Source organism: Lineus longissimus, chromosome 14 (genome assembly GCF_910592395.1).
Source record: "Lineus longissimus chromosome 14, tnLinLong1.2, whole genome shotgun sequence".
NCBI classification, from domain to species: Eukaryota; Metazoa; Nemertea; class Pilidiophora; order Heteronemertea; family Lineidae; genus Lineus; species Lineus longissimus.
The window spans coordinates 4,650,807-4,794,985 of record NC_088321.1 but is presented as its reverse complement, the minus strand read 5'-3'; the positions used below and the strand labels follow the sequence as shown (position 1 = coordinate 4,794,985).

The 144,179-nt window shown below is 41.7% G+C and overlaps 4 protein-coding genes and 2 long non-coding RNA genes across 14 annotated transcripts; 5 read left to right on the top strand and 1 right to left on the bottom strand.

Moving 5' to 3' along the window:
• Window positions 1-19,413: 19,413 nt before the first annotated feature.
• On the top strand, window positions 19,414-21,375 carry LOC135499081 (uncharacterized). The gene is made up of 4 exons (XR_010449220.1): window positions 19,414-19,654; window positions 20,005-20,264; window positions 20,702-20,803; window positions 21,117-21,375. It is a non-coding gene; the product is annotated as an uncharacterized LOC135499081 (long non-coding RNA).
• A 10,865-nt stretch (window positions 21,376-32,240) lies between these two features.
• On the top strand, window positions 32,241-107,080 carry LOC135498655 (uncharacterized). The gene is made up of 3 exons (XR_010449120.1): window positions 32,241-32,340; window positions 36,215-36,307; window positions 107,007-107,080. It is a non-coding gene; the product is annotated as an uncharacterized LOC135498655 (long non-coding RNA).
• Window positions 64,006-79,600, top strand: LOC135498943 (uncharacterized). The gene is made up of 5 exons (XM_064789476.1): window positions 64,006-64,201; window positions 75,169-75,279; window positions 75,591-75,797; window positions 76,253-76,457; window positions 77,058-79,600. Exons 1-5 carry the CDS (start codon window positions 64,119-64,121, stop codon window positions 77,718-77,720), a joined length of 1,269 nt encoding a protein of 422 aa, XP_064645546.1. The 5' UTR covers window positions 64,006-64,118; the 3' UTR covers window positions 77,721-79,600.
• Window positions 107,081-118,376: 11,296 nt separating the features above from the next.
• On the top strand, window positions 118,377-123,839 carry LOC135499032 (uncharacterized). The gene is made up of 10 exons (XM_064789661.1): window positions 118,377-118,540; window positions 119,064-119,160; window positions 119,503-119,674; window positions 120,512-120,605; window positions 120,965-121,339; window positions 121,756-121,795; window positions 121,968-122,027; window positions 122,919-123,004; window positions 123,187-123,241; window positions 123,619-123,839. The coding sequence occupies exons 1-4, from the start codon at window positions 118,388-118,390 to the stop codon at window positions 120,522-120,524; spliced, it is 435 nt and encodes a 144-aa protein (XP_064645731.1). The 5' UTR covers window positions 118,377-118,387; the 3' UTR covers window positions 120,525-120,605; window positions 120,965-121,339; window positions 121,756-121,795; window positions 121,968-122,027; window positions 122,919-123,004; window positions 123,187-123,241; window positions 123,619-123,839.
• On the top strand, window positions 120,966-123,836 carry LOC135499202 (uncharacterized). Its single transcript, XM_064789865.1, has 4 exons — window positions 120,966-121,074; window positions 122,919-123,004; window positions 123,187-123,241; window positions 123,619-123,836. Exons 1-4 carry the CDS (start codon window positions 120,966-120,968, stop codon window positions 123,834-123,836), a joined length of 468 nt encoding a protein of 155 aa, XP_064645935.1.
• Window positions 123,840-124,783: 944 nt separating the features above from the next.
• On the bottom strand, window positions 124,784-135,854 carry LOC135498936 (uncharacterized). 9 transcript variants are annotated; one of them, XM_064789465.1, is made up of 12 exons: window positions 135,772-135,854; window positions 135,357-135,493; window positions 134,046-134,224; window positions 133,589-133,669; window positions 133,033-133,104; window positions 132,597-132,690; window positions 130,362-130,450; window positions 130,061-130,129; window positions 129,673-129,741; window positions 127,377-127,460; window positions 126,918-127,040; window positions 124,784-126,622 (listed from the first exon to the last, which is right to left on the bottom strand). In XM_064789465.1, exons 7-12 carry the CDS (start codon window positions 130,386-130,388, stop codon window positions 125,594-125,596), a joined length of 1,401 nt encoding a protein of 466 aa, XP_064645535.1. In that variant the 5' UTR covers window positions 130,389-130,450; window positions 132,597-132,690; window positions 133,033-133,104; window positions 133,589-133,669; window positions 134,046-134,224; window positions 135,357-135,493; window positions 135,772-135,854; the 3' UTR covers window positions 124,784-125,593. The 9 variants fall into 9 exon arrangements, with proteins under 9 accessions (XP_064645535.1, XP_064645536.1, XP_064645534.1 ...); XM_064789466.1 differs by lacking the exon at window positions 135,772-135,854 and having other exon boundaries at window positions 135,357-135,729; XM_064789464.1 differs by lacking the exons at window positions 135,357-135,493; window positions 135,772-135,854 and adding an exon at window positions 134,503-135,125.
• Between the last annotated feature and the right edge of the window lie 8,325 nt (window positions 135,855-144,179).

Genomic DNA, 144,179 nt, shown 5'->3' with positions numbered 1-144,179 from the left:
GCGTTGACTGATGTGACTGGTCACTCTTCGCGTCATCAAAGTCGTCTTCATCTTCTTCATCTTCAGGAAGATTATCTTCTTCTGGTTTCTGGTGTCTGGTGTCTGGGTCACCCTGAGCAAGCAATGACGGCGTCATTGAAGGAGCCTCGTCTGCACGCTCTTCAATCTGGTCGATGACCTCATCTTCTAACTGCTCGACGATGCTATTAGCCTGACGGCCCCAGTCTACAAGGCGCTTCATCCGGTCCACGCTCGTAGTCAACTGTGTCAGTCTGTCAACTACAGAATAAACATCACGAGAAGATGACTTCAAGCGTTCTACCAATCTCTGCATCTTAGTTCTACTACCACGATCTCCTAAAAGCTTTCTCAACTCAGACGACATGTCATTAATTCTGGCACCTAACAACTGCCGCTCATCTTCTAACCAACAAGCAATCGCGTCCGAGTTCTCAGGGTCGAAAGCAGCAGCAAACTGCCCTCTATTACTGGTTCCAGACGTAGTTGCCGCGGTCATCTTACTACCGGGTTGTGACGTGGTCGAAGGTTGTGTTTCAAGTACCTCACCTGGACGGAGATCCAATGTTTGTGGCTGCTTCGGTTCCATCTCAGGTTGATCTTCTCGGATATTTTCCCACTCGTAATCTTGAAGATATGCAGGCTTCTTCTTGATTCGCGTCGACCTCCGAACAGCACCAGACATCGCTTATACCAACTGCAAATTCACAATGTACACCAAATATACGTGGATGCACACTATATACGAACTCCACTGCTAATACTATGCAGTATTGGGAATACTAGGATGTACAATTGACCCTCAAATAACGGCAGTAATACTCTCAATATCTTGGTAACAGTGCATCAAAGCACCACGGTCATCCAACAACTACTGACTTCACAGAGAAAGTGTAAATTGTAGGTATCTCAATCATCAATGAATAACAAAGGAGCAATCAAAATAATCCGGTCGGAGAGACCATGTTCTGGCGATCAACGAATTGACAAGATGACGATAAGAACTATGCCAGAGGTTAATTACTTTATGAAGAGGACTGTATATCTATATGGTACAAGCTATCATAAGATACCTACAATTCACTATAGCTGTAAATGTTTCAGCCTAGAGCCAGCGGCTCCGTACTAGTTTTACACACGATTGCGGTGTCTCTTCTCCGGCATCTACAACAGGCTATCCTCCGTCTCGTGTTTGATTGCAGACTTCGGTCTTCCAGCCCGGAACGTCAGTAGAAGGGCGTAGTAGATTATATATATATATCAAATTATCTTCCCACCAAGGGGAATATATCAATACAAGTTTTTTCCGCTAAGGGATATATACTAAAATGCTTCTCACAACTCAAAGCGTGCTACAACACAAACAGTCTGTAACATTGACTCAGGCTGACTGAAGCAACCTGACCGCTAGCTAGGACTATATAAATGACTTCGACTCAACCGGTTCTGCCCAGATGGCAACAGACTAGTCCTAACTAGCCGGCAGGTCGTAACAATAAACTAGCCAGTAAATTAAGAATACTATACCGCCACGGGTATTCTATAAACGGGGAGGGACGTCAACAGCAAGGCCTCGTCCTTCTCGATCTCTGCAGGGCGGATTCGTCCAAATCGTCAACACGGCTTCTGGCGTAAGCGGAGAGACAGTGATGGAATCACACCCACTGGCTTCTAACTATATAACTATCAAACAGTCACCTGAATTCAACATACACAGATTAAAACGTGGGTTAACACAACATCTTTTTAGTCCCAAAATACAACTGGGTTTTTATATAATGGTTTTCCAGAAAAATCCGTTCGCACGGTCTATAATTATTAAAGTCTATATAACAGGTTCGAGTATGTCCAATAACACCAATGGACTAAAATACTAAACGATAACGATTCATTCTAACCGAGAATCAACAACATTACAGCCCATTCATCGAAAATAGGCCTAAAAGAGTGGAGTGGAAAGTTGCTCAGGTCGACCTGATCTACGCGAGCCTATTCGAAGCACCTGGTCCGCAAAGACCAGAATGCACCTTCAAACATTAATACACCCCCCTTTTAGACCCCTTCTCAAACTATAGAAAACCATGTCAATTAAATGCACAGATAGCTATACATTAGCGAGAGGAACACACAAACTGGTGATACGTTTACAAACCCAGCACGATACACACGGTCAGTGCATCGGCCGTATACAAATGTACGTAAAGCGTGAAAGGCTTCACACCGGTAAAATTATGGCATTTTCCATTCTATCGGTAAAGTACGGCGTGAATCAATCATAAAAACGTTACCACCATTTCAACGCTGCTTCAACCATTTCAACCATTTCAACCATCTCGCTACGAACTTCTGGGCGTTGTCATCTATAGAATAGTACAGAACCGGCGGCGATCCTCACTCAATCGCGGACGGAGTCGAAGTGCTGTCTTGAACACACATGCCCATGGGTGTTACCTAAGTCTCGCCAACATCTCGCAAAATCTCGGTAAACAATTTTTTGGCGCGGAAATAATAATACAATAACGGGGTCAAACCGGGTCAAGGGAGAAGTCAGCTGATCGCAATAACAAACGATCACTGATCGTCACAACACCCCTCCCCGTGACATGATCCGAGTTAGCCATGTCACAATATATATATACATACAGTTCCTCAGAACTTAACCTACTTCTTGTCGTCTGCTTTTTCGGTAGTCGTCTCACCATCGGCTGCAATCAACGGAACAAGGCGCGTGATAGGACGTCGATACGTTTTTCCTCTGGACAAGACTGTCGCTGTTCTTATATGACCATCAGAACCTCTCTCTACTTCAGTGACTTTTCCAATCGGCCAGCTCCAACGGGGGCAACCTTGCTCCTGCAGGACAACGACATCATCGACTGCCAAATCAGAATGGACTTCTCTCCATTTTCCTCTCTGCTGTTGGAGAGTCAAATACTCCTTCTGCCATCTAACCCAGAACCTGTACAACATGTCTTGGACTAGGCGCCATCGATGTCGTGGGTTGTAGTCAGTCTCATCCACGATCTGGGGAGCCAACTGTCCACCGCACTGTCCTACCAGGAAATGATTAGGCGTCAACACTTCTAAATCTTTAGGGTCGGAGCTAACATACGTCAACGGCCTGGAGTTCAGCATACCTTCTACTTCGACAATCCCTGTCAGCAACTCTTCGTCAGTCAGGCGGGCTTCTCCAAAAATCGAATACAAGGCTTTCTTGGCAGACTTAATGAGCGACTCAAACACCCCACCATGGTGGGAGCCATACGGAGGGTTGAACTTCCAACGGATGCCCTGATTACTCACAGAGTCGACTATCTTCGTCCGATCCATGCCCTCCACGAATTCTCTCAGGGTACTCTCTCCTTTTACCAAGCACCCTCCGTTATCACTGACGACTTCTATCGGTTTTCCTCTGCGTGCCACCATTCTTGAAAAGGCCATCAAGAATCCATCCGTATCCAACGAGTAGGCCATCTCCAAGTGAACGCCTCTAGTCTGCAAACAAGTAAACAAACACATGTACCTCTTAGCAGATTTGAATCTAGTGATCTTAGTAACAAAGGGGCCAGCAAAATCAACACCGCAGTAGGAGAAGGCCCTGAGAGACATCATAACTCTGGAGGCTGGTAGCGGAGCCATCATCTGGGTTGCTGGTTGTTCCTTCATCTTTCTACACTGGTAACAGCAATAAGCCACCTTTTTGACGGCTTCTCGCCCATTCAAGATCCAAAATCGCAGCCTTATATCAGCCAGGGTAGCATTCACTCCACGTGAATGCCCGGCATACAGGTGGGCTCTTCTCACAATCAGTACTGAAATGTGATGTGAACTAGGAAGAATGATTGGATGTCTAACATCGTATGGTAGGTCGGCATGCTGCAAACGACCTCCCACTCTCATCACACCATCAGCATCTAGGAATGGGTTAAGACTTCTTAATGCGCTTTTCTTCATCACCCTCGCACTATTACCTACCAGCAACGCGTTGTAGTCTTCAAACAGGCAGGCCCGCTGTACCATTCTCACAATGGCGAGCTCAGATTCTTGGTACTCGTCACGTGATAAGGCATCATTCGGAATTTTTGCAGTATCAGCTTGTCTATCACCGGAATTCTTACATTTTGAAGTGTGACCATCATACTGTCGATCAGACCCATCTAACTCGCTGGAATTGCACCCATTCTTGTCAGGTTCCTGTCGATTCACCCTCTGCTGAGGTCCTCCTCTAACAATGTGGACAAACCTTATCATCCAAGCCATCACACGTACCAATCGATTCCATGTGGAGTACTTGGTGTAGTTCATTCTTTCGAGAAGTTCTGGTGTTGAAACTGCAACCATGGCATTTGTCTGCACACACGACTTGGAAGACTCGATTACAGCTTGGTCTGTAGGGTTGATCAGAGTCTTACACGTTGGCCACTGGCTCTCTTCCTTATGTAAGAATTCCGGGCCCTGGAACCATACATTCGGACTGGTCAGATCCTCCACCGACATCCCTCTCGTGGCTACATCTGCAGGATTCTCTTTGCCTGGAACAAAACGCCATTGGTGAGGATTAGATTCAGTTTGCAACTCAGCAATACGATTGGCCACAAACGGCTTAAATCGCCTCGACTGATTCCGTACCCAATGAACCACATCTAGTGAGTCGGTCCAAAATGTTGCCTTTTCTATTGGACACTTCAGCAAGGTAGTAATCTTCAGCGTGAGTCTATAGCCTAGCACGGCTCCCATCAATTCAAGTCGCGGAATACTCACTGCTCTCAAGGGCGCGACTCTGGCTTTTGCTGCGACCAATGACAGCTCTATCTCTCCGCCAGCTGAGACATAACGGGCATAACTCACGGCGGCATATGCTTTCGAACTGGCATCGGAAAAAGTGTGAATGGTAACAACTCCCTCATTTGATGGCTGGGTAAAGTATCGCCTTGGGATGACTAGCTGTTCTATCCTCGGTAACTCCTCGAACCATTCTGTTGCTTCTATCACCAGGGCCTCAGGCATAGGTTCATCCCAGCCCAATCCCAAAACCCAGGACTGCTGTAACGTCATCTTTACACGGATGGTGAAAGGTGCCAACCACTGTAAGGGATCGAACAGTGTAGCAATGCGACTCAACAGCGACCTCTTGGTAACGACCTCTGGGACGACAATCTTCTGGGCAGCAAACCCAAAACAGTCAGGCTCGGCATCCCACCTGATCCCCAACGTCTTGATGCTTGGTAAAGTGGAATCGCTCACCTCCAACTGTCCACTAGCTCTATCTTCGGCAGGTACTCCCTCCAATGCCAGTAGGACGTTACTGCACCATCTCCGAATGTAGAATCCGGCCTTAATCAAAACGGCAGCCAAATCTTTCCGTAGCTGTTTGGCCTCCCAAGTCCCATCAATCGAGGTAATCGCATCATCCATATATGTGCAGTACAGGCACACAAAGGCAACAGCTGGGCACACATCCTGGTGATCTCTGGCGTGAGTCTGCAAGACATGCATGGCAAAAAAAGGAGACGCTTTATCCCCAAAAGTTAGTCTGGTCGACTCATAAACTTCAACGGCTTGTGAGACATTTAGATCTCTCCATAAGATTCTGTGAAATTTGCGATCTCTCTCAGACAGCAAAACTTGGGAGAACATCTCCTTGATGTCTCCAGCCAGACCAACTTGACCCACGCGAAATCTCACCAAGATGTCGAAGATTTCTCTTTGAAGCTTGGGACCAGCATGCATCTTATCATTCAAGGAGACTCCTTGATACTGGGCTGCAGAATCAAACACTATCCTCACCTTCGTAGTCTCCTTGTCCTCCCGAACCACTGGAAAGTGCGGAAGATACCACCCAGTAGCAATGTCTGCATCTGGCACCTTTTTCAGGTATCCCTTCTCGATGTTTTGCTTCATCCCGTCTTTGTACTTCTCCGCCAGTTTCGGTTTCTTCATCAAGGTTCTCTCCAAGGACACCAGGCGGCGACGGGCGATCTCGTAGTTACATGGAAGTTCCGGACTGCCATCTATCCATGGGATGGAAACCTCGTAACATCCCTGCTCCCTGTGGTACACCTTTGAAGCTTCAACACCATCTATAATCCTCTGCTCTTCGGGTGTAAACTCTGTCTCTTTACCATCGGTCATCAAATCTTGGTTCCATAACGCACGTAAACAGCTATCTAAGTGAATATCTGACATAACTGAACAAGTGGCTGCATAGCCACCTATCTCATCCTGGTCCTGGGAAGACGTCCCTAGCATCCCAGTGCAAGTCCAACCAAGGGGAGTAAGACGTGCTACCGGCTCTCCTGGTTGTCCTGCGACCTCCTCTAAAGACATCGTCAGCTCGGGATGATCGGATCCTATTACTATGTCTACAGTCTCTGCACCATCAATTCTCGGGAAGTCAATATCTGCCAAATGAGACCATCTATTTTTGTTCATGCCCCAATTCTGAGGACGCACCCCCTCGCATAGGCGATCCAAAATTCTACAGCCCAGTCTTACCCTTAGGTTGCCATTCAAACTCTCCACCGACAGGGTTACTGTACCACTCTTGACCTTTGTACCAGTCGTCGTCATAGTTGACATGGTGATCGTGTGGTCCTCAATTCTGGAAATCCCCAGCTCAGACAGGACGGATCGACGAACGTAGGAGGAGTCGGACCCATCATCGAGGAAGGCGTTCAATCTTCTCATCTGACCATCAACATCTGCAACAAGAACAGGTAAAACTCTTAATGATACTTTATTCAGACGTACCTGACCATTCCCAGCAATTCCAAAACACCCAACAGGCTCAGGTGTGTTCTTCTTGGCAGCTTCTGTCTTGGTTTCTTTCTTGTGCAGATGTCGATGGTGGGTCCGCTGGCATCCGTCTATCTCGCACTTCCGGGGCTCCTTCGTGCAATTCTTCGCCATGTGTTTCCCACACAGGCACTTGTAACATAAGGCTTTTTCCTTCGCTATTTTCCATCGCTCTTCGGTGGAGGCTGGCTTCCACAACTGGCATCTCACCACATGATGACTGCCCTTGCATAACGGGCATTCGAACTCTGTTCCCTGGCGCTTGTCATTCTTCTGTTCGGCAGGCTTCGACTGGGAAGTAGTTGTCTTCTTAGAGTCAGTGGCTGAAACGGCATAAGAATGGCTTTTATTACTCTCAGACTTTCTCTTACTGTGTGGCTGTGGCTGTTTTTCCTTGGTACGAGGAGCACGCAGCTCGGACATCTCCAACATCAAGCAAACTTGCCGGTTGAACCACTTCGTGAATACAGCCAAACCATCCTGGGCATTTGTACTGCGCTGCTCTGCATACTTCACTAGGAGAGAGTGTGGAACCTTTTGCTTCACTAAAGTATACAAGACGGTGTTACCAATTAACTCCCGGGCATGGTCAGTGTCACCGAGTTTGGAGATTACATCGCACATCTGGTTAGACAATTCTTCTAAGGCTCGCAAGTCACCCTCGGACACCTCCTTCCAAGTTAGCAACCGATCTAAGTATTTCTTTAGTGTACGAGTTTCCCCCCCATAGCGCTGGTCAAGTTTAAAAATAGCCATCTTATATTGTGCTGCCGTATACCCCAGGTTGCTGATTAACCTAAGGGGATGACCCGACAAGGCATTTTTCAACATTATCATCTTGAATTTTACTGGTACCTGAGATTGTTCAACAAATACTTCGTACTGCGCCCTCCAGTCTTCGAATCGGTCTCTGTTGCCATCGAATTTCGGTAGATGAGGTTTTGCCAGACCCTGGAAGAAGCGCTGTATCTCTTTCGTCTCGGCAGGTGTAACTTCTGGAACATCTTTGGCTGGAGTGGAGGAATGCTGTGGTCTTGGCATCGGTGTAGATTCCTCAATCGACTGCACTAACTCGTCAATCGGGTTCAACTTTGAAGCTGCTAGGACACCAAAGGGCTGCAAAACAGGCTTCTCACCCACCTTCTCATTACTGCTGGATAGGATAGGAAACTTCAAGCTCGCCAGGTCCTGAGCTTGAACCTGCTGGATCCAACTATTGTGTGCGGATGCAGACCGTCTCTTGGTCATCTGGTGCTTTTCCCCTGCTGGGCTGAAATCTACAGGAAAAAATTGAGTCGCTCTTTGCTTTCTAGGCGGTAACGTGAAGACGACAGGCTTGGTAGGCATGGTAGGCTTAGCGATGCCTCTGCCATCCAACTCGGCCAGCAGCTGAGCCTCTAACTTCGCGCTCTCAGCCTCATCCTCGACCTTCGCCAAGGCCAACTTCTGTTGAGCTTCCTGGATGCGCAGCTGTTCGACGTACCTCTGCTTCTCTTGTTTGACCTTCAGCATCGCCAACTCTGCCTTTACTTTCGCCAACTGTGAACGGTTAGACTGCGTTGACTGATGTGACTGGTCACTCTTCGCGTCATCAAAGTCGTCTTCATCTTCTTCATCTTCAGGAAGATTATCTTCTTCTGGTTTCTGGTGTCTGGTGTCTGGGTCACCCTGAGCAAGCAATGACGGCGTCATTGAAGGAGCCTCGTCTGCACGCTCTTCAATCTGGTCGATGACCTCATCTTCTAACTGCTCGACGATGCTATTAGCCTGACGGCCCCAGTCTACAAGGCGCTTCATCCGGTCCACGCTCGTAGTCAACTGTGTCAGTCTGTCAACTACAGAATAAACATCACGAGAAGATGACTTCAAGCGTTCTACCAATCTCTGCATCTTAGTTCTACTACCACGATCTCCTAAAAGCTTTCTCAACTCAGACGACATGTCATTAATTCTGGCACCTAACAACTGCCGCTCATCTTCTAACCAACAAGCAATCGCGTCCGAGTTCTCAGGGTCGAAAGCAGCAGCAAACTGCCCTCTATTACTGGTTCCAGACGTAGTTGCCGCGGTCATCTTACTACCGGGTTGTGACGTGGTCGAAGGTTGTGTTTCAAGTACCTCACCTGGACGGAGATCCAATGTTTGTGGCTGCTTCGGTTCCATCTCAGGTTGATCTTCTCGGATATTTTCCCACTCGTAATCTTGAAGATATGCAGGCTTCTTCTTGATTCGCGTCGACCTCCGAACAGCACCAGACATCGCTTATACCAACTGCAAATTCACAATGTACACCAAATATACGTGGATGCACACTATATACGAACTCCACTGCTAATACTATGCAGTATTGGGAATACTAGGATGTACAATTGACCCTCAAATAACGGCAGTAATACTCTCAATATCTTGGTAACAGTGCATCAAAGCACCACGGTCATCCAACAACTACTGACTTCACAGAGAAAGTGTAAATTGTAGGTATCTCAATCATCAATGAATAACAAAGGAGCAATCAAAATAATCCGGTCGGAGAGACCATGTTCTGGCGATCAACGAATTGACAAGATGACGATAAGAACTATGCCAGAGGTTAATTACTTTATGAAGAGGACTGTATATCTATATGGTACAAGCTATCATAAGATACCTACAATTCACTATAGCTGTAAATGTTTCAGCCTAGAGCCAGCGGCTCCGTACTAGTTTTACACACGATTGCGGTGTCTCTTCTCCGGCATCTACAACAGGCTATCCTCCGTCTCGTGTTTGATTGCAGACTTCGGTCTTCCAGCCCGGAACGTCAGTAGAAGGGCGTAGTAGATTATATATATATATCAAATTATCTTCCCACCAAGGGGAATATATCAATACAAGTTTTTTCCGCTAAGGGATATATACTAAAATGCTTCTCACAACTCAAAGCGTGCTACAACACAAACAGTCTGTAACATTGACTCAGGCTGACTGAAGCAACCTGACCGCTAGCTAGGACTATATAAATGACTTCGACTCAACCGGTTCTGCCCAGATGGCAACAGACTAGTCCTAACTAGCCGGCAGGTCGTAACAATAAACTAGCCAGTAAATTAAGAATACTATACCGCCACGGGTATTCTATAAACGGGGAGGGACGTCAACAGCAAGGCCTCGTCCTTCTCGATCTCTGCAGGGCGGATTCGTCCAAATCGTCAACACGGCTTCTGGCGTAAGCGGAGAGACAGTGATGGAATCACACCCACTGGCTTCTAACTATATAACTATCAAACAGTCACCTGAATTCAACATACACAGATTAAAACGTGGGTTAACACAACATCTTTTTAGTCCCAAAATACAACTGGGTTTTTATATAATGGTTTTCCAGAAAAATCCGTTCGCACGGTCTATAATTATTAAAGTCTATATAACAGGTTCGAGTATGTCCAATAACACCAATGGACTAAAATACTAAACGATAACGATTCATTCTAACCGAGAATCAACAACATTACAGCCCATTCATCGAAAATAGGCCTAAAAGAGTGGAGTGGAAAGTTGCTCAGGTCGACCTGATCTACGCGAGCCTATTCGAAGCACCTGGTCCGCAAAGACCAGAATGCACCTTCAAACATTAATACACCCCCCTTTTAGACCCCTTCTCAAACTATAGAAAACCATGTCAATTAAATGCACAGATAGCTATACATTAGCGAGAGGAACACACAAACTGGTGATACGTTTACAAACCCAGCACGATACACACGGTCAGTGCATCGGCCGTATACAAATGTACGTAAAGCGTGAAAGGCTTCACACCGGTAAAATTATGGCATTTTCCATTCTATCGGTAAAGTACGGCGTGAATCAATCATAAAAACGTTACCACCATTTCAACGCTGCTTCAACCATTTCAACCATTTCAACCATCTCGCTACGAACTTCTGGGCGTTGTCATCTATAGAATAGTACAGAACCGGCGGCGATCCTCACTCAATCGCGGACGGAGTCGAAGTGCTGTCTTGAACACACATGCCCATGGGTGTTACCTAAGTCTCGCCAACATCTCGCAAAATCTCGGTAAACAATTTTTTGGCGCGGAAATAATAATACAATAACGGGGTCAAACCGGGTCAAGGGAGAAGTCAGCTGATCGCAATAACAAACGATCACTGATCGTCACAACACCCCTCCCCGTGACATGATCCGAGTTAGCCATGTCACAATATATATATACATACAGTTCCTCAGAACTTAACCTACTTCTTGTCGTCTGCTTTTTCGGTAGTCGTCTCACCATCGGCTGCAATCAACGGAACAAGGCGCGTGATAGGACGTCGATACGTTTTTCCTCTGGACAAGACTGTCGCTGTTCTTATATGACCATCAGAACCTCTCTCTACTTCAGTGACTTTTCCAATCGGCCAGCTCCAACGGGGGCAACCTTGCTCCTGCAGGACAACGACATCATCGACTGCCAAATCAGAATGGACTTCTCTCCATTTTCCTCTCTGCTGTTGGAGAGTCAAATACTCCTTCTGCCATCTAACCCAGAACCTGTACAACATGTCTTGGACTAGGCGCCATCGATGTCGTGGGTTGTAGTCAGTCTCATCCACGATCTGGGGAGCCAACTGTCCACCGCACTGTCCTACCAGGAAATGATTAGGCGTCAACACTTCTAAATCTTTAGGGTCGGAGCTAACATACGTCAACGGCCTGGAGTTCAGCATACCTTCTACTTCGACAATCCCTGTCAGCAACTCTTCGTCAGTCAGGCGGGCTTCTCCAAAAATCGAATACAAGGCTTTCTTGGCAGACTTAATGAGCGACTCAAACACCCCACCATGGTGGGAGCCATACGGAGGGTTGAACTTCCAACGGATGCCCTGATTACTCACAGAGTCGACTATCTTCGTCCGATCCATGCCCTCCACGAATTCTCTCAGGGTACTCTCTCCTTTTACCAAGCACCCTCCGTTATCACTGACGACTTCTATCGGTTTTCCTCTGCGTGCCACCATTCTTGAAAAGGCCATCAAGAATCCATCCGTATCCAACGAGTAGGCCATCTCCAAGTGAACGCCTCTAGTCTGCAAACAAGTAAACAAACACATGTACCTCTTAGCAGATTTGAATCTAGTGATCTTAGTAACAAAGGGGCCAGCAAAATCAACACCGCAGTAGGAGAAGGCCCTGAGAGACATCATAACTCTGGAGGCTGGTAGCGGAGCCATCATCTGGGTTGCTGGTTGTTCCTTCATCTTTCTACACTGGTAACAGCAATAAGCCACCTTTTTGACGGCTTCTCGCCCATTCAAGATCCAAAATCGCAGCCTTATATCAGCCAGGGTAGCATTCACTCCACGTGAATGCCCGGCATACAGGTGGGCTCTTCTCACAATCAGTACTGAAATGTGATGTGAACTAGGAAGAATGATTGGATGTCTAACATCGTATGGTAGGTCGGCATGCTGCAAACGACCTCCCACTCTCATCACACCATCAGCATCTAGGAATGGGTTAAGACTTCTTAATGCGCTTTTCTTCATCACCCTCGCACTATTACCTACCAGCAACGCGTTGTAGTCTTCAAACAGGCAGGCCCGCTGTACCATTCTCACAATGGCGAGCTCAGATTCTTGGTACTCGTCACGTGATAAGGCATCATTCGGAATTTTTGCAGTATCAGCTTGTCTATCACCGGAATTCTTACATTTTGAAGTGTGACCATCATACTGTCGATCAGACCCATCTAACTCGCTGGAATTGCACCCATTCTTGTCAGGTTCCTGTCGATTCACCCTCTGCTGAGGTCCTCCTCTAACAATGTGGACAAACCTTATCATCCAAGCCATCACACGTACCAATCGATTCCATGTGGAGTACTTGGTGTAGTTCATTCTTTCGAGAAGTTCTGGTGTTGAAACTGCAACCATGGCATTTGTCTGCACACACGACTTGGAAGACTCGATTACAGCTTGGTCTGTAGGGTTGATCAGAGTCTTACACGTTGGCCACTGGCTCTCTTCCTTATGTAAGAATTCCGGGCCCTGGAACCATACATTCGGACTGGTCAGATCCTCCACCGACATCCCTCTCGTGGCTACATCTGCAGGATTCTCTTTGCCTGGAACAAAACGCCATTGGTGAGGATTAGATTCAGTTTGCAACTCAGCAATACGATTGGCCACAAACGGCTTAAATCGCCTCGACTGATTCCGTACCCAATGAACCACATCTAGTGAGTCGGTCCAAAATGTTGCCTTTTCTATTGGACACTTCAGCAAGGTAGTAATCTTCAGCGTGAGTCTATAGCCTAGCACGGCTCCCATCAATTCAAGTCGCGGAATACTCACTGCTCTCAAGGGCGCGACTCTGGCTTTTGCTGCGACCAATGACAGCTCTATCTCTCCGCCAGCTGAGACATAACGGGCATAACTCACGGCGGCATATGCTTTCGAACTGGCATCGGAAAAAGTGTGAATGGTAACAACTCCCTCATTTGATGGCTGGGTAAAGTATCGCCTTGGGATGACTAGCTGTTCTATCCTCGGTAACTCCTCGAACCATTCTGTTGCTTCTATCACCAGGGCCTCAGGCATAGGTTCATCCCAGCCCAATCCCAAAACCCAGGACTGCTGTAACGTCATCTTTACACGGATGGTGAAAGGTGCCAACCACTGTAAGGGATCGAACAGTGTAGCAATGCGACTCAACAGCGACCTCTTGGTAACGACCTCTGGGACGACAATCTTCTGGGCAGCAAACCCAAAACAGTCAGGCTCGGCATCCCACCTGATCCCCAACGTCTTGATGCTTGGTAAAGTGGAATCGCTCACCTCCAACTGTCCACTAGCTCTATCTTCGGCAGGTACTCCCTCCAATGCCAGTAGGACGTTACTGCACCATCTCCGAATGTAGAATCCGGCCTTAATCAAAACGGCAGCCAAATCTTTCCGTAGCTGTTTGGCCTCCCAAGTCCCATCAATCGAGGTAATCGCATCATCCATATATGTGCAGTACAGGCACACAAAGGCAACAGCTGGGCACACATCCTGGTGATCTCTGGCGTGAGTCTGCAAGACATGCATGGCAAGAAAAGGAGACGCTTTATCCCCAAAAGTTAGTCTGGTCGACTCATAAACTTCAACGGCTTGTGAGACATTTAGATCTCTCCATAAGATTCTGTGAAATTTGCGATCTCTCTCAGACAGCAAAACTTGGGAGAACATCTCCTTGATGTCTCCAGCCAGACCAACTTGACCCACGCGAAATCTCACCAAGATGTCGAAGATTTCTCTTTGAAGCTTGGGACCAGCATGCATCTTATCATTCAAGGAGACTCCTTGATACTGGGCTGCAGAATCAAACACTATCCTCACCTTCGTAGTCTCCTTGTCCTCCCGAACCACTGGAAAGTGCGGAAGATACCACCCAGTAGCAATGTCTGCATCTGGCACCTTTTTCAGGTATCCCTTCTCGATGTTTTGCTTCATCCCGTCTTTGTACTTCTCCGCCAGTTTCGGTTTCTTCATCAAGGTTCTCTCCAAGGACACCAGGCGGCGACGGGCGATCTCGTAGTTACATGGAAGTTCCGGACTGCCATCTATCCATGGGATGGAAACCTCGTAACATCCCTGCTCCCTGTGGTACACCTTTGAAGCTTCAACACCATCTATAATCCTCTGCTCTTCGGGTGTAAACTCTGTCTCTTTACCATCGGTCATCAAATCTTGGTTCCATAACGCACGTAAACAGCTATCTAAGTGAATATCTGACATAACTGAACAAGTGGCTGCATAGCCACCTATCTCATCCTGGTCCTGGGAAGACGTCCCTAGCATCCCAGTGCAAGTCCAACCAAGGGGAGTAAGACGTGCTACCGGCTCTCCTGGTTGTCCTGCGACCTCCTCTAAAGACATCGTCAGCTCGGGATGATCGGATCCTATTACTATGTCTACAGTCTCTGCACCATCAATTCTCGGGAAGTCAATATCTGCCAAATGAGACCATCTATTTTTGTTCATGCCCCAATTCTGAGGACGCACCCCCTCGCATAGGCGATCCAAAATTCTACAGCCCAGTCTTACCCTTAGGTTGCCATTCAAACTCTCCACCGACAGGGTTACTGTACCACTCTTGACCTTTGTACCAGTCGTCGTCATAGTTGACATGGTGATCGTGTGGTCCTCAATTCTGGAAATCCCCAGCTCAGACAGGACGGATCGACGAACGTAGGAGGAGTCGGACCCATCATCGAGGAAGGCGTTCAATCTTCTCATCTGACCATCAACATCTGCAACAAGAACAGGTAAAACTCTTAATGATACTTTATTCAGACGTACCTGACCATTCCCAGCAATTCCAAAACACCCAACAGGCTCAGGTGTGTTCTTCTTGGCAGCTTCTGTCTTGGTTTCTTTCTTGTGCAGATGTCGATGGTGGGTCCGCTGGCATCCGTCTATCTCGCACTTCCGGGGCTCCTTCGTGCAATTCTTCGCCATGTGTTTCCCACACAGGCACTTGTAACATAAGGCTTTTTCCTTCGCTATTTTCCATCGCTCTTCGGTGGAGGCTGGCTTCCACAACTGGCATCTCACCACATGATGACTGCCCTTGCATAACGGGCATTCGAACTCTGTTCCCTGGCGCTTGTCATTCTTCTGTTCGGCAGGCTTCGACTGGGAAGTAGTTGTCTTCTTAGAGTCAGTGGCTGAAACGGCATAAGAATGGCTTTTATTACTCTCAGACTTTCTCTTACTGTGTGGCTGTGGCTGTTTTTCCTTGGTACGAGGAGCACGCAGCTCGGACATCTCCAACATCAAGCAAACTTGCCGGTTGAACCACTTCGTGAATACAGCCAAACCATCCTGGGCATTTGTACTGCGCTGCTCTGCATACTTCACTAGGAGAGAGTGTGGAACCTTTTGCTTCACTAAAGTATACAAGACGGTGTTACCAATTAACTCCCGGGCATGGTCAGTGTCACCGAGTTTGGAGATTACATCGCACATCTGGTTAGACAATTCTTCTAAGGCTCGCAAGTCACCCTCGGACACCTCCTTCCAAGTTAGCAACCGATCTAAGTATTTCTTTAGTGTACGAGTTTCCCCCCCATAGCGCTGGTCAAGTTTAAAAATAGCCATCTTATATTGTGCTGCCGTATACCCCAGGTTGCTGATTAACCTAAGGGGATGACCCGACAAGGCATTTTTCAACATTATCATCTTGAATTTTACTGGTACCTGAGATTGTTCAACAAATACTTCGTACTGCGCCCTCCAGTCTTCGAATCGGTCTCTGTTGCCATCGAATTTCGGTAGATGAGGTTTTGCCAGACCCTGGAAGAAGCGCTGTATCTCTTTCGTCTCGGCAGGTGTAACTTCTGGAACATCTTTGGCTGGAGTGGAGGAATGCTGTGGTCTTGGCATCGGTGTAGATTCCTCAATCGACTGCACTAACTCGTCAATCGGGTTCAACTTTGAAGCTGCTAGGACACCAAAGGGCTGCAAAACAGGCTTCTCACCCACCTTCTCATTACTGCTGGATAGGATAGGAAACTTCAAGCTCGCCAGGTCCTGAGCTTGAACCTGCTGGATCCAACTATTGTGTGCGGATGCAGACCGTCTCTTGGTCATCTGGTGCTTTTCCCCTGCTGGGCTGAAATCTACAGGAAAAAATTGAGTCGCTCTTTGCTTTCTAGGCGGTAACGTGAAGACGACAGGCTTGGTAGGCATGGTAGGCTTAGCGATGCCTCTGCCATCCAACTCGGCCAGCAGCTGAGCCTCTAACTTCGCGCTCTCAGCCTCATCCTCGACCTTCGCCAAGGCCAACTTCTGTTGAGCTTCCTGGATGCGCAGCTGTTCGACGTACCTCTGCTTCTCTTGTTTGACCTTCAGCATCGCCAACTCTGCCTTTACTTTCGCCAACTGTGAACGGTTAGACTGCGTTGACTGATGTGACTGGTCACTCTTCGCGTCATCAAAGTCGTCTTCATCTTCTTCATCTTCAGGAAGATTATCTTCTTCTGGTTTCTGGTGTCTGGTGTCTGGGTCACCCTGAGCAAGCAATGACGGCGTCATTGAAGGAGCCTCGTCTGCACGCTCTTCAATCTGGTCGATGACCTCATCTTCTAACTGCTCGACGATGCTATTAGCCTGACGGCCCCAGTCTACAAGGCGCTTCATCCGGTCCACGCTCGTAGTCAACTGTGTCAGTCTGTCAACTACAGAATAAACATCACGAGAAGATGACTTCAAGCGTTCTACCAATCTCTGCATCTTAGTTCTACTACCACGATCTCCTAAAAGCTTTCTCAACTCAGACGACATGTCATTAATTCTGGCACCTAACAACTGCCGCTCATCTTCTAACCAACAAGCAATCGCGTCCGAGTTCTCAGGGTCGAAAGCAGCAGCAAACTGCCCTCTATTACTGGTTCCAGACGTAGTTGCCGCGGTCATCTTACTACCGGGTTGTGACGTGGTCGAAGGTTGTGTTTCAAGTACCTCACCTGGACGGAGATCCAATGTTTGTGGCTGCTTCGGTTCCATCTCAGGTTGATCTTCTCGGATATTTTCCCACTCGTAATCTTGAAGATATGCAGGCTTCTTCTTGATTCGCGTCGACCTCCGAACAGCACCAGACATCGCTTATACCAACTGCAAATTCACAATGTACACCAAATATACGTGGATGCACACTATATACGAACTCCACTGCTAATACTATGCAGTATTGGGAATACTAGGATGTACAATTGACCCTCAAATAACGGCAGTAATACTCTCAATATCTTGGTAACAGTGCATCAAAGCACCACGGTCATCCAACAACTACTGACTTCACAGAGAAAGTGTAAATTGTAGGTATCTCAATCATCAATGAATAACAAAGGAGCAATCAAAATAATCCGGTCGGAGAGACCATGTTCTGGCGATCAACGAATTGACAAGATGACGATAAGAACTATGCCAGAGGTTAATTACTTTATGAAGAGGACTGTATATCTATATGGTACAAGCTATCATAAGATACCTACAATTCACTATAGCTGTAAATGTTTCAGCCTAGAGCCAGCGGCTCCGTACTAGTTTTACACACGATTGCGGTGTCTCTTCTCCGGCATCTACAACAGGCTATCCTCCGTCTCGTGTTTGATTGCAGACTTCGGTCTTCCAGCCCGGAACGTCAGTAGAAGGGCGTAGTAGATTATATATATATATCAAATTATCTTCCCACCAAGGGGAATATATCAATACAAGTTTTTTCCGCTAAGGGATATATACTAAAATGCTTCTCACAACTCAAAGCGTGCTACAACACAAACAGTCTGTAACATTGACTCAGGCTGACTGAAGCAACCTGACCGCTAGCTAGGACTATATAAATGACTTCGACTCAACCGGTTCTGCCCAGATGGCAACAGACTAGTCCTAACTAGCCGGCAGGTCGTAACAATAAACTAGCCAGTAAATTAAGAATACTATACCGCCACGGGTATTCTATAAACGGGGAGGGACGTCAACAGCAAGGCCTCGTCCTTCTCGATCTCTGCAGGGCGGATTCGTCCAAATCGTCAACACGGCTTCTGGCGTAAGCGGAGAGACAGTGATGGAATCACACCCACTGGCTTCTAACTATATAACTATCAAACAGTCACCTGAATTCAACATACACAGATTAAAACGTGGGTTAACACAACATCTTTTTAGTCCCAAAATACAACTGGGTTTTTATATAATGGTTTTCCAGAAAAATCCGTTCGCACGGTCTATAATTATTAAAGTCTATATAACAGGTTCGAGTATGTCCAATAACACCAATGGACTAAAATACTAAACGATAACGATTCATTCTAACCGAGAATCAACAACATTACAGCCCATTCATCGAAAATAGGCCTAAAAGAGTGGAGTGGAAAGTTGCTCAGGTCGACCTGATCTACGCGAGCCTATTCGAAGCACCTGGTCCGCAAAGACCAGAATGCACCTTCAAACATTAATACACCCCCCTTTTAGACCCCTTCTCAAACTATAGAAAACCATGTCAATTAAATGCACAGATAGCTATACATTAGCGAGAGGAACACACAAACTGGTGATACGTTTACAAACCCAGCACGATACACACGGTCAGTGCATCGGCCGTATACAAATGTACGTAAAGCGTGAAAGGCTTCACACCGGTAAAATTATGGCATTTTCCATTCTATCGGTAAAGTACGGCGTGAATCAATCATAAAAACGTTACCACCATTTCAACGCTGCTTCAACCATTTCAACCATTTCAACCATCTCGCTACGAACTTCTGGGCGTTGTCATCTATAGAATAGTACAGAACCGGCGGCGATCCTCACTCAATCGCGGACGGAGTCGAAGTGCTGTCTTGAACACACATGCCCATGGGTGTTACCTAAGTCTCGCCAACATCTCGCAAAATCTCGGTAAACAATTTTTTGGCGCGGAAATAATAATACAATAACGGGGTCAAACCGGGTCAAGGGAGAAGTCAGCTGATCGCAATAACAAACGATCACTGATCGTCACAACATTGATTGTCATAATCATGAAACATACTATCACTTAGTACATGTGCTTTATGCCTTCCTTTACAGTGTCTGACAGCAGCGACATTGGTGACTTTCAAGAAGATTTGAAGGCATGTATGGCAAATGCGGGCGTCATCACAGCTACAAGTACAATCCAAAGAAACAGAAAACACATGAGCCCAAAAAAAAGCCCGGACCTTCAAGAAAGATATCTTCTATTTAGCCTTACTTCCTCCCACCAGGGTCAGTGGTGCCCACATTCCGGCAATTCAACAAGACTGCTATCCAATTGCGCATGGACTCAGGCTATGGTAAGATCTCTGCATAACTGGTCAGGTCACCTAGGTTTGGAAAAAAGGAGTGCTTGTTACTCAAAACCTTAGGTCACCATTTGTAGCATAAAAAACCTGTGGTGCAGTGGTCAATTTTAAGGTTTTTTACTCAGTTGGCCGCCGGAGAAGGTCCTGGTTCAAAAAAAGTTGTCCTGTAAGTTACATGTTTTGATTCAAAACTAGAGATTCAGAGAATCAGCACTTGTCCACAGACACAAGTCCGTCTGAAAATCTATCCCGGACAACAGGTCAAGTGCTAAAATCTAACACTGGTGTTGCATAGGTCAAAAGCGCATCATATAATTACAAGTCTCTCTTTTTTTCCTCAGGCTATGCATATGGTGACCCTCCTGATGGTGGTGAAGTTCGAGACAAGCCTGTGACGATATCCTTGCCCTATGACATCACCTCGGCGAAATTCCAGGATACAGTACATCGCTGGTTTCCAAAACTTGAGGGCAGAAAATTTGACCTGTACAATGTACCAAGAGGGGGAGGTAGTGGCCGAAAATTGTCGTTGGTTGTCCCAGCCCTTCCAAAGACCCTAAGGGATGCAAATTAGAAAGGAGTCACCTTCATTAAAGAATAGGTAAGTCGTTTGTTGCGAAAAATATCATGGGCTCTTTGCCACTGCCACTGAGTTTGTGAAAATAGCTGACAAGGAATGACATGAAAAGCTGACAGATCATGTTCGTGTCATAGAAGGCACCATGACATGTCATGAATCACTTCACTGCAATGATGCACCACAACCTCGTCCTCTGGGTAATCTTTAATAATAGGTAAGGTAAGCACTTTTTAGGCTAATTTCAGTTCTTTTTTATATGGCCAATCACATCCTTCAATGGCCACAATGCATTCAGGGTGTTGTGAGCATCCAATATAAGGAACATACACACTGGGAACAAGGTTGAGTGCATCATGCTTGGTTCTCAACAAGTCTATCACCAGGCTTTGGTCCGTGTCAACGGCCGGACCAAGAACTTTTCATGGAATAATTCTGAACCAAGAATACTTATTCTTCAGGAGACTGTCCACCAGTCATCCCTGGAGGAAGCAGGTGAACTGTTACTTGAAGCTATTGACCAGGATGAAGCAGATGAACAGTTAGCTGAAGCTACTCATCAGGTAGGCTTAGTCTGTTAGTGTGAATTAAAGGTTTTTGAAGACTGTGGCACATTGGCTATGTGCAGTTCAAATTGGTTGAAAAATAAGTGTAACTTGACGAGAGGAGTATTGAGGTTCCTCTCTGTTGATGGAGATTTATATTCTTGTCGACTCCAAAAATAGTTGTGCCGACTCGACTATCCCAAAAAAACAATGTTTTTTTAAGCCTATCTAAATATCTACACTGGCTGTCCAAAAAGTTACTTAATCTTAGTTTGTAAAGGTCATTGATCTGTCAGTATGATTCTAATACATAAATGTCTTTCTTCTTGAGGTGGTGGTTGGCTAATGAGAACTGTAGCGATTTTCCTCCTGGTTGACTCGGTGATGTACCGGATGCTTCTGAGATATAGCACCATCCATAGAGTGTCACACTTGATCATTGTCACAACCATTACTGTGGTTTATCACAACCTGGTTAAAGACTTGTCTTGACAAGTCTAATATATGAATAGGATAACCAAAGTACTTTATAGATGATCCCAACGTACGTTATCCGAAGAGCGCCGCTACAAAGTCTGTGGGTAGGTATAGATGGCCAACAAAGTCATCAATTTAACGAAAACGTATATTTCTTTCTGTCTCATAATAAGGTATTGTACACCGATCATGCTCATAACCTTGCTCAGCAATAAATTCCTGTAACATAACCTAACTGTCGTTTCATTTATTTGCTTTCCTATTTAGTATAAACCATGGGTGGCCCGATGCCATTTAAAGTAGAACATTAGTGTATTCACGACCCTTGTCAACTACACCAGCGGCGTCCCGACGGGGCGGAGCCCGCCGGGAGCCTGAGTACCAACCTTTCGGCTTGAGACCCAAGTCAAGAGTGATTACATAACAAAATTAACGTCTTTTATAGCTTCACGACGCCACGCCACATCCAATCACGAGGCTAGAATCACGTCACGTGACCCGAAATTTGGTCAATTTTTGAGAGGGAGTGCCGAATATAATTCGAAACGGCAAGCATGCGGTTCTAATAACCAGAAAACTGAAACATGAAATTGATCCCATATTGTTAGAAGAAAAGATAGGAAAAACTTCCATGGCTTTTTAATGGAAGAGTTTTTAGCACTTTTGAACTAAACACAGGGCATATCTAGGAAATGACACCGCCGTGCGTAATGGTTAAGCCTTAATAGCGTAAATGGATGTGACGCCGCATTCTCAATTTGTACCGATACGATCGCCTCGATAACTCTATGACGAAACACTTAACCTTCAATCGAACACATCCAAATCTTTCTAATGATTCTCAAGATCATATATACAAATTTTGATAATGGTTATGTGTCTAAATCTTACATATTTTTAACTTCTAAAACAGGTGTCGGACACTGGAAGCTCGAGCGTCTAAGGTATTACGTCAGTAGAATAAGACGGCGGAATCGCACTTCATCTAGCTTTGTCATTGAATGTCTTAAACTCAAAGCACATAACCCTAAAATGGTTACATACTACTGGTAGTTGACATAAATAAGAATTCTTATTCAGGATTTAGTGAGATTTTGATGTACAGTTCAGGAAATATTAAAGAATGACTGAGGGACGTGTGTCCAGACCGAAAGTGTACGTCGTTGTCAACGTAGTAAAGTGATTTGACGCGGATCACAGGACGTAGAAGGCGTGACCCGTAAAACTTGCAAAAATAGTATCATAGATGAGTCATAACCTGAAAAAGACGTACACCATTGTCTCAACAATATCTCTGACTACAAAGTCTTAAAACATGAAAGAGTTCGTAAGCGTAGGCGTGACGTTATTTCAATCGATACACGGTGGATTGTCCGAAAGAACTGTCATCCAAGCGCGCGGAAAAGAGTCCGACGGCGCGTCAAAAGTGTCCTATTAAATCTCTGATTTCTTCATCGAACTTTCGATCATATCATGATTTGCATAGCAAGAATATGAGGTGAGTGACCGCAAATACATCATCTGGGCGTAATAAAGGATTTGGTGAGGAAGAAAATATGTTTTAGATGGAGTTTTGAAACGTAACAAGTATAAAACCGTAGCGGTGCAATGTACACGAAATGTACACAGAGCATAACAATGGACCACACAATGTGAGATTGGAGATTGAACGAGGAACATGGCGTCGGAAACAAAGATTTTTTTTTTACTCGAACTTTTTCCACTTTATTTCACGTTTATTACTTTTTGGCAGCATTCCTAGTGAACTCTTAGCACTGCACAAGTTATATGCTATGCACCATACTGTTATTGTCACATATTTTTCTGATAAATAGCACCTTTCTCAGCAATATTGTTCGTTGGGAAATTGCAAATTTTTCCCGCCATATCGGAAGCACACAAATATCAGTACTCAGTGTACATGGTGTACACGGTGTATGTATCATGTGCATATATACATAGGCATACAGTGTAGGCGGACACATATCAGATCGGAAGGTGCCGGACAAGTATTTTAGATTCCTGGATAATACCTACATGGTTTCTCCGAATCATACTACTTGGGATACACCAAACCGTTGAAGCTGATACTGACAGAGCTTGATCTTTCTCTAGTTACAGGGCATTCCAAACTTGAAAGAACCAACACCCAACAACTTGAGACCGAGTACCTCACCTGATTTGTTCACATAGTTTTCCCTCGTAAGAAGACAATATCAAGATCCAAGTAAGGTAAATAGGGGCCAAAAAATTATTTCTTTTCTCCCAGTATATATTATAGTATTGCATACTGTATATTCATTTTTCATAGTTTAGTCAGGCCTACCTAGTAGTAGCACCATGTCGATGAACAAACTACGGAAACAGCTTCTGGATGTTATATCGCCATCCAAAAAAACGACGGAACTTGGCAACCAGCAAGATGAAAGTGCTTCTGCAGCTACTACTCTGCAGAATCTATCTTTCATGAGAACCCCAAACCATAAACAACAGAGCAGAGACGAACAGGACACCATTTTCTCACATAATCTGACATCAACCCCACACGACGTGGGAGCAGCAGTCGGTGGGAGAGATATAAATGAAAATAAAAGAAGCCATGGTGAGATAGGTTCGCCAAACAGTTCAGGGGACTCACCCCTGCAACAAGCCAAGCGGGGAAACCAGAGACACGGACCCACCTATACACCTACCCAAATGGTAGACAGCGCTGGACTACTTGAGTATATCGGCAAACTCTTTGAGAGAAGGGAAGAAATATTGGAAAAAAGGGAGGAGACACAAATGAGGAGATTGGATAGCCTGTCAAAGCAAATCGAGGACCTATCACTCACTATAAATGACAAAATTGACCATGCAGTCGAGACTGCGGTGGCTAGGCAAATGCCAATAATAGAAACCCTAGTTGAGCGCAAACTACAAGTCTCTACAGAAACTATAATGGCAGAAGCGAGGAAGAACATAAAATCCGACTTAACAAGCATCAAACTTGAAGTAAGGGAACAACTAAAGCGCGAGTCAAACATCATCATCTATGACCAAAAGGAAAGTGCATCGGATGATCCGGCGATAAGAGCATCAGACGATCTGAAAACCACCACAAACCAACTGAGAGAGTTCGGGCTAAGGGTCATCTCCCCGGACAGAGTGAGACAGGCTAATGACGAAGTCGTGGTAAAGAGCCTAAGTAGAATGGACGTTAAAAATGTAGACGGGAGACCACGACCACTACTGGCAACACTAAATTCGCCAGTAGAGGCAGATATCAGCACCAGAAGGGCAAGAAAATCGACACCAAAAGGCGAAAGATGTAGAGTAACAAAAGACTTCACTAAGGCGGAGAGAGATAACTTCAAATCGCTCTACGAGGAGCTCGACAGAAGAACCAAAGATGGTGAAATAAATCTTATTATTAAGAACGGCCAAATAGTGAAGAGACAGCCCTTTCCCAATAGACCCCACCACAAAGGTGGGGAATAACAACATCGCCCCTACTACAGACTATGTATGCATCCTATACTCTAACGTAGACCAGATAACAAACAAAATGAATGAATTAATGGCAGTTGTCCACGATGAGAACCCAGACATCATAGCTCTAACTGAAATCAAGCCAAAAAACACAATTTACCCATTGAAGGCAACGGACATCCTCATTCCGGGTTATCAAGACCCAGTCACCAACTTAGAATATCCTGGACGTGGGGTATGTCTATACGTCAAAACCGGTTTATCTTTTGACTTCGAGGGGTTAGATAACAGCTTTAAACAATCCGTATGGGGGACTTTGCGGACAGACCAAAACGAACCTTTACACATAGGATGCATATATAGAAGCCCAAATAGTAGCCCGTTTGAAAACGCTCAATTAAATTCACTTCTCGAGAAAAAACTAGAATCACAAACAGATAACTACGTCATAATGGGGGATTTCAACTATCCTGAAATAAACTGGGAAAAGGAAACAACTAAGGTGGGAAACAGGCACCCTGCCTTTCACTTCCTCGACCGAGTGCATGACTCTCTAGCACACCAAGTTGTGACAAAACCAACAAGACACAGAAATGGACAAAGATCAACTCTTGATGACCTAGTGTTAGTTTCCGATCGAAATCTGATCCAGGAAGAGGTTGAACACAAGCCAGGTCTTGGTAAAAGTGACCATGAGTGACCGAAAAGACACAATGCAAGTTCCAGTATCAAAAGGCAGATTACGGTAAAATGAGGCAGGAACTACAAGACCTAACACTGGCAGAAGAGATTATTGACCTAGATGCAAACCAGGCCTGGCAGAAAATAAAAGAGAAGCTAATAACCATGAGAGACAAATATGTACCAAAAAATAGAGTTAGATCGGGTAGAAATAGGAGATTCAAACCACTCTGGATGAACGACCACGCACTTGGAAAAGTCCGTGCAAAACATAGAGCATACCGAAGGTACATGAAATCACGTGAAGGCCAAGACTATCAAGATTACATAAATCAGAGAAATAAAGCATCAAAAGCACTACGAAAGGCAAAAAGGAACTTTGAGAGGAAAATTGCACAAGAAAGCAAAACCAATCCAAAGGCTTTCTGGTCCTACTATAAGTCAAAAACAAAGTCTCCTCAAGGTATACCACCACTACAAGAAAACTGGCAGTATCAACGAGGAGGACAAAGGACATGCGGATATCCTAAACAACTTCTTTGCAAGCGTTTTTACTATAGAAGACTTGCAGAACATACCTACTATGCCGGACAAACAAATCACATGGCCCCTGGAGAATCTCACAGTTACAGAGAAACAAGTGGACAAACTACTGCGAGAACTAAAAACTACGAAGAGTCATGGACCTGCCGAGATACATCCAAGTCTTCTGAATGCCCTTCATCGAGAAATTGCGAAGCCTCTTGCGATCCTGTTCAATAAATGCCTAACCTCGTCAACAGTACCAGACGACTGGAAGAGGGCAATTGTAATTCCGATCTTTAAGAAAGGGACAAACATAGTCCATCAAACTACAGACCACTCAGCCTAACATGCATCTGCTGCAAACTTATGGAGACGATCGTAAGAGATCACATTCTAGACCATCTAAAGAGGAACAACTTGCTCTCTGAAGATCAACATGGGTTCACCCGCGGTAAGAGTTGCGTGACCAATCTTCTGGAAGCCTTAGAGGCATGGGTCAAAGCCCTAGACTCTGGGAGCAGCGTCGACATTGTCTTTCTGGATTATTCCAAAGCTTTCGACTCTGTACCGCATGCAAGACTAATCACGAAACTAAAGAGCTATGGTATAACCCAGCCGATTTTAGGCTGGATCAGAGATTTCCTGAGTGATCGTCTCCAGGCTGTACAGGTAAATAATGTCCTATCAGAACCCATGCAGGTAAAAAGCGGGGTGCCGCAAGGTAGTGTCCTCGGCCCGCTCTTATTTATAATATACGTTGATGACTTGCTAGAACAAAATCTATCCCCGACTGAACTGTTTGCTGACGATACTATATCCTTCGAGTCAGTGAATAACCTTGAAGATTGCGAAAATTTCCAGATGAGTCTCTCGAATATAGACAAATGGTCAGGCAAGTGGCAATTGGCCTTCAATTTACCAAAATGCAAACATATGAGGCTAGGTAGATTCGAAACCGCCTTCAATTACTCCTTAGAAACAAAAGACAGTGACCGGCATTACATCCAACAGGTAAGCTCAGAGAAAGACCTTGGGGTGACGGTGGACAACAAACTTAAATTCATCAACCATATTGACGATATAGTTAAAAAAGCTAACTCCATACTTGCAACTATCAAAAGAACATACACAAGTCTAAATTATAGCACGTTCAAACTACTCTACAAATCTCTGGTCAGACCTCATCTGGAGTATGCGCAGGAAGTATGGTCACCACACTACAAGCGCGATCAAGACAGCCTGGAAAAGGTACAAAGGCGAGCCACTAGGCTTCTAAAAAGCATCAGACACTTGGAATACAAGCAGAGACTAGAAATACTCGAGTTACCGACTCTTAAACATAGACGCCTGAGGGGCGACCTAATAACAATGTACAAGATCGCCCATGGCCAGATGATAACCAAACTGGAAATTCCTTACTCGGAGAACGTCGGTCTAAGAGGCCACCAGCTCAAGTTAGCTCCCCTTAGAGCACGTTACCAGCATCGGGACAATTTCTTTACCAACAGGATCGTGAAACCTTGGAATGAATTGCCCGAATCAGTAGTTATGGCTCCAAGTCTGAACACCTTTAAGTCAAGATTGGACAAATACTGGATACAAAAAGGCAAAAACATCTATGAGTACTAATGAGGACCAATTTCTAAACGAGACCGTAAACATCACCGAAAATTATGACATAACCTTCTTTTCCCCATATATTAAGCAAGCTTTATTTCCAGATGGACAAACAGCCCATTATGGACTCCAGCCTGGACTATTCAGATATGTCAGACGACGAATCTATTCCTGAAGGAACGACAGCTTCAGAGGACGAGGGAACGACAGCTGTAGAAAGCTCTGATGAGGACGAAAATCTACATACTGCTCCAGAACAAGGGGGGACTCCAGTGATAGAGGTTGCAGAGCAAGACCCAACAACTTACAATGCAGCAAATTCGCTTCCAGAAGAGGAGGAAGATGATGATAACGATTGCCCCGAAATGAGCCAAATGGGAGAAGACAGACGCTATGTAATCATGGGAGAAAACATAATATCGGGTGTCAACATAGACAGCCACGACCAAGGGGCAAGACTGGTTACCATGGGAAATTCTCTCGGAAGCTGCTGCCCAATCTGTCCTCATACCACCACCAGATTAAAAAGGCATGTCCTATGTATCCACCTTCCGTGGTTCATTAGGGGCCCGTCAGCATGTTTCCAGTGCAACGTTCAATGTGGCACCATCATCGCAAGGAACATAAGGCATCCAAACTGCCCGGTGAGGGCGGACGACCCCTCCCGATGGGCCTCTCTGATTCACCAAATGCTAATGATTATATTCCTGGCACTGAGACTAGAAAACTCGAACGAGATACTGGACCTGGTCAGACGTCACCGCCTGCACCCTGAATCATCTCAGCAGAATACCTGCAACTCTCCCTTCGATCCCTCAGAACAGGTCTTCATGAGTCGTTTCGAGATAATGTTTAACCCTTTCCGTAATCAGGATTCATCCTTCACCCCATCGCCCCCAAATAGTCTTATTGCCGTAATACACTGGAGAACATTACCCAGACTACTTTCCTTGATCCCAGACGACGTACTTGAACAAATCTTCAACCTACATCTATAAAAACTTGACCATCTCTCTCTTCCCCTCTCAGTCTCATTCTCATCTCATCTTCCTCTAGTATCACATGCCAGCGCTCGGCAACCTGCCTCGCTGCTTATACTAGTTCATCGTGCTTATCTTACCATAAACCTGTATGCATAACTTGCTACATATCTAAAAGTAGTTCTTAGCCAACCCGATGGTTAACTCTTCATTTTTGCAGCGCCCGACAATAGTCTCGCTGTTTGTAACCTATAAATAATCTACTTAATATGCTGTACATAAGTCATCCTAACCAAATGACATCATCATGCCATGTATTATGTAACCCATTGCACTGTTAAACATATAAACGTTCCTTTTCACCAGGCCTGAAATCAGTATATTACCTTTCAGATCAGCCGGGACCTCTATACTCCACTCACTTGTCCTATATAGCAACCAAAACTAACCTACTGTCCGTTCGTTAACAGAATCCAGCATTAACATCCCCGTGACACCATTATATACCAGGACAAGTTAGGCTATGTCACAGAAAGCAGGGAGTCCGCTGTAAACAAAGGAGTATGCTGAGTTACAGAGAAAACTATATCATCAAAGAGGTATGTCTTTCGGTAGTTCCAGCTTATTAGCGAACAACAATATAACTTCTCTGGCTAAAAAATTATAAAATTATATAGTGCACTGTTCTTAACAAGAGTTCACGCCAAACTGTAAATATAAACATGTATGCTTTGTGGGGTCAACGTGGTCCTATCGATCGTATCTAGGACCCTCTCTGTCTTGACCACACAAACTATTAAGCTACTAGGCTTCTTGTAAAAAATTGTCTTTTTCTGTATAAGTGTCAAATGTTCTTTCTTTATTTGTTTCTTCTCTATATGAAGAATATGTTGCACGACCCATGCGCCAATATAAATCGAAAGGCAAAGGCCCAATTCTGGGCCAAAACGCCTATGATGATGATGATGATGATGATGATGATACACACAGAGACAAATACTGTTACGTTACGTGAAGAAGCGACCAGTTTGATGATTTATGGCACTCAACTCGGACTCAAAAGCTTATTTCTTATCTCAAACTGGAGTATCTGTATTTTCAAATACAGCAAACCCAAACTGAGGCTCGAGTGATGGAGGTAGGTAGTAATCAAGGAGCTAAATTTAAAGGGGGGAAAGGGAATGACAGTCTTACTTGCTGTACTGGACAAACAAAGGGGCGTTTCAGTAGTAGATGGAGACTATGGAAAGGAGGGTGAGAATAATTTTGAATTACACGTAAGAATTTACCAAGAATTCTACAATTGAAACTATCTACACAGACCACACCCAGCAATGGTTCCAAATGCTCTGAGGACGAGTCTTTCATCATACCACATGAAAATGTAGTTCATCAGGCCCAACGTTTCATCAAAACCACTCAGATACAGTCAGAACTCTCAATTTCAAGCAACAAAATCCATAGCAGGCGATGCTGACCTCACAGGGTCATTCCAATATCAATGGGGCCACTTCATTTCAACCATATTTCTTGGATTAGCACAATGTTCTGGGCTTCATCACTACATCAAATGATGCCTGGGTTCTTATTTCATAAGCATGCAGCATTCTTTCTTAATTTCTTCGCTCTGAAGTGTGACTTTTAAGCATATTTCATCACAGAAAATCCGGTTCTCACAAACAAATTTGGAGCCAATTTCTCGAACTGGGAAAAACACAAGATATCTTATTTGACCACGAAGTAAATAGTCCAATTCACCCAAGAACTACATACAGTAGTCTACTGCATGTTCCACTTCAGAAGCAGTAGAGGTTGCAGTAGAGGTTGCAGTAGAGGTGTGGGCCAAAATGTCGCCAGGGTCCTAGTAGTATACTTTGCAGTAGTGCTGTAATGGACCAAAACTTGTAGTAGAGTCCTGGCAGTAGAGTTTCAAATATTGGTCGAGTCCTGGCAGTAGAGCGTGCAGTAGTAGGTGTTGGTGCAAATAGTGGCAGTAGACTACTGCATGTTCTACTGCCAAATATTTCTTTTCAAAAACCAGTTGCAGTAGTCTACTGCATGTTCTACTTCAGAAGCAATAGAGGTTGCAGTAGAACGTGAAGCAGATGATGCAGTAGTTTGCTGTTGGCAGTATTCTACTGCCTCTTTTGTGGGTGACCTTTGGAAATTTAAACAGGTCAGTCAGCTTACGTAATTGAAATGCGGAAATTCCAATCTTGACTCATTAAGCAAAGTCTGTTATTAACTTTCAGTTTCTCACGGATATGTCAAATTTTTGTTGGTAGTAGGGGGTTAACATGTTAGCATGTTACGTATTTAAAAAAAAATCCAATAATGCTTTTTATTTACTGTATCGGTTATGTTATGTTTTATATTGCTGTGTGCATGTATCCACGAATAAGGTAAACTAAACTAATCCTCTGCACCACGAATGTCTTAGACAATGATATGATGATAAACCCGCGTTCTACCATGAGGAGTATTTGGAGCTAGTTATCGTCGAAAGTGTTTTACAATATGAATCAACACTATAATGGTTCAAAGAATATAATATACGAATATCGAAGTTGCATAGTCACTGATCATTAGATTGCCAGTTTAATGTCCTACCGATTGGCCCAAATGTAACTGAAGGGGCTGGGAGGAGGGCGTGGGTGGGGGTGGAAAGAAGAGAGTAACCAGAGGAGCATAGTACGGGGAGGGGGTGGAGAGTACATTATCCATAAATTTGTGGGCTATTTGTCTTTCGGTATGTTTGCCCGCTGTACGTGTGTTCCACTTATTCTCCCAGGTCGATGGCCTTATCATCAATAAACGTGAAATATAGTCTACAGTCCAGACAGCACATTCGTAATTGATATTTTTGTAGGGTGAAGTGTAGATCAGCTCTGATGGAAATAAAACCAGAATAGAATCTTCTGAGATGACTGAAAACTTAGGGACTGCTATCGTGTTTTCTGACTTACCGTTTAATAGAGTAGACATCATTTACATATTTTAGTTCATGGCCCGATACCTGAATCTATTTACTGCTGATTGTCAGCTTATACTTGTTATGTAACTGTTTTGACAACTGAGGTTCCCAAAGAAAAGAGGGTTATTAAAGTAGTGCCCCCTATTTACAAAAAAATAATTAAGGACTCCAAAGAGTTATTAAAGTAGTGTCCCTATTTACAAAAAAAATATCAAGGGCCCCAAAGGGTTATTAGTAGTGTCCCATATTTACAAAAAAAATAATGAAGGGCTCCAACTCCCTGTCCACCTCCCAACTGAATTGAAGTACAGAGAACAATAGACCTTTTGTCACTACACTTGTCATACAGTAATGCATGTCATGCATCCTGCAGTTAATCGAGGTCGATCAGGTCATGATATGGTAATGAGGTGTAGTACCGAGAGAGAGATTTTCAATAATAAGGCTCCTTCTTTCAGCATTATTTGCCTTTTTCCAGTCTCCCCTTGCACTACAAATTGTTCTTCTGGCAAAAACTGGTGATTATCAACACAAATATTGTGAAGAATGTCCAATTTGACAGCTTCAGACAATTGATATCCAAGTTGCTATGAGTGCTGGTTGTTAGGAAAGTGATACATTCAGGTCACCCAGGAAGAACCCATTCGTCTCTTTGAGTAATAAATGACTCAAGTCAAAGTTGTTGATAACTATGTCAACAGGAAACATTTCTAACATTGTGGTAGTGATATTGAGACGGACATTGAAGTAAATATACATCAAATGAAAACAGGGATATCTTAAGAATGTGTGTATTTACTGGATGCTAATTTTGCTCAGGCAATGGTTGGGTATGTACCTTACAACATTGTGCATGATGATTTAGGTGAAATTAAACCACGGCGGCAAAAAAGACAATTTAAGTGGGTGACCATGGCTGGGAACTCCCCTAGTGCATTGGCTGCTCGATGTACACAAAGACACAGCAACCAGATAAAACTCGGAACGAGGCTCTGATCAGTGATTAAGGATAAGATTTGGGCCAGACTCCGACTGATACGTGTGACGTGCAGGTTGCACCCGAATTGACCATCGATCGAGGCATCAATATTTTGAAAAGGTCACGATACTGAGGCCCAAAAATCGAATGAGTTCTCTATTGGCCATTTTCTTCTATGTCCTGCATCACCAAATTTTGGTGACAACCAGGTTTGCCCCAAATGAGCACTGTCAAAGGTCTGAGGCATGACTGGTCAAAGGTCATCGAGCGCAAAATCACGGAAACTCCCAGGTCCCCCAGTTTTAAACTGCCAAGGCCTGAATTTATCCAGTTATTGCCGAAGGTGTCTGATTGCGTACCCATAGTGGTTCCCATATTGCAATTGATTTTGAAGTTTCCAAGCGATATGCCTGTACGTGTGAATGATGAGATTTCCATGAAACCATGGTCTGTAAATGAGGTTTCCAGAAAGCATTGGTCTGTTTATAAGGTTATCATTTAACCACGGCCTGTAAATGAGGTTTCGATAGAGCCATGGTCTGTGAATAGTTTCCATAAGGCAATGTTTCAATACAGCCATGACCATTTAACCACGGCCTGTAAATGAGGTTTCCATAGAGCCATGGTCTGTGTATAGTTTCCATAAGGCAATGTTTTAATACAGCCATGACCATGGCCTGCGAAATGAAGTTTCTATAAAACCATTGCTAGTGAATGTGATTTGTATAAAACCGTCGATGAACATTCGGGAAAGTCGGCAGTTCTCAGCGTCCCAGTGCTGCCACAGTTTGCTGGCATACTATAATTTAGCCCCCCCCCCACCCACCCCCGCCAATGGGTGATTTCAAAGTCATTTTTAGCTCACCTCTTAGCAGAGGTGAGCTTATCCCATACCGTGGCGTCCGTCGTCCGTCGTCGTCGTCGTCGTCGTCGTCATCGTCGTCCGTCGTCCGTTAGCAGGGCACGTTTCGTAACTGTTAGAGCTATTGAGTTGAAACTTGGTACACATGTACCCTTATGTAATGACACCTTGGAGACCAAGTTTTGGTCCGATTCGTTTCATGGTTTGGCCACCAGGGGGCCAAAAGTTAAAAGTGAAAATATGCAATATATCCCTTAATAGTAGTCGGGAAATTTTTGAAAAAAATATGGTAGGTACTTCTAGCAAAGGTGCATCATTATCATATATCCTCCGGGTTTTTGATTTGACCTCCTTTTCAAGGTCACAGAGGTCAAATGGTGTAAATTGGCCGTCAGGCCGTAACTATGGCACGTTTCTTAACTGCAATGACTATTGATTCCAAATTTCGTACACATTTACCCCTTAGTCAGGTGATCTCAGGGACCGAAGTTTGGTCCAATATGATTCACTACTTGACCACCAGGGGGCAAAATCCAAAAACCTTAAAAATGTGATTATTCCTTAACTTCTTGCCAGATTGCCACCAATTTGATATCATGGGTACATCTAACCACCATACAGTATACGTCACACAGGTTTTTGATTTGACCTTTTTGTCAAGGTCACAGAGGTCAAATGGCGTAAATTGGCCGTCAGGCCGTAACTATGGCACGTTTCTTAACTGCAATGACTATTGATCACAAATTAAGTACACATGTACCCCATGGTAAGGTTATCTCAGGTACTGAAGTTTGGCGCGATCTGATTTGCCGTTTGGCCTCCAGGGAGGGGGTCAAATCCTAAATTCTTCAAAATGCCATTATTCCTAGTAATTACTTGCCCGATTGGCACCAATTTTATATCATAAGTACATCTAATTCTAACAACCATTCAATGAGTCACCCGGATCTTTTTTGATTTGACCTACTTTTCAAGGTCACAGAGGTCGAATGTACTGTAAATTGGCCATTTTTGGGAAATTGTAATTGCTTGGACCTACATCAAACCTAACACTACATGACACAATACCATGCTCTTAATCCATCTTTCCTCCACATGAGGTGAGCACAATGGCCCTGGCCATTTCATTTAGATTTAGTTTTAAAACTAAATGGGATACTAAAACTCTTGATTAAACCAGCATTGAAATGAAGTGGGTTTTAGTTTCATCCTATTTTAAAGTCGGTGTTTGTTGGTTTTAGCATTATGTCCAGTTTTAGCTTAAAACTAAGGGATGGTTTTAGTGTCAAAAACTAACAGCGGGACTAAAACTAAAACTCTCCAAAACACCAGAAATGAAATCCGTTCTGGTGTTAGTTTTGACACTCAGTTTGAGCATTATCCTATTTCAAATTAGGTTTTAGTTTCACACTGAAACCAACTGGAACACTAAGGTCTGATCTTAATCCCAGCTCGGTGTTATATTTGGAAGATTTGTAGTGCATTTTGTATTACCAATATAACTAACACCTTAGGCATTAACACCGAGTGGATTTCAAAGTTGATGTTGGTGTTAAGAAGGGAAAAAATCCTGTTATTCCTACCATTTCAAGAAGTAGTTGCATGTATTTTGAACGCTGATGGGAATGATGATGGACGTGAAAGAAGGCCACCAAATTTCGTGGAAGCGGTTACTATAGGGAAACAACAGAAACAACGACAACAACATGCATGTTTGGTTTTTCCAAGGTTTTATCTCTGTCCATCTTGGTGTTAGTTTTACCTGCAGCATAAACGTCTTCTTAGTTTCAGCCCAGGTTTTAGGTGTTTAGATAAAACCAGGTGTTGGTGTTAAAATAAAACCTTGAGTTCAGACATAGGTTTTTAGGGGTAGAAATGAAGAATAAAACTGACACTAACACCCTAAACTAAAACCAAAACCAACTTTGAAATCACCCAATGAAGCTCCAAATTGATTCTACTCACAGAGATTTTATGAAGATCTTAATAGCGATATTTTAAGAAGATCTTTTATCGAATTTTAAGAAGATCTTTATCGAATTTTATGACGATCTTTAACGTTCTTGTTTCTTTTGTTTAATTGTTATCATTATCCTCATTCTGTACTCGTCCAGTAAACATTTATCATTTACTGTAAACTTGTGTCGTTCCAATGGGCCACTATGCATTGCTTCGGTCAAGTCATATGCAAATTAAATTTGTTTTGACAATGAACGCCAGAATTCCCTTAAAGGAAACGTTACAAGAAATCTGGCATTCTCCCATCGTCGAGTCTAATAGTTGTAAAATAAACAAAGTTTTCCTCTGTTAACGGTAGCAAGCTACTTTGTGCCTCTCGTAACTTATCTCTTCACAGCAGCCGCCTTTAAAAAATCTTTCCCATTTTGAATAAGTGTTCGTGTAGCGATAATACATCCCCTGGTCTCGGCTTAAACCAAGGAAATAGGTGTTTTGATGCCTCTCACTGGATCTAATCCTTGTACTGCTATTCCCAACGATATCCTGTGGGAATAAACAGTGGCTGTAGTCAGAACAACAACACAGGCAAATGGCTGCTGTAAATTCAACCCCAGAACCAGTTGTTTGTAAAATAGACGAATTGCAACTTTAAAAGTTGTCACTACAAGATCCCCCCCCCCGGCCCATGACCCACACGGCTCCCTTACCATGTTTACTATGCTACAGTTTGTAAGGGCTCAAAATCCATGAAAAGCCCTTTAGGAATGCTAAGAAACGAACAGCAATCATTTTGTCTATCTCTTGTCACATTTTATGCATGACCCTTAAAGCTTTATGGCCTTCAAGCTGACTGGCAAAATTTGAGCTGAAAAATCTATCATATCCATAACTCTTCTATTTCCAGATCATCAATAAGCCACATTGAGTAATTTTGGATTATACTAGTCTTGCTGAATATTTCTCAAATCACACTTGAGCCTGTACATGGTTGTACATGGTAAGTACGCGTTTGTCTTCTGTGCGCTCATTTCTTTTTAATTTTTTGTTAAGCATAGAATAATGAATCTGCTCATTGCCTTCGGTAAACTGATTGCTGAGATATTTTGGGATTATCAGCTGCAGGTGGGCAATTTTAGACCTGAAATTACAGTTGTGTGTATACCAATGAATGAAAATGTTTGCTTTCTCAAAGGTTTAATTAGGGGAACTAGATAAGTACATCTATAAAAAAAACTAGTTAACTCTCTGCCTATAGCAGAGAGTTTATATGGTGGTATGGAATGACGTCTGTTAGTCTGTGAAGTCGTAAACATTGTGCCAGACCGAACAGCGCACCTCCATCATGTAGTTCCCCAGAGTGTTCACTTCACAAGTTCCACTGGCGTATTTATTAACTGTATTGCATGCTGAATATTAATAACTCTGAATCGGCGTCCATCTATGTTACCCAGAATTTACGGACTTTCGAAAAATAAAAATCTGAATATAAATCTTCGTACCGCGTAGTAATTAAAAATTGCTATTTTTAGTTTCGCACATGTACATGCTTCACGATCGTTTCGGCCTCATGCCGTTGTAACATCTGTGGTTGTTCCCTATGTGTCAGTGTTTCCAAACAATAGGCAGCTAGAGAGACCACGACTTTTCAATAGGGGGGATACACAGAAAAACTTGTCAATCTATTTTTGAGCGTTCCCAAACAATGAGGGGAAACACTCAAAAACAGAAACACTCAAAAACATTACACCGTTGTAGCGTGGTCGTTTCGCCCTCAGCGATTTAGTTTCGCTCTAATGCCGTTGCAGCGTGGTTGTTTCGCCCTCAGTAGATTTATTGTTTAGCCATGCAGGTTTGGTTGAATATGCCCAAGGAATATGCCGTAAAGTTGGTAAAATGAAGATGAATTGATGTAACGACCAATGGTGTACGAATTTAAGGGAGAAACTGTTACCAAAATAGGGCAAAAAAGCATGGGTGAAACCACCCAGTTATCTTGTGTAGTGCCAGTTCGTAGGTCCATTTGGTCAATGTCCGCGATACTCGGAACATTTCGCATGAAAATAGTCTGTACAAAATATTCTTTATGCCTAGACTGTGCTTTTAATAAAATAGCCTTTATATGTTGTGTTTTGTTCGGATATTGTACTTTCGCCCGCCCAGAAAACTAGATTTTTGTGACCTGCTAAATCGTTGCAGCACTGAGTGCCAGCCGGACTATTTTCGATAGACATTTTCGATAAACATCTTCATCTTAGACTCATTTTGTGGTCATCACCTATCCCAAATGTACATAAGTGCACGTACCTCCCTCAAAACCATGCCCCAAAAACTTCCTGTCAACATAGCAGGTACCCCCAGATATTAATTCGGCAGAGAGTTCGCTGGTAGTAGCCAGCTCTAGTTTTTGGGAGGGTACAATCCCGACCTGATTACCACTGGCTAATAAGAGCTATACTACAGGTGGTACTACACAGTGGGGACGGGGTCTGTTTTGTCCCCCCCCCCCCCCCCGAGAAATGTCGTTCTTAAGATGTAGGCTATTTCCATGTTCATGAATGGGTCCAATACTATTTACTTTGACGCCCTGGGCCCGGTTGCACAAAAGTTATGGTGATAAAAGTATGTTAGTTTATCATTTTATGTTAAAGTCCCTAACTTAGCGTTAGCTAACATAACGCTAAAATTGAGTTGCACAAATCAATGTTAGGCCCAATGTTAACTAACACTACTTTTAAGTAAATCAATGTTAGTTGCTAGGGACATTTCCCATAATGTATTTGGTCCTCCTATCGAAAGCAAGACATGCAAGATGGCTGCCCCCATAGGGAATCATTCATCTCAAAAGCAAAAAAGGGAGAGAAAACCGAATTTTTCGCACTCAGAAGCCCAAGTTTTAGTTGATCCTGTAACAAATGAACTTGGGATCTTGCGATAAAAGTTTTCGTCAGATGTGAAAAACAAAATGAAAAAATACAAATGGGATGAAATTGCCCTAAAGGTTAGTTCCTTGGGAGTGGCCACAAGGACCGGGGATAACTGCAGGGTAAAATGGAACCAGCAGCTTTCAAAGGCGAAAGAGATCCATTCCCTGCGACAAAAACACCAGAGAGGGACTGGAGGAGGGGGAAAGATGCCACAGGCCGACCCTACACTGCAGAATACCATAGACAAATTTGAAAAAGATGCAGCATTCAGAGGCATCACTGGTGGATTTAACAGGCCAGCCACCCTGTGCACCACAGGACTTACACTAGCTTTGTCTACACCGAAAGTGTCCCCAATAATATCAAAGAAAGCTCCAGATGCAAAATAACGGAGAGCAATCAAGACTTGCACCTCAGGCGAAATTGCATGGCTTCTGTCGGTCGCACTTTCAATGACCTCCCTGAGCATTTCAACTATCAAAACAATGGTTTCTCTGCAAAAACGGTATCTTTTAAAAAGTTTATTGTCATTGAAGAACTCCAAGTGGTTGATTCTTTGTCTAAAATGCCGTGGAGCTTGAAAAAATGGCTGGAAAGACTCAAACAGGGCCTGGTTGCCCGCCATTTTGTTTCAGCTAACTCCAAAATAGGGATTTATCTTGGGGTTAGGAGGTCAGTTAAAGTTAGCGTTAACTTAACGCTACTTTTAAATTATTTTCTTTCTTGCAACCCAAATTCACTTTTTGGAGTTAAGTTGTGATTTTTAACTATCATTTACTTTTGTGCAACCGGGCCCTGGTCTTAGTTTCCATGTGCAGATGGATCTTTGGCGATTTTATGAGTCTAGAATCAGTGCCATTTGAAGCGGGTCTCAATCCCCAGTTTGGTCTCAATATCTAAGATACCTTCCATCTGCCGCACGAAGTTGGGCGTATTTGTGCGAGTGTCAATTATGCTCGTCCGAATCTAGGCCATAGCGAAAAAATAAAGCCGAGATGACCCCATGTTTTCACAAATAAAAAAACTAGATGCATTTGGCTATCTGCCGGTGGTAATGGCATTCCCAAATCATTCTCGAGGGATTACCATGGATACAGATGAGCCTACTCTATCCCTATTGCTACTTGTTCAAATGTAAATGTCCGATGTGCATGGTTTTTGTAAAGGGGTAGCTCTGACGATTATATGAGGAAAATACCAGTTTTTTGTGTGCACTTACGCGGTGAGCAGGCCCCGCATGCTATTTATAGCTCAGCAGGATGTTGACATCGACTGGTTCCTGTGAGATTGAACATGTTCTCAAGGTAAAATTTCGAGGGCAAAAAATTCAAACAAAAGCCGCAACGACAGCCTATTTTTATATCAAATATTGAAGTAGTCGTCAGTTGGCTTTCTCAAGGTGGTGAGTAGAGGTGTATGAAATTTGTTTTCACCATCCTTGTTAATTATATATAATCTTGAAGTTATAAGGCATAAAGGTGAATTTTTTCAAATTTGCGTTAACATACAAGGTGTCTCATGCATTGTGCTGCATCAGTCTATGCATGACTGTATGTCTAGACGACGTTGAAACTTGGCCATATGTATTCTACAAGAGACAAGCTATTCAGAAATGCATAGGTTTGTGAGAGAGTAAGGTACTGCCAAGTCTATAGCCGTTGGAACAGGGGTATGAATGAAATGACGTCGCATCATTTTTGGAGGCAGGTATAGGCCTGGCCTCCTCACCGGCTAGTGAGACCTTAATGATCAAGTGGATAAATTTCCGTTATAGGGTATCACTTCTTACTTGATTCCATACTCCTTCGTTACCCAATGGCAACCATCCAAAATCCATTTTAATGGCCACTGGGAGTATCAGTACCTACACCAGTGTGAGCCAGTGGAAGTCAATGTGCCCACATCTGACTTTTGACTGTTTTTACTGAAAATCACCTTTGTTCAAGACTCATCCATCGCGCAATACGCATGCAACTTTAAAAATGGTTCAAATATCCACTTTTATTGTTGTTATGGTGTGACATATCACTGTGCTTGTAATTGCCTCTAGTTTCCATATTTGAGATAAAATGCAGCTTGAATGATATCATGTGTGCATTAATGATCAAGTGGATAAATTACCGTTATAGGGATCACTTCTTACTTGATTCCATACTCCTTCGTTACCCAATGGCAACCATCCAAAATTCATTTTAATGGCCACTTGGAGTATCATGTGCAACAATGTGGGCCACCGGAAGTCAATTAATCGCCTGTTAATTTCTGGCGTGTGATGAGGTTTCCACATAGACATTAGCTCTAACTGTGGTGATTACTGTTTAGCCATGGCCTTTGAATGAGGTTTTTTATCTAGCCTTTGCTCGTGAATCTCGTTCTCGAAAAAGTCATGACATAATGCATGACATATATACCCATGTTAAGCCATAAATAGCTTAGTAATAATGAGGTTTGCATTAAATCGTGGTCTGGTTAATTAACCACTTATCACTCAGAAAATTTGAAGAAGCCATCGTTTAAATTTGTCATTAGCTCACCTCTTAGCAGAGGTGAGCTTATCCCATACCGTGGCGTCCGTCGTCCGTCGTCGTCGTCGTCGTCGTCGTCGTCGTCGTCGTCGTCGTCCGTCGTCCGTTAGCAGGGCACGTTTCGTAACTGTTAGAGCTATTGAGTTGAAACTTGGTACACATGTACCCTTATGTGATGACACCTTGGAGACTAAGTTTCAATCCGATTCGTTTCATGGTTTGGCCACCAGGGGGCCAAACGTTAAAAGTGAAAATATGCAATATCTCCCTTAATAGTAGTCGGGAAATTGTGAAAAAAATATGGTAGGTACTTCTAGCAAAGGTGCATCATATATCCTCCGGGTTTTTGATTTGACCTCCTTTTCAAGGTCACAGAGGTCAAATGGTGTAAATTGGCCGTTAGGATGTAACGATGGCACGTTTCTAAACTGCAATGACTATTGATACCAAATTTGGTACACATTTACCCCTTAGTCAGGTGATCTCAGGGACCAAAGTTTGGTCCAATATGATTCACCACTTGACCACCAGGGGGCAAAATCCAAAAACCTTAAAAATGTGATTATTCCTTAACTTCGTGCCCGATTGCCACCAATTTGATATCATGGGTACATCTAACCACCATACAGTATATATCACACAAGTTTTTAATTTGACCTTCTTGTCAAGGTCACAGAGGTCAAATGGCATAAATTTGCCGTCAGGCCGTAACTATGGCACGTTTCTTAACTGCAATGACTATTGATCACAAATTAAGTACACATGTACCCCTTGGTCAGGTGATCTCAGGTACTGAAGTTTAGTGCGATCTGATTTGCCGTTTGGCCTCCAGGGAGGGGGCCAAATCCTAAATTCTTCAAAATGCCATTATACCTAGTAATGACTTGCCCGATTGGCACCAATTTTATATCATAGGTAGATCTAATTCTAACAACCATTCAATGTGTCACCCGGGTCTTCTTTGATTTGACCTCCTTTTCAAGGTCACAGAGGTCGAATGTATATATATATGTATATACATATATATATAAATTGGCCATTTTGGGGAAATTGTAATTGCTTGGACCTACATCAAACCTAACACTACATGACACAATACCATGCTCTTTATCCATCTTTCCTCCACATGAGGTGAGCACAATGGCCCTGGCCATTTCATTGATAAAGTTATAGTAAGGAAGCTGCTGAAAACTGTAAATCGCCTTCCCGCTTTATACATCCGACAGCAGCGATATTTGACAGACATAGGGCCTAAGTATACGTGCGGGACCTCTCTTTCTAAGGAGAAGTCGAATACATATGGAGCGCTTTATCACTTTGCTATTAGCTGCTTATCATATCGATTTTATCATATACCCTAAGTGAAGTGATCCGGCAGACAAGACCATGAAAACCTCCCAAAAATGCATTCAAATGCAACCTAAATTACGGACAGTGCTCCAGGGACCGGCTTTTATAAGACAACACAAACCTCACTGCTCTTCATAACTTTGCAGACTTTGTTTTGAGAGAAATGTGCGAAAGATGCATGAAACGTGAGCGTGCAGTACAAACGTTCAATAAAAATATTTCATTGCACGAGAATGCTCGAGATCATTAATTCTCGTGCAATCCAGACTCTGACTGTTGAAAGAACATCGACTATTACGTCATTTTCATTATCTTCCTTGAATTCAGCCACGTCGCGAAGTCACGACGATGTCATGCGGTTGTGACGTCGTCCTCCTCAACGTTTTCAGGTAATGAGGGATTCGGGTCAAAAATGACAAAACTTGCCTGTTTACCTTAATTTTCTTGTGATTATGACGATATTTGTGGTATATGATAAATACAAAACTGTTTTCTTTTATTGGATCAATGCCCCATTTATGGAATCGCCTCTGATTTGATTCGGTACTATTTGATAACCACCAGCGACCATCCACAATCCATTTTATTATCAATTGGGAGAAGCTCCTGGATCCACTTCGATTATCAATTGTAAACCCATGCTGTGACATATCATCCGATGGTGCTCTTAATTTAATTGCCTCTACTTTTCATGTGATAAAATCTGGCTCGATGCCTGGGTATCATCAGCTTCTTCAGTGGATAGATTTTCGTTGTAAGAAATAACCTCTTATTTAAGTCGATACCACTGTGAATCCACTGTCAACCATCCAGAATCCACTTTGATAGTTATTCATCTGGGGGAATAGTATGCCAGTGATATTGAAATCTTAACATGCTTGGGTACTTTTGAGTTTTGAGGGTTCTGACTGGAAATCACCTCTGTTGACCAATCATCACAGAGTACGCCTACAACTTTGTATTGGCTCATATATCATCTCCTAAATGTATCATTGTATACCCAAGGTCTGACAATTCACTGTGCTTGTAATTGCCTCGAGTTTTCATGATGATGAGATGGAGTGCGACTTTCATGCGAGTTGCGAGTTGCAAGTTACATTTGCGAGTTGCGAGTTACATCTGTGAGTTGCGAGTTGGATTTACCACAATTTGCTAATTTCAGCAGGCAACTAAGTTAGACATTCCTAGACCCAATCAATGACACTGGTAATGAACGACTGGTAATCAATGGCCAAAAAATGTTGAACTAGCCCAACTTGCAGAAAAGAAAACCCCCATGGTTATTCTTTTCTGCGAGTTGCCTGGCTGAAATTGCCAAATCATGGTAAATTCTCTTGAATTTGGTCATGTTTGGCCACACTGGTAGGATGCCTCATATCAGAGATGCCCTCTCTCATTTCAAGTGTCATTTATTGGGTCTAGAAATGGCTAACTAGCCCAACTCGCAGAAAAGAAAACCCCCAGGGTAATTCTTTTCTGCGAGTTGCCAGTTGAAATTGGCAATTTATGGTAAATTCTCTTGAATTTGGCTATGTTTGGCCACACTGATAGGCTGCCTCATATCAGAGATGCTTTCTGTTATTTCCAGTGTCATTTATTGGGTCTAGAAATGTTGCACTAGTTTAACTCGCAGAAAAGAAAAACCCCGGGGTAATTCTTTTCTGCGAGTTGCCTGCTGAAATTGGCAATTTATGGTAAATTCTCTTGAATTTGGCCATGTTTGGCCACACTGGTAAGATGCCTCATATAAGAGATGCCCTCTTTCATTCCCAGTACCATTCAATGGGCAAAACATGTTGAAATAGCCCAACTCGCCGAAAAGAAAATCCACAGGGGTAATTCTTTTCTGCGAGTTGTCTGCTGAAATTAGCAAATCATGGTAAATTCTCTTGAATTTGGTCATGTTTGGCCACACTGGTAGGATGCCTCATATCAGAGATGCCCTCTCTCATTTCCAGTGTCATTGATTGGGTCTAGAAATGGCTAACTAGCCCAACTCGCAGAAAAGAAAATCCACAGGGGTAATTCTTTTCTGCGAGTTGCCTGCTGAAATCAGCAAATCATGGTAAATTCTCTTGAATATTTCCCAAATTTATAATTCAAATACATGTACATATTTCTTTTACCTCTTGGCTTTGGGGTAAAAGCAACCCCTAATCACCAGTCTTACCATGCGTTCACAGGCATTGTTTTATCATTAGAAGACATGCCACTCTACACTATCCTTGCAGGTTTTAGTGCATCTAAAGGTGTAGGCCTAATTGAGGTGATAGTGAAAAAGGTGGTTGCTTTTCCCCGATTTTACCTTACACAGCATTCGTGTTTTCTTTTCTGCGAGTTGGACTAGTTAGCCATTTCTAGACCCAATAAATGACATTGGAAATGAAAGAGGACATCTCTGCTATGAGGCTGCCTATCAGTGTGGCCATACATGACTAAATACAAGGGCATTTGGCCATGCTTTGCCAATTTCAGCTGGCAACTCGGAGAAAAGAATATTACCCCAGGGTGTTTTCTTTTCTGCGAGTTGGACTAGTTAGCCATTTCTAGACCCGATAAATGACACTGGAAATGAGAGAGGGCATCTCTGATATGAGGCATCCTACCAGTGTGGCCATACATGACTAAATACAAGGGCATTTGGCCATGCTTTGCCAATTTCAGCTGGCAACTCGCAGAAAAGAATAACCCCAGGGTGTTTTCTTTTCTTCGAGTTGGGCTAGTTAGCCATTTCTAGACCCGATAAATGACACTGGAAATGAAAGAGGACATCTCTGCTATGAGGCTGCCTATCAGTGTGGCCATACATGACTAAATACAAGGGCATTTGGCCATGCTTTGCCAATTTCAGCTGGCAACTCGCAGAAAAGAATTACCCCAGGGTGTTTTTTTTTCTGCGAGTTGGGCTAGTTAGCCATTTCTAGACCCGATAAATGACACTGGAAATGAGAGGGGGCATCTCTGATATGAGGCATCCTACCAGTGTGGCCATACATGACTAAATACAAGGGCATTTGGCCATGCTTTGCCAATTTCAGCTGGCAACTGCCAGAAAAGATTTACCCGGGGGTTTTCTTTTGCGATTTGGGCTAGTTTGACATTTTTAGACCCATTTAATGACACTGGAATTGAAAGAAGGCATCTGGCATTTTTAACTCGCAAATCCAACTCGCAACTCGCAACTCGCAAATGTAACTCGCAACTCGCAAATGTAACTCACAACTTGCAAATCCATCTCGCAACTCGCAACTCGCTGAAAAGAAACCCTCATGAGATGTGGCTTGTTATCATCTGTTTATAACTGAGTGGAACAATGACCTTATACATGCATGTACACGTTGTACGGAATAGCCTTTTAGTCGATACCAATGTTACTCGCTGGCAATCATCCAGGATCCACTTCATAATATCCATTTGGCGTATCCAAGTTTGCCAGTGGGGCAACTGGAAGTCATGTGCCGAAATCAAAGGATTGACAATTCCTGCTAAAACAATTAGCTCCATTTATGAATCATAAAACCATCCTCTTACAAACATGGCCTGCAACACGACTTCCTCTTATCAGTAAGTATATGTATCGAGTGAAATGGCCTGATATTGTCAGGATGTCATAAAACATGCATGACACTTCGAAATGGCGGCGGGCAGAAAATGCATGCTGCATACCGTCTGCAGACTGGGGGTTTTCTCATGAGTCAATAGAATCTAAGGTTTGGAATTAGGGGACCATATCAGTAGTTGCTTTGCGCCAACTTTTTTTCAAAGTTTGTTTTCTTATATTTGAATTACCTGTGAATCATCTTGCAGGAAGATTTTTTTGGGTGTGCATTACAGATGACGTACTTAATACAGAACATGTATATTGTATCGGCCTGTTGTGCCTCGTGCGTCTGGTTGATTGGCCGGCAAGGTTGGGTTCGTTTCAAAGGCAGCATTTCATGATAAAAAGTGCTGAATGACATGGGTAAATATAATTAAAGATAACAGAACGAAGAAACCCAGGGAACAGAAAACCATTGTATATCAAACACCCACCTTGACAGTTCTCCTCTGTCTCTTGATGTTAAGTGAAAATACCGGCCTCTTTGACATTCTAAACAGGTGTTGTTTGGCCAAATAAAAAATGTTTTCAGGCAAATGTTTATTACTACAGTCCTGGTCACAAGATACATCCTAGCTGATTAGCATCATGTAGGCCCTACGTGCTAAATCCGTGCGAGTCACACATACATGTAGCGTGCCAGTGGATGCACTTGGTTCACAGTTAAAGGAATTTAGGCCTACACCCCAACTCGTGGTGTATCGCAAAGCCTGTTTGCACAACGGCGTAGATAATCTTTGTTCTACCGTTTGGCATATACCTGAAATGGCCTCTTATTTTTTAGTGTGAAAATCACATGGCAACTGTTGAGATGGTCCCCTAATTCCAGATCTTAATTTTAATACAGAAGTTGGCAGCAACTGCTGATATGGTCCCCTAATTCCAGACCTTAGATTCTATTGACTCATGAGAAAACCCCCAGTCTGCAGACGGTATGCAGCATGCATTTTCTGCCCGCCGTTCGAAATGGCTCATGGAGCTACTTCTACTATTAATTTCAAACCCTTGGTGTGTACGTGTGCTTGTAACTACTTCCAATGCTCATGTGTGTGGTAAAATGTTCATTCATGTGTGTAACCTGCTCATTGATCTGGTGGATAAATTCCTGTTATAATGAATCACCTCGGATTGATTTGATACCGTTGTCAATCCATAGGCAACAAGCATTCAGAATCATATGAAAACTCATCTATGCTGAAAGTTTATAATCAAAGAGTTTTGTAAAACTTTTAGATAGCATAATATTGTCTAGCTTTACCAACGCTTTCGTAGTAATCCAACGACTTCGTGGCCCCTCAATCTCATTGTTGATTGCACCAAATGCATATGCTACTCGCTGGAGGCTTCCAGTTCAACCACACTGTCACCACAAACACACGCAGCTCAGTCGTAAGCTGCATTTTGCTGTTCTGAGAAAATGAGCAACCTTTACAACTTTTAAGGAGTGCGCAATGAAAAAATCGTGCAGAGGATTGCTTAATTTGAAGGCCCAACGAAAGCCCTGCAATCGGCAGACACGGTTCATTACCAAAACGTTTATCTGGTGCAAGACCAGTTCTGACACGGTTGATTGAACTGTTTCGTGCTCAGTCATCTGAGACAGTAAATTGGATTTCTTGGTGTCATAAGAAAAAGGACATCATTAGGTAATAAATCGTGGTTGCCAATTTCCAAAGTATTTAGCCATGTCCAAGAAACTAACAAATTAATCTCGGTTTCCTTCTTTTGAAACACACTGTATAGCCAACCAATGTTGTGAAAAATAACGAAATCGTTGTTATGCCCCCCCGACAGAAATTAGGGGCATTAGTTCTTAGTTGGCATGGAATAACCCTAGTGTTCTATTCTAAGGATGGATGGAATTGAATTGATAAATTCAATGTACCCTGAAATGAAACTGGAACATTAGTTGGGTCGATAAGGTCCATATTGTGAAATTGGAGGGAATAAAAAACTTTGGCTCTTTTGAGGTTGTTTCAGTTCCCTGAGACTGAGCGGTAGACAACTGTTGATATGTGGCTTGGTTCGTTTGTGGTGATGGTGCTGGCCTGTGAACCTGAGGACGGATTGGCAGGAATGGTACTTGCTGTGCTGGAGGCTGAGCAATAGATGTAAACATTTGCATCATCATCTGCATCATTCTGGCCTCATGCTGAAGGTCACTTGCACGTGTTCCAGCCTCTGTTTGTACCCTCTTTATAGTTCCATCTGCAAAAGAAGAGTGCACTCAAATTTTGTGGGAATCATGACTCGCCAAAGTATTTCTCATTTGAATTACTGTACGCGTACCCTTGGCTTTATGAACAACTGTGCGTCCTGTAGTTGAGCTACCATCATCATCATCTGAAAATTTAGAAGCAAAATGTATTTAAAATCTCTATTATTTCAGTGTATTGAATATTATTTTCAGAAGTATACATATCCCCAGACAGATCTTGATCTACTTCATTGGTCCATTGCTGTATTCTACTTCCAACCTACTGTATGTGATATTCGTGATGTATATTTTTAGGAACGCTGACTTTGCAGCGTAGCATATGGTTTGTATTGGAGCTGGCCGAAAGTAGTTCCAGCAAAATAGTTGCATTCACATCAGAATTTGCTGTAGCTGAGCCAGGAAATGTGCCAGGATACCAATATATTGAACTCTTGTTTCGATAGGATTATAGCTATTCACAGCAGAAAAACGCCCGTAATTTACAGTAATTTGCAGATTTTAAGCTGGAAATTGTCGTCTGCTCAAAACTGGCAAAATGACCCCGATCCTACCTGTCTCTGTAATGTACTGAACGCGCTACACATAAGGCATTGCCCGAAGGCATAAAATGTACATTACCACTAAGGACAAAGCCTGAATTAGGAGACAGTCTTCTGTTTGGTTTACTGTACCAATAAATAGATAAGTCACCAACCAGAAAAGTAGTGGCATTTAGATGAGAAGTACAACATGTATGAAAGGATTACTCAATAGGATTACCTCAATCAAAAAATGTACAGTTCGACTTTAACAACAAAAACATCTCATCTCAATCCAAAATTAATATTGCTACCAAACCGCACTCCATCTTTAACCCTATGGATGGATGTCACCAACCGGAGAACTGGAGGCATTTAGATAACAAGAGGCCCAAGGGCCTGGCGCTCAGCTGATTTAAGTACATCGTGTGTGTGTACTAGGGAAGCAAGTGTTAAAGAGGTTCCTGCCAGAGTGAAGTTAAGGAGACATTTCTTGTATGTTGGTGTAATAGTTATTAATAATAATGATGTATTAGCTGTCCCTATTAGACATGTAAGAGAGGTGTCCTTTAAAATACCAAGGTGTCCTTTTTAAGGGAAGTGCTCTTGTAGTATTCAAAAGAAGGTGCAGCCTAAGTGGCAAGAACTGAAGAGTTATACATGTATGATAAGAAATATATGTATTTGGAGAATGCAGAAATGAAATTATTACAAAATATTTTCCTATCCAGGAGGTGATTGGAATAACAGAATATTGTACAATGATTGAAAATTAAATGAGGTAATCAATGTAAATTACAGTGTATGTATCACCAGAGGACCCCCTTAAGCAAGTAGTGTGGTAAATACAGTAGTGTTGATATAAAGATTATGAAAATGAATTTACACAGTACAGGGCTCAAAGATATACTGTGGTTTCACTTTTATAACATAGCGACCTTCACTGATCTGAAGTATAAATTCTCCCAACTTGTAGCGGTAATTCTTTTCATGTATTGCATAGGCCCTCTTATAATGGATAACTGAGGCATTCAGATGACCGTGCACGGTATTCATTCATTCTTAAATCATTATGACACCAGACAAATTGGTTTTAGGTCATTGAAATATGGCAATAGGACACTTTTCCGTCTACGAACATGAACATAGGCCAAGTAGAACTTTATTTTCGTTTGGTTCTGTACTTTATTACATATACTGTACTTCTGAAAAAATTACTTATAAGGTCAAACATTCCTCCGTTTGCTCCCGGAAAAATGAGAAATAAAAACCAATCAATTACTCAAATTCAAATTCATCATCCGTAGCACGTGGCTCGTCAAAAAACTCTAGATCGTCATCATTTGGCTCTTCTCCCTCTACTTGAACAAAATCATTTAGGCCTACAACTTGTTGTTCACGCGTGAGTCCTGCTACAGCAAATGCATGTTCTGCTGAATGAGGGTCTACCTCATCCCAGGCACGGCTTATGATCTGCAAAAAAATTAACAATGAAATCCGTTGGGATACACCATCATCATCAGTGTTTAAGACTTTCCACTGTTTCCAATATTTTCTGACCAGCGTCTTAAACGGCCTCATGACTACTAAACCTAATGGCTGCACCAGGGAAGTGCAGCCTGCTGGGAGGCCATGGTTAATCACTGGGTTACTGAATGCTTCACTCTGGTGTGCACGAAATCTGTCCACAATCAACATTTTGGAACCAATAGCATCCTGTAGATCCCCGACATTTGGAAATAGCACACGATCTTGCCAGTCTATTAACACTTCATTGTTCACCCAACCAGTGCGAGAACTGGAAAAAAACAGCGTTTTCTGGTAGTTCATTGTTTTCATGCAATGCTCTAATTTGTCGGACAAATCCAGGCTCCCGAAAGGTCACATGGGCTGGAAGTTTTTCCCCATTGCTACCGATTGCTAGGGACACTGAACAGCCAAGCTTGTGGTTGCCCAAAGATGTTTTCACATCGATCTGCCGTGCACCCCTGGCACTGTAAGTGTAGAGAGGGGGAAAGTCTAACTGTACGAATGTCTGATTCATGTTAACCATTTGTTAGACCATATCCACAACTCCGTGGATATGGTCTATTGTTTTTACTGAGCCGATCGCCAGGACCCGAGGGATGTGGTTTTCGACACGTATCTCCGAAACTGCCGCACGGAACGACCTGAAATTTAGTTAGGTTACGTTTCATAACCTGCTAACGAACAACGTGTACTTTATTTTTGCAGCCGTTGCTTACTTTTTTAGTTTTCGGGTGATTTTTGATGAAAATCGCCGGTTCTGAACCGTTCCGGTAATAGCACTGCCTCCCGCGTTTTTACCGATTAGGCAAGTTGCTCAACGTTGATCTGTCCCGACCTGAACAGGTGGGAGGATACCCGCTACATGGAAGAGCCAACAGACATTTCGTCTACGCATTCTAGACTGGGTGAGTGTGATTTTTTCGTGATTGTAATCGCCCTCAAATTTGTGTTGAAACACTGCATCAGACAAAATTAACTCATCAGAGGTCAAGAAAAGGATCTTAAGAATATATATTCGCTGTTAGTTTGGGTGATTATTGGGAGCACGTCCATCTTTTGAGGCAAACTTGTCATCCGAAAGTTTCCAGATCCCCGCAATGGTGGATATACATTCATCAAAAAAATTACGAATTCGGGCAAGTTTCATCAAACTGTGCGCCTCAAACACCTAAGAATGTCTCAAAATCACCCAGACTCTACACATGAGATATACCTTCACTGAAAATAATTGCTAAAACCTCGCTTAACGTGTCGCGAGTGCTGAAAGCAACAGTTTTGGAGATCGTTTTTCTGTACATCCTGCTCACTCCTGTAGAAATGTACAGTAAAGCACGTATACACGTGCAGTGTAAATGGACACACGAATGTACACACCTTCTGAAAATATTGTCAGCAAAGGTGATAAGTGTTTGTTCTGAATTATGACAATGAAATTCATAGACTATTAGCAGGTAGTCAGTGTCTGTTGGTCTGAATAATGAATGATAAAACTTCTGGTGAAGTTAAAATATTTCCTCGCTCTGTTTTACAGCCTGACGCAGTGACGGGGATGATCAGCATCTGTTCTGTTCTGCGACCGCATCAGTCACGGATATAGGAGCCTTGACCACGAGGAGCTGATGAGGCAAAGTCGTATAACCGTCTTAACCTTGACATCTGTGCAGTGTTTAATTTGCCGTCCGAAGACAAACCAGTATAATATTCCAGCCGTATTTCGTTCTTTTCACTGTAATACTTTTACTTCAAAAAGACTGAATAAATAAACCTACTGTGGCAGTTAGTTTAAAAAGATATTATTGCATTTTACGTTTTTACTCTTAGTGCTGATCGGTCATACCCCTTGGGCCTGGCCGTAACCTTGCATACTGGTTGTCTCGATGCCGTATGCTACGACCATGTATATATCTACTGGACTGGTTTGTTGCACCATGTCGAAGGAATTTTATGTAGAGATCAAGACACTTCCCTCACATCACAATCTACACCTCAAAAGAATGGTTGTAAAAATCCTTGCCATGATTCCCGGTTGCCCCTATGTTGTGACCATGCATGCATCAATGGCCTGGGATGTTGCAACCTACACTTCAAAGGAATGCGAAGTCTAAATCACATTTATTTTTTGTCCCCAGGTTGTGACTTTCCTAACAGCAATTGCAGACCATATCCCTGGTGATAGTGTTTTGTCATCTTAAAAATGAGCACCAGGACAAAGCACCAAAAACCTGCCACTTAAGATCAGATCAGAAGTTACCTACGTGGTGCCAGTACCCACAAGTGCATGATTGACACCTAGATCATTTGAAGAAAAAATTGGCAGCAGAACCATGTGTGCATGGAGGGAGGTATTATAATATAAATACTGTGGAGACGCAATGTATTATTGGTCGTCCCAACATTGGGAGCTTTCATCCCCACTAGCCATATCAGATGGCCAACTGGTTTCCCTCACTCGACCAGAAAACTCATCAAAAGATACGAAAGATGTTGAGATTCAGATTACATTTGCTTGTTGTCTGCTGGATTCTGACCATCCATATGCTGAGTTGTTGCAGTCCCAGAACCATCGCTAATTCTAGTATTTATGATGCACCTACTGTCACAACCTAATTCAGCTGGTTATTCAGGGTTATTTGCCTCTGATTTATCTGGTTATATCCTGGTGCAAACCTAATTTCTCAACATGACAAAATACTTTCACCAGGGATATGGTCTGCAATTTGCTGTTAGGCGAATTGCCCAATACTAGTTGCACATTGAATTCTCTGACTGAATTTCGCACACGACCAATGAATTCCTGTACACGTTGCGGAGCATCGTCTGGTATCGTCGTCGAGTTCTTCGTCTGTTTTCGATGGGATAATCCTTTGCGTTTTTTGAAATTGATAACCCACCCATTTGATGCATGGAAATGTGCTATTTCCGCTCTTGAAGCTTCCAGTTGATTTCGTTCATTTTCAGGGAGTTCTGCCCAATAGTAATCGAATTCTTCGATGCCATAATCATGGATATCAGCAAGCGAGACAGACAATCCTCTTTCTCTCGTGTTCTTAACTCGTCCTAGTACGCGGTTTTCAACTGTCGGCGACAAACCACCATGGCCCTCTCTCACTCTTCTGCGTTGACCCCGGTTTTGGTCATCCTGCTCAATAATCCATTCCTCATTATTCAACCAAGTGCGGAACGTCTGGTATGGGATGTGATTATTTCGTGCATACTCTGCCGCATTAAGAACCCTCCCCTCTTGATGTAACCCATGGAAGTCCAGCAGGCGACGGACCTTTTCCGCAATGGAATAACTCTGGCGTCGACAGGGAACACGTTGGTCTGCAAATGCATTTTCTTCATCATTGTTGTCGGGCATACCATTTGCGGCTACATCAGCTTCATCGTCTTCACCTTGATGCATGGCTGTCACCAGGATCAGCAAGGATAAGGCAGCGATTTTCAACATGTTTAGTGTTCTGTGTTAGATGAGTTCTGAGGAACATGTGGTGCCAATGCACCTGCTTTTATCTTGTTTGAATATTTTGATTATGTAATCATAAAGCCTACATGACAGACGTTTTTTTAGGTTAACTTCACAAGAAGTTCCGCTTCATGCACACGTTGATAAAAACCACCAGTATTACGACTGATTAATGTTGGAATAACTGGACATTTAACATGTTTAAAACAATCAAATAAGGTTATGAGGGGACATCAGCAAAAGTTGAAAAGATGTGGAAATAAACATGTCAGCGGTATGAAACGCATTCCAAAATAGCCTTTGCCTTTGGTAATAAGGTTTCAGAGTAATGAAGAAAGAAGGGTCATGCTGATTGAAATGGATTCACTATGAGGACTATTCAATAATGGGTCAATGTGTACCTCTGCTGGCATTCATTTCATTGCCCTGATGTGATTACACATGTTGTAATGCCTATGAAAACTGATCAGTTGGGAGAATGTATACTTCAGACCAGTCAAGGTCACTATGTTATAAAAGTGAAACCACAGTAAGTATATACAATGATCATTATGATTAGCCCCCTTCATGACAGAGCTTTTATGGGGAGATAAGCAGGTTGAGTTTACAACTGCGACATTGTGAGACGTCTCCATAACAGAGCTTTATCATAAGGGGTGCTGATCTGGAAAGGCTAACTTAGCAGAGTTTTATAAAAAAACATATCAATCAGTATCATAACAATAAATGTGTACAATTTGGAAATAACCGGTAGGTCTGAGAAAAAGAAGTGGAACTGCAACATGTACAATGCACAATGTAGCCTTCATGAAGGTTCAATATATTAGTGCTAGTGCTAGAAGTTTACAATAAATAATAAGAAATATATGTATTTGGAGAATGCAGAAACGAAATTATTACAAATTTTTTTTCTATCCAGCAGGTGATTGGAATTACAGAATATTGTACAATGATTGAAAATTAAATGAGGTAATCAATGTAAATTACAGTGTATGTATCACCAGAGGACCCCCTTAAGCAAGTAGTGTGGTAAATACAGTAGTGTTGATATAAAGATTATGAAAATGAATTTAAACAGTACAAGGCTCAAAGATATATATACAATGATCATCATTATTAGCCCCCTTCATGACAGAGCTGTTATTGGGAGATAAGCAGGTTGAGTTTACAACTGCAACATTGTGAGTTGTCTCCATAACAGAGCTTTATCGTAAGGGGTGCTGATCTGGAGAGGCTAACTGAGCAGAATTATATAAAAAACATATCAATCAGTAACATAACAATAAATGACGTGTACAATTTGGAAATAACCGGTAGGTCTGAGAAAAAGAAGTGGAACTACAACATGTACAATGCACAATGTAGCCTTCATGAAGGTTTAATATATTAGTACTAGTGTTTAGAAGTTTACAATGAATTTATCGCTATTGTATGTGAGGGATGAAATGACATCCAAATTGAGGAGGAACTCTTCAATATGATCCGATGAAGATTTGTGGTCAATTTGTAGATCTTCTTTCTTCAGAAAGTCGATGACTTTGTGATCAGACGCTGTAAGTTTCAAGATGGTGTAGTTGGTGTCAGAAATGACATCCAATTTGACATGGATAAAAACATATCCTAAGTCGATGTTATTTTAAGGGCGCTTCCTTCATGCTTGGTTTAAGGGTTGAGAAACTAAGGAAGAATATTCCTAAAGCATGAACGAATGCCCCTACGGAAACCAAGGGAGGGTGGGTGGGGGAAAGCATTCCGATTCCAGTTCCAGTATGTGGAACTTCCACTATATTCCGAAACCCTAACCGACTTTACCCACCGTCAGTGTCACACATGCACCCCTCCCCGGGCTTCATATATGAAATAGCCTGTTCCACTCCTCCTCGTTGGAGGGCGCTGGGCTGGTCTTCTCCAGGACCTCTGTCCCTCTTCCTTGCATCTAACATCCTTGCAAAAGGCTGAATTGATTGCATTCAGTTCGCGCCTTCTAGGTCATCCACTTAGGATCAAAACGCATAAGAACTTCTCCAGATGGACCTCAATTGCTGACTTCCTTTTCTGATATGACGAGGCTAAATGGTCTGCTTGCAATGACTGCACTCTAGATTGTAGGCCGACTAAGTCAATTGAAGCTGCCGTCTGGAAGACAGAAATACGATACCCAAGATTAACTCTCTGTGAGCACTATTCTGGCTACCCACAACGGGTGACTAACAGGCCTGGGTTGATAGCCAAATTTGGTCTGATCCTTGACCGCACACACCCCTTTTTCCGCCAGAGGCTGCATTTGTAATATCGGCCACCAGCTGGGGAGCGGCGAAGCACGTGGCACCACTAGGGAGACAGACAACGGTCTGCATTTCGCCGCAAACAAGAATCCAATTAGAGGTTGAACCAAACAGAACGGCGGAAAACAGTAATAATTCTCCCCGGACTTCAAAGTCTGTGCCAAGCAATTCACTCCTGCCGAAGAGGGCAGGGGGCAAGGGGTGTAATGAGGAAAAGGAACATCCTCCCTATCCCTCTGAGCATTAGAATCCAGGGCCATCAGATCGTGTGTGGACCATACCTGGACTGCACTACATCCAAAAATCTTGGAGCCAACATAGCGTCGCTGGAGGACAACAATCTAGAGGGCGCATCTGCTGGGTTATCTGCTGAGCGAACATAATGCAATCTTAACTCACAGTTATACGCGACCGTTAAGGCAAAAATCCTCTTCAGAATTCCATTCAATCTAGCATCCTTCGCCCCTTCATGCTGCCAGGCCCTCAATAACGCCATGTTGTCCACATATGCGTCATCGCGCACGTGCCGGACTAAGTGTGACACTGCTAACATGGTCTTTTCCAAGGCCTCCGCCTCCTTCAGATGTATTGGTCTCTCATCCCCGCTACCAAACATGTCCCTCACCACGATCTCCCCTACGATGCCCCCCACGCGAACTTGCTGGCATCCGTGGACAGGGGAATGGAGACATGCCTGTCTTCCCGCCACGGCATTCATTGCACCTCTGGCTTTTCAATAAATTCCGAAGTAGCAATTTCATCTGCCAGCGGGGTATCCACTAGCACCATTCATGATGACCTGCTGACCTTAGAAATAGCCCTTGCCATTTCCCGTATATAAAGTTTAGCGGCCGGCACACAGAGGCAAAACGAAATACACTTCCCCATAAGCCTCTGTAACACTTTTATATGAACCTGGCCTGCTGCCAAGATCTCAAGTCTGAGTAGGGCAAATGACTCAATTTTCTCTTTCGGAATGGAGAAGTGCCTGCAATCAGCGTGCACATTGAAACCCAGATGGTTCATCACCTTCTGTGGCCTCCACGTGATCTTGTGGTACGCAAAGGTGAACCCCAGCCTAATGAGACAATAACATGAGTAATACAGAGACAGGCCCGTAGACTGCACTGGTGTAGCAGACGCATAGAAATGGGCGGGGCCCAAGAACCTGTCGTCCAAGTACTGCGTAGTCACGACCGATCGGGACTGTAAGAATTCCGTCACTTGCATACCCACTGTCTGGCATATAAACGGAGACAATTTCCAACCAAATGGCAATGTCGCATAAGTCATAAACCAACCCGCCCACTCCAGACCAAAATAAGTGGACGACCTCGCCGTGAGCTTTATCCCATCGTACGCCGATTTTTCATCTATACTCGCTATGACGTCACCCTTAGATAACAGCCCCGGGACTACCGCCAATGTCTCCAGACTAAAAGATTCCCCCTTCATGAACAGATTTAAAAACCGCTCATCATGACACAATCTATTCTTTTTCGTACCCGGGACCATAACTAGAGGCATGACTACCTTGGGTGGTTCTACTTCCCCCACACGGCCCAATAAATTCAGGGAACCATTTCGCAATCTTTCTTCCAACTACCTGGAGATCTCCTTACTATACTGTGCACACGTATTGTGGTTTCTAAACATGCTTGGCGGGGGTGTATTATGATCAAAATACCGGCCTTGGAAATTCCCTTTAAATGGCTGAAAGAATTCCGATACCTCCACCCCATTCTGAATCCAACTTAGCACCCTCTTTGAACTCCCGTTATTAACCAACGTAGTAAGTTGTTGCCAATCTTGTAAATTCTCGTGAAGTTGTCCCGCCACAAACTGATCAGGGTCCCTCAGCGGCAAACCCGACAAAAAGGTCCTCCCATCCCACACCGTCTTGCACCCACGGCTCCTTGAATGGACTAGCCTGTGACTTTGGAGTAGGGAGGGGTTGTCCCTTGCAATCAATCCAAGCCAGCGTGTTTGCTATTGACCGCGTCCGCAGGATTGAAACCAGAATCTCGTTCCCACGAAGGAATCTCGCCGTACCGTACAGCCGGAAAGAGACAATCAGCCTTGAACTAATTGTCATTACCCCCGATTGCAAGGAAACCCCCTCCCTACCCCCGCGTGGTGAACCACTGGGACTTAGCTGTCCCTAGGGATACAGAGGAGAACCCATAGACTGCGAGCCAGAGAAATTATGACTTATACATTTGCACGCCAGCTCATTATGCCGACACCAGGCAGACCAGGTGCACTTTCGACCCATATGAAGTTGTCGTGCATCCCCGTCAAATCAATAACCTAATGGTACACATTATAGAAGATGCTAACCTAGCCCTAAATACTAATTCGGGAGCGAAACTACGCGGAATTGATGGCTAATTTTCCTTTAGTGTGCGTCCATGAGTAGACCATGCAGTGAGTGATAAGGTGGGGGTCAACGGTTTTTAATGAAATTTGGTGTGTAGGTATCTCTTATGGAAAGATAAAAGCATGTAAAATATTAGCCAAAAATATTCACTAATTACTGAGTTAATTGCTTAAGTTCAATTTTGACGGATTACGATCTTTTTTAAATAGAAATAAAGGGGTTAATTTGAACTGCTGTCAAGCGAAAACCACAAACACTACATAATTGCCCTTTGGGGTATTGTTAAAGTATAATTCGACCTTGCTCTCAAAGTAAGTGCAAGTTGATAAACCTTGTGGTATGGGAGCAATAGGCCTTGGTAGAACCCCTACCCATCAGAAGACAAGACCACAATTGATTTGTCAAGCCTTTTAGCAGTTAAATTGTCAATGTTTGACCGCGACGCATCAAATACTGCGTGGGGTTGTGAATCTGAAATTTTTATATGATATTCCGGACAGTCGGACAAGTAAATGGTGAAAAATAAACTGGTAGTTGACCACGGACATTTTTTGATAATCGACAAATTAGACAGACTTTGATATTTCCACTCTTTTCAGCCAACTGGCAGAAAAAACTCAAAACACGCCCCCTATTACCCAATTAGCAAAATTCGAAATTATTTTTTTCATCAAAAAATTTCTTTATATCTGTAGACTTGCCACAACAAATATTTTTTCAATACCTCTCCAAATATGTACTTGAGAGTTAAAAACATGCACTCGTCTAATTGATAGGCCTCGACCCTCCAACCTATGAATATTCATTAGTGGTCTTGTCTCTTAGGCCCTTTTTGACATGGGTGAAAAGAAACACTATAGCTAAATTGCCACAGGGAGCTGGGTGTTAAGGCATGCCTAATTTTGTAGCATATATCTTACTTATCTGAAATAAAAAATAAAATCTTTGGGCGCCATCTCAGGGAAAGCGCAAGAATGGGTAAAAAAGTTGGACTTTTTTTTGGATTTTGGTCAGAAAGGGAAGATGACTCTTCACATTCAGGAACACTTTTCCCTCGATGTATTCAATGATCTTGAAGATCTTCTCTTGACCCTGAAAAAAAACCCACAAAATGGTCAACACAGCTTTGTACATTCCATGAGTATACAGTGTCATCAACTGGTAGGTTTTCGGTATCATGGCTTATTTCCTTTTGGCTCGCAGTCAAGAATAATAGTTGACACTCATCTATTTTCTTCGATTCAAAAATTAAAACTATAAATCATTCTCTACTAACCTCACCGAGATCAATGGTCTTCTTCTCAGCTTAGATGACTTCCTCTACCGACTCCATTAGTGTCTTGAACTTGTCTCCGAATTCAGCCATCATGTCGGAGTGCAATCGATCGAAGAAGCACTTACAATCTTGCTTGATCTAAAGAAAAACGGTCGATCACCACTAGTAGGAAGGTTTTGTTTCTACCGGCTATTTATATACGCATACGCCCACACAGTTTGATAAGAGTGTACATCCTAAATACATTGTATGCATTCATCCAGAACCAGTTTGGCATACGTGAACTAACAGCAGGCATCATACAATCAAGGAAATCTTCCAGAAACAGGATGATTAACTCCTGGTCAGGGATCACACCTACACGTGCTATGCTAGGCTGTACTTACAAAGAAAATATCAGCATAACAGCAATTCCTCAGTTCCATGATACCAATTGCTCCTCTCTCCTGACGATTCGTTTCATGGTTTGGCCACCAGGGGGCCAAACGTTAAAAGTGAAAATATGCAATATCTCCCTTAATAGTAGTCGGGAAATTTTGAAAAAAATATGGTAGGTACTTCTAGCAAAGGTGCATCATATATCCTCCGGGTTTTTGATTTGACCTCCTTTTCAAGGTCACAGAGGTCAAAGTTTGCTGATTCACTGAACAGTAGCATGTTTCCTATCTATTTTAGCTAGAAGGTTTTAAACCAGTGTGGACATGTATCTGGGGATTCTCTATTCCACCCCTAAAATTTCGGCCGTTCGGACATCAAATATGGCTGCCAGGCAGCCATCTTGAAAAATAAACACAGTACTATTACTCCAAAACTAATGATCGGATTGCAACCAAATTTGATCTGGATGTATATCTATGTACTCTCTACTAAATCCTTGATTTTTTATCAAATGTGATAGCCAATATGGGTGCCAGGCGGGCATCTTGAAAAATTCTTGGTTTGGCCACCCGGGGGCCAAATTTAATGTCCAAAGTTAAAATGTTTGATTGCTCGTTTAATGGTGGTCTGATTTTCATAACATTTTTATGGTAGGTACTCCTAGCAAGGATACATTTCATAAATGTGGGTTTTTGATTTGACCTACTTCTCAAGGTCACAGAGGTCAAAGTTTTCCTATGGCACCGCCATTTTACAATGACGGCACGTTTTGTCACTGCTTTAGCTACAGATCCCTAACTTGGTACGAATGTACCCCTATACTCTTAGACTAAACTGCAGTCTTTTTCTGATTCTCAGTTTGGCCAGCAGGGCCCCAAATGTTAATAGTGGACTCTCCCCTCAGGGTGCCTTGAAATGCTGCTAAGTGGGATGTCATAGTCTAAGCCTCGGCAAATGCAGGATTAATTAACCTCTACAGAGCCCTAGGAATATAACTTCAGACAAAACGTGTCCAAAAACACCACCAGCTATCAGTCCAAATTGGACCTTGTATTCACCAATCCTACTCCATCTGCCACTATTGACTTGGTCGATATAATAGACAATTACTGGTCAGATCACAAAATTGTCTACTCTGCTTTGTCATACCTGTAGTAACCTCAATTAAATTCAACTTACGCATTATTTTATCACTCATGTAATTTCATTGTAAAACATTACTTCATTTCTTTCTTACATTTAAAACCATGCTAATGCTTCATCCATCTTCCCTTCACAAGAGGTGAGCACAATGGCCCTGGCCATTTCATTTATATAGCCTTTGCCTGTGAAGTAGGTTTCGAAAAAGCCATAGGTTATCAATGACATACCCATGTTAAGCCACAACTTGGTAATGAGATTTGCACAAAAACTATGCTTTATGTATATGACAGCAGAGATATCTGGCAGACATCGGGCCTACCTACACATGCAGGACCTCTAATTAGGACAAGAAAACATGTCGAGCGATCTGCTTACCAATAATCGATTTGATAAATGCCCCATTTATGGAATCACCTCTGATTTGATTCGATACCATTGGTTAACCACCAGCGACCATCTACAATCCATTTTATTATCCATGGGGAGAAGCTCCTGGATCCACTTCGATTATCTATTGTAAACCCATGCTGTGACATGTTATCCGTTGGTTCTCTTAATTGCCTCTAGTTTTCATGTGATAAAAGCTGGTTCGATACCTGGGTATCATCTCATTCTTAATAATTAAATTCCGGATTGATTCCCGTTGTACGAAATAATCTCTGATTTTAGTCGATACTAATGTGAAGCCACTGTCAACCATCCAGAATCCTCTTTTTCGTTATTCATCCGAGTTTTCATAATGATAAGATGTGACTTGTTATCGCCTGCTTACACTTATAACCCAGAAGTATTAAGGTAGCAGGAAGGGTTGGGCGTTTGTGGTTTCTGAGCGTGAGAGAGACTAGGCATCATGCCTAGTCTCTCACAGCACAGTCAACAGACATGCGATTTCAGTATTAGGTCTTTCATTGTAGCAATGAGAAAATGTAAGTAAATTGCTCGAGGTAGTAAATGCGATCCTTGGGGCTATCAGTCATGTCGATTACGCCATGCTCAAATGCTCGCACAAGGAACCTAAACTGCATTGGGTCGCCTGAAGATACTGTACAGAATGGTTCATGCTGCAACGACGTTTTCAAATTTTCTTTCACCAGCGAGCGACTCGGTTATTTCATTCTGTTTTCAGATTATGTCCTGGAAGGCTTCCTTTGCCTTTGACATTCGCGAACCAATGTACTCGTGTCAGTAATTTGCACCCTAGATTTATGCCAATCTCTATCTAAATACTCAAAGTAGAGTTGTCCTCTGAAGAGAACAGTTCTGAAATCCTGAGTACCGGGCCAGGTTGCATAATTGGAATAGGCAGGTGAGGTAATCAGTGAAATGGGCACGATTTCATTTTGTTTTCGGTGGATAATCCTATTGATAAAGGTGTGTCATTTTATAATTGACCATGGCAGTGATCTATCTGTTATGTAATCATTTAGGCTAGACATCGCTAACCATTGAAATGTGGTGTTGGTTGGAACAGTGACAGAACATTCACCTCTATTGTATTGTTGGAACGGTTCAGATCTATCGGTACAGTTGAACAGTTCTAGGTCTGAACAGTTCTGGAACAATTCCAGTCCACATCCAACCAAATGGATGGGAGGAATGATCAAATGACGTTCGAAGGGACTTGGGCTCATGAAGCAGCCTTTGTCGACTTCGGCACGATCCTACGAGGTTTGGAGTCCTTCTTTGAGGGATTGCTGCCCTCACCCCGCATGCAAACGGCTGAAAGATACCCGACGCCATATTGCCCGTTGGGATATGACCCAATATCGCCCTGGTCGGGATATGGTTGATGGACATCTGATTATTCCACTCTAAATGCCCCAAACGGGATCATCTCCAACAACTAGAGCAGTAATTAAAATTGTCACGTCGGATGACTACAACACAGCCCATGGCCAACGTAACTGGGGTATTCATTTTGCCAAACTGCAGACAGTAGACTCAACGAAAATTTATGTTTTTGCTAAATTAATTGTTTTCCTCTGAACTTGGGATTTGATACTTCGAATTTGTAGGCATATCTCTGGTAAAATTTAAAACAGCAATGAAAATGACATGACCTATAACTTTTGCCCCTTGTAATCAGACAATTGCTTATATCATGTTGACAAGACCTATTACATGACTTACGTTATGATTATGTCAGACTTTGAACTGGGATTTTGACATTTTAGAACTGTTCTCTTCGGAGGACAATTCTAGTAGGATCCCACTGCTCTCGGATTCAGAAACGCGCTACTTGCTTTTGACCTATTACTAACAGGTTTTCCAATAGAGATCTCAAATCTAGCCAACAGTTCTGCTTTGGCAGTGGAGACTTTCAATTAAGTCAATTTTTAGCTCAGCTGACCAAAGGTCAGCAGAGCTAGTCAAATAACCTAGAAAAATGTCTGTCTGTATACTGTCACACCCCAACAAATTGGTTTTGGCCGACGTTTTTTAACGGGGAGGGCTGCACCAGATCTATTGACGTACAATTGTTGCCCTATGAAAGGGCTACAAATTCTTTTTGAAAATTCTGCCGATCGCCCTTTTTTCTGGCCGCCAGGCGCCCGGGAATCGTGAAGGCAATATTCGCTCGGGGATAAAACAGTCCATTGCGACCAAGCTTGTTTGAATCCTACACTGCCAAATCCTAAAAATTTGCCAAATTTAGTTTAAAATTTTATCACCTGGGGGCGCTACAAGGCAAAACATGTTCAAAATATGCTAATGTTCCCGCCGATTGACGTCAACACATTCGTCGTCATAATTATGGTGACCCAATTCGTTGGTCCTGGTAGATTTCATGCTCACAAAATCCTTTTGACCATATATTTTTCAATGCATCATTATGCTGTTATGAATAAAGGGAATAAATACTCACAAATAACTGTTTGTTAGTCAATTATTTTCAAGGAATATGTGGTTTTAGACGGGACAAAATGTTGAGGCGCGACCTAATTTTTACGCGAGCAAGCGACAAAATTTGCATACCGGAATCTGGGTCAAATTGCCGAACTGTCTTCCATGTAGACCACTTACTCGCTCGGCCGAGCTGAGATCACCATACTGCGAAAGTTTGGCGTTTTCAGCAAATATTTAATCCGCGGGCGGCCGTTCGAGTCGGCTGGGAATCGCAATCGACCAACCCAAATTTCCCCGAGTGAACAATCGACGGAGGTCGTCGGTAATATCCGGAGGTTGAACTTACATCGCGGAGCAATATTATGGGATGCAATTACTTCGTACATTATGGGATGTTTCTACATGTTGTACGCGGCGTGGTCGACAGCAACCATTGACAGCAATTGAACAGTAAGTTAAATCTTTTCGAAATATGATTTTAGAATCTAGTGGTCTGAACCATTAAGAGAATGACGTATTCGTTCTTTTGAATACCAAGATTCAATCGATCTGATATTAGAAGATGGTATTGCCTCGGGAACAGCTAGCTGCACTTTGACAGATAGACAAAAATGGGGTTCCTATCCCAGGCCCGATCTCTGATCTGCCGCGTTCGATTCATGTAGCCTAGGCCATGTGAAGTGCATGGTGATCGTGCGCTTTCTTAATTTTGACATCAGTTGATATACGTACCCTCACTTTAAACTGAGGGTTAGAAGCTATTTTTCATAACTGCAAAGACCCGCTAACTATTGAGTTTGATAGATGAACAATATCCTGACTCCTATTCATTCCTGTACATTTGTGTACAATATGCATGCATTCTGTCGTCGAATGACCTGTTTTTGGACTAACAGTGACTTGCTTAGTAGCTACGATGTAGGCCTACACGAATCAACATGCCTCTGGAAGAATTCAAAAACCCGGTGATTGTGCTGAATCGTCCCCATAAATTTATAGCGCCGTGGTATAGTGTATACAATATAGAAGTTACGGACGAGGTTGGCTAGAGGTCAAAGGTTACGTCGATGGACGTGAGATGGAAAACCTAACGCATAAAACGTGGCCCTTTAACTCCATGTGCCCTCATGACCTTTGACCCCAGCAGAAATGTATGCATAAATTTGCTCGAAATACACTACGAACATTCAATTCAGAAGAACCAACCAACAATTCAAACTTTTCCATTAATCTATTTTCAGTTCTGATCTGTTGTTGATAGCAGAAGTGATGAATTTGTTGGTTACTGTAGACCATGAAATTTTCACAGGCCTTTCAATCTGGCAGTTTCACAGGTGCCATAATCTACAAAATTAAGCGTGAATTAAGCGTATATTCGAGCTGAGTCTCACGAAAATATAATGCGTGAATTACTGAAAAACTTCAGTGTCAGTAAAGTAAAAATGCCATGTAGATTTCATCGTCTACAGTATTTCTACAATGAGTTTTTTGAATCAATTCTTAACTATTTTTCTTGTTGTTTTTTTTCAGATCTCATTTGTACATTGATGTGCTGAAATTGGTGGCTGTTACTTCAACCTACCTTCTTTCTTGAAAGCAAGACCTTGCTGAAAGGCAACGTCAACCTCGTTGCCGCGAGGCAATCAAACAAAACTTCTCAAAGTATTTGTTGCAAGGCAACCAAAGTGAACTTCTCAAACAATAAACCCTATGGCAATAGAAAAACCCTCTTGAAGAATTTGTGTCAAGGACACCAGAAAGAAAACTTTTTACCTTGAATTTGCTGTTTGCTACTATTATACTAAAGAAAACCTCTCAAAGAATTTGCCTTGGGGCAACATAAAAACCTCTTGAAGAATTTGTGTCAAGGACACCAGAAAGAAAACTTTTTACCTTGAATTTGCTGTTTGCTACTATTGTACTAAAGAAAACCTCTCAAAGAATTTGCCTTGGGGCAACATAAAAACCTCTTGAAGAATTTGCTGCAAAGCAACTTTTAAGAACTTGATATTTACCATCTGGTAAGCAAAGAAAAGCTGTTTGTATAACTGAACAGCAATTAACTGCAAGGCAACTAAAATCATTTGAAGTGTTTTGTGGTATATCTTAAGAATTTCCCTGAACAGTTGTATGAAGCTGTGAGGCAGGTGAATAGAAATTCTCTTGGAGGTACTAGAACACCTTTTTTAGAAAATATACTAGTAACACGGGGCAACTTGAATAATTTGACATCATCTTGAAAGATAATATTCAGCAACATGGGTGTTGACATCACTCAGTATCGGTGTACTGTTGGTCTTTATGTACCTATCTCGAAATTGAAGAGTCAGCCACCAATATCCGATCACTGTGCTTGTTATAAAATGAATACTGCTCATGAATATCTCGATTTAACAGGTGTCACTTGGAATTCAGATGATGGGGAACTAGACCAGAGAACTATTTGGTTATTTTCTTCAATTTGGTTTGTATCGGCATACATTTATGAATTGCAAGTCTTCTTGCAAAGTAATGACAAATCCTCGACGAAAGAATTAGATGACTACAAAGATGAAAAATGGTTCCAAAAAATATTGGCGAACTATCAAGAAAGACAAAGACATCTTCGAATATCATGGAATGCATCTGTAGATCTTGTTCTATGTGTCTTTTATCAGTTATATTCCTTAAATATTCTGCAGCAATCTAATGATATTGAACTGAATCCTGGCCCATTGAACAAAAATGCTTATCGAAGTATAATGGGTTCATTTCACCAGGGTAGTAATCGCTATTTGGCTGAATCGGCTGGAAAACAGTGCGTCACCAATGCTGCTACTGCCCTCATGTATTCTCTCATTGTCTCCCCCGAGTATTGGCAAACACAAGATATTGATCATATATTAGATGAAGGTGATGCTTGGTATAGAAAGTTGATTTTACAGATTGCTACTGTTGCTGGTTACTTAGCCATTGACCAGCTTCCAAAATATCATTCTTGTTTTGGTGAATACTTCAAGCTTACTACTGTTGGTATTTCTCAGAATATTAGTTTACAGTACAATGAGAATTCCTCTGCCATATCGGTAGGTGATTTCATCTATCAGCTAGAAGAACAGAACACATGTACTTACATCATGATCATTGGCTTTGATGCGTTTGCGGTCAGTAAAATAAACCATGAATATTATATCTTTGATTCTCACAGCCGGGATGAAAGGGGTCATCTTTCACCAGATGGAATGTCCATTTTACTTCAGTTACCAAATTCAACCTGCTTAAAGTCCTACCTATGTGATTATGCAGAAAATATGAAACAAATTATCATTGAAGTAACTTCGCTTAAAGTGAAGAAAATAACTCACGATTGTTTCAGACTTGCTATGAAAAGGCAGAATTCAAAGAATTCTGATGCAGTTTCATGCAGTGTCAAAGAAAGTGACAATATACAAAATGTTACAGAAAATCCTAAAGTTAGCACAACAAATGAATTACTTAACTTTTATCTTGGGGATCAGTCAAAGAAGGCCATCGAGAAAGTGGCTTCCATGGAAAGAGCGAAGACATCTAAAAATGAAATCGTAAGTAGCCATAAAAAGTGCATTGCCCAAAGGACACCATCATTGAAGGTAACCAAATGTAGGAATACTTTACAGAAAATGCTCAAGCGTTCATGCTCTGAACTGACTGATGATCAACCTTGCATACACAGATCAAAAAAAATGAAGATGACCGATAGTAATGCATTTCAAGGAGATTTCAAAATAGATGCAAAAAATTGTGAAATGAAAAGAAAATCAGACCAAAAATGGAAGCAAAGATCGAGAAAAAAAGGAACCATCAAAATAAAGGAAAGATTGGCACAGAAAGACTACCAGCAAAGAGTTCAGCAGGATGAAATTAAAAGAAAACAAAACCAAATGGCAATTAAAAGCTACAGGCAAAATGAAACCTTCAGAAAAGGTGAAAGAATTGTTGACAAAGAACGAAGGAGAAAAACTAGACAAAATGAAACCTTCAGAAAAAGTGAAAGAATTGTTGACAAAGAACGAAGGAAAAAAACAAGGCAAAATGAAACAAAACGCAAAAATGACAGACAGCATGAAAGTCAAAGTAAAAAATCAATAAGAAAGAGTAATGGACATTCAAAAGATGCTGATGGTATACATCATAACTCAAATTTGACTTCATTGCAAACTAAGAAATATGGAATTAATCTTAAAGAGAATTCAGATATATTAAACCAGATAATTTCACCAGGTCCTGTTTATGTGTGTACATGCTGTCACCAAACTTGGTTTAAACATTCCGTAAAGCCTTCAGAAAAATGGCCTAAAAGATTACAATCTGATTTTATTCAAAGTTGCCTCACAGATTTAAGATCCATCGAAGATGAAAGGTGGTTGTGCAATACATGTTTTGACTGCCTTCTTTCTGGCAAAGTACCAAAATTAGCGGTTGTTAATGGCATGAAATTCCCTGAAAGACCCCCTGAGTTAGAGTTATACCAGCTAGAGGAAAGACTAATTGCCTTAAGGATACCTTTCATGCAAATTAGACAGTTGCCGAGAGGTTCACAGTTATCTATTAAAGGATCAGTTGTAAATGTACCTACAGATGTTGAAACAACTGTTAATTCTCTCCCAAGAACTATGGATAAAACATGCACCATACCAATCAAATTAAAAAGAAAACTGTCATATAAGCATGCTGTTACTACTCAAAATGTGAGACCTGCTGCCATTATGACTGCACTTGATTATTTATTGAAAAATAGCTGTTTATATCAAAATGCTAATATATCTGTCTACAGTCATTGGCTTCAAAGTTATGAAGAAATTGAGAATGCAGAATATTTGGAAAAAGCTTCCTCTTCAGAAAACAACCACTCCGATACAACATTTCAAGATGATGATGATAATAAGATGATTGAAGAGATAAATTCACCTGAATTCAAAGCAAATTGCTCAAGTAATGACACGATTGACAACCGTATTGAAGATGACAGTAGCGGAAATCTGGACACCTTGCTGGATGAGCCAGAAATATCGAATGTTGAGGCATATTCTTTTGCACCTGGTGAGAACCAAAGACCACTAAGTCTATTCCAAGATCAAAATTCCGAGTACTTGTCATTTCCAACAATATATTTTGGACAAAGAAGGCCAGATAATAAGGAAAGAAAAGTACCTGTTCATTACAGTGATATTTGCAAATGGGAACTTCGAGCTGTTGATAGACGAGTTGCTACTTCAGTTCCAAATTTGTTTTTTAAGATGAAAAAACTGCAAATAAAACAGTTGAAAGACAAAATTCATCTGGCTATGCGTCGGTGTAAAACTAAGGGAAAAACTTATCATGCTGGAGATCTTCTAAATCCTGTTGTTTTAGAAAAAATTACTAGGCTTGATGAAGGATATCGTATTTTTAGAACAGTTCGAAGTTCACCAACTTATTTTGAAGCAAGAAAAAAGGATTTATTCGCTTTGATAAGACAGTTAGGATTGCCCACATGGTTCATGTCCTTGTCCGCTGCAGAAACAAGATGGCCTGATCTCTTACGCATTTTAGGTAGATTACTGGACAATAAAGTTTATAATGATGAAGAAATTAGTCACTTTGATTGGTTTAAGAAAAATGAATTGATCAAGGCTGATCCTGTAACTTGCGTGCGATATTTCGATCACCGTGTTAATACATTCATCCACACAGTCTTGCTTAGTCCTCATAATCCTGTTGGTAAAATCACAGATTATTTTTACAGGGTTGAGTTTCAGCAACGGGGATCGCCACACATTCATATGGTAATTTGGGTGGAAAATGCACCAGTATTTGAGAAAAATACCCCTGAAGAAATTACAAGCTTTATTGACCAATATGTTTCATGCTCACTCGAAGATTTGTGTGAAGGAAGTTTCATTGATTTACAGTTACATAGGCATACTCGAACATGTCTTGGAAAGGGCAGTGTATGTCGCTTTGGCTTTCCATTACCACCCATGCCTTGCACCAAGATATTGCTGCCATTTGACACTGAGCCTGAAGACTTTGAAAAGTATAAGTTGAACTACAAGAGAATTTGTGATGAACTAGATCTGATACAAGAAGATTCAAACATGACATACTTAGAATTCCTAACTAAATTAGAAATATCTGAAGAGGAATATGACCTAGCAGTAAGGAGCTCCCTTCGTGGTCCAAAAATCTTTCTGAAACGTAGACCTGCAGAGTGTAGAGTCAATGGTTACATAAAATCGCTCATTAACTGTTGGAAAGCAAATCATGACATACAATTTGTCTTAGATGCATTTGCCTGTGCTGTATATGTTGTCTCGTACATCAGTAAATCTGCCAGAGGAATGAGTAACCTTCTTCATAATGCTTGCAAAGAAGCTAAAGAAGGCAACACAAATTTGAGACAACAAGTGCGATATATTGGAAATAAGTTTGTCAATGCTTGCGAAATATCTGCTCAAGAGTCTGCTTATCTCGTACTTCAGCTCCCTCTTACTAAAGCAACCCGAGAAGTAATTTTCATTCCAACTGCACCGCCAGAAGAACGCACATTCTTAATGAAAAGTATGGCTGAATTAGAGAAATTACCAGCAAATTCAACTGATATTCAAACTGGCAATTTGATAACCAGATACTCAAGGAGACCGAAACAACTTGAAAATTGGTGCCTGGCTGATTTTGCTTCAAAAATTGTGATTATTTACCCTAAAAAGTCATTTGAAGATCCTTTTGAAGATAATTTTGACGATGGTTACTTGACAGAAGAAAACGACCATGTGGATTATAAAGCAGATGAATTACTGAATTTCACTTCGAAGGGCATTACTTACAAATTGAAAAAAAATCCTCGTGTCATTCGTTACATTCGATATAACAAAGCAATTGACCTAGAAAATTGCAGCCGCGAGCGCATTCTTCTATTTTTACCGTGGAGAAATGAAAGCAAAGATTTGCTTGGGGGACATGAAACATACTTTGAAAATCACAATGCACACAAGTCTGTCATTGATGCTAAAAGGAAACAGTATGAGCATAATGCAGATATCATAGATGAAGCACAACGAATGGCAGAATCGGACTCCTTTGGTAACATCGCACCAAATGCCATGCATACTGAAGAAACAGATGCTTCACAAACACCAAATGATGATGATAATCTAGCCTTTTTTAATCCTGCTAACATAGACCATCCCGTAAGTACCTATGACATAGGGATAGACCTTGGCCTTCCACCTCAACAAGAATCCTATTCCTTGGAAAATATACCTGGTATGCTGTCTGACACTGAGTATTACTCATTAATCAGAAAATTAAATGAAAGACAACAAACAGTTTTGAAGCACATTTCAAAACATATAAAAACTAGTCATGAAAAGCTTAGGCTCACAGTCCTGTCAGGTGCTGGCACAGGTAAAAGTGTGACCATCAACGCTGTTTATCAAAGTTTACTTCGTATTCTGTCAGGGAAGGCAGGAGATGATCCTGAAGATTGTAGAGTGCTCTTGTTGGCACCAACTGGTACTGCTGCATTCAATATTCATGCTTCAACAATTCACTCAGCTCTGCACATACTACCTAATCAGGGGTTTAAGTTCAAGAAATTGCCCACAAACATCCGTGACAAATTTGTCCAGCGTTACAGAAATTTGACAGTTCTCATAATTGATGAAATTAGTATGGTTGGAAAAAAAATGTTTCAATTGATCTCACTTAGATTGCAAGAAATTACAGGCAGATCTGAACCCTTCGGTGGTATCCACATAATTGCATTTGGTGATTTCTATCAATTAGCTCCTGTTATGGATAAATGGATTTTCTGGAGTGCTGAAGATGAAGAAGAAAAAAAGAAAAAGAAAAAAACTAGTGCTTTAGATGACAGTGCCCTTTCAACTAACCTCTCGACTGACGACGAAAAAAAATCTGATTCCTCTACATGTATAAGTTCAACTAGTTCTAACAAAACGCATGTAGTGGATTATGATGCTCTAGCAACAAACCTCTGGACTGATGACAAACAAAAATGTGTTGGCCATACAACTGACTCTGCTTCTGGTGAGGCTGATTGCTCATGCAACGCTGAGTATGCTACCAACTCAAACAAAGATTTTAAGCTGTTCGAACTCACAGAAATAATGCGACAAAAAGATGACATGGCTTTTGCTATGTTACTAAGTCGTCTAAGAGTTGGACAACACACAGAAGAGGACATAGCGATTCTTAATAGTCGATTGATATCAACTTCTGACCCAGAATACCCACGTAATGCTGTTCATCTATTTTGCACCAATTACGCAGTTCAAAAACATAATCAATTAACATTTGATAAGGCACATTGTGAAAAAACTACTGTTGGTGCTATTGACACTGTTATTGCTGATTTGTCTGAAGAAGTGAAACAGAAAATAATTGACAAAGTACCAGATAATGTTTCTGTAACAGCTGGTCTTGTAGACAAACTGAATGTCGGTGTCGGCCTTAAATACATAATCACTTGCAATGTGAACACTCAAGATGGGTTGACCAATGGTACAATCTGCACTATGAAAAAGATTCAGTATATGGAAAACTTCCGTTACCCAGCTATTTTGTGGGTCCAGTTTGACAATGCTGATGTTGGACAAGCCGTCCGCTCTAAATATAAGTCTCTGCAGAAAAGTTCACCCGATATTTTGACTGAATGGACACCAATTTTTGCAGTTGAACGAACTTTTTACAGGTCTAAAAGCTATATCCCAATCAGAAGAAAACAATTTCCTCTTGCGCTTGGTGCTGGCAAAACTGTGTGGAAAGCTCAAGGAAACACACTGAGCACTGTTGTAGTTGATCTCACATCAAGCAAGACTATTAATCATATACATTATGTGGCATTAAGCAGAGTTGCGAGCTTGGAAGGCTTGTATATTTTAAACTTAAATGATAAAAAAATTGCCGTTAACCAACAAGTCGATAGAGAAATGAATAGATTGAAGCATCAATCTCTACTGAAATTAAACTTCATTCATCCCTGTTCAGTTCCTAACACTTTTATCAAGATATTTTTTCATAATACCAGATCGCTTCATCTTCATTTTCAAGACATTTTGGCTGATAAACATCTAATGATGGGAGACATTTTTCTCTTTGCAGAATCTAGATTGATTCAATCAGATATTGATGAAGATTTTCATGTCCAGAATTTTCACCTTTTCAGAAATGACCAAGAATCATCAGGGAGACGCCCTCCTCATGGTTTGGCATCATATCTTTCTGACAAATTGGCTACTAATGCTACTTTGAATCATTTCTCAGCAAAAGAATTTGAAGCAACACTCATCAGTATAAAACAAGACCAGCAACACTTGCAAATCATTTCTATTTACAAAGCACCAAATTGCTCCTTTGCATATATACTCAGTAAACTTCATTCCATAGCTTCAGAAATAGATTTAACCGCACCGACTATTTTCCTTGGTGATTTTAACTTTGATATTACCAATGATCAAAATGTTGCAGGCTTAAATATGATTTCAAGAATCCTGAACTGTAAACAGTTAGTGAAAGAAGTCACCACCGATTATGGCACTTCCATTGACCTAGTCTTCAGCAACATTCCATCTGTCATTACATCAACTATTGAGAGTATGTGGTCTGATCATAAGATTCTGTTTGTGGCTGTACCAACTCCATCTCATTCAACTTAATCACAACCCTTCCTTTAATCTCCAATTGCATCTCCCATACCCGATTATCAATTTCTGCCACCACATACCCTTCGTCGGAAATCATTGATTCCAACTTTGTAACGATATTAGCCCTGCCATCTGAAGACATTTTTCATTCACTAAAGGGCAATTCTATGCAAAATGATACCTCAGGGCCCCTCAAAAAAGTGCATCAGTTTGATAAATTTTGAAGATGCCTGACATGTCCCCTACACAGTCCACTAAGATTTCCCCATCCCGTAAAAATAAACGGGAAAATAAACAGTGTAAACCCACTTGATCTAATACCAGTGAAAAATCCCAAAATGGGTGCGGTATACAGCACGAGTTCTAGTATGTGCATCAGAGGGTTAAAATAGACTGCTGCCTGACTTTCACAATGGCCATGCTCCTAATACCAGCTATTTGACCGACCTCTAGTGTTTCCGCACAAAATTTAAAAACCTTCAGAAAATCAATTTATGTATCGGAATCTAATGCATGAAAAAAATAGAAACACAGGTCTGCTTTTGAGTTGTATGTATCTATTTGTATAAACAAACTTCACGCATATTCTCCCTGCCACATCAGTATTAGCTTCCAGCACGTATGTAGTGCTATACAACCTGGTCCATGGTGCAGGGTATTAGCAGGGAGATTAATGATTAGCCTGTGTTCTATTTTAGTTCTATTCGAGAAACACTGACCTGAGTGAGAAGGCAAATTCTGCAGAGTGGCCTACCGGAACATGCAGTCAGGGTATCAATAAACAGTTATGCCAGGATGGACAAAATATGTACAGTGGCCAGCGCTTGCTCTTTGATTTATTCTTTACTGACTGATGTTGTCAGTTTGAATTGCGTTCTGTATCTCTCCATGCGCCTGGCTTTGGTCCGACAGTGGCATTGGGTACGGGAGTGGGTAGGTGATATGCCTAATATGTTAGGGCCTTATTTGGAACAGGACCTGCTGTCACTGGTCTCAATGCATTGTGCAAAATAGCGTACTCCAATCAATCTATTGGGGGTTGCATGTAGATAGCAGCAATAAGTCCCTAAATGCAGTTAATTTCGTGTTTAACCTTTAATAAAACTTCAGTAACGTTAGAAATTTAATGTAGCTCAATCATCGTGCCCATTTAACTAATGTATATTACATTTCAACTTTGCCCGCTCCATGGGTATGCTAGTTTGTATAACTTGCAGTCATCAGCTCTGGTTAGGACAGGAAGTGGTGGAGAGATCGGGGGGGGGGGGGGGTATTTTAGGATGGCAGGAGGAACATATTGACATTGTATATTGATACACTTGATGAATGATAAAAAAACTGGAAAGTCATCATGTCATGCTGTACAGAACTTCTGCTCACTGTGTACACATAAGGACAACAAAGAACTGTCAATACTAAAAATGCAGGAGTTGGAAACTATATGGAATACGGATTGTTATTCATGGATGATTTCAACACCACTGCAAGGAAGATCCGCAATGCTGAAAAATACAATAAATACTAGTTGCAGGATCCTGTAAGTCCAACACGAGGAGTTCATTTTCAAGTGCACTTCCCTTTAATCTATTGTACTATTATTACTTACTTACATTTCAGACTCAAATTAATTGTCTACAACTCCATTTATGACTGATTCTGGCTGTACTGTATTTCTTCCCTTCTCTCCATCAAAGATTTATAGCAACTTCCAACTCCTGACAGTACTCAAGCCATGTTGTATTTTCATCATTCCAGCTCTAACTATTGTAAGATGGACACCACTAAGCCAAAGGATAAAAACAAAGAGAGAAGTGATACATCAGACACATTGAAGAAGAAAAAAGATGAGCCATCAGCACACTGCAGGTAAGAGCTGGCTGTAGACATCTGACCACCTCTCCCAATCCCAGCTAATCTGCGAAATGATAATTATTACCATAAATTTGGACCTAAATTGATTACTCTTAGTCTTCTAAGGTATCATCGCAACAAAGCAGACTCCCGATTCACAATACCATCCCCTTTCCCCTTGGCACCTTCATCTCTAAAAACTATAACTGATACACCACCAACTATCACAGCAAGAAAATATTTTCAGAAATTACTCTTTACAACACTACCCATGAAATTCACCCTGTACAATCTGTAGTATGTAATCCTAATTTCTTCTCTTCCAGTACCAAATGGAAAACTGACACACAAAAAAGGCCATTCGATGACAAGTCGGTTCTTGGCTATCTACATAATACCTCGCCGGTGAAACGTTCGAAAGCAAATAACCCTTACTTCGATGCTGAACTCCAGACTGGACCTTCCCAATACTCACGTGTTGTGTGCTTTAACAAACACCACCACCAATTCTTCAAGGAGTCTGAAGAAAAACGGTAAGAGTCCCTATTCTCCTTGAATTATAATGATCAAATAACGACGTTTGTATCATGCTAACACCGTGAAGAACCAGCCACAACCTATCCTCACCTCTACTGACCCCCCCCCCCCAACCCCATTGTGCAACTCCGTTCAATGGCTCTCTCTGCAACACAGCTTACAGTACTGGTCAGAATAGTTATCTCCGATATCATGTACTGTGCAATGTAGAGAACTGCATGCACAACATCTAGGGAAAGCATGCGTGCAGTAAGTCTACACAGTCCTCAGAAAGAGTGCCCACACAGTATGGGGAGAGGATGCACACAATACGAGAAGAGAGGGCACACATAAAAAAGAGTTAACCTGCCACCTTCATTCTTATCGATTACTTCCTTAAAGTTATACCCCCATACAAGATATCAAATTCATTAGCCATTGGATTCCAATTATGTATTTTCATACTTTTCAGAAGCCCAATCAAGCTCATGAATATTGTCACTGCACCAAACTGGCAGGATAAAAGTAAAACTGATATCAAGGTTACGAAAGATACAACCCTAGAAGCAAACAAGAAAACTCTCGCTTTTAAACCACAGCAGCCACCAGTGATACAACCGATAACAACTACGGTTACAGAATTTGTCCGAAATATCCCATCAACAGAAAAAAAAAAGGTAACTTAATGAAACAATTTCAACAGTCCTACACAGTGATAATATATTTAGTAATTTCCAAACCAACTCAAATATACAACATATTGAAGTTGATGTTGTAAAATTCAGATTCACCATGTGAATGCTCAAAATACTGTATGCTGTAAAACCCATCTGCAATCATCTTGAAGTATGAAGTTCGCATGCACCCTATACTGACTCTTACCTTAGCCCACAAGAAACACAAGTTGTGTCAGACACGGAAATTAAAGTAATTAAATCATTTAAATCAAACTACTCTGATACTTCATTGATGAGACTGTTCTATGATAAACAAACAACAAGGAAGGTATTCTGTGATATGTGAAGAACTGAGTCCAAGCCTTCATCCTGATTGACATTACTTTTGAAAGAGAAAACTCTTAACCTGTACTGAAATACTTTACCATTATGTTGGAAGTGATATCCCTTAGGATTATCTAACTAACTTGTAACCCTTAAATCTGCGACTGCAAAATTCTCTTCATTTTGTCTTTCACTTTTCTTCAATGTTAGCTGTATTATTCCAGACAATGTATATTTTAACACCAACTACAACCTATAAACTTTTCACAATTTCAGATCAATCTCACAGCTTATGTCAGCGGTGTCGTCGAAGAGGAATATGAAATAACATTGAGCTACCGCTCAGAACCCACAAAGAATAAAGTGTACGCTATTGCGGACGAGAACACTTCCACGAAACTTACTGCATGGGCAACGATTATCGACAGCATCCAAGTACACAATACTTACAAGTTCGAAAACCTGTCGGTGTCTAACTTTAACATCAAACACTTGCAAACCACCTTCTCCACTATCGTTACGAAGACCAACAGCATGGATAACCCATGTTTGGACTTGCCAACTACCGAAGAATTGACAGAACTCACTCAAGCAAAGTGTGAAACAGTACAGTCCGAAATCGTAATTTCCTGCAACAGCTGCCAAGCCAGTATTGATATTGATGACCTGTATGATGATATGTACAAATGTAACAGCTGTGGGATGCGTCAGTTATCCAATTCAGTAATCAAACAAGTAAAAGTTAAACTCAATTTATCTGACCATGGTGTAAAATACCGTATCAATGCCCGCAACCCAGCATTGTCTGATTTCATGAAATTTCACCAGGCCCCAATGGACACAACAGAAGAAATTGACGGATTCTTCCTCCGAGCTGAGCCCTTCGGGGTAAAATTCAACACCAATCTCATGGCAGTATCATTCAGCACAGAGTCTTAAATCACTTGAAACTTTAATCACTTGCTAAAAACAAGTCTCCCACTGCCAACTTGAATACACGGTGACCAGAAACAATTGCAACCCATAAAGGTACTTGTCACATCCACTCCTGAAAAGGTACATATGCTTCATATTTCATCTATATTGAGCCGCGATGACAATACTCTTCTGAAAGTTTCAATTCCATCAGTTCAACGGTCTTGTCTGGTCACCCTGTACTTATGTAGTATCATTACAAGTTTAACCAAGTTAACTTCTATACTTGATTTATGAGTATTAAGTTATGTCAATCATTCATGTTCGTTTACCCTGTATTGTTCAAACTTTGTAAAGTCTTGTGTGTTAGTAAAAAGACACCACTTCCTACATTATTTCTGTTAATAATTTTACTAGTATTTTTGTTTCTTAATCAATATTTCTATATGTGATTTGCTACATTGAAATTCTGATAACCTGCTGGAGAAAATCCATCCAAATTTGCCATAGGCCTATACAGGGTGTCCCAGAAAAAAGTAAACCAAGATACATCAGTGTATTCCTTGGTTATTGCTAAATATTGGAGAAATCGGAAACCACCATCTGTTGCATGATTCTCTCCTCTTTCGCATGATATCTGATTTGTCTTCATCGATCGTCTAGCACTGAATACCAAAACCAACCTCGTCAAAAATGCTCATACACCACTGACACCTAAATTCACCTGCTGAATTTGTGACAATGAACGACTAAAGCAGAAATCAGAGACCACTAAGACCACCATCTGTCACATAATTATTTCCTCTTTTGCGGGACATCCTGACATTCAATTTTATCTCCATGGATGACCAAGCACTGTCTACTGAGACGCACCATGTCGAAACTGACCTTGCTCCATTTTTGGCGGAGTCAATTTTGCAACACTGAATGGACCAGTACCAATGTCCTATTCAAAGCTTTGCTAACAAATTTAATTTACCTTTAAATCTTCCATTTCAACCTAATGAAACTTCGACGTTTTCATTGACAATTAACTGATGTTGATGTAAAATCATTTCTGACATGGTCAGTTTTGGTAGTCAGTGCTGGGTCATCCATTACGATAAATCAGATATGATGTCAGAGGAGAAAATTATATAACAAATAGTGGTTTTTCATTTTTCCCAGTAACCGAGGAATTTAAGGTGTGACTCAGTTTCCTTTTTTGGAACACCCTCTGTAATAAAACTTGCATTTATCATTTTTACCCTGTTACTACCAGTCCCGATTTCATAAGAATTACAAAATAAACAAAATCATAGAAAATTGCTGAAAGCTCACATCAAGCACTTACAAATAATAGCAATGAGGGAAAATTCCACTTATTTTCATGGTTTTTCCATTTTTTGGTACTTTTGATGAAATCATCACTGGCAGTTGCAAAGTTACCGTATTCTCGCACTTTTAACGGCATGCCATTAGGTGTGAAATTGACAATTTTTTTCCCACTACTTATTAGATCACTTTTACCGCCATGTTGATATGAATAGATTCAGTTGAATAATGTAGACCCTATGATGCACTGAATTTCATACATTTGCCGTCCAGTAACTGATCTTCTCTCTGCATCATTTTGTCCATTCAGCATTCTGATTGCTACCAAAGCAAAATCACTAACTGAAACACCCGTGTGGCCTGAAACAAAGCAACATCAACAATAGTTTTATTAGTCTCCGCCACGGCACGTAGTGGCCGTGAGAGGAGACTCTTGGGTTAGCTAGGAAACTTTCTCGGCAAAATCAACCTCGGCCTAGGGCGCCGATGTGCCTATGCGTGTGTACACGTTGTAGTGCTTGTGGGTGGATTTCAATTGTCGCAATTTTGTCAAGATTTGACACGAAGTTTCGAGAAAACCGCACATTGATAAAATATTATGCTCTTACGTACGGCGAGTTCATTTATTATTCCAAGTCCACGTCGGCAGTACGTCGTTATTCGAGCACTTTGAGCACGGAATACATTGTAGTTTCGTAGATTGTTTTTGCGGCAATGAGCACTCGGAACGTTACTCGCACGTCTTGGTTCCCTCGGCTGTTCCTAGAGGGCAGGAATAGCACGCCTCCTAGGAACAGCCGAGGGAACCAAGACGATGTTCGCACTGACTGCACATGCGCATTCAGAAATGACTGTTCATTTGTTGAAGGTCGCAAAATTTGCAACGAGGTCAGTGTTATAGTAGTTTCGAGAAAACGACGCTGTAATAAAATATTTTGTTGGCATCTAACGACTATTGACTCATTATTTCAAGTCTTTATCGGTAGTATCGGAACGTTACTCGCACGTCTTGGTTCCCTCGGCTGTTCCTAGAGGGCAGGAATAGCACGCCTCCTAGGAACAGCCGAGGGAACCAAGACGATGTTCGCACTGACTGCACATGCGCATTCAGAAATGACTGTTCATTTGTTGAAGGTCGCAAAATTTGCAACGAGGTCAGTGTTATAGTAGTTTCGAGAAAACGACGCTGTAATAAAATATTTTGTTGGCATCTAACGACTATTGACTCATTATTTCAAGTCTTTATCGGTAGTATTAAGTTCTTTGAGCCTTGTTTGTTGACGTTTATTGGCTATTTCACGACAATGCTTCATTTTCCGGTCCGCCATTTTGACAGTCAGGAGTAGCGCTGAAAATCAAACTTCGTCTAGGAATAATCAATCTAGTAAGTGCAAGTACGTTTATCACATTTATTCGGCTGATGACAACAATTAGCAAGGTCTCGTGCACGTTTTCACGTCCCAACACTATGTTTATGCATAATCGACGATGCTTTATCACTGTTTAAACAACGCCTTTAATTATCGGAATTGAAACAATGAAGCCCTGCATCCCAGTCATCAGTCATGCTTTCCGGCGTTGTTCACTTGTTTAATCCAGCAGTGCATGTTGGGAGCTTGGATAAATCATGGCGGCCTGTGTTGTGATTCTTTCAAAACGAGTTCAAACCATGAAAACCTTGCCGTACAAACATTACAAACACCATCCATGCATACGAACATTATAAATCCATCGTCATGATTCTGTGCTGACATCTTAATGTAATATCTGCACTGGTATTAAAGTATTATGAACTGCCGACGAACCGATATCACCGGAGCGGGCCGGCTACATCATGACATGACATAGGCCTAGGCCTATAGATCGTTTGCACTGGGCCGTTGTCCAGCATCGTCAAGTGCCGTCACAATGCAACCGCGCACATGCGCAGTTTGCTGAGTGGAAGATGTACAGTGAAATGTACACGATGCCTGTGTACATCTTCCACTCAGCAAACTGCGCACATTGATAAAATATTCTGCTCTTACGTACGGCGAGTTCATTTATTATTCCAAGTCCACGTCGGCAGTACGTCGTTATTCGAGCACTTTGAGCACGGAATACATTGTAGTTTCGTAGATTGTTTTTGCGGCAATGAGCACTCGGAACGTTACTCGCACGTCTTGGTTCCCTCGGCTGTTCCTAGAGGGCAGGAATAGCACGCCTCCTAGGAACAGCCGAGGGAACCAGCACGCCTCCTAGGAACAGCCGAGGGAACCAAGACGATGTTCGCACTGACTGCACATGCGCATTCAGAAATGACTGTTCATTTGTTGAAGGTCGCAAAATTTGCAACGAGGTCAGTGTTATAGTAGTTTCGAGAAAACGACGCTGTAATAAAATATTTTGTCGGGTCACATCATTAAAAGGTCTACATCTGCTTGACGATGCACTCAGCAAGATATACTGCAACCAAGCTGTAACCGAAGCAATGATCAACATGCCCATAGCAGATCTGACACCATCACAACCTATCACAAACATTCCAGCAACAGAGTACTTCATCATCGCACATCAAAACATTGAAGGACTACAACAGCACAAATCAGCAATGGCAAAAAACAGTCAAATCAAACAAGCCAACATCATATGTCTTACTGAAACATGGTTACAACACACTGATATAACAAATTCAAGTGTGCAACTACCAAACTATACATTCAGTCATAACCCACGCAACAAATGCTATAGCACAGACGAACCCAACAGTTCAGCTACATCATTCATCAACAAATCGAAAGGGGGCGTTGGTCTATACATCAAAACAGACCAGCAACATGCCATAATAACGTACAACGACCTCAACATTGAGCATATAGTACTACGAAGCCAAACACCAACATTGACAATCGTCAACATCTACAGACCCCCAACTTACAACATCGCAGACTTCCTGCCACACTTCCTAAAACTTCTCCAAACCACAATTGCTGGAAGTGAAACAAATGAACCAATCATTATAGTTGGGGACTTCAACCTAGACTTGAACAAACAACCACAAAACCGAATAACAGATATGCTTGCAGACTACGGCTTTACCCAAATGATACAACAAACAACCACCAAAGGCCACACCCTCCTAGACCATATCTACCAACGCTCCACACCATACAACACAATATTCGGAGTATGCCACACCCACTACAGTTACCACAATATCACTTATGCTGCCATCCCCAACCCAAAGGCACCCCCCTTAGAATAGCGCCAAACACGATCATGACATAATTATGGCGCTCCAATGCGGTCATAACTCCTTACATATCGTTCAACGATAATTCCTACCGTTAAAGTATAATGTAACGACCCTTAAAGTATAATAAGATACCGTTACGATCGAATTCAAAACGCTACACGTCTCTTAGGACGTCAAATATTATTTAACGCCCGGAGTTCAGCGCTAACGAGGATTAGTGAGTCCACAAACAAACCGTCTCGAAAAGCATGAATTGAAACGAGTGCCCCGATTGGCTGCAGCAAGGCAATGCGGTAATAAGTCCTTATCCTTCAACGCTATCTTGGTGAGTCACCAAACAAGTTAATTAACGATGTTCGAGCGATAGCGTCGAATTTATACGAATTAGACTGATGGTGTAACGCGTGGAAATCCTATTTAACTGTATTACATTAACCTTGAATGATAAATACATAGCCATGAACGATAAATAGATAACGGTGAACGATATGTAAGGAGTTATGACCTCATTGGAGCGCCATACATAATAAGACCTTTTTACTCTGGGCCATTTCAAATCAGTCCGAAGGTTTCTTGGTGAGAATGCATCATGTAATTGTTTATTCACTTGTCGAGATATCACTTGCATGCACAATTCCCGTTAATACCCCCTTGGAAACCAGAATACGACTTCCAAATAACCCCAGCTTCCGGGTCTAGACACTTCTTCACTACATGCGGTTTCACGTTTAGTCTGCATTCCAGGGTGAAGAAAGAGGCCTATTATGCAAACCCATCCAAACCACTCAAGATAAAAACTTGCAAGACTACCAAACACTTGTATATATGTTATCATTATGTTAGTACAGATATCAATAAAAAACATTTTGAACAAATAAAGCCTCCCCCTTTCATTCATGCCCACCCCCATACACTTAACACACCCCGCCAAACAGTCCAACCCCTTCCATGGCTACGATAAACCGAAAATATTCGCTGATGCTTATTTTCGCCGATTCAAGGAAATTCCGTTAATAATACATGTGGATATCTTGGCTTTTCGCAATTCCACATGTAACAAGCCCCACTTAACCCCATTAACAATTTACAATTCACACTTGTCATTTCGCAAATTATTTGCACCCGCTAAAGTAGCAAAATATAACAGCCAGCTAAATGTCCCACGTTTAAATTATCGCTACCACAAACACAACAAAACCTTTCACCACAGCAGCCTTACGCCGTGGCGGAGACTTCAGAGTATGCCTGCAGACTCAACTGACAATTCTAGTTTCCTTTCAAATGCCATACAGTAGTTTTGTAGTTCATCTCAACCAACATGTATTCAAAATTGGTCTTCCTGTTCATTCATACCAGCACTCCACTTTTACCAACAGTTCAGGTATGACGACAGTGGTGCAATTAAATGTGCAAGAATACGGTAATCATTTTACTTTTGTTTCTTAATGAGTGATTTTATATGTGATTGAAATATGATTGATAAAAATCAAAATTACTAGGCGTTTAAAAAACATTTCCACTTTTGATATGGTTATTAAACCTAAACTGCATCTCCAATACGGACCCGATTTTTAAAGAATGCGACTGATGTCCGTAAGTTTTTATGGTAAAGTTTAGTTACATAATAGGCTATAATAATGAGTCATAAAAGATCACATAGATTGTCATTTTTTGATCAACCCTCATAAAACCATGCACTCTCGACATGGAGTCCTCAGATTTTACTGGTTAACATCATTGCAACTTATAAAATGAATAGGTCAAATGTCTGTTACATGCTATTAATATTTGATCCATATCGAAGTTGTAGTTTAGGGGTAATAAAGAAATCAAATATGGAAATGTTTTTTTAAACACCTATTATGTATACATTGTAATTCTAATCACCTGCTGGACAGGACAATAATTTTATATCAATAAAAAACTTTACATTTTTATAAACTTTTAGTTAATGTTATCATTCTCAAATCAGCACTTATGTATAGACAATGCTGATTTCATCTCATCCATCTCTTAACACAGTGTCCACTAAACCCAAGAGTGTACAAGAAATGCTGGAACAACTATGTGTACCATCATGAAAAGACTCTAAAACCATCTCTTGTCTACATGTACCATCAAAATTACCAACAACACCTACCATTAGCTGATTAGGACGTCTGATAACAAGCCTATGTCTCCACGTCTTTAGTATGAATGCACCCTTTCAAATACCAACAAAACCTTTACAATATAGATGCCTCTATAATCCCCTTTAAATAATCTTCATCCTTGAGAAAACCCAGAATACTTCAAACTATCTTCTGTCAGCTGAGCGCAAGGCCCATGGGCCTCTTGTTTGCTTTTGCAGTTAAAGCTCAAACGCCTTCTCCTCCAGCATTTGAGCTCGCCTAAACTCTTCTGTGGCAACTGCTTGTTTTTCTTGCTCGGCCTCGTTTAAAGTCTGAATTTGCAACAATAAGCTCAGATAACGCTAACTTTATTGACGTCAGCATGTTGCCGCCTGGCGAAGTCAATAACGCTCACCGCTAATCTTGCCCCACTGCGCAAAATCTTTTATTCTGTAAAATACTATTAATGCCTTTTGGGTAATAGTTTGATGATCGGTTACGAAGCCGTAACTCATCCACCTTGTCGTCGTCGTCTTTAAACATGAAAAGGTGATCTATATATATTGACCAACAGTGTAGACTCTCCTTCGAAATCCATATTATGGAATGCCAAGGGCAATGACATAAGATACCAGCAGAACTTGATGAGTAGAAGCAATGACAATAACGTTTGCATTCTTGGTAAATTCACATATTAACTTAACAAAGTTAATTTTGGCTCGGTAACGATATTGACGTCAATAAAAATAGTGTTAGTGTTTATCGTAGCAGTTCTTAACCTCTCTAATATTCAATGACACAAATAGCTTAGTCAATGTATTATTGCATTATCATGTCCTAAATCAAAGTCTTACTGCACTGGGTGTGTGATGAAACATAGTTTGACAGTATGGCGGTAAATACCAAAGTCACCGTGTTTAACGCGGTGCATATTTGGTACCTGCAAGTGGATAAAAAGCCTGCCTACATAAGGAGGTTGTTAGATTTTCTACTCACTGGGCTTACTCAGATATAGCTTAACCTGTTTCACGTTTTTCAGTGATAGCGTGATTGAGTCGACCACCAGCCCAGCTGACCACGCGACTTGCACATACTTCTACCTCTGAGCTAACTTGGGGAGTACAGATCACGGCATCACCACCTCGGGTTTGGGTAAGTTCCCCTCCAAGTTGAAATTTCCTTGTTTCTAAATATCGTATTATTACGGATAGCTAAATGACTGTAAATCCAGGTATGTGCTTGAATGGTCTTAAATCAATCAATGTGGAACAGTGGGCAACATATCAAGCTTTTTTAGTACTCTTCCTTACTGGTAAGTAACAAATGCAAGTACATGTACACTGTAAAAGGTTGAAAGAAGAAGAAGATTGAATAACCACAAGATTAGAGTAGCTCATATATTGGAGAAGTAATAATCCATACAAGTCAAGAATAAAAGTGAATGAAATTGAATTGAATTGAATTGAATTGAATTGCATTGAATTGAATTGCATTGCATTGCATTGCATTGCATTGAATTGAATTGAATGTCTTTCCCAGGCTTGCCCTGGGTTTATATACCCGCCAGCAGCTCGGAATGCCCTTGGTTACCAAATAAGGTTTCCTTCATGATCTCCTGCTCGCAGGTGGTTGGAATGTGCCCCAGAGCTGTGATCTACGAAAGCCGAGAAGGATCATTCGAGATCCGCAATCTGAAATCTGAAATCCGAAATCTGAAATCTGAGATCCGAGATCGATATGGATTCTGTATGTATCAAAAAACCGTAACATGACCCTGTAGTTTTCAATACTGATACTTATATCTCTTTAAAACTCTTATCTCTTTAAAATTCGATAATTCTATCGTTTTTCGGGGGATAGCAGGGAGGTTAAGAACTCAAACGATAAACGACAACGGTAACGACAATGACGTCATCCTCCACACATCGCCTGCCGTTTCAATGATTGGTTCAGAAGGTCATTACAGGCCAATGATTGTGCACCTTCTGTGTGTATACACTAATAAAACGCACAATGCTTCCTCGCTTTCAACTAATGTCCCATTTTTGCACTTCAAGATAGGAAAGTGCAGCGCATCTCTAAGCCTGTAGATTGCATCTTTGTCGACAACGGTAACAACAATGACGCCATTACGTTTATCGTGAAAAAATAATGGTAGTCGGGGTACATAGAACCTCATCATGCTGTACACATAGAACCCAGGACATATAGGGACGACCCAACCATGAACAAGTAGTAAACAATTCATGCAGTTCGTGTATTTTGAAGTGTTACAAGAATGACCGTGCCCGATCCCGGACGCGAAATTTTTATTTGCACAAGATTTTCCACACGTGCTTTTGTCTTCAACCAATCACCATCTGTGTTTATGTTTGTCAGATATTCAAGGTGCTCATTCGGAAACCTTCGGGACAGTCCGTTAACTTTGTCGATGTTTTGGCGAGAAATCACTTGAAGATGCATTCATATCATTCAGAGTTCATCAGTGTGCCTCGCAGGGGGAAGCGAGCAATTGTCTATGTGGTGGCGGCATTTAAATGACCTAGGTGGTAATAGGGGGCACCACCGCTTACTACCCACATTTCGGATGCCCTTTTTAGCTCACCTCTTAGCAGAGGTGAGCTTATCCCATACCGTGGCGTCCGTCGTCCGTCGTCGTCGTCGTCGTCGTCGTCGTCGTCGTCGTCGTCGTCGTCGTCGTCGTCGTCGTCGTCGTCGTCGTCGTCCGTCGTCCGTTAGCAGGGCACGTTTCGTAACTGTTAAAGCTATTGAGTTGAAACTTGGTACACATGTACCCTTATGTAATGACACCTTGGAGACCAAGTTTCGGTCCGATTCGTTTCATGGTTTGGCCACCAGGGGGCCAAACGTTAAAAGTGAAAATATGCAATATCTCCCTTAATAGTAGTCGGGAAATTTTGAAAAAATATGGTAGGTACTTCTAGCAAAGGTGCATCATATATCCTCCGGGTTTTTGATTTGACCTCCTTTTCAAGGTCACAGAGGTCAAATGGTGTAAATTGGCCGTTAGGATGTAACGATGGCACGTTTCTAAACTGCAATGACTATTGATACCAAATTTGGTACACATTTACCCCTTAGTCAGGTGATCTCAGGGACTGAAGTTTGGTCCAATATGATTCACCACTTGACCACCAGGGGGCAAAATCTAAAAACCTTAAAAATGTGATTATTCCTTAACTTCTTGCCCGATTGCCACCAATTTGATATCATGGGTACATCTAACCACCATACAGTATATGTCACACAGGTTTTTAATTTGACCTTCTTGTCAAGGTCACAGAGGTCAAATGGTGTAAATTCGCCGTCAGGCCGTAACTATGGCACGTTTCTTAACTGCAATGACTATTGATCACAAATTAAGTACACATGTACCCCTTGGTCAGGTGATCTCAGGTACCGAAGTTTGGTGCGATCTGATTTGCCGTTTGGCCTCCAGGGAGGGGGCCAAATCCTAAATTCTTCAAAATGCCATTATTCCTAGTAATGACTTGCCCGATTGGCACCAATTTTATATCATAGGTACATCTAATTCTAACAACCATTCAATGTGTCACCCGGGTCTTCTTTGATTTGACCTACTTTTCAAGGTCACAGAGGTCGAATGTACTGTAAATTGGCCATTTTGGGGAAATTGTAATTGCTTGGACCTACATCAAACCTAACACTACATGACACAATACCATGCTCTTTATCCATCTTTCCTCCACATGAGGTGAGCACAATGGCCCTGGCCATTTCATTGTGATCGCCATTCATCACGCCTAATTGTTTCACAGCTTGCCAACTTCACAGGCATAAATCAGCCGAAAAAAATGTTGACGCATATGATAACAGTTTCATAAACCCGGTGAACACGTCTTGCTATCTTAGAAAAGAAATGTGTAGGCCAAGCTGCTCTTTGTTCAAAATTAGGTAAAATGGAGGTAAAATGGGTGATTTTAGATTCACGACATTTTAAAAACCACGCCCCATGCCCGGAACGAATGTTTAAATCGAGGCAATACACAGTGCTGACCCCTGATTAAAACATCACCTTCGTTCGAGTGGCACATGCCTCCGATCCTTTTTAGCTCACCTCTTAGCAGAGGTGAGCTTATCCCATACCGTGGCGTCCGTCGTCCGTCGTCGTCGTCGTCGTCGTCGTCGTCGTCGTCGTCGTCGTCGTCGTCCGTCGTCCGTTAGCAGGGCACGTTTCGTAACTGTTAAAGCTATTGAGTTGAAACTTGGTACACATGTACCCTTATGTAATGACACCTTGGAGACCAAGTTTCGGTCCGATTCGTTTCATGGTTTGGCCACCAGGGGGCCAAACGTTAAAAGTGAAAATATACAATATCTCCCTTAATAGTAGTCGGGAAATTTTGAAAAAAATATGGTAGGTACTTCTAGCAAAGGTGCATCATATATCCTCCGGGTTTTTGATTTGACCTCCTTTTCAAGGTCACAGAGGTCAAATGGTGTAAATTGGCCGTTAGGATGTAACGATGGCACGTTTCTAAACTGCAATGACTATTGATACCAAATTTGGTACACATTTACCCCTTAGTCAGGTGATCTCAGGGACCGAAGTTTGGTCCAATATGATTCACCACTTGACCACCAGGGGGCAAAATCCAAAAACCTTAAAAATGTGATTATTCCTTAACTTCTTGCCCGATTGCCACCAATTTGATATCATGGGTACATCTAACCACCATACAGTATATGTCACACAGGTTTTTAATTTGACCTTCTTGTCAAGGTCACAGAGGTCAAATGGCGTAAATTCGCCGTCAGGCCGTAACTATGGAAAGTTTCTTAACTGCAATGACTATTGATCACAAATTAAGTACACATGTACCCCTTGGTCAGGTGATCTCAGGTACTGAAGTTTGGTGCCATTGCCGTTTGGCCTCCAGGGAGGGGGCCAAATGCTAAATTCTTCAAAATGCCATTATTCCTAGTAATGACTTGCCCGATTGGCACCAATTTTATATCATAGGTACATCTAATTCTAACAACCATTCAATGTGTCACCCGGGTCTTCTTTGATTTGACCTACTTTTCAAGGTCACAGAGGTCGAATGTACTGTAAATTGGCCATTTTGGGGAAATTGTAATTGCTTGGACCTACATCAAACCTAACACTACATGACACAATACCATGCTCTTTATCCATCTTTCCTCCACATGAGGTGAGCACAATGGCCCTGGCCATTTTTCAGGGTCATCATTGCACTGCTCCACTTAATAAGGCACTATCTAAAGAAGTAAGAGAGAAACTAACAGGCTCTTTATAATGAGAGCTCGGTGATCTTTCTTTCTAAATGAGCAGAAAGCATGGGAATGGAAAAGTAACTTGTTTGCGTCTGAAATATATTTTACATTCTGCTATAATGTTCTTCGGTGCGTTTATTAGTTTCAGCACGCCTGCAGGTGTAAATTCGCAATCATTTCATTATCACCAGGGATCATCTATAAATCCATGTTTCGCTCTTCTTGTTGTCTCAAAGAGTGATCATCAAATAATATCTTATTAAATAGCACATTTCTGTCTTTTTTTTCTTGGAGAGTACACGCTTATCAACCCTAAGTTGCCACCTGAAAATAGTGGTTGTCTGCTTAGTTGATGTTAACATCAATAAATATTCTTGCCGTTGAAGATGTCCGAATAATGTTAATGAGATAAAAGAAGAAGAAATCCGACAATGCGGTAAATAAACAATAAACTACGTATGCACTGAAATGTTCTTACAGCACTTATCATAACAATGATAGATACTTACAATTTGTTGCATGATTATTGTAACAGACGAAAAGCAACTTGGTCATGCCGGGAGTGGACCCATGACCTGTGGTTAATAAGTTATCACTCTATCTACCGACTGGGCCAAAGGCAAATTCCCACTAGCTAGAGCTATATATTGTGCCACCACCACATACTCCCCCGTCCGGGAAAGTTGTGTGCTCATAATTGTGTTCTTCTCTTCCGAGATACAAAGAGTTAATTTATCAGCCAATTCATACCCAGGATCGAGGAAATAGATTATTATTACCATTTTGTGTCATTCAAACTTACCTATGGAACACTTTTGCATGTTACTCCATTTGGGCTCAAACACAAGAGTATCCCTTTAATTTTCTAAAGGGAGAACTGAGTTAACAGCTCGGCCGCCAGGCGGCGCCCTGACCGATCCCGCGAGATCGCGCCGATCTCATGCCGCCATATTCAGTCTTTACTCTTGTGCTTCTACGAAGCACATCGTTTTTTCAAAGCTGCCGTGAATTCGATTCAAAACCAAATTCAACCAGCCAAGTCTGGACGATTTTTGGGTTCATTCACCTACGGAGTAGACCGCCAAACTAATCTTGGCATTAGTATTGTCCAGTCTATTTAATTATAGACATTTTCTTAGCTAGCTTAGTCGACCCGGCTCCATTATTTTGATCTTGGTAGGGTAGAGTTAAGTAGGCTATTCTCCGCTCTATTGTAATGAACAAGACTCAGATCCATTGCAATAGTGTTTAATTCAAGTAGGCATGTTTTCCTTTCCATTAATTATTGGCCTACTTGGGGTTCCCAGTGTTTTTATTGTCATTGGTACCATTTTTTATATGGCGTACCCCTCCGACGGCATCCTTTGTCTCACCACAAAGGAATGCGTCTGGTGGCGGGAAACGGGCCGCGAAGACGCCTAAACCCTCTTCCGGTTCCGTTTCCGGGCATATAACCCGGAGGTCTAGCAAACCTCCCGCCACCACCCCTTCCGTCAGCCGAGTTCCGGTTCCGGCCGCGGCTGCGAAGGATGCGGGATCTGACATTATTAATGTCTGTGGTCCCAAGGGAGACTTACATCCAATAAGTCTCCAAGGGTTTAATATACCCCGGACCTCAGGGAACCTTCCGGTTCCTCTGTCGTCCGCTCCCCCGAGTACAAGCCCTTTGTACCCGCGGGAGCACCCTGCTTCCGGTCCGCCGATTGCAGTTCCGGTTACTGACGCGGGTTCCCGTTTTTCAGTAACCGAAGACTCTACTGGGGGTTTTTCTCAGTCTTTTCTGCGAAATAACCCCAGTCCTCACGGACACAGTAGAGTAAGGCCGGACCTTATAACGCCACCTCCGAAACGCCATGCGTCTTCGGTAACAGCGTTTCCGCCCTCCGTACCTCCTTCTAAAAGGGTATCCGGTAGCTCCATACCGGCGAAGGAGTTACGGGCATTTCCGGTTTCGGACTTCGTCCTACCGGAAATGCAGGCACCTTCCTACGTTGGCCAACCTCTTGGGTGGAACCAACCGGGAGTGCCACTCCCTCCTCGTAGCAGAGGCGTCGTTCCCATGGAACGAGCTACGCAGAGAGGACATCTGAACTCTGGTTCAGAATATGGGCATCTTCCGCTTCAGGAAGACCCATTCGCCCGTACATACGGCTTCCAGGGTTCGCTTATGCGCTCACCCTCGCCTCAACTGCCCGTCGTTGAGAGAAGCCGCACGTCGGGTCCGGAACCCGAGTCGGGACAGCAACTGTCCCAGCTCATCCAGATGGTAGCAGGTCTTACTGATAGACTCAGCCATCTGGAGCAGGGTTCCGGTTCCTCTGGTGCGCCTGGTCCCATTGGATACCCACCATCCGACTCCTCTATTTTAGAGGAATTTTCTGAGAACGAGAGTTCTCAGCCAGGCTACCGCTCCCCCAATCAGGAGGAGCTGTCACCAGAGGAGGCCAGTATCTTGTCGGATATGAGGACACTCAGATCCTTGATCAGAGCGTACTTCCCGCAGGATCTGTGCCCTACCCCGCCGGAACTGCCAGCCTTGTCAACACCGACCTTTTCACTCTGGGGACAGGAAGTGGATCCCAATCCACAGGTTTCTCAAGGCTCCACTCGGGCACTTGAATTCCTTCCTCCCTCCCCGTCGGTAGTAGCAGTCTCTGAACTTTTGGAGCGTACAATCAGAGACTCACAAGGCGCCCACCAACGTACTTCCATCCCTGTCCTTCCGGCAGTCGGACCAGAAGCTTGGTGTAAACCAGGGAAGTTGTTCACGGCACAACTTCCTCCCGTTAGGCAGTACCGCGCTGACTATTATCGAGTCAGCTCGGTCGGCTGTCCAGCTGCAGCATCGACTTCCATATTAAAGGACGATGTACAGCTGGATCAACTCGTGCCTAGGGTGACCTCCTCCTCGGCTTACCGAGACCTTAGAGCACAAGAGGGTCTGGCCAAAAACACGTTAGCGGTGCTCTCCTACGCAGAGCACACTAACCTGGCCCTAGCCAGATCCCTAAAAGATAATGAGTCACTATCTGATGACACAAAATCGCTTGTGACATCCTTGTCACATTCGATTAGGCACGCTATTGCTCTGTCCGCCAAGACCGCAGCAAATAGCGTCCTAGTCCGTAGAGACGCCGCACTGGGCTCTCTCAATGTCATCAGATCCCTCCAGCTGGAAGGGGCCTTAAGAACCGCTCCTATGGACGGTTCTTTCCTGTTCGCAGATTCTGTACAAGAGGCGGCTCAAGCACAGAAAGATTGGGACAAATTATATGCCCCCACTGCGACACAGAGGGCCAAGACCTCTCTACCTAACGCTAGAAAGATAGAGAGGCCCCAGCAGGCATCGGGTTCAATCCCGTACGCCAGGCAGGTCCTGCCTAGGCCTACCCCGCCTAGTCAGCCTGCTCCTGCTGGATCCTTCCGACGGGAAGCGGAGGGTCGCCGGACTGGAAAGAGAAAAAATACTTCCTCTAACCAGGGTGGATCCGGTCCGACTAAGCACTCCTTTCGCCCAAGGGGTGCTGGCCGGAAGAGGTGACTCCCCCCTCCTTTCTCCTCCCGGACGCAAAAAGGAGCCGACTCCGGTAGTCGGGGGCCGTCTGCAAAAATTTGCAGACATTTGGGACGATTGGTGCCCAAAGGGGTCCCCAGTCCCAAACATGTTGAGGTACGGAGTGAAACTAGATTTCAACCGTACCCCCCCCCGACTACCATATATCCAACCCCAGTTCAGCCACCGAAGGACCCAGTCAAGGCCTCTGCCCTCCAAGCAGAGGTCGCGACATTACTGGAGAAGCAAGCTATCCAGGTCCTTCAAGATCCATGCTCCCCCGGCTTTTACAGCCACGTTTTCTTGGTTCCCAAGAAAGCAGGGACATGGAGGCTGATCATAGACCTTTCCAGGTTAAACACCTTCTTGAATGTTCCTCATTTCAAGATGGAAACCACCAGGTCTATAGCAACGGCGATACAGCCCAACGATTGGGCGGTATCGATGGATTTAACGGATGCGTACTTACATGTACCGATCCATCCAGACTATCAACACTTCCTTCGATTCCATTACGAAGGAAAGACGTATCAATTCAGGGCCCTGCCGTTCGGTCTGGCATCGGCACCCCTAATTTTTACGATGATAGTCACAGCCTTCGTCGCTCCTTTTCACGTGATGGGGTTCAAGCTCCATCACTACCTAGACGATTGGCTACTCCGTTGCAAATCGCGGGAACTACTACTGCAACAACTTCAGGTTCTAAAGCAAAAAGTAGTTTCCGCAGGTTGGATTATCAACGAAACAAAGTCAGAATTCATACCATCCCAAGACTTCGTTTACGTTGGAGTTCGGTTCCTTACGGCCATAGGAAAAATGCTGCGCCCCCCCCTAGACAGGATAAAAAAAATTCTTCATCTCGTCGCAGAATTCAGAGGAAGGACTCAAGCTCCCGCAAGGCGATGCTTGAGCCTTTTGGGACTTCTGAATTCGGCAGCAGACCAAATCCCCCTTGGCCGTCTATATATGCGTCCCATCCAGATGTTTCTAATGTCTCTATGGAAACCCCACAGGGACCCATTAGACAAGTTGGTATTGATACCTCAATACCTACTCAAGAACGTCTGGAACTTCTGGGAGTCGGAGACTCGTCTCCAAAGCGGTGTAGATCTTGCTCCACCGCCCCCAGAAGTGTCCCTGTTCACAGATGCTTCCCTACTAGGGTGGGGAGCACATCTGAACGACTGGGACATGTCCATAAGGGGTCTATGGACAAGGGAGGAGACCATTCTTCCAATAAATATATTGGAAATGAAGGCTGTCCTTCTTGCCGTGAGGGCTCTTTCCCTTCGCCTGAAGAATCGGAGAGTAACCCTGTTCTCCGACAATTCTACAGTAGTAGCATATGTCAGGAGACAGGGAGGCACAAAGTCCGGCATTCTTTGCCAGCTAACTTGGGAGCTTTACCATCTTTGTGCCGACCTTGGAGTATCGATATGTGCCAGACACATACCGGGCAATCGCAACATCCTTGCCGACGCCCTGTCCCGTCAGAACAAGCTAGTTCAGACAGAGTGGACACTCCATCAGGAGATTGTAGACGACCTTTGTCGCCTTTGGCAATCTCCGAAGGTAGATCTGTTCGCCACCAGGCTGAACAATCGCCTTCCCATCTATTACTCTCCACTTCCGGACGAAGAGGCCCTGGAAGTCGACAGCCTTACATCCTCTTGGGTCGGGCTGAACGCATATGCGTTTCCACCCCTCCCTCTCATCCAACCAGTCCTGAACAAGATCTTGACCAGCCACCCGGTGAGAATAACTCTCATCGCACCTTGCTGGCCAAATCAGGCCTGGTTCCCAGCCTTGCTGGAGCTCCTGATAGATCACCCCAGGAGTCTTCCTACTTGGAAGCACCTCCTGTGGCACCCCCTGGGGAGATGCTACCACCAGAACCCTGGATTTTTCAAGTTTCACGCCTGGAACTTATCCAGTTGCATCTCCACCAGTGAGGCTTTTCGGACATCGCTGTCAAGCGCATGTCCGCACCTCAAAGGGGGTCTACCCTTGATGTGTATCAAGGAAAGTGGTCTACCTTCACTTCCTGGTGCAGGGAGAACGGAGTTAATCCGATCTCTCCCTCTATATACAGATTAGTTGATTTCCTTATTAGCTCACCTCTTAGCAGAGGTGAGCTTATCCCATACCGTGGCGTCCGTCGTCCGTCGTCGTCGTCGTCGTCGTCGTCGTCGTCGTCGTCGTCGTCGTCGTCGTCGTCGTCGTCGTCGTCGTCGTCGTCGTCCGTCGTCGTCGTCGTCGTCCGTCGTCGTCCGTCGTCCGTTAGCAGGGCACGTTTCGTAACTGTTAGAGCTATTGAGTTGAAACTTGGTACACATGTACCCTTATGTAATGACACCTTGGAGACCAAGTTTCGGTCCGATTCGTTTCATGGTTTGGCCACCAGGGGGCCAAACGTTAAAAGTGAAAATATACAATATCTCCCTTAATAGTAGTCGGGAAATTTTGAAAAAAATATGGTAGGTACTTCTAGCAAAGGTGCATCATATATCCTCCGGGTTTTTGATTTGACCTCCTTTTCAAGGTCACAGAGGTCAAATGGTGTAAATTGGCCGTTAGGATGTAACGATGGCACGTTTCTAAACTGCAATGACTATTGATACCAAATTTGGTACACATTTACCCCTTAGTCAGGTGATCTCAGGGACCGAAGTTTGGTCCAATATGATTCACCACTTGACCACCAGGAGGCAAAATCCAAAAACCTTAAAAATGTGATTATTCCTTAACTTCTTGCCCGATTGCCACCAATTTGATATCATGGGTACATCTAACCACCATACAGTATATGTCGCACAGGTTTTTAATTTGACCTTCTTGTCAAGGTCACAGAGGTCAAATGGCGTAAATTCGCCGCCAGGCCGTAACTATGGCACGTTTCTTAACTGCAATGACTATTGATCACAAATTAAGGACACATGTACCACTTGGTCAGGTGATCTCAGGTACCGAAGTTTGGTGCGATCTGATCTGCCGTTTGGCCTCCAGGGAGGGGGCCAAATCCTAAATTCTTCAAAATGCCATTATTCCTAGTAATGACTTGCCCGATTTTATATCATAGGTACATCTAATTCTAACAACCATTCAATGTGTCACCTGGGTCTTCTTTGATTTGACCTACTTTTCAAGGTCACAGAGGTCGAATGTACTGTAAATTGGCCATTTTGGGGAAATTGTAATTGCTTGGACCTACATCAAACCTAACACTACATGACACAATACCATGCTCTTTATCCATCTTTCCTCCACATGAGGTGAGCACAATGGCCCTGGCCATTTCATTGAATTATTCACGGAAAGACAACTATCTGTCACGGCTATAAAAGGGTACAAGTCCGCCATCGCTTCTACCCTCCGTGTTTTAAGCACCTGGGATCTTCGTTGGGAGGACCAAATAACCCCTCTTTTCAGAGGAATGTTATTAGAGCGTCCTAGACCGGTTCACAACACCCCTAAATGGGACCTTTCTGTTGTCCTTAAGGTGCTCATGAGGCATCCTTTTGAACCCATGTCTATTTCATCCATGAAATATCTGACACTCAAAACGGTCTTTCTAGTAGCCTTGGCTACCGCCCAACGGAGATCAGAGCTCCATGCACTTTCTTTTAAGAAGCTGGCTTTTAGAGAGGGAGGGGAGGTTATCCTGGCTTTCATACCAGAATTTATGGCGAAGAACCAGGGACCGGCCGCCTCTCGGCCCCCGGTTACTATTCCCTCTCTGTCAGGAACGATCTCTTATGATCTTCCTGACAGAACTTTATGTCCCGTCAGGGCCCTAAAGTTCTACATAAATAGGACAAAACCTCCCGGTATCCGCCAGGGGAGAGAGCGTTTGTTTTTGTCCTATAAGGAGGGAAATAAACGAGAGATAGCGGCCGCCACTATTTCAAGGTGGATTGTGGAGACTATTCGTCTTTCCTACAACACCTTGAAGACTTCCTCTGATCTTCGTGCGCTAGCTAACATCTCAGCGCACGAAGTTAGAGCACTAGCCACCTCCTGGGCTAACTACCGAGGAGTTGCTCTTCAAGAAGTCGTTTCCGCTGCATGTTGGAGTAATCACTCCACATTCTCTCGTTTCTACCTACGAGACGTTTCTTCCCTCGTAGATGGCATGCACACAATCGGCCCGATTGTGTCTGCGGGGCATGTTGTTTGATCCTGGCTAGATCGAAAAAAGGGGGGAAGCCCGATTGAAGAGTCAAACGCGCATCTTGCGTCATTTTTGATATGCCCTATCTTCAACAATCCAGGCAACCCCTAGTAGACTAGAAAGGACGCAATTTCTTATTGTTGTTTAGCAATAACTCATTCTACACCCTTCAACATGCCTTACTTGCTCTAAGCTCTGTTGCCGGAAAGAAGATGGTTTTATTACGCAATTCTAGCGCTTTCCGGAGAATGGGTCTATTACTCTCTATAATATGATTGTAATACCGAGATCAAAATACCGGTCCTCCGGTTCTCCCCATTTCTTTCCCCTGGCGGTCCTCCTTAGCTAATATGCCGGTGGTGCCTCCTGGATGGAACAACAGCTCAGCCTTAGGTAAGTCCTCGTTTCCCACCTCCAATAGGTTGCTGGGATTCGATGCAAAAGTGTTCCATAGGTAAGTTTGAATGACACAAAATGCCCATTTCCTTACAAGAAATGGCCATTTTGTTAGTTCATACTTACCTATGGAACACGGCCCTCCCGCCGTCCCCACAAACGGGACATACTCTTTATTAACGCTCAAGAGTAAAGACTAAATATGGCGGCATGAGATCGGCGCGATCTCGCGGGATCGGTCAGGGCGCCGCCTGGCGGCCGAGCTGTTAACTCAGTTCTCCCTTTAGAAAATTAAAGGGATACTCTTGTGTTTGAGCCCAAATGGAGTAACATGCAAAAGTGTTCCATAGGTAAGTATGAACTAACAAAATGGCCATTTCTTGTAAGGAAATGGGCATTTAACCATGATGGCGCCAAATGTAACGGATGAAAAACACCAATGACATTCCAGGGATTGAACCCGGGACCTCTGGCTTATAAGGTATTCACTCTTCCGACTAAGCTAGGGCAAATTCACTAGGAGTGATTATGAAAAAATGGCGAACAAATATTTTTCCGAAGACGGTATATTTGTACTGTCGTGTCTGGTATACATTTTAAAATTTGTTTGAAGTAGTACACATATGAAGAGGTTGAAAGTACAAGAAACAAAAACATTTGCAGTATCCTGATACTGACCATGTATAGTAGGCCTATCTATATAGATGTTGGCAGCCATAGCTTGAAAAGCAATTTGTTTCTTGTTCCTACCAGTAATTAGTGTCATCAGAGTAAGACAATCGGGCAGGTGTCTGGTCATTCTTTTTTACGTCACTTTATTTTGCTGTTGGTTTCTGTAACTATTATTGTTTGGGCTGTGAGAGGTGGTTGGCCTTACGACATCCGGCCGTTGGGGGTGGGGGGGGGGGGGCTGCCTCCTACAGCTCCACCATCAGAGCTGGTGTTTAGTCAGATTATCTTTCACTTAGGCTGGCTACTGCAAAATTTAGCTAGTTTAATCGCCCAGGGCACAATCTGCCTACGTGTTTTTCTCGGAGTTTCCCTTCTCCCGGATGCTTCCCAGCCAACATTTTGGCCAAGGGTGTTTGGAGAGCATCATCCCGGTTGGCGGTCAGAGTTTTTAATATCCTTGATGAATTGTTTTACCCAGCTGATGAGCCAATCTGCCCAGAGCTCTCTGGTCTTGAGGCACCAGGGGCTCGGCCTTTTTACCATCGCTTTTGGAAGAAAAAGCCCCGCAAAGGGAAGGCCAGGATTGGTGCCTGACTGCTAGCTGCTTTCGTAGGGCATTGGAGTATTTTGTGGACAAAGGGAGATCGTAGTTTTTTCCACCCCGGCATAAGTAGTCCATTTTCCCGTGTCGGCACGTCAAGTTGTGCAGGATTGAGTGTAGAAGCGTGACTCGAGTGTTATTTCGACCTTGCGTGATACCATTTGTACTCATTACCTAATCGAACATTGTCGAATGTCGTTATACACCAAAAGCTCAACTTAACAATGAAGAAATAGCTATTCCATGGATGTACCGCTCTTTAGTCCTGTTACAGACATATGTAATGGGAGGGGACGGGGGGGGGGGGCATACGCTCTGCATGGCCATTCGCACCTGTTGATTTATATTGTGACGTTGTGTGTATGCGTTGTGTGTTCCATTTCCTCTGGCTGTAAACTTGACACCTTTTATCGACCAAACCGTGATGAGGCGACCAGTCGTTTAACACTTTGGCATACCCAACGGGCGCCCCAAGTTTGGAAGTTTCTCATAATTTCGAATTCTCAATATACATGAATATCGGGATTTACCTGTTTTATCAAAAACCATTGGGCGTTCGATATTGATAATGAGCTAATGACTTTGACATCCACAGTGTCAAAAAATAATGTACATCACCACAGAACATTTTCTGAACCGCAATCAGGGTTTCCGCCAGGACGAAAAGAAGCATCGAAAATATTTTTTTAAATAGAAAATGACCCCTCCGAAAGCTTCTTGCACCTGAAAACGCTAAAACTGCTTCTTAGTATATTTAAATGCCACTTTAGACTTTAAAACATCAGGATGATGTAGGGATATACCCCCCCTCCCCCCCCCCATCACCAAATAATGTGGCGGGGATATGTTCCCCATCCCCCCCCCCCCCGCTGTATGAAACCCTGAGAATATTGATATATTTTTATCCCCGTCCCCGGATTAAAACTTCATGGCTGAGCAATTACGATTAAACGATTAACATTTTCATGTGTGTAAACGTCAACATAAACCGATTCTCTGAATATTATAATGCACTGTCTTGAGGTACGGGACCCGTATCCCTATGTCCGAATGCAAAAGGTACATATTCGGGAGTTATTTTGCGCATGCCCAACACGCTTTTGTTGCTCAACTGCGGCTCAGAAATAATACTCTTCACAATGACAGTGCGCGCGTCTTCGATTTAAACAATTTAAACAATCAAAATTTAGTATATCGTGCGAATGTGAAAATACTTTCGAAGAATATTTCAAGTGAAGAAACATGAGACAAAGGGCTTCATACAGGAGGTTCACAAATAAAACTGGGTATAGGCTGCATCAATCAGATGAGCCGGCTTGGTCGAATGTATACCGCATAGGACTCGGACGCCTTTGACCCTGGTTCGAGTCCCACGACAGCCCCTTTTCTTATTTTCTGCTCCATTGTGCCCGGGATTTTTCTTCTAAATTTTGTGATAATGTTTCTTCATTTGTTTTAAAAACTGACTTTCACTCCAAAATAACAGGCAATATCATACATCTTCCGTATCTTATAACAAAAAGTGTTGGTTGTGTAAGATTTTCAACGTCATTTCATAATTTAGTCTTGTCACGTACATGTACACGGGGGTGTATACGGGCGGCGAATACTCTATATATACTGGTATACTCGATACCGGTATTCAAAAATATAAGTTACATGTTATAGTTCCGTATATACTGATAGCGCACTAAAACGGTACGGGAGAAGTGCCGTAGTACGAATAAGCTAGAGATACGGGAATTGTGTGCGCTTGCGCAAAAGGACTCCCGTACCTTTAACATTCTGTCCTGGGGTAATTCATGGAATGAATGACCAACAGCAGAGAGAAACGTTTTATTTCATATTGATTATTACTTGGCCGAACATTTACAAATATGCTTATGATTAGATACTTTGAACTGAAACAACTCTCCCTGAAAATTTATCCGAACGTTTCAAACCGTGTTGAGTCCCTTTGGGAGGTCAAGATTAGGAGAAGCATGACAATTTAACCTTATTTCAAGATGAGACGAATGGTTGGCATGTCGTCGGGGTCATTAAATTACATGTAAGAATTTCAATGGAATAGTAGTGCTGTTGTGTTCATCATCAGAAACTGGCCTGTCTGCTCTCTAATACGCTGTGGAGACGCCCTGCAACTTGCTTATGAGTATGTCGTTGATTTTGAGGACCAATTAGTAGGTTGACAATTGCTTCGGGGTAGGCATATGTCCGATCAAATCCCTGCAACCAATCCGTAATGACAATCTAGGTATTTTCTAGTATGATGTGACAATCCGATGGGATTTGAATAGAATCTGTGAAAATGATGGGACTATGTAGTTGCCGTTATATTGTATATGTAGACCTATTTAAGGTGACGGATCATGTTACTTAAATAGGCGGGGCATCGTGACTTAAACATTTAATATCTGCCAGGTATCACGAAGTTTTGATTCCACCTGAATAGCTAGATGTTTGTTTGATAAGTAAGAAGCACAAACGATTTTAAAATACGTCTTGTTGCCCTTTTTTGGAGCGATGCATTCGGAAGTTGATAGTTGCATTCACATCGGATACACTTTGGCTTTCACGTAACAGAGTGTTTTTTTCAATTTTCGAAAGGTTACTAGAAAAAAAATTCGAAATTCGAATTTAGCGCGGTTTAGGCGACTAATTAGCGATTGATTCATATACCGTGACCTAAATTGCAAAAAGAGGCACTGTTACGAGATGCAAAGAGTTATTCTGTGTTGATTCCCAGTGGTAATTGAGGTGTCGGACAACGGAGCTCAGCGTGATTAGCCTGTTCATGTTGTAAATACCGATGTTATTGTATCAATAATTTGTCCTAATCAAAGGCCATTTAAAATATATATTTTTGCTTTTATCGTGCGCAAAATTCCTTCAAGATTCCAGATTTCTTTACTAAGAGTCGTTTATCCGTCATGGCTAGGAGCAATTCAATTTTAAAGTCGACATTGTCCGCAAATTTGGCTAACATGGCCCGTCACCTCAAGTTGTCCGTTTCGGAGATGTTGGCATATATTCGTGTTGGTCGAGGATCGGAATCTATATTACACGAATCGCTCTAATATACTCGCTTACATTGGGCTAGCAGATCACTCAAAAGATTTATAACCACCTGTTAGTAATGACCACCATTGGAAATGTACAATTCTAGTAGCCAGTGGGACATAGAATTGGGCTGTCTGACCTGTCAATCATGTTTTCTGTACACTCTTGTCAATAATAACCTTGAAACCATCTCCCACAAGCAATCGTCCTTATTAAACAATGTTAAATTTGAAAATTATTTGACTCTTAGGATGCACCTAGTATGTTCAAAACGAACGTTCAGGATTCGTGTCGCAATCATCTTTTCATTGAACCGGTTCGGTCGGGACCGCCAAACGAATCCGTACTCTGATAGCGTTATCAAAGTCTAACAGTGGGATATGCCAACAGTGCCCATAGGTACTATCTCCGAATAGAAACTCCGGTAGCTACAGGCGCTGTTAGGCACAGCGAATAGCAATTTTGTTAGTACGCTATTAGTGACGTCACAGATAACTGGTAAGGTATTTAACTAAAGGTGGTCGGGAAAGTGGAGGGTTGAAGGTGGAGTTGCGATGGGCATTGCGGGGCAGGGGGCACATATACTGAGTACTTGTAGAAACTATTGTTACCCGACCCCTAGGAAAATACCATTCGAAGGTGAGGATTTTTGCCGAGCTCGAGCTCGTGGACAGAGTTGAACCAAGTTTAAACAAGGATGCACACCGAGGAATGTCCCCTACGGCCTACCATAGACGGGGGGGGGGGGAGCTGCTGGTTGTTTATTACATTTCGATTACATCTATCTATCGGGGAGTGCATGTTTCACTGGTGAGAGCTATACACCAACGAAACCGCGCTTGATTATCATCAATATGAATATTTTTTCAAAATGAAAAATACTATATTATGCAACATTTCCTAATCTAAATTGGGTGAATTTTAAAACTTTCATATAACCTAGAACTTTGAATCTCCATCCTATTAAAAGTCAATTACAGGGCAGAGTTATGTGTGTAAACCCATGCAGCCCTATACCGCTCAGTGCTTCTCGATCCTGTCCCTTACCGGCGTTTTCATATCCGAGCCCTTTCATTTGGGTCACCCCTCACATGCAGCATTATAACTTCCTAATGAAGGCTATATGCGTAGATGGCATCATTTATCTTTGAGTCACTTTGGCATGGTGTTTGGTTTTTGACGCTAGGACAACTTATTTCTGCCTCAGAGTCGCCGAATGAATTGGCTTCGTCTTGCCGCACAACCGACCGAACATAGTAGAAATTGTGCACTATGAGTACTAGACCATGAACACCGCGCAATTAAGCCGTGACAAGAGATTTGATAGACCAACCTCGGTCAAAGAAAATAACTTACCGTTATACCGACATGACCGATAGCCTACCATACCGATAGCCTACCAGTGGCATAGACTAACAGCGCACTAACAGCATTTGGATTCAGACATTTTACTAGCACTAGCACACTATCCGTTAACAGGCGTTGTTAGGGTCACTATCGCCACCTTCGCTATCGACTTTCGATTCGGTCGGCCCAGGTGTAATACTCACGCCGGTCAAGATTTTATCCACAATGCCAACTTATGCCTACGAAGTTGCTGTTAAACTAAATGAAAGCGCGCTTGAAGTTGACACCAGCAGCTGATCCCTAGATGCTCCCTGGTTTGATAGCATGAAAAATATTCAAAACAATATGTTTTGCTCTGATAATAATATGACTTTGACATGACTCATTCATGATCCGGCTGTAAGTCATATCAATCGATGAGAGCACGAATTCTAACCAACGTCCTCATTTCCGTCTGTTTGGGACGGATATGGAATTCAATAAGCATCAATTTTCATCTAACATGTCCAAGACTTTCCCTGCTACACTCTTAGAAATAAGCTAAAGGATATATACACAACATGATGAGTATATATGGAACAGAAAAATTATGGTTGCTTCCACAGCATGATGTGAATGCAATTGTTAGCAAGCAAGGCGCTTCCGTATACATCATGGTGTGAGAACAACAGACAGGGTTTTTTTTCTCTTCAAAGCATTTATATTTTAGGCTCATTATAAAGCTCCGCCTAAGACTTTATGCTGTTTGCTGTGAGTCTCGGTCATACATAATGAAGTCCTTGTACATTTCTCAGCCCTACACACATAATACATGCGAAAAGCGTGGAGCCATTGAACAGACGTACATCATTGTGTGCAAGGTGCAAAGCTATATGTGCGATTGTACGAGACATACTACGGTTCCGGTTTAGAAGAAAAGTGGGTAAGATGGACGTAATTACGGATTCCCGTAAATCCGCTCTTCATCATCACACTACGTCCTACCCATTCAAGGGTATATATTCAAGATAACCCAGGCCTAACATTATGAAGATTTACTCAATATGAGCTGTAAAATAGGACTGTTTACAGATTTTTAAGTACCATTCATAGCACACAGTTAATTTACCATCACGAAATCGTGTACACACAACTTGCCGATATCGCCTGCTATTAGGTCGCAAATATTGTTTGTTTATTTTTGTACGCAGCAATATATGAATGTTATGTTTAAGCGAGGAGCGCTGTTTTTGTACGCGGCTATATTAGTTGTATTGCAATATACTTCGTTCATGTTGTCAGTAAATAAATGCTCTTGGTGCAGAATTTATCATCCTTTATTGATGCATTTTATTTTTACGTCAATACTTTTATAAACAATTAATCTAATAACTTGAAATTTTACCTTCTATCACCGATTGCTATGTTTTGATTGCCCAAAATTAGTTAACGAGTGAATTACAAAAGGTACAGTACTCGCACTTGTAGGGCGCCTCAAAAGTTTCAGTATCAGTTATGATTAGCTCACCTCTTAGCAGAGGTGAGCTTATCCCATACCGTGGCGTCCGTCGTCCGTCGTCGTCGTCGTCGTCGGCGTCGTCGTCGTCGTCGTCGTCGTCGTCGTCGTCGTCGTCCGTCGTCGTCCGTCGTCCGTTAGCAGGGCACGTTTCGTAACTGTTAGAGCTATTGAGTTGAAACTTGATACACATGTACCTTTATGTAATGACACCTTGGAGACCAAGTTTCGGTCCGATTCGTTTCATGGTTTGGCCACCAGGGGGCCAAACGTTAAAAGTGAAAATATGCAATATCTCCCTTAATAGTAGTCGGGAAATTTTGAAAAAAATATGGTAGGTACTTCTAGCAAAGGTGCATCATATATCCTCCGGGTTTTTGATTTGACCGACTTTTCAAGGTCACAGAGGTCAAATGGTGTAAATTGGCCGTTAGGATGTAACGATGGCACGTTTCTAAACTGTAATGACTATTGATCCAAAATTTGGTACACATTTACCCCTTAGTCAGGTGATCTCATCGACCGAAGTTTGGTCCAATATGATTCACCACTTGACCACCAGGGGGCAAAATCAAAAAACCTTAAAAATGTGATTATTCCTTAACTTCGTGCACGATTGCCACCAATTTGATATCATGGGTACATCTAACCACCATACAGTATATGTCACACAGGTTTTTAATTTGACCTTCTTGTCAAGGGCACAGAGATCAAATGGCGTAAATTGGCCGTCAGGCCGTAACTATGGCACGTTTCTTAACTGCAATGACTATTGATCACAAATTAAGTACACATGTACCCCTTGGTCAGGTGATCTCAGGTACCGATGTTTGGTGCGATCTGATTTGCCGTTTGGCCTCCAGGGAGGGGGCCAAAACCTAAATTCTTCAAAATGCCATTATTCCTAGTAATTACTTGCCCGATTGACACCAATTTTATATCATAGGTACATCTAATTCTAACAACCATTCAATGTGTCACCCGGGTCTTCTTTGATTTGACCTACTTTTCAAGGTCACAGAGGTCGAATGTACTGTAAATTGGCCATTTTGGGGAAATTGTAATTGCTTGGACCTTCATCAAACCTAACACTACATGACACAATACCATGCTCTTTATCCATCTTTCCTCCACATGAGTTGAGCACAATGGCCCTGGCCATTTCATTTACTATTTTGTTTAAGATTGCGCTACTAATCAAATTTGTACTAAAAGCCCAGGGACAAACAAAACGAAACAAAATAGCATCGTTTGTTGGATTCAAGAATATCATACCATGTCTGTTTGATTGTTTTGTAGCAGATTTGGCTAGTAATATGGTTAGATACATAATTAGCTTCCGTTGATGGAACGTCATCACTATGAGCTAGAACCACTTTCAGTAGTAAATACTGCTATTTCTTGATATTTAGGAGTAATGACGTCATTAAAGCGATAACCAATCAGATGTTTGCAATAATTTGGGTCATTAACGCCTACTATTTCATCAATATCGTCTCAGTGAGTAATTAACATTAACAATGAGTCGAAGTAAACCCTGTGCGGTGATCAAGTTATGTACATTGCATGCATGTTCGTAACTTATTGTTTGGTTGAAAACGTGAATTTTGATAAGGACATTTTTAGTGACACGTCTTACAGGATTCATGGCAGTCTAAAACATGTACATTAGCCAACGTGCTAATGTACATGTTATACCAGTTGATCCTTGATGTGTACGAATTTTAGATACTTTACGAAGGCGGCTTTACGTAATGGTACCAATCGTCTATGGCGTGCATACGTAATCAATAAGACGCCGATCATTCAATGTGGGGCTGCTGCTGAAGAAATCCGGCCAGTCGCTTTAAAACGACGATCACAACTTGATCGTATTCTTATATCATTAGTCCGTTTTTTCTTCCATCACTAACCGAAATATGAACTGTTTTTAGAGCTTGCTGAATGAACCAGTCACAGAATACTTATCAAGTTACTCACTATGCTACAAATGTGCAGAGATAATCAAGGTATCATCGCCCTAACCCTAACTATGTATCGCATTATTTTCTTATTTACTGTTTAATCTACTTCAGATTGATAAAACGCTGAAGTACGCACAGATTGCCTAAGAAACCTCTGACGTTCCAAGGATGGAGAAATTCCAAGAAGACATTCGGGTAAATATGATATAAACTTAATATTAATACAAAACCTAGCGTTTTTTAGAGAAGATACTGTATTTAGATTAAACCACGGTGGGCAACGGTATCGGTTTACCTTTGCAACACAATAGAAACAAGGCCCTCCCATCACAGTGTTGAAGGGGTACAAAAATTAATGCGGGCCTTACGACCCTCTAAATGAAATAAAATTTTGTGTGTTTCTTTTGTATCGTCATTTCCTCTCCGAGTGAGGACATATTTTTCATAGTCAAACCGATACCTTTAGCCACCGTGCTTATGATGAATATCGTATAAGCAAACCAGAATCTAGAAATGATGTGTGAAATACATGCTAGTTTAATCATTTCGGGTTAGTTGGGTATTGTAAGCATTGATCCACTTGTTTTACAAAAGGCTTCGAAATACTCACACTTCCCATTTAAGAATTTTTAAAAATGCCTTCGAAGATTTGGCAACGATGCAATGCCATCATTGATATTTCTTTCGAAAAAGTGCGGTTTGGTCAAAAACCATCGCGAAATTGACGAATACAAGGTTACTTATAAGCACCTAGACAGCAATCTTCGATTACCATGAACATAACAACAATGTGGCAACAAAAAACTGCATGATACATAGCTTACAATTTAAAATATTAAGATTCATCAAGTAAGCGGCACCGTGATGAGCCAACAGGCTTACCGTCTACTTATTTCGAAACTGGTGCATTTCTAAAATGGTCAAATAAATATCATTTGTTTACTTTCATGGGTGACGTTCAAAGCATTTTGAAGTAATCCGCTATTATTACTAGTATTCACACGTTTTACATGTGCGTATAAATTATTTGTCATCACGTGGTTTGGCAGTCGACTAGTGTAATAAGTGTCCTTCCAATGTGTTAGGATAGGCTTCACATGTTATAACTCCCGCTTCTTACTCTTTCAGAGACTTATACTGGTAAGGAAACAGCATACAGCTTTGTAACAGGATTCAGAGATCATTTTCTTAGTGAAAGGCGTTTTCATGATCACTATAATCGTTGTCATAAAACCACAGAGTATGTATGGTCTCATTAGAAATGTTAGTAAACATTACAGTTGGTAATGGTTCCCGGAATGAAAAATAAAAATAATTCAATAAATAATGAATGCACTGGTGTCCGATATACTAGGTGTACCATGAACATAAAATTTACTTTGATGGATAAGGCCTGAACTCACGGTGCAAGCAATCATCATGGATCATAGTTGAAGTGAATTCGAAAGTGATTTAAAATGCCATCGATGTGTTCACCGGAGAAAAAATAAAACAGCAGATTGCAAATACCCTCCCTCCACGTTTAAAAAACCAAACCTTTGTTAAGAGTTGAAATGCAATAACAAACAGACAATATTTACCTTTTGAACTCTTTGACAAACATATACTAATCAGTGCAGTCAATTATTTTCAAAAATATATACCTCATGGTCGTGTTTAACTTCGAAATATTTCGGAACATCGTCTTGTGTTAGAATTTCGTACCCATGACCAGCCCATATGATCAATATCATATTCTTTGTGAGATATCAAATAATGCGCTGTTGGCAACCACTATGAGCGGCACAACGTGCAAAATCTTTATCCTCTGATGGAGAAATTGATGACCAACGTGAAAAACAAAATGAACAAGTCAACTTACCAATACCACATCCATGATATGGCGAACCTGTCTGGCTAATCAACTCATGTCTTGGTTAGAGGTGGGAACAGCCAGATCGCCGGTTTGAATGCTCGCAGATGTTCGTCGCGATCCACGTAAATAACTGGCCGCGGAATTCCGTTTAAAAAATCGGACAAATCAGCCATTTATATCAGCTTCTTTGTGCTCCCGAACCCATTGTTTCGTCGTCAGCTGATCGCCTAGTGGAAAACTATGCCTACTTCAAAATGCAATGGTCTGCATGACTCGATTTGCTATGGTCACACATCCGTCCATCTTTGGTTTATGCGATGTACAACCGGAAGTTTCTTTACAGAAGTTTGTGCACATGAACCATTTTGCCGATTTGCAGAGCTCGCCTATGTGATAATATTAATCATGAGACCCGCTTTTGGCAACCGTTCTTGGAATCTATCCTCACTTATGTCATTTGAGATCACCGTGGATAATAGATTCCTTGTCTTGCCGAGAATTAGGTAGGTTTTCCAGCTTGCCGAGCTGCATGGCCTATCTTAGGAAAGTAAGACGCTATTCAATAAAAGCTGGACAAATTGTGTTGTTGGCGTCTTTCAACGAAAAAGTGTGTGTATATCGTGATATAGGCTTTAAGCATGATTTAACTGATAGCATACATGTGTAGAGAAAAACGCATAGCCGTTACGAATATATGTTGTCGGAAGGGGGAGAATGTGCTCTGCTTTTTTTTAGCTTAATTCCTGTTTTCTGTTACGGACGACGATTCAGCTGACGGCACCATACCAAGCCCTTCTGCCAGCTATATCATAAAAGTAGCAGATTCTTGAGTTTAACATTGTGACATTCATTCGTCGTCATTGATTGAATATAACCGCTCTCGATGTTACTTGTGGCTTAAGTCAGCAAGATAAAATGAAGTTTATGAGGATATTTCACCTGATTAATGAGATGTTAATCGTAACGAAGCGTTTTCTGTTAGGGTTCGTCTCTCTGTATGAAGCGCTCAGGATACGTATCTTCATATCCCAAGATATTTTGTTAACTCTTGTTAACGATGCTTCAATACATGAATGTATGCGCCTGCGTATATCTCGGCCGCAAGATATGTTGTTAGCTCTTGAAGCGTCTCGCCATATCTCGTCATGATTTTCATTGATTGCATGGTGGACCACTGGGCGATGGTGGTCCTCCCATCATTCGGGTCCGTATTTTTTGTCATGGGACTAGGGCATGATCTCTGGGAGCGGTTGAGACACCAAGACAAAATCATTAATCTTCAGGACAAACACGTTTTTCGGTCGGCCATGCCTGAGGTCAGTTCACCCCCCCCCCCCCACCCATCTAGTAAATACGGCCCTGTTTTCAACCCGGAATATGAAATTAGTTTCCGCATTGCCCATGTCCTACATAGGCATCGGGATCAAGGCTAATGCCGCCAGCCCCTGCCCCCGCCACCCCCCCCCCCCCATCCCCGCCTCCGCCCCCTGACCTGGCGCTACCCCTTAGTAGTAGCGTCAATAATCAATTATTTATTCCAGTAACAGATGGAAGGCTCCATGGACTTGCTGGTCTTTTGCCCGGTGTAAAAGTAAAAAGTGTCCCCCCTAGAAAAAGTGTCCGGGCCTATTGTATTCTGACAGATTATGGCATATGGTTCTATAGAGGCAATGACCGTCACTAGCTCAGCGCATAATAGAATCCTTTGTTCCCGGACATTTTATCCTAGGACATTTTAAACTTCTACACCGGCATCAACCCTTAGGCCTATATTGTGTCCTTAGACAAACCGGAATCACCACCCCGATCATACGTATACAGCCGCAACCTGATCCATTATAGGCCAAATGTACGTACCCTCCGGAACGGGGCTATAGGTGAGGAGTGATGGGGGGGGGGGGGGTTGGTAGTGGTAGGGAAAGTGGTTTGTACCACATATGCTCCTTCCCGTTACTGGATACCACATTGGCCACCCCTCCCCCGAAAGCTAGCTACATTGACCACAAGCACGACGTGTAGTTAATAAGAGCTCAACAGCCCCCAATAGCCTGACATCTCCCCCCCCCCTCCCGCCCACTGACAACACAAAAATAATGGTGTTGACACTGGGTGATTTGGGGTGCGATTTAGCACTTCGTCCGGGGCGCCCGGGTACGTTCACCGACCCGACTGTAACAACGATGTACAATTTCTATAAGAAGATACCACAGATTTTCTGCCAACCTCCTGGCGAATGAACGGAACTATTTTTTATACTGAATGTCTCCTGCGAGGCATCGTTTCGTAAGTCACTGATTTCATTCCTTAAATTTTGGCAGTATTCTGTGCGAGTTTGGTTTTAAAGATTGTATACTTTCATTTTGTGTCATTCAAACTTACCTATGGAACACTTTTGCATGTTACTCCATTTGGGCTCAAACACAAGAGTATCCCTTTAATTTTCTAAAGGGAGAACTGAGTTAACAGCTCGGCCGCCAGGCGGCGCCCTGACCGATCCCGCGAGATCGCGCCGATCTCATGCCGCCATATTCAGTCTTTACTCTTGTGCTTCTACGAAGCACATCGTTTTTTCAAAGCTGCCGTGAATTCGATTCAAAACCAAATTCAACCAGCCAAGTCTAGACGATTTTTGGGTTCATTCACCTACGGAGTAGACCGCCAAACTAATCTTGGCATTAGTATTGTCCAGTCTATTTAATTATAGACATTTTCTTAGCTAGCTTAGTCGACCCGGCTCCATTATTTTGATCTTGGTAGGGTAGAGTTAAGTAGGCTATTCTCCGCTCTATTGTAATGAACAAGACTCAGATCCATTGCAATAGTGTTTAATTCAAGTAGGCATGTTTTCCTTTCCATTAATTATTGGCCTACTTGGGGTTCCCAGTGTTTTTATTGTCATTGGTACCATTTTTTATATGGCGTACCCCTCCGACGGCATCCTTTGTCTCACCACAAAGGAATGCGTCTGGTGGCGGGAAACGGGCCGCGAAGACGCCTAAACCCTCTTCCGGTTCCGTTTCCGGGCATATAACCCGGAGGTCTAGCAAACCTCCCGCCACCACCCCTTCCGTCAGCCGAGTTCCGGTTCCGGCCGCGGCTGCGAAGGATGCGGGATCTGACATTATTAATGTCTGTGGTCCCAAGGGAGACTTACATCCAATAAGTCTCCAAGGGTTTAATATACCCCGGACCTCAGGGAACCTTCCGGTTCCCCTGTCGTCCGCTCCCCCGAGTACAAGCCCTTTGTACCCGCGGGAGCACCCTGCTTCCGGTCCGCCGATTGCAGTTCCGGTTACTGACGCGGGTTCCCGTTTTTCAGTAACCGAAGACTCTACTGGGGGTTTTTCTCAGTCTTTACTGCGAAATAACCCCAGTCCTCACGGACACAGTAGAGTAGGGCCGGACCTTATAACGCCACCTCCGAAACGCCATGCGTCTTCGGTAACAGCGTTTCCGCCCTCCGTACCTCCTTCTAAAAGGGGCTTCCGGTAGCTCCATACCGGCGAAGGAGTTACGGGCATTTCCGGTTTCGGACTTCGTCCTACCGGAAATGCAGGCACCTTCCTACGTTGGCCAACCTCTTGGGTGGAACCAACCGGAAGTGCCACCCCCTCCTCGTAGCAGAGGCGTCGTTCCCATGGAACGAGCTACGCAGAGAGGACATCTGAACTCTAGTTCAGAATATGGGCAACTTCCGCTTCCGGAAGACCCATTCGCCCGCACATACGGCTTCCAGGGTTCGCTTATGCGCTCACCCTCGCCTCAACCGCCCGTCGTTGAGAGAAGCCGCATGTCGGGTCCGGAACCCGAGTCGGGACAGCAGCTGTCCCAGCTCATCCAGATGGTAGCAGGTCTTTCTGATAGACTCAGCCATCTGGAGCAGGGTTCCGGTTCCTCTGGTGCGCCTGGTCCCATCGGATACCCACCATCCGACTCCTCTATTTTAGAGGAATTTTCTGAGAACGAGAGTTCTCAGCCAGGCTACCGCTCCCCCAATCAGGAGGAGCTGTCACCAGAGGAGGCCAGTATCCTGTCGGATATGAGGACACTCAGATCCTTGATCAGAGCGTACCTCCCGCAGGATCTGTGCCCTACCCCGCCGGAACTGCCAGCCTTGTCAACACCGACCTTTTCACTCTGGGGACAGGAAGTGGATCCCAATCCACAGGTTTCTCAAGGCTCCACTCGGGCACTTGAATTCCTTCCTCCCTCCCCGTCGGTGTTAGCAGTCTCTGAACTTTTGGAGCGTACAATCAGAGACTCACAAGGCGCCCACCAACGTACTTCCATCCCTGTCCTTCCGGCAGTCGGACCGGAAGCTTGGTGTAAACCGGGGAAGTTGTTCACGGCACAACTTCCTCCCGTTAGGCAGTACCGCACTGACTATTATCGAGTCAGCTCGGCCGGCTGTCCAGCTGCAGCATCGACTTCCATATTAAAGGACGATGTACAGCTGGACCAACTCGTGCCTAGGGTGACCTCCTCCTCGGCTTACCGAGACCTTAGAGCACAAGAGGGTCTGGCCAAAAACACGTTAGCGGTGCTCTCCTACGCAGAGCACACTAACCTGGCCCTAGCCAGATCCCTAAAAGATAATGAGTCACTATCTGATGACACAAAATCGCTTGTGACATCCTTGTCACATTCGATTAGGCACGCTATTGCGCTGTCCGCCAAGACCGCAGCAAATAGCGTCCTACTCCGTAGAGACGCCGCACTGGGCTCTCTCAATGTCATCAGATCCCTCCAGCTGGAAGGGGCCTTAAGAACCGCTCCTATGGACGGTTCTTTCCTGTTCGAAGATTCTGTACAAGAGGCGGCTCAAGCACAGAAAGATTGGGACAAATTATATGCCCCCACTGCGACACAGAGGGCCAAGACCTCTCTACCTAACGCTAGAAAGATAGAGAGGCCCCAGCAGGCATCGGGTTCAATCCCGTACGCCAGGCAGGTCCTGCCTAGGCCTACCCCGCCTAGTCAGCCTGCTCCTGCTGGATCCTTCCGACGGGAAGCGGAGGGTCGCCGGACTGGAAAGAGGAAAAATACTTCCTCTAACCAGGGTGGATCCGGTCCGACTAAGCACTCCTTTCGCCCAAGGGGTGCTGGCCGGAAGAGGTGACTCCCCCCTCCTTTCTCCTCCCGGACGCAAAAAGGAGCCGACTCCGGTAGTCGGGGGCCGTCTGCAAAAATTTGCAGACATTTGGGACGATTGGTGCCCAAAGGGGTCCCAAGTCCCAAACATGTTGAGGTACGGAGTGAAACTAGATTTCAACCGTACCCCCCCCGACTACCATATATCCAACCCCAGTTCAGCCACCGAAGGACCCAGTCAAGGCCTCTGCCCTCCAAGCAGAGGTCGCGACATTACTGGAGAAGCAAGCTATCCAGGTCCTTCAAGATCCATGCTCCCCCGGCTTTTACAGCCACGTTTTCTTGGTTCCCAAGAAAGCAGGGACATGGAGGCTGATCATAGACCTTTCCAGGTTAAACACCTTCTTGAATGTTCCTCATTTCAAGATGGAAACCACCAGGTCTATAGCAACGGCGATACAGCCCAACGATTGGGCGGTATCGATGGATTTAATGGATGCGTACTTACATGTACCGATCCATCCAGACTATCAACACTTCCTTCGATTCCATTACGAAGGAAAGACGTATCAATTCAGGGCCCTGCCGTTCGGTCTGGCATCGGCACCCCTAATTTTTACGATGATAGTCACAGCCTTCGTCGCTCCCTTTCACGTGATGGGGTTCAAGCTCCATCACTACCTAGACGATTGGCTACTCCGTTGCAAATCGCGGGAACTACTACTGCAACAACTTCAGGTTCTAAAGCAAAAAGTAGTTTCCGCAGGTTGGATTATCAACGAAACAAAGTCAGAATTCATACCATCCCAAGACTTCGTTTACGTTGGAGTTCGGTTCCTTACGGCCATAGGGAAAATGCTGCCCCCCTAGACAGGATAAAGAAAATTCTTCATCTCGTCGCAGAATTCAGAGGAAGGACTCAAGCTCCCGCAAGGCGATGCTTGAGCCTTTTGGGACTTCTGAATTCGGCAGCAGACCAAATCCCCCTTGGCCGTCTATATATGCGTCCCATCCAGATGTTTCTAATGTCTCTATGGAAACCCCACAGGGACCCATTAGACAAGTTGGTATTGATACCTCAATACCTACTCAAGAACGTCTGGAACTTCTGGGAGTCGGAGACTCGTCTCCAAAGCGGTGTAGATCTTGCTCCACCGCCCCCAGAAGTGTCCCTGTTCACAGATGCTTCCCTACTAGGGTGGGGAGCACATCTGAACAACGGGGACATGTCCATAAGAGGTCTATGGACAAGGGAGGAGACCATTCTTCCAATAAATATATTGGAAATGAAGGCTGTCCTTCTTGCCGTGAGGGCTCTTTCCCTTCGCCTGAAGAATCGGAGAGTAACCCTGTTCTCCGACAATTCTACAGTAGTAGCATATGTCAGGAGACAGGGAGGCACAAAGTCCGGCATTCTTTGCCAGCTAACTTGGGAGCTTTACCATCTTTGTGCCGACCTTGGAGTATCGATATGTGCCAGACACATACCGGGCAATCGCAACATCCTTGCCGACGCCCTGTCCCGTCAGAACAAGCTAGTTCAGACAGAGTGGACACTCCATCAGGAGATTGTAGACGACCTTTGTCGCCTTTGGCAATCTCCGAAGGTAGATCTGTTCGCCACCAGGCTGAACAATCGCCTTCAGTTTCACGCCTGGAACTTATCCAGTTGCATCTCCACCAGAGAGGCTTTTCGGACATCGCTGTCAAGCGCATGTCCGCACCTCAACGGGGGTCTACCCTTGATGTGTATCAAGGAAAGTGGTCTACCTTCACTTCCTGGTGCAGGGAGAACGGAGTTAATCCGATCTCTCCCTCTATATACAGATTAGTTGATTTCCTTATTGAATTATTCACGGAAAGACAACTATCTGTCACGGCTATAAAAGGGTACAAGTCCGCCATTGCTTCTACCCTCCGTGTTTTAAGCACCTGGGATCTTCGTTGGGAGGACCAAATAACCCCTCTTTTCAGAGGAATGTTATTAGAGCGTCCTAGACCGGTTCACAACACCCCTAAATGGGACCTTTCTGTTGTCCTTAAGGTGCTCATGAGGCATCCTTTTGAACCCATGTCTATTTCATCCATGAAATATCTGACACTCAAAACGGTCTTTCTAGTAGCCTTGGCTACCGCCCAACGGAGATCAGAGCTCCATGCACTTTCTTTTAAGAAGCTGGCTTTTAGAGAGGGAGGGGAGGTTATCCTGGCTTTTATACCAGGATTTCTGGCGAAGAACCAGGGACCGGCCGCCTCTCGGCCCCCGGTTACTATTCCCTCTCTGTCAGGAACGATCTCTTATGATCTTCCTGACAGAACTTTATGTCCCGTCAGGGCCCTAAAGTTCTACATAAATAGGACAAAACCTCCCGGTATCCGCCAGGGGAGAGAGCGTTTGTTTTTGTCCTATAAGGAGGGAAATAAACGAGAGATAGCGGCCGCCACTATTTCAAGGTGGATTGTGGAGACTATTCGTCTTTCCTACAACACCTTGAAGACTTCCTCTGATCTTCGTGCGCTAGCTAACATCTCAGCGCACGAAGTTAGAGCACTAGCCACCTCCTGGGCTAACTACCGAGGAGTTGCTTTTCAAGAAGTCGTTTCCGCTGCATGTTGGAGTAATCACTCCACATTCTCTCGTTTCTACCTACGAGACGTTTCTTCCCTCGTAGATGGCATGCACACAATCGGCCCGATTGTGTCTGCGGGGCATGTTGTTTGATCCTGGCTAGATCAAAAAAAGGGGGGGGGAAGCCCGATTGAAGAGTCAAACGCGCATCTTGCGCCATTTTTGATATGCCCTATCTTCAACATCCAGGCAACCCCTAGTAGACTAGAAAGGACGCAATTTCTTATTGTTGTTTAGCAATAATTCATTCTACACCCTTCAACATGCCTTACTTGCTCTAAGCTCTGTTGCCGGAAAGAAGATGGTTTTATTACGCAATTCTAGCGCTTTCCGGAGAATGGGTCTATTACTCTCTATAATATGATTGTAATACCGAGATCAAAATACCGGTCCTCCGGTTCTCCCCATTTCTTTCCCCTGGCGGTCCTCCTTAGCTAATATGCCGGTGGTGCCTCCTGGATGGAACAACAGCTCAGCCTTAGGTAAGTCCTCGTTTCCCACCTCCAATAGGTTGCTGGGATTCGATGCAAAAGTGTTCCATAGGTAAGTTTGAATGACACAAAATGCCCATTTCCTTACAAGAAATGGCCATTTTGTTAGTTCATACTTACCTATGGAACACGGCCCTCCCGCCGTCCCCACAAACGGGACATACTCTTTATTAACGCTCAAGAGTAAAGACTAAATATGGCGGCATGAGATCGGCGCGATCTCGCGGGATCGGTCAGGGCGCCGCCTGGCGGCCGAGCTGTTAACTCAGTTCTCCCTTTAGAAAATTAAAGGGATACTCTTGTGTTTGAGCCCAAATGGAGTAACATGCAAAAGTGTTCCATAGGTAAGTATGAACTAACAAAATGGCCATTTCTTGTAAGGAAATGGGCAATTCATTTTAATGGTAATAATTCCTTCTTTGATTATTTTCGAGCACGTGGATAACCTTCCTGATCATCGCACACTAGCGGGTTGCGCAATACCAAAATTATCATCAAACCGAAAACGAGGTTTATGCTTCAATGCTTTTCGCAAATCCCGCTTTTTTACCGTGTGTTTACCTGTGATTTTACTCCTGCACTATACTTCGTAAGTTTTTATTCCATACTTGGCCTATTACCAAAGAAACGAAAATGTGCAAAAGTTCGTTTCGATATGTAGAACGGAACGACTGTGACATAATAATTTATTGGTCCACGTGGTACACTGGTATAGTGGTAGCGCTAACGTACATTTTTAATGTTTGTGCAGTAGTATGTGCACGTGTGTGTTGTGTGTACTGTTGACCGCCCACCATATAAGGCATCCCAAAGCATTCCCTTTGCCAGGAAGGATTCTATTGATCAAAGATACCGAAGAGTTGACATTGCCTAAAAGTTGTCGTGAAGTTAGATCGCATAGCCTAGGCCTATTTGCTCTGCATGGTTGGCCCAGGGGATGCGGCATTTTGTGAGGGAGACACCCCTCTATATATATACGCTAGGCTATTATGTCATGTCATGACTCTTGATTTTCTTGGTTTCTTCAAACTTAAGCAGTTTAAAATGAAATATATAGGCTATAACATGTCAAGAGGGAATAACGTTCTCCCCCTGAACATCTTCGATCATGCAATTAAGTAGCAAAAATCGGTGCCAACAGCTGCGGTAGCCTTGAGTCAACTTTCAAGTTCCATTTTGTGACAATATTAGGAAATGCCTACTAAACCTAGCTGTAATTATTATTTCTGTGTTCTTCCCAGGCCCTGGTGAACCCAGACACCCAGTATCGTTAACCATTATCGTTAGAGTGACGTGGGTAATAAATAAATAATGTAAAAAGATATCTTAATTGGTTTAGTCTTTGGGTTTGAGTTCAGAGTTGCGACGTTTATACGGTGACAAATATATAAGCCCTTCACCGCTACACATTTCTTCATTTCAGAATATGTCTTCCAAATCTCGAGTAAAATTCACAGATCACCAGCGAAAGAAATTAATTCAGTACTACAAAGATGGTTTGAAAACTACCAACAAAAATAATCATAGCAAAATTGAAGAGGTTGCGAAAGAATTGGGTTTGGTGTACAAGAATGTGAAGGTATGTTTCATATTAAATCAGAATAGTTTTTGAAGATTTAGGATTTAGTCAAATCAAAATAATGTGACAGCTGTCTCTGAAAATATCACTTCTGTGGGATTGCTGAGACCTGTTTGTCCTAGAAACATTTGAAATTCTTTTTCATCTGGATATCTAATCTCCACTCTCAATGATACTTTTGGCACTGTTTAAATATGATAACCATACAGTATATTGTTGATGATTGCCTTCACTACTTGTACCAGAAATCTGCAATTGTACACTTTTCAGGGCAGACTGCAGACTGCAGAATAACATGCGCAATGATTTGTTTCATTTTATCAATTCAGTACTTCATTGAAAACTATGATAGGCCCTCCACCTCAAAGACACCTGTTCGCCTCGGCACGATAAAGATGAGATGTTAGATAGGTCTTGAACCTATCAGTTTATTCCTATTTCTAAAGCTTATGGTTTGTCTTTTTAAGCTTTATTGCTGCAATATTCTAAAATCTTACAAATTATTGTTGTCCTTAACTTTCAGATGTATTGTATACCCAGGCTGCAGTTGGAACCAGCACTTTGGGTGAAACTGAAGTGCCTTGAAAAGTGGGTTCGAGAGGCCCTTGATACTGCATATTGTAAGTCATTTTTATTTTGGTTTACTTCATAAATTCTCAGTTGATGCACCATTGCCCATAGTATGTCACATTTCTATTTATTTTATAAAGGAAAATCTTCCATTTTGTATTTTATGTGAATTCCGGTAATTTATTTCATAAAAAAGCTAAGTAGGTATTAAACTGGTAAAGATTGCTTGTCACTAACTTTGATATTTTTATTATCTTTTTGGATTACTGTTATGCTTTTGCTTGTAACGATGTCATCAGTGACAAATTGAATCAAAGATGAATTAACTTGCATAACTTGTTGAATCCTATTCATTGTCAATTTAAATTCAAATATTTTTTATAACTGGACAGGCGCTTCCACTGGTAGGGCTCGTTTCCCTTACAGCGATCACCACAAAGGGATGGTCACTGTTCATGGCCTACCTGATGGACTGCAAATACCACACTCTATGGGGAGCATAGGGAAGGCAAAGATGGCAGAACTCCTGGCAGTGATTACGTATTTAAAGTTTGTGTTAAACATGTAAGTTCAATTTTCCAAAGTCATGTCAGTTTTGAGGAACTTTTACAAGGCGTGGTTGTGTGCGAGACCATTGCTGGATCCTTGGGCTTTAATTACCAAAAAAGCTAAGCAACCGATGTACCTCTGTGCTTTTACATGCACTCTTCATATCTAGCACCTTACCTGAACAACCACATGATGCTGCTGAAGAAATGTCATCCGACACCTCTGTAACGACCAGCGGTCGTTTTTATATCTGGCACCTTGAGTGCTCTTTTGTTTTAGGGGTTGTTTATGGCGTCACTGGTTTTGGTGGTCACCAACCATTAGCTTTTTGGAGAAATTGACACAGACTAGTTTTTGTATGGACAAAGCTTGTAATTTTGGACAGCTAACTGCTACTTAGGGTCCATATATAGGAGGTAAGAGTTAAGTTGAATCATTCTATAAGTGTGGTTTTGTAAACCTATTGACTCATATAGTATGATAAATAATTACTTTGAAAGTAAGGCGTGGTCCAGGACTCAGTTTGGCATGGTCACGTGATGTACAGGGTTGAAGTCTTGATCGTTTTCATCCTCTGTTTATACCTAAACCTTGTAAGACAGGCCTATTTTGTATCATTTTACCATATTCTCAGTACTGAATGTGTTGGCTAACTTGTAAGTGTGTTGGAGGCCTATAATTTGAAGAAATACCTGTCATACTGTAACTGGTCCAGCTTAGTGTAGATGGCAGCACCATCTGGTCAAGACGAAAACGTCTGAAGACAGTGGATGTGACTTGAATGTGACAATTTATTTTATAACCTTTTCTCTATTGCACTAGTAGTACACGTTGTAACGTTTGTATTTTCAGTTTACATGACTAAAGAGACAAAGAGACAATAAACAAGAGCTGAGATCAACTTGATGAGCTGTCGTTGTCGTTGGTCTTTCGTTATGACCTCTAGGTGAGGGTCCCTGATAACTACATTTGCTAGTAGTAGATTGTAGAAGCATTATCACACTGACCTGATCTTCAATGGTGACAGATACTTCCGTCTATGTGATAAATATCATAACACAAATGTCATTAAAAGGGCAATGTCCACCTTATTGCGGTGCCCTTTGTTAAATTCGAGGCCAGTAAACATGTATTTACTACAAAAACTGAGAAAATGGGCACCAATATTTGCCTAAAAAACTCAATGATTTTAAGCTGGTATCATAAGACATTGACATCTTTGCTTATTAGCCTCTTCTTCATTAAGGGTTGAAGTACTTGGTTGGTGCATTTATGTAAAACAATGACACTGCGTTACATTTGCAGTATGTCACAGGTACCGGTGATGGATGATGAAGACACCCTCGGCATAGATGAAGAAGAATCTCTACCATTGACAAACACCAGTGAAGTTCAACTCAGTGGCAGTGCTACAGGTAAGCATTTATATTAAGGTGTTATTTGAAAACGTTAGGTTTTGTAGTGCAATGGTCACCACTCCGCCGTCCCAGTAACGTCAGAGCATTGCTTACAATTATTGTTAGAGATATTCCTCAATCATTGCGGTGCAATTAATTCTTTCTTAACTATTTTTATCCAACTATGCTCAATCACTTTGCGGGAGGTGGGGTTGGAGTTGCTCCAGTTTTACCCTTGCCTATACCATGACCAGCAGTATTTTCAAAGAAATCTTCCATTCAAGTAAGTATATTATCTGTACCTTTACAATATATTATCACCTGGAGCAATTTTGAAAAAATATCAATTGGTCTGATACTGTAACATCTTTTCATTTTTTGTATGATTTTGTCTGTGACAATATGACCTACACAGTGTGTCATTTCCTCATTCATTCATACATGTACATGTGCACTTTTGTGTTTTCGCATAATCTGGAAGTAGAAGAATTAACTATGGCCTGTTCTGTTTTTCTTGCGCTGTTTTTTAATAACCTTCAACTAGAAAAAGACATAATTCATCTTCATAATCTGTTCAATGCAATCAGAGTCTTGGTGAACCATTGAAATTGTACTTTGGGCAATTTACAAAATGCAGCATACTTCGAAGATAGTTTTGTTTACATACTGATATACCGATCATTTTACAATGTCTTTCAGGATAAGGAGGGCAGTGCGTTCAAGAAGTCGGTGAACCCAAGTAAGTACAATGTGCTGTGTGGAAAAATATTAACATCGTTTCCTTTATTTGTTTTCATCAAGCGAGATGCCGCAGAAAACTACAACACTGCCCCTTCTAAACTTGTCAGTTGTTATATTTCTGTCTGGAACCAGGTGGTGGAAATCTTATACCAATACTTATCACTTTTCAGGGTATTCCTGTAACTGCTGAAGCTACTGCTCTCCATTTAGGAAACTTAATTGGACTGAGGGTAAATAATCAAGAAAAAAAAAACAGTATCAGATTTCAATAGGCGGGTAAATGTCCTCATATCAAAGTTTTATTTTTGCAATTTTGAAACGAAAATCAAACTTTTTTACTCATATTGCATGTCACTCTTAGGTACAGTCCTGTGGGATTTAAATAATAAAGTAGTAGGCGTAGTATATACAGCATGGAGATAAGCGGTGCGGAAATTATGTAGACTTCACCCTCGGACTCATTGTGCCCTTTTGCCACTAATATTAGATACTTGTTCAATAAAAACATTGTTACAAAACAGATTTTTAAACTTTTATCGTAAGGCTGTAAACAATTCCAATATCTATGTTAATCTTGCGAGCACACTTTCTTTGAATGGCAGTGGCTCCAATGTATCAAATACACCCTCACACTTGGCTAGTGAGTTAGATATACCCAGGAACCACGTTCCTCTAACTTTCAAGGTACCTTTAAAGGAGGAGTTTTATAGACTGCAGCAAACTGCTGCTGTTATCAGAGATTTTTTAATGTATAGAGACACACTTTTGAGGATAGATATCGATAATATGAATGTAATTCTTGGGGTACTCTGTACTGGGTAGCCCTGTGTAAATGTCTATGCCTTATATGTAGGGATTGGGAGGGTCTTTCATTTCTTTGTCATCACTTTTTGTACTTTTGTTGCACTTGCACTTTTGCACATTTGTAATGTAACTTAATTTACATGAATAAAGATGATTACATATATTAACTGGTGAGAGACATCTATTAGTTTAGGTACAGTGGTAACATGATTGGCACTGGCTGACAGTTATTTTCATGATAAAGGCAACTTTTGAATAGCACTTTTACCATTTGAAGTAACCATTATTTGGCTCATCATTATTTTTCTCATCTTTAGGAGTCAGCTGGGAGGAGGAATTGGGAGTTCGGATGAAGAACACAAAATCCAGGGTTGGCATGAGAAAGAAGAAGTCAGCGAAACTGGTAGGTGCAGAAGTATTTTCTAAATTATCCTTATTCATGTTTAAAACATTGATTTGATCATTGTTTTTAAATCTCTTCATTAAATAGTTACATTATATTGATCACAATTTGTTGCTCTTCTTTCTAACTTCACTACAAACATTGAAACATTTTATCCAAACCATTTCTATTCACTCTTCTAGGATGCGGATGAGCAATTAAGCGAAGATGTAGCCAAACTTACAGCTTCGAACCAAGGTACATTTTAGGATTCTTATTCCTAGAGTCCAACCAATGGTAGATTATTCCATGCATCCAATCTTAATCCAGTATGGACGAAGTGTTTGCGAAATGGTTTAAATCACATATTTGGCCTAAAAAATTATCCCTTTTTTTGCAATAATAAGCATCAAAAGTCATTTTACCAGTACAATATATGACAAAGAATTATGAATTCCTTCAATGAAATAGTGATATACAGGCAGCTTCAATATTGTAGCAAAAACATATTGTTGTGGTTGCTGCAAGAAAGGTCTTAGGGGATTTGGCAAATACAGCAGAACTCATCATTAAATGTCAATGAATGCAATTTTTGTTCTGGTATCTCTTAACAACTTTTTCCAAACATATTTCAGGTATAGTCGAGAAGATCTACAAGCACCGAAAAAATAAGGGTGTTCTTGAATATCGAGTGAAGTGGGTTGGCTATGACGGTCCACAAGATGATACATGGGAACCACTCCGCCACCTCACGAGTGAACACTCACAAGCCATGCTGAGAGATTATCTGACTTCTTCAAGTGCCAAATACGCCAGTATACATGCAGACATGATGAGTTGTTTAATTATGTGACAATGTTACTGCACAAAATCGCTTTTCAAAATCATTTGTGACATGTATACATGTAATGTTTTCTGTAAATAAAGCAAGATTTATTTTTCAATGATTTCTTCGTGATATTTTTGTCATGGTCTCTGTCAACATTGATTACAATTTTATGTATGCATTGCTGTACTTGAGGCAACTGTCAGTGGAGAAAAGAGCTTTTAGTGCACAACTTTGAAATAGTTCGCTCAACAGTTCATGGGAGAGCGTCACAACATGAAATAATTTCCTTGTCAGGAAAAGGATACCTGTGTGTACATTTAAGGTCTGTTTAGACTCCTGGTGCAATGTAAGAACCAAAATCAAACAGTGCTGAATACTGTCTGCCACTGTCTACAGTCAATGTTTGTGATTGGTCTAGGGCTCTCCATATTCAAAGCAACTCGGACTTCACTACATTTTAACAGCTTTTTTGCACATTGCTGTCAAAATATTTCACATGAGCAGGTGCCAATGTGAAAGTGTCAGTTGAGGGTGTTTCCACTAAAATCCACTTGTGTAGACGCATCACTTGTGCACATCTAGGCTTTTCTCCTACAGACACACCCTCCTCTGTAAAATTTTCCACAAGCTGACTGGAGACAAAATTTACAGTGTAATTTCCCAAATAATTGGTACAATGTTTCGGAAGTAGAAGACTTCTTCCAAAGCCAGACAGACTGTGGACTAGTCTCAACCTTGTCCCGATTGTCCTCCAAAATGCACCTTGTCACCTAAAAAAGCTGTCGTAATTTCCGGTTTTTGGTCACAATGTGGTAGCAAGCGAACACAGCAAGATTCTCTTCTTTGATTTGGCATGCCATTCTCCTTGTAGCTCTGGTCTGTGTTGGTTTCCACTGTAGGCTATAATTGAAAGTATCAATACTCGCCACTGTGTAATAAAATTCAAAGGAAAACACAACATATGACTCAAGTGAATTCAAGTGTTTTTATTGAACAGAACACTTCGAACTAGACAAGTCACTATGACAACTTGTGACCAACTAGGAAGGCCTGACATATTGATAATAACAACATACAACTAGTATTCACCGGTAAAAAGATATCCATCGTCTACATGTCAATTCAGCAATAAAACCACACCCTGGAAATTTTTGTAGGTGTTTTAATTTCGCAATTCTCATGGTCCAACTTGACCAACAAATGTGACATGTGCAAACCATAACTTCATATCAACCCATTCATGTATTCATGTACAGGAGACTGCCGGGTTGTGTTTTTCGATCGATATTAGGTTGGATTATCGTACATTTGGGTTTCTTTATGGATTTTTTTGATTAGGTAGGAACTTCTTATGATTCTGTTGTTTACTACAGGGCATTTTTATGAATTTTCACTAAATTGCTGAGAGGGTTAATCCTGTCGATACCAAGGGGTTAAAAATGAAAAATTTATGATATCATATTGTAGGTATGATTGTTAGCTTCAAAATAACTTGTAGTACTTCATTCTCAACTTTTTGTATCTCTTTTGCCAAAAGTCTATACACTATAGGAATACCTGGAAATCTTCAGGGAGATGCTGGAAAAAAATTTGTAGACTCGCAGGAGCTAAAGGGTTAAGACCCAAACTCGTCATACAGTTTGTAAATTGTATGTGACCTTACAGGCCAAGTATTCTCAGTCAAGATAGAACCTCCAGGTGGAAAACAAAGTTCTCCAAAATACCATCCGCCAATGTCAGAGGGATACATGTACTGTCTTTTCAGTTAGAGTCACACATTATTATATGTCAAATGATTCGAGGTATTCGTCAAACAGCTCAACATCTGGCCTTGCTGCAGATCTTGGACTCACACATTTCAGACAGAATCTTTCCAGAGCTGGTAAATTGTAATCCGTGATTTCATATGCCCTACAATATTTCACAACCAAGATTCCAAGACAACCGAATGCATAAATGTTACTTGCAATTGAAAATGGCTTCTCTCTGCGCAAAACCTCTGGGACAACAATATTGTCCGCAAGCTTTTTTGTTTGCTTCTCTGTGAGAATTCGGGCAGATTCGATTCTACAAGAATTTTTCCAACTGCACAGAATGACATCTATGCCCTTCTCATTTGCATCCAGCACAACATTATCAGCCTTCAAGTTGTTATGCAAAAACCGTCTTACGAAGAGGTGACTGAGGTGAAAGCCAAATGTGACCGTTGCTTTCACCCATCCCCTCCCACTTAAATGGGAAGGAAAATCCAAAAAACAGTCCTTTAAGCTATATACAGTCCCCGTAATGTGGTGGAATGAAGTCACCAATGCCGGTTTGTTATCCTTATAATATACTCCAATTGGGAATGGGGTAAATGTGGCATTGATACAGGACAGCACCCGAAACTCTCGGTTGACAACGGATGCATAGTTCTCATCACTGTATTGCTTAGCAGCGAACCTATTGACAGTGTGGCAGGCGGCTTTGTATGTTTGGCAAGTGTCTCCAACTTTTAATACTTTCATCAGCTTTACATTGATGATAGGAACAATGACGTTGTCTATGTCACAGTCTGGATTGAAAAATACGTTGCTAAAAAAACTCTCTTCAACCTGCTTGACAGCATATGACGACACTTGCTCCGCCATTCGAAAGTGGGTACAAATTTTGTGTCGTTCATTCCGCACTGAGGCCATGAATTGCACGTTGTTGTACTGTTCATATAAGTATTTATAGCGCCTGTCTGTCTTCACAAGTTCATCTTTTAGCCATTCACACTTGTCTTCAAGCTTTTCGTAGTCACTTCTCAGATGTCTTAATTTGGAACTCTGAAAAGGCAAAGGAACAGCTGTAACCACAACACCCAGGCTCTGCTCAACCATTGTCCAAAATCTCTCTAGCATTGCAGACATACATGTAAAGTATTAGGGGTGCTCCTGTATGATGAGGTTTCAACCTGCTAATCCCCACTTAGGCCACAGCACTGTAACTGGTCCAGCCTGATGATGTGCAAATAGTAATAAAAGCATCTTGCATTTGAATCTATACTGATTTGTGGGAAGTTGTTATAACGCTGTGTTTAAACTCAAGTTTTTTTTAACAAGGCCAACTCTGTGAACTTACTTCTTGTGACGGACATTTTTCTGGTGACCTTCTCTCTGTGGAACTTTGCAGACATAACTTCCTTGTTTGAACAGTTATGGCTTCTTTTGTAAGAGTTGAACTACCAGTAGGCGCACCGTGTGACTGTAATAAAAGAAGATACTCATGAGAACAATTGTGTTCATGTCATACATAACTTAGCCAGCACTTTGATCGTTGTCTTCACCAAATGTTTCATTTGGCCTCTATGTTTTTCGGGATTTAAAAACCATATTTCATGTACTAAATGCCACAACAAATTTGTTTGAACAGCAAAACCTCATCATCATTGCATCTATTATTGGCGTCGAACTCGTCAATGCCATCATCTTAGTTATTGAAGGAGACATACACCACTTTAAGTTGTTATTTACTCTCAAACGACCTCAAATTGAATTTCATCTAGTTGCATGCTTTCTTGATAAAAATACATGTACTTACGGCAAATTTTGATATCCATGCTTGTGTATATGTGCTAGCAGCACAATGACTCTTATTTGGTGAACTTGTTGACACTACAGCTCCCTGAAAATGCGATCATCGTCATTAGTTTGTAGATGTAATAATGTTTGGCAATTGTTCAGATTTTCATACAGTTCATAAACCGTTAGAAATAATGTCAAGGACATCTCTGTCCTGGGGCCTGATTCACAAAGCACTCTTAAGGACTTACGGGCCCGTAACATACCCTTAGATAACACTTAAGGAGTTAAGTGGTATTCACAAAAGACCCTTAAAATTACGCAAATACATAGTGTAATCGTAACTCTACGTGAGGTACCGGACCCATCTTAGTGTACACTTAGGGCATTTGGTAAGGCAACGCGCGCTAGAATGGCGGCTGTAATATTTGCTGAAGAAGACGTCAGACGACCTCTCCGTCGGGAACGGGTTTTCGGGATCGGTTGCACCCTCTTGATGAATATGACTATGTCAATTTGTTCAAACGGTACAGGATGTATCGGTGATGTAACGGTGATGCCAGTCACATCAGCCAACCTAATGTCTCAAGGGTTGTTTTCGGCACTGGTGAGAAAGGCACAGCAATTCGTTTCATTCCCTCAGCCGGATGCCCAGGAACGTATTATTGAGAGTTTCTACAGCGAGCGACGCAGAATAATCAACACATGTCAAACTTAATGTTAGTATTTTTTATCGGGCGGACCCAACTCCCTCCCCCATGATGAACCAAGCAACATATCAAATTCACGCCGCCCTCATATTCTCGGAAAAAAATATTTAGCTAGCCTTCAGAGCCAGACCATTTATTGCTCTTGGTAATGATAAAGAATAGCTAAAGCCTTTTCATAGGCCTATTGACGTATGTATGAACACGCTTACTTACTTTACGTATTTTCCCTGTGTTTTCGGTAGTAGCATTTTTACCCGCAGTATCTACCCCACCTTCAAGGCCACACACAAGATCTACACTCAGCAAGCCAATGATTTTTTCTTCTGTATCGTTTAAACCATTAGCATTCTCATCACCACCATTCTCGCCGTCATCAGAAAATGGAACATTTCCTGTCACCTGCCTCTTTTTCATTTCGTCATACCCCTTTTTTTTGCCTTTTGCTTCAAGTCCTTCCACTTCTTCTCTCGTCCGGATGCATGGTGCAATAGAACATATCTTCTTGTAATTGTTACGAACTCCCCCTGTGAGTTCAAGTGGGTTGTTGGTTCTATGCAAGATGCGACACTTCTGTGAATGAAGAAACTGAACGAGACTGGTTTTAAATGTAAAAAAATATAAGTTTGATACAAAATATGTACAGGAATTCTATTCAAGAGTCATTTCAGAATGAGTTTCAGCGCGTGTCGACATTATTGCGTTTCGCGAAAGGGAGCAGACTTCGATACTAGCTAGATTTCGGCAATAAGTTCAGAATATTGAGTAACATCAGTATACAGGCTAGACACGCCTCGTAGATTCCAGAATCATTCGTGCACGTGCAGCTACATTCGGTTCCCTCGTGGACGTCTCGTGACACTCCCGAACCATTCTTTCTCGTACAGCATACTATTTCGTTTCAACCGTTGGCGGCACTCGGCCTCAGCACTGAGCTGGCTTCCTTGTACCCAGCCTAACTCCGGGGCTCCGTCTCAACGTTGCGAGCTTTTTCGTTTGCTCTCAATCACGTTCTGCTTTCTCGGCGTCACTCTCAAGTCTGCTCTCCCTGTGCTCCCTGGGCGCGCGGTATTTTAAGTTTCATAACACACCAAAGTTCATGTAACACAAAGTAATTAAATCTGAATTTGCTTGAAATCACTTCGTTATGCTGTTGCACCAGGTCAGTGAGTTTGTCTATTTCTTTCGGAGAGAAATTGGTTTTTCTAGGTCGTTTTTAGGCCATTGTAATTGGGAAACGCCGTTGGAATGCCACGTAGAAGTCTTCTGTACTGCCATGCAAACCCTTAGGCCATCTGTCACGATTGTGTATAAACATGCAGTGCAATGAGCTAAAATACCTTACCCTTTCATTACGAGAGACGTTTTAAAGTTTGCTATAGCAAGCTACGTGTGTTCACTCAGGACTTATTCATTCACTTTGCGTAAGCAATTGCTTAGATAATTCTTAGATAGCTTCATGAATAACACTTAGGGTTCCCTAACCTTTCACGTAAGTTCACCCTATGAGTGCTCTTAGAGTGATCTAAGATCGGAAATCTAAGAGTGCTTTGTGAATCAGGCCCCTGATTATTACCAAGTCTTTCATTCTAAGAAATTTACACTTACATTTAACTGTTCCTGTGTTTCAGTATCTTGTCTGCAGTCATCCTGATGAGAAGAATCAGCAACAGGTGCCTAAAAGCATATATCAACATGCTCTTATTAATTCATATATCATGTCAACACTTTTGATGAACTGACTAATTGAGTTTGGTAGGTCAACAGAGCATAAGGAAATCCACACCTTTCGGAAATCTTTGCAATCCATGTTTTCCATGTTTCAATGTGCACAAAAAATTCTGAATTTTAGGGGTTTTTTTTACTATAATAAAGATCTACATTAGTGGTTCCTTCATTCATTTGAAAATTTATAAATCTAACCTGATTTAAAAAAACCCTTAGCAGCAGAGTATGGCCACAACATTTACTAGCTTTTGAAAATACAGATACTCACAATAGGTTTCCGAGTACTTTCATTGTCCAGAAGGCTGCCATCTTGAAAAGAACAGCTAGCAACTTGATCCTGTATTGCAAAAAGACAAAAAGATTGATTACCATGACCTACCACTACCATAACTGGATCTCTTGTTCAACTGAATAAACCTCCATCGATTAAAAGAATTGGCATTGAAACAAAAGCGATTGGTGGTATAATCTAGTCAAAGAAATTAAGCATCACTGTATGAGAGTAAAGGGGAATACAAGTAAGGACAAGGAAAGGAATAAGTTCCCTCAAAAAAATCATTGATTCTTACTTCAACTAATTGAGCCTTTTTTCTCATCTGTTTGTTCTTTCGTAACCTCTTTTTCTTTTCTGTCCCAGGAGAAGGGAGGGACCGACCCTCTAGGAAAGGGAGGAATCAATCAATTAAGCAGTTGCCATTTATACTTTTTACTTATACATTTTAATTTAAGCTTTCAATATTATTAAAATCTAGGTTGACGACGAGATTTTGCTGGAATAAAACAATATTTATTGAACATGTAAGTGATTTTTCGATGCAATCATTTACCAATAATTTTTAATCGTCTCAAATCAGACTGATTTTAAACTGGGGTAAAAGGTCTATTTATCACCTCTGTTGTACATTACACCTTGTGTCAGACAACAGCTTGTGACATTCTGAATTGGCTTACGGTCTTGTCATGCGCCATTAAAAACTTTAGTTTCAGTTATGAGTCATGTATTATAGCTGGCACCACTAAATCGTAATACAATGTACAAGTACCATGAGAAATGAGCTGCTATCTAGTCAATGGTGTGGCTTTAACTAGAGGCAACTTTGAAAATATTAACATTATTTCGAAAAACATTTCAGATTAACTAGTATGGAACCTCAAATGTATCATTGTTGATACGTGAAGGGTTAACATTGTATCTAATTTGGATAAATTTATGATCAAATAATATAATTCGGGTATAAAAATAAAAAAACCTAGCATTTTCATGATTTATGACAGGATATATTGAGCTATTTGTATGGGGCTACAAATACCCCGAACCAAAGGGCTACAAATACACCTTGGTCAGAAGTGTCTCTGAAAATTTACCTGTAATAATGACAATAAATGCCGCATACAACATTCTCTACACTCAACACTGATCACCTGAACCAAGTTTCAAATATATCAATGCTCTGTAAGTGTGGAAAATTCAGACCTGTAAAAAGTTCGATCCCAACTTTTTTTGTGCATGTGTCTGATTTGTTTACTTCTTATAGCCAAAGCTCTTACATAACATGTCGCATAATCCAAAACTATTTATGTTGTGATACTCAAGAGTCACCTCTTTCATATCCATGCTTGGGTTGGCTGAATAATTCCACGGTTACCGGAATATGAATAAAAAAACATTGCCAGGGGCTACAATTAGACCTGGGCTGCAAATACCCCATTTTACCTTATATACATTTTTTTTTTACCTTAAACATGAAGACCTCAAAAATTGTAGCTACAAATCAATCAGATCCAAGCTATCACTCTCCTGAACTGCACTTAATCCGTCTTATAATCTCATGATCCGTCCCCATCATCACCATGCTGCTCCTGCTCTTCCTCCAAACACTGCGCCCTGTAAAGGAAGTCACTGACCTCTTCCTCAGGAAGGCCAAGTTCACTAGTGGTGATGCTTTGATGATTGTTAATGACAGATGCAATAAATGTCTGCTCAGGAAATGGCAATTCCACATTGCCCTTGCATGCCTCATATAATTCATTGTGAAGTTCTTCTTTAGAAATTGCCTCAGCAACTACCATTGCCATCTGGCCCTGTGAGAGATAATCCGATGTTGCACAGGCCAACAAAACTTGGTGTTGCTTCCGAAAGACGCGGTCAACATTGACCATCTTCTCCAACAACAAGCACCATTCCTCAAAAACTCGGGAGTGGTGGCAAAACAAGTCAACAGCTTGTTCTTTAAGGTAGAATGGCACACTATCATTAGGACCTACAATTGGTGCTTCTTCCTGCCTAAGTAATGTCCCTTCAACGCATCTTCGTAAACAAGTGACTCTGGTAAACTCTCATCCATGTCCTTTGTGTTGAAGATTTCCAACATCTTCTTAATATGCCGATTGGTTCTGTTGATGTTTTTTTGCAGTTTAATTGCAATGGCCTGGCCATCTTCTTAATGTGAGGGTATGAAGGATTTGAGATTAATTCTATAATTCACCTTTAGATTGAAGAATGGACGTTGAAATGAAAGCCAAAATTGAACCAGCTGAATTTTCATCACTCAGGACCAGGAATTCAACATGGGGTCCAAAGCTATCAATGAAAAATAACACCAAGAGTGCCATATTTGTAATTAGATTTCCAGTCAAAGGTCATCTGGTCTTTGGGTTCATAACAACATTCAGAAGGGAAGTGATTCACTGCAAACTTGCCACTGTTTATGATATAAGATAAAGAAAACAACAGACAATGCACTAGTTTATCGCCTCATCAACTGGCGAGTAAACAAAAAGGTTAAATGGATGTTTCTACGTACCGGCATAATTAATTCTTTACCATTTCGAGATGCAGCCTCCCCTCAACACTGTGTTTGTTGACAGAATGTAAGATACTGGCCTTGCTGGACAGATCTGAAATTTAAGTATTTTTGCAGAGGTTACGGTTTTGGAAGTTTTGAATTACAAAACCAATTTCCACAACACTTGGTAGTTCATCTCGGTGGATGCCAGTTTGCCAATGGACTGACTTTTAATCTGATGACCTTTTGCTTTGAAATATCTCATCCTTGGTGTGTTTGGCCTTGTTGATACCAGTGAGCAACTGGAGCTACAAAATAATTGACAAAAAGTCATACTATGGCAAAAGTGTAAATTGCAACCAAACTTTTTACTGGCCCATTGATGCTATTTCCTAATAATAATGATGATGATGATGATGATGATGATGATAATGATATTTATAATGGGTCTTACCTCGTCTCAGTCGCTGACAACCAGCAGGATTCTGTGCCTCTGCAAGCCAGAGTTCTACCTGACTATCTGACACTAAAAGAGATAAGGATACACTGTTATTGGAACAAAATAAGTGCACAGACATGCCATTACTATTTGTGAAAATGTGCTTCAATGTGTCTGGATTGTGTAATGGCATGCACTTGGTAAATACTCATGGTTACCCTCATAAAATGTATTTTGCATCAGCATGCATATCACTGCATCGGCTAAAACAAGGCTTCAGACGTAAGCCCAGGAAAAAGGCCTTACTGAACGTTATCTTTGGTTGATCATAATGATCCACAAACACAACACAAAGTCTAAACTTGAACAGCCATGAATAATTGAACTGCCAGGGATGAGAAAAGATGCTTTGACCCTCTTTATCAACTTTGACATGTTTCACTGATGCCAAGCTTGAATTATCCCCAGATGACTGACTGCTGAGAACTGATCTAAGGAGTCAGGCTTGTAATATGCTGCCAATGGTGTTTAGTGTGTTGCAGCTGCTGGAATAAGAGAGAAATGCACATACCTTCAAGGAGAGCTTTCAATTCCTTTTTTGTTGTTGACATTACATCCTCGGCTTTCGTCAGCTTTGACGCCAGATACGGACCTTGAAATCATAACAGATATAATCCAAGCACACACTTTGAATTTCAATAACATCCTTGTAGTACCTGATCACAGATATTTTTGGGTATTCAGAAGGATACAAAGAACACCACAAATTTTCATTTTGAGGAATCAAGTACTCAGCAGTGCAATTGAAAAGTGATTGAATACTGCTACATGAAGAAGGATAAGCACATTACTTTGTCTTGTCAGTGCCAAGAAGAAGTTTATACTATCAGCTAAGCTTAAGGTCAACAGTTATGCATCCAATTAGATATGGCCTGACCACAAAACAGCCTAAAAGTTCCAATTCTGATTGAGGCTAAATGCCATCAACGCCACCTGAATACCACTCTGTGCAACTGTTTAAAACATACCGATCTTTGCGAACTTCTTGTTTGTGTAATAGATCATAGCATCAGTAAGAACATCTATCCTGTGACTGGGGGTCATTTCTTTCGTTATCTTTGAGAAACTCCGCAAAAAGGACCAGACATTCCAGTGTCTCACCGTCTGTTAACCCAACACCAACAACTCGCCGAGGACTGTACTTAACCTATAAAGAAATCAAAGAGCAGTGTCAGTTGAAGGTGTTGATCCAAAGCCCATTCAGTAATCAGTCTGCACATGTAAAAGAATAATGAACTCTGAAACAACACAGCTAGGTTGATGTCACTTGACTTACTCCTTCCAAAACCAAATGCAAATACAGTGGAGCGTGTGTTTGTTATGATACATGCAAAATATAACGCAACCAACCAGGGTGATTTTCCATATACTGAGTGACCAAGGATGGTCACTTTCCCAAAAAATATACTTTGTGAAACAACCTACCTTACAAGGTAACTTGTGGCCATAGCAGTGAAATATTGGAATTGCCAGCAACAACCTATCTAAAAGACTACCAGAACCTGAACATGAAAAGGACAATAATTATTTTTAGGGTAGGAAATTGTCAAACTAACATGAATGCAAGCTGATCCAACCATCTCTAGCCTGTGATGGGAACAACTTTTGATTCCAAGTTAAAGAGTTGTTATAATTTGCATGCAAACCTTAAAAATCAAGAAGCTAATTCTTATCCAAATATTGTATTGAAGAATGGGTTTTTCATCTGCGACTAGATGTATCTTCATAAAGCTTTATCAAAGCACCATACAGAAAAAGGCAGCAACTGATTACCGAAATAGATGCCAGCCAAACTAGTTAGATCATGATGAATATGATAATAAGGCCTATGCCAGGGGCATGATCTGTATCTGAATATTTACTGAAATTCTTACAGCAACTATCTGCAACAAAACAAACCCACAGCGTGTGCAGCAGGCAGCAACTTTTCAGTTTCAGTGATTGGGTTATTAAAGGTTAAAGGTTGAACAGTCAATAGGGATTGGTGTCAAAATATCTTCTTCTTCAGTGTTTGCTCTGCACTTGGAGGTGATTTTCTCCAGGGAGTATTCCTCCTCCAAGGCAGGATGATCATTTATACGTGACACTACGGTTATGCGCCAATTAGATAAAGGGAAAATAGTTGCACATCAAACACTCTTTCAGCTAAACCGTACTTGAAAATCACAACGCAAAACATTTCCGAACAGTCACATGTATGACAATATTTTTGATATATCACTTTAATACAACACATCTTAGTCATATTGACTGAGGAAAACAGCAAATCAAACTGTTACCTCTCTCCATGTTTTAGGCTAAACATAATGACAGGCACTTCATGACGACATGCCGAGCCAAAAACTGCTGTCTCATCCAATTTTTCGTATCGACTATTTGTCCTCAAAGTGTTTCCACCCTTGAAATTGCTGCAAGCCTGAAGATTAAAAATGCAATAACAGTACAATGGAAAACAATGGTTATCATTCAATAAATGCCAATTTTAAACCACAATGAAAATAAATGTGGCACATAAAAAAACTGCAAACTTCATAATCTATTTAACAAGTGGAATCATGAAAATGGATAAAATCAGAACATTAAGTGCCAGTAATTTATTTGAAAGCGCATTGTGCGAACAAATACATTGAGAATAAGTTTCTCAGGCATTCAAAACGATGCTGACAATTAATAGGTTGATTAACACGATCTTACGTAGCCAGCTTTCTTCATGTTTCCGTTATGTTTTTGAACAAACTCATCAACCTCACTCTGATTAGAAAAGAAGTGACCCGCATGCAATAACAGTACAATGGAAAACAATGGTTATCATTCAATAAATGCCAATTTTAAACCACAATGAAAATAAATGTGGCACATAAAAAAACTGCAAACTTCATAATCTATTTAACAAGTGGAATCATGAAAATGGATAAAATCAGAACATTAAGTGCCAGTAATTTATTTGAAAGCGCATTGTGCGAACAAATACATTGAGAATAAGTTTCTAAGGCATTCAAAATGATGCTGACAATTAATAGGTTGATTAACACGATCTTACGTAGCCAGCTTTCTTCATGTTTCCGTTATGTTTTTGAACAAACTCATCAACCTCACTCTGATTAGAAAAGAAGTGACCCGCATGCTTCAGTAGTGTAATAATGACAGTTTTAACTCACAGTCAAATCCCAGTCAAAATCTCCAAGTCAAATCCCAGTCAACACGTTTCAAAACTTATCTCAGTCAAATCCTAGTCTAAATAGTTTCCAGTCATTTCTCAGTCAAGTCACAAAATCGTTCAAATCGTCCAAATTTATAAAAAATTACAAAAATTACAAAAATTTAAAATTTAAAAAAAATTACAAAAATTACAAAAATTAAAAATTAAAAAAAATTAAAAAATTTACAAAAATTACAAAATTTACAAAATTTACAAAAATGACAAAAATGACAAAACGTCTACTTAACAAAAATTATTTTCTTGTAAATAAAATGAACTTTCCATCAAACGAAGAACTTGAATCAAGAGTCACAGAGTCAACCGATTATCTAAAATTTAAAGATCTTCCAGTGAACACATGGTATAGAATTAACTCATTCAGAACTATAACTACAAAAGTAGGAGAATCAACACTGCTTGAACTGGAAGACTCAGAATCGAAAGAAGTCACCGTGTGGGCGACGAGTGTCATCAAACAAAAGATAAATCGTGATCACAATTATATAAGGTTCACAGGAGTCAAGGAGACCAAACATGGTAAGAAATTCTATGGATTTAATCTTTTAGACTAAACCTATATCTAAAGAAAATAAAAACATCATAAAATGAACAAAACTGTGAAAGCTCTCATTGGTGTTCTATGCTTGTCAATGACTGGAAATGTCATTTTGACAGGAATTAATTTTTTACCTAGAAATACTCTCGCTCCGCTTGTGAACGTCACAGACTTTCCAATGAATTACACTTGTCTAATGGAGCACAAAAGAAAGTTGATTAAAAATCACATTTATGTACATGTATGTTATAATCCATGGCTCGATGTTTCTATCATAGACGTAAGATATTACAAAGATGGAGTTGTAAATCTGACTGATGTAAATTTATAAGCTAAAAAGCCTACTCGCTACTCACTAAGCTCGTAAGCTTATAAATTTACTCATCCACACTACTTTTGTTTGACTCGCTTTACAGCCCAAACTGATTATCTCAGATGAAAGTCATGTCATTTCGGATTCTAGGATGAGCTCAAATTCACTCGCAGAAATAGTACCATTATCCATGAATCTGGAAAGTAAATTATCGACACTCCGTAAGCATGCTTTTTTCTTAATTAAAATATCTAAATGTTTTTTCTCTTTTTTCCTTAATTTAGGAACTACAATTTTTCCAACCAATCCTAGGAGTGTACAGATAGCGGAAATTGGAATACTGATGACATTTCCAATCACAGTCGCAGCTCCAATTGATGCGACTGTGACACTGGTAATATACATACCAATTTCACAACCGTGTAAGATTTGACTAGCTTTTTTATAATTTTTATTTAATTTTTTTCTTTTTTCAATATTCAGCTCTAATTCTGTAATTTTTTCTTTAATTTTTTCAAGTCTAAATTGTTCAGCATCATCCATTTATTCTAACCGTAAATCAATTGAAACTGGGGTTAAAAATTCAATAGGGTCATCATTCTGATCTTTGACCTGTAGTTCAATACTAGTATGATCGTGCTTTGCGATCTTTACTTTTTGAAGGGAGGTATATTCATGTATATCTCCATAATATTTACCCTTGGGAACAAATGACGTAATTTGTGGGAATCAAAGAATAAGTGTACAAAATTGACTGAACTAGCTTTCTCAGGAAGACATTATGGCATTTCTGTGTGGCTTTTGACTCAAAAATATAATGCAGTTGTAAAAGATTTTAGAGAAAATTGTAAACACATGGTGATTCATACAATGAATGATCAACACTCTATGGATCAAATCTTCAAAGAAAATCGCTGTATTCCACAAAGCGAAAAAGACACAGTTCTGACGCAGATTGATGCAGGAAAGAAGCTTATACTGCGCAGAAAGATGCCTTTTGATTATTTTTTATCATAAATAAACACACCATGAACGGCGTGAATGTGGAAACTACTGTTGAAGAGTGTGACATGCGAAGTGAATTACTTTCACACTATCAATCAGGATTACTCAATAAACTAGGAATAAAATCATCTGAGGCTACGATTAAAAAAGCTTCACAAAAAAATATTGAAAAATTACATAATGAGTATAACATCAAATATAATACTCAGATTGCTGATGATTTAGTCTCTAATTTACTATTTGGTTATACTCAAGCAGTAAAAATTGTATTTCCAAATTTGGATCAAAAAAAATTACATGCAAAATTAAATGACAATATCATAGTAAACCATGAAATAAAGAAACAACTGGGTCAATATATGAACCCAACACTTTTAGCGGCAGGTACAATTGTAGTCAATACGGCTGAAACTGCAATGACGCATGAAAAATCAGAATTAGCAGTGGAAGACACATGTGAGAGCGAGGATTCCTAAATTTTATAGAGTCTGACTTTATAAAATCTATGGCCAATTTAATTTTTTAAAATCGTCATACACCTTTTCTAAAGAAGATGTTAATACACTCGCTGATGCAGCCGCTTTTGCGTCCAATTTTTTCAATTTTTTTCTCATCGCTGCGCTTATACTTGCTGGTGCTAAAAGATAGTGTTCATTTAATTTTCTTAAAATATGTTTATTAAAAAAGAAGGAATTTCTGTTTAGTTTATCCTTATTCTGTTCAAACAGGTCTTCTAACCTTTTCACATCCTTGGCAATTAAATGATTGTCCACTCTCTTGAACAATAGTTCGTCCTTATAGTGTTCTTTAAATTTTGAAAATTTAGATATCACATACTTATGAGTTTTTTCCATGCCATAGTGTGATCCACAAATATACGTTTTTTGAATAGAATTTGTCCACAAATCTGAAGTATGATCATATGGATCAAAAGCATTGTCTACAGTTCCACAATCATTACAAACGACTTCATTCTCTAGTATAGTACAATCTGTTGAATAACAATCTTGACAAATCCAATGATTACAATATAAATTGACATATTTTCCAGCTATTTTAAGCTGCTCTCGCAAATAATAACGAGTGTATGAAACAAGTGACATATCATATTGATAGTGTCTTGCGTCATTTTCTAATGCTTCAACAACTTTTTCATATATTTCTTCAAAGTTGTCAAATCTAACATCTGTCTTCATTTTATTTATGAAGACATAATTTTTATTAAAAGGAGTCATCACACAAAAAATCAACTATCATCACACAAAAAATCATCAGACTTTAATAGTCGCTAATAATGACTTTAATAGTCGCTAATAATGACTTTAATAATGACTTTAATAGTCGCTAATAATAACTTTAATAGTCGCTAATAATGACTTTAATAGTCGCTAATAATGACTTTAATAGTCGCTAATATTTTTTCATAAAATAAACAGATATGGACGGAGAAAACACAACAACTGAAATTACAACAACTGAAAAGCCAAAGAATCATAAAAGAGTTGAATGGGGTAAAAAATTAGGTCAGTTGAATAAAGGGAAGAAAAAAGTGAAAACAGATGATGACATTAAGCAAAATTATTATTTGCCTTACTATCCTTTAATAGTGATAAGTGGAATCACTTTAGCAGGTTTTGTTTGGTTCTACTCTAAAAAGGAGTCAAAGGAGTCACCTATTGAAAAAAATTTACATAATGATGTTAAAAAACTCAAAGCTAAACAAAAATCTGACAATATGATCTTATAAATTTTAAAAAAAAATTTACTATAAATAAATGAGCACAATGATCGACACAAAAAATATTGGAAACACAATTTACCATTCTGCAGTTTTAGCAGCACTTGTTGTTGGCTATGGCATGGCTGCTAAAAAGCTACTCAAGTCAAACATTGGTGATCCTAGTAAACCTGACTTGATGGAAGCATTGAAGCTAACTGGTGCTGTGTCACTAGCTATTATTACGAAAGGATATCTGGAAAAGCAAGGTTTGCCAAAGAACATCACTAATTAAACAGGGCTAGCAAATTGTTAGCCCTTGTTGAAGAAATTTTTTTTAAAAAAAAATCAATGTGCCATTTTCGGCATATTGAACGAAAATTTTTATAAAATAAATGGCTGGCATGATTTTAACTACAATTTTTGGAGCAGTAGCTAATGCGACTGCTTTCGTTGGGGGCAATGCCATGTTCCATGCATTTGATGCTAAGAATGCTGCAGAAGAGCGTAAAAGACATGATTTAGCAAGCGAAAAATTACAAAAGGAGTCAGCAACATGGTCGCACAATAGAATTAAACATCTTGATTTCCTTGCAGAACAGCGTCAGAAAAAACATCAAGCACAATCAGACATGTAAGACATGAAAGACTCTATCCGCTATTATGACAGCATCCATCCTAAGCCAAATTTAACTCACTATTATAAACCTAGTTCTTCTCAGAAAAATTATGAACAGGCCTATATTGCAGGAAGTGTTATTGGTTCAGCTGTTTTGTCAAAATTTATTTAAAATAAATGCAAGAAGGTGGTATGGGATTTAAAAATGAAGCATATGATCCAGATGTAGATCCTGATTTAGGAGATGTGGAAGATACCTTAAAAAATCAACTAGAGGCAAATGATATTCTTGAGAATATTCTTCTTCTTAGGAATGAATTTAACCCACCTTCTAATGAAGATGTTGTACGCATTGGTACACCCGAAAGAAGAATGCAAATTCTTGAATCAAAATTAGAAAAACAATATGGTAGATTTATAAGTGATGTTAGAAGAGATTTACTAAAACCACATATTAAGTTTGAAAGTGGTACATATTACTATGTAGAAGGAAATAAAAAATTACAATTAACTTACAAAATTGATTATAATGGTAGTAAAAGTGACGATTTTAAACCAAAAGAGACATTGGAAAAAAGTAAACAAAAAGCTTTAGCAATTAATTTTCTCAATCATTTTGAAGGAAAAGAAACAATATCACTTCCTGAAGGAACACCTAAAATAACTGGAGGTGTTCCTAAGTCAGGAAATTTTCAAGAAAGATTGAATCAAGCAGCTGATGACATGGATCCAGCTGGTGATTTAGGCTTAGGTGAATCAAATGTTGTACAGGTTCTGGAACCTGAAATTATTGACACAAATGAACAAGCTAGAGTACAGGACACAAATATTGACACTGGTGAATCAAATGTTGTTGAAGTTGAACCTGAGACAGATACAGACAATGTTCAAACACATATTTTTGATGAAACAGACAAGCCTATGAAAACAAATAATTCTAAGTTAGATGATGCTATTGACTACATCAGACGTAAGTTACGTGGCATTAGGGAAAAATATAGACTGATACGTAAGCGAATAATGGATAAAATAACCACATTGGAGCAAAGTGACGATATTGAAATGAGGGAGCCATTAATTGAGGAAGAGTACAAAAATTTGGACAAGGCTAATGAAGAAGAAGTTGAATTTGTTGAACAACTCAAAAAAGACACTAGGAATATAGCTAAACAAACAGCTTACAATTTTAAAGATCAAGTCAATGATACAAGTAAATCCTTAGGAGAAAGACTTGACGCATTATTCAAATTGAAAGGTTTTAAACTTGCTACTATTGTTAGTGCAGTTATTATAGCGTTGTCTGCCATTGGTGGAACTTTGGCTGCAGTATTTAAACCAAGTAAACCTTCTAAGTCAGGACCGGGAAGACCTGATAGACCTAGTAAACCTATAGGACCTAGCAAACCTCCTAGTAAAATGACACAAGGTTTGATCAAATTTAAAAATTGGCTGCTTTCTTTAGGTAAAAAAGCTTTAGTAGCTTTGCCTGGAATTTTAGGCTCCATTGTGTCCACTATCTTAAAAGCAGCTGCTGGTGTTGTAGGATTTTTAGCAGAGCATTTGATTATTATGGTCGCTGTCACTATTTTAGTTATTATTCAAGTATTATCATCCAATATAGGAAGCATTAAACAAAAAGCACATAAAATTTCTTCTAAAATAAATGAACGTTAGATTTCATGATGTATTAAGGATTCTACTTCCAGCTAGTATTCAGTCATATGAAACCGTGCAGGTTGAAAAGGCTATTATTCCTATGACTTACTATAATTTTTCAAGGGAATTACATAATCACTATTTACGATTTGCGACTGTTGTTGATGGGGCCTATACAAATCAAGACTTGATCACTATTCCCAACGGATTTTATACGCCAGTTACCTACAATAAAGCAGTACAGGAAGCGTTGAGTGAAAAAGGACATGCTGATAAATTTAAGTTAACTTATTTACCCAGTGAAGGTAAAATTAAAATTAAAGTCGAGCCACCATTTGCTGTAGTTCTCCATAAAGAACTAGGTGAAATATTTGGAATGACTTTTGAAGACAATACCTGTATAAGATCAGAAATTACTGGTAATAAACCTTGTAAACTTCTACCCTATCATGAGTATAGAATTTCTTGTAGTATTGTTGATACGAGTAAAAATTTAGTGAATGGAAAGCGCAGTGATCTTATTAGCACAATCATCAATGATAAATAATGTTTGATGATCTTGACTTTTTAAATTTTCAATCGCATCTTCTAAGCATATATTTAAATCTGTAAGTACTAATTTTGGAGGATAAATGTGACTGTTTTTATCTTGTGTAATCCATGCTCTATCTTGGTAAGTTTTATTCATGTCAATGGTTGGACAAAATATCACAATGTCATCAAATTTTTTACGAAATTCTTTTTCAAGTAAATCTAGTATAAAGTAGGTCTTGCCACAATCAGTCATTCCGACAATTAACATATTGAAAGGTGGATCACAGTAAAATTCACTCACATTCATGTCTTGTTTATTTTAACAACTCAGTCTTCAAATTTGAAGACTGAGAATATTTTTGTGGTTAGTGTACAATGCCCTTTACTCGTTTATTCTCAAGTCCTACTAATCCATCAGCTACAATATAGACAAGCATGTCATATTCTGTTTCAGTATTTCTGGTAAGTTCAAGTTGTAAACCATGTTTAATATTGCTCATGGCAGTTCCAGATCCATGTAATTCGTTGTCCTCTGTACTTCTCAGATCAATCCACAGAGCATATTTATGATTTTCATAGAATTTCTCAACATCCATCATGCAGTCTTCAGTTTGCTTAAGATCTTCTGACATATAAAGTCGTTTTACTTCATCAAATTGATTATAGGCTTTCATTCCTGACTTGTATATACAGTGAGAAATTCCTTCTGAAGTAATGGTCACATTAGTGATGTCTGGATTTTGAAAACTTGTATTTTCGGCATCATACTCAGCGTAATTTTTCTGGAAAAATATCAGAATACCCTTTGTAGAAGCACGATTGACATCTACATTGATATTCATGCGTTTATTCTTTCCAATTGAATCTGTCCTCAAAAGATGCACGTCTTCATATCTAAATCTAGTATCAGCATAAATTGCTTCGATTTCCTCACTAAGTTCTGTGGAAAAGACTGTTTCATACTCAAGTTGAATATCTTTCACAGCATATGTTTTTGACGTTGCAGTTCCTGTCACAACATATTTTGCGTCATTAAATTTGATGTTATATTCAATGGATTCTAAAATAGCTGATGGGTAAAAAGGTAGATGATCATCAAAAAGTTCTGACTCAATAGGAATACAATATCTGTCACCAAATGCTGTTTTAATAGCATCTTTTCGTTGCTCCTTGTCAATACCTTGCTGAACACGATTTTTCCTCTGCTTGTCTGTCAACCAAAAGTCCTTGAACGTATTATAGATGTAAGATTTGTCCACTTCACTCATTGTTTTTCCACCCAATTTAGTAGTAATTCTTTCTACAATATTTCGACCTACATTAGCCACAAATCCAGCTGCTGCAGCATTGGCTGCATTAATTGCTTTTGATGAGGTAGAAAGTTTAAATGTAAGTTTCAAACTTTTAGGAACAATCACTTGTCCTTTTTCAAGCTGAGGAATTTTCACATAAAGTGTTTCTCCAGGATTCACAGAATTAGGATTGTGAGTAATGACTTCATAA

Bases quoted from the DNA above. Each gene is read 5' to 3' on its own strand.
- LOC135498936 (XM_064789462.1), bottom strand. The intron at 130,130-130,361 runs GTAAGAATCAAT...TTTGCAATACAG, and splicing joins AAAAGGCTCAATTAGTTGAA to GATCAAGTTGCTAGCTGTTC. The intron at 129,742-130,060 runs GTGAGTATCTGT...ATATGCTTTTAG, and splicing joins AAAGTACTCGGAAACCTATT to GCACCTGTTGCTGATTCTTC.
- LOC135499202 (XM_064789865.1), top strand. From the start codon at position 120,966: ATGTCACAGGTACCGGTGATGGATGATGAAGACACCCTCGGCATAGAT. The intron at 121,075-122,918 runs GTAAGCATTTAT...TCTCATCTTTAG, and splicing joins ACTCAGTGGCAGTGCTACAG to GAGTCAGCTGGGAGGAGGAA. The intron at 123,005-123,186 runs GTAGGTGCAGAA...TCACTCTTCTAG, and splicing joins AGAAGAAGTCAGCGAAACTG to GATGCGGATGAGCAATTAAG.
- LOC135499032 (XM_064789661.1), top strand. From the start codon at position 118,388: ATGTCTTCCAAATCTCGAGTAAAATTCACAGATCACCAGCGAAAGAAA. The intron at 118,541-119,063 runs GTATGTTTCATA...CTTAACTTTCAG, and splicing joins TGGTGTACAAGAATGTGAAG to ATGTATTGTATACCCAGGCT. The intron at 119,161-119,502 runs GTAAGTCATTTT...ATAACTGGACAG, and splicing joins GGCCCTTGATACTGCATATT to GCGCTTCCACTGGTAGGGCT.
- LOC135498943 (XM_064789476.1), top strand. From the start codon at position 64,119: ATGCAATTACTTCGTACATTATGGGATGTTTCTACATGTTGTACGCGG. The intron at 75,798-76,252 runs GTAAGAGTCCCT...CATACTTTTCAG, and splicing joins AAGGAGTCTGAAGAAAAACG to AAGCCCAATCAAGCTCATGA. The intron at 76,458-77,057 runs GTAACTTAATGA...TCACAATTTCAG, and splicing joins CATCAACAGAAAAAAAAAAG to ATCAATCTCACAGCTTATGT.